The sequence below is a fragment of the Mirounga leonina genome, unplaced genomic scaffold, assembly GCF_011800145.1.
Source record: "Mirounga leonina isolate KUSES-001 unplaced genomic scaffold, KU_Mleo_1.0 Mir_53, whole genome shotgun sequence".
Taxonomy (NCBI): domain Eukaryota; kingdom Metazoa; phylum Chordata; class Mammalia; order Carnivora; family Phocidae; genus Mirounga; species Mirounga leonina.
In genome coordinates this window covers 45,012,162-45,156,340 of record NW_023270807.1, presented here as the reverse complement: position 1 = coordinate 45,156,340, position 144,179 = coordinate 45,012,162, and the positions used below count along the sequence as shown (strand labels likewise).

The 144,179-nt window shown below is 39.5% G+C and overlaps 1 protein-coding gene across 2 annotated transcripts; it reads right to left on the bottom strand.

The window, feature by feature from the left end:
- Nucleotides 1-44,492: 44,492 nt before the first annotated feature.
- Nucleotides 44,493-140,238, bottom strand: HTR1E (5-hydroxytryptamine receptor 1E). 2 transcript variants are annotated; one of them, XM_034991316.1, is made up of 4 exons: nucleotides 140,130-140,238; nucleotides 138,993-139,071; nucleotides 129,634-130,150; nucleotides 44,493-46,941 (listed from the first exon to the last, which is right to left on the bottom strand). In XM_034991316.1, the coding sequence occupies exon 4, from the start codon at nucleotides 46,758-46,760 to the stop codon at nucleotides 45,663-45,665; it is 1,098 nt and encodes a 365-aa protein (XP_034847207.1). In that variant the 5' UTR covers nucleotides 46,761-46,941; nucleotides 129,634-130,150; nucleotides 138,993-139,071; nucleotides 140,130-140,238; the 3' UTR covers nucleotides 44,493-45,662. The 2 variants fall into 2 exon arrangements, 1 of the variants encoding a protein (XP_034847207.1); XR_004676665.1 differs by lacking the exons at nucleotides 44,493-46,941; nucleotides 138,993-139,071; nucleotides 140,130-140,238 and adding an exon at nucleotides 116,936-116,970 and having other exon boundaries at nucleotides 129,634-130,863.
- Between the last annotated feature and the right edge of the window lie 3,941 nt (nucleotides 140,239-144,179).

Here is a 144,179-nt window from a genome sequence, read left to right as displayed (position 1 = left end):
TGCATGCTCTACCGACTGAGCCAGCCAGATACCCCTCCCCAAGTGTTTCTAATGTCCATCATTGATTGAAAAATGCTGTTCCAGATGATTCTAAAAGTCCTATTTGGTGTAAGAATGCAAATAAGAATGTGGACCGGCATAATCTACTTTTGTTTTTGAAATTGCTTTCCTCAAGGACATTTGGTTTTGATTTTGAAGTATCACCTGAAAATCCCTTATTTTGCATTTCTTCTCCCTTAACTCTCTCAAATAAACATCTTGGGCTAAGTTTTAGCAAGAGAAAGCAGCAATGATTATTGCCCTTAATCCCTGTAGTCTGGGTTTTACTCAAATTAGGGGAATTTCCTGGTAGATTCATTTCTCATGTCACTTCACATTTTCATGTGAAGAAAGCTGGTTAGGAGGTTCTTATTAATGTATAATCCTTCCCCTAGGATACAGGCAATAAAAAATCACTGCTACCACAAACCACAACTCCATGAAGTCAGAGCACCAAGGAAAATGGTAAGTCTTTAAACTTGTTGTTGACCAAATAAATTCGAGTGTTTATTGTCTGTCCATTCTCTACTCAGAAGGGAAAGAGAAAAATGTTCCACTTAGTCACATTCTGCGATTGTTCCATTAACCAAAATATCAAAGAAGGTCTAGATGATTATTTTAACTCAAAGAGACAGATATTGGTAGAGTTCAGAAGCAATTTAATTTCCTGATCCAGGAATTAAACATACTGAAGTTATCTGCTTGGACTATCTGTTCTTTCCAATGTGTTCATTTATTTAAGTAACATTATTGAGTTTCCTGTACCTTTTACAGAAACAACAGAAACTGATGTCCATTAGAGGAGAAATGTAGACCAGCGTGTCTTGGATGAATACAGGAATGCTCACCAACTAGAGGTCCGTGTATATTCCCTGCTTACAGGTGGGTAGAGCCACGTGACCACTTCTGACCAATGAGTTATGAGTGAAAGTGACTTTCATGTAAGTTCTCTTTGCCTCCCACGGGACTGTTTCGAGGTGAATTTCCAGATGCCGGAGCCTCCATAAGCCTGGGTCCCTGAGTAACTACTATATGCAGCAGGGCTCCCCAGCTGCCAAGGGCATGTAGCAGGAGTGAAAAGTTAAGCTTAGTTCTACTGAGCCACTGAGAATTGGGATTGGCCACTGTAGAACTACCTAAATTGACCAATGCAAGCATTATGACCTGCCAAAAAATTCCCCAAGACATGGGCCATGTTTTCTTCAGAGTGGCAAGTGTTTGGAACATCAAAATCAAACCTGTGGGGAGTGGTGCATATTAAAGTACTAAAATCTGTAGATAAACAAAACAAAACACATTTTATTTCACAAACTTTGTAGCCAGAAGTGTCTGATACTTAGTTAGGGATAGCTTCAGGAAAAACTAATCTGCCCAGCGCTAGGTGCCAGTGAGGTTGCTCTTCTCTCCCTTTGGCAATTCCAACAATACTTTGTTACCTCAGGAAATGCAGAGAACCAAACACCTCACATCCATCTTCTTAGAAGCTTCCACTTAAGCTTTCAGGCTCTCAGGACTACAAATATTGACTCCTGTTAGTCTGGGGGAGGAATTCTGTCTAGTTTTGTTCTGGTAAATAATTCCTTCAGAGCTTCTCATATACCAGCTCAGGACCTTTTAGGTATAGTAATTAAGTATATACAATTTCAACAGTCTCTGCCCTCATTCTGCTTATAACCTACCTGAGGAAAAAGTCATAGAAGCAAGGGTGGAATAAAACAAGTGAATAACTGCAGATAAATAAATGAGAGGCCAAAAAAGAAAGCTGTGGGAATTCCTACTAGAAAACAGTCATGTCAGGCGGGCGGAAAGTCGAACTTCACGTATGTGTTAGGTGGTAAGTCAACTTTTGACAAACGGAGGTGGTTATACAGGCATGTGGAACATCGTGTACAAAGGCTTGGCATGAGGCATGACCGAAATAAAGCAAGAACTGGGGAGAGAACTTGGAAAGATAGGTTGGAAGCAGATTGTTGAAAGCATTGGATAGTGGAAGAACAGAAAACTTTAGCTTCTAGATCATGGAGAAATATTATTATTATTATTTAATATGGAGAGTGTGAGCAACCTGGTGGCATTTTAGTGACACTAGTGTTGTCAGCCAGCTGCAATTTTGGGACTTGGAGAGGGTGGGACCTGAAGGTGCAGATGCTTCCGTGGCCGCCCAGCAGTCCTGTGTGCAGAGAGGTGACAGGTAGAGAGGCTGTGGTGCGAAAAGGGAGTGCAAACCTAGAGATGTAGGATCAATAATACTGATACTTGTTAGCTTGTATAGTGGGCCAGGCAATGCTGGAAGCATTATACACATTCATTCAGTTCACACAACTCCCTGAGTGGTAGGTATTGTTATTATTTGCGTTTCAAAGATTCAAAAACACAAGTGAGGTTACATCACCTTATGGCTCGTTAGATTTGGGTGATCTGTGACTGCCATGGACGGAAACGGAGGTCAGCAGAATCAAGACTCTGCAGAGCAGAGGGGACGCGGAGCTTCTTTTGGGTGAAATTCCCACTGGAAGGCCGGGTCTCCCTTCACCCTCAGATTGCAGTGTTGCTCTGTGGGACCAAGGAGCTGAAGGGGCGGGGCCAGCAAGGTAGCTCATAACCAGGACACCTTCCCTCAGGCGCAGTGCCTAAGTAGGACACCTGAGATCTCGGTGAAATGCGCTTATGGAAAAGGAAGAGCATGTGTTTTGGTGCAGAGATGCATCTGAGCCAGGTACTGCCATTTCCTAGCTGTGTGTCCTTGCACAAGTTACTTAACCTTGCTGAGGTTTCATTTCTATACTTGCAGTGTAGAGATGATGGTAATTCCTTCCTCATAGGGTTGTTGTATTAAAGGGAATGCGGAAGCAAATTGCTCAGCACCTGGCATGTAATAAAAGCTCATTCAGTGTCAGCTTTTTTTTTTTTTAATTACCCAGCATCACCAGCTATTTTGTTATTACCCAACTATATTTTGTTAAACCGGTATCGGGCAAATCAGTACAATAAAAAGAAACTGAAAATGATAACAAATGTTATTCTAGCTACACAAGAAAATGTGAGAGCCAATCAAGACACATGGATTTCCATCTTCTCTTTGTCAAAGGACTTTTCAGCACATGCCCTATAGGTAACGAAAAGCTCATTATTCTTTTCTTCTCTGGTTTGCAGCCCTTCCTTTCAGGAATCTGATAAAGGAGGAAAGTGCAAGTTGCCTTATCTAAAACAGTGCAATAATTGGTTGTCCAAGCGGCATTTTGTATTTGATGTTCTCAAAGGGATAGATGCTGGAGCCAGACACAGCGTCTGGACCCCAAGGGCATCCCTGGCCTCCTTTGCAGGAATACATCTAACATACATCCATAAGAGAAACGCATGTCCACACAGCGTCCATACGCAAAACAGCTTCAGAAGAGACAAATGCCTCTGTGCGGAAGAAAAAGCTGAATAAAAAAATAAACAAATCTTTGCAGAAGCACCTCAGTTCTGTCATTATTGTAAGCCACCGATCACACCTTCAGGAGACTGCACATAATCCATCTCTGAAAACTGCTTCAGCAACCTCTTTTTTTTTTTTTTTTAAAGATTTTTTTTTTTTTTAATTTGACAGAGAGAGACACAGCGAGAGAGGGAGCACAAGCAGGGGAGTGGGAGAGGGAGAAGCAGGCTTCCCGCTGAGCAGGGAGCCCAATGTGGGGCTCGATCCCAGGACTCTGGGATCATGACCTGAGCGGAAGGCAGACGCTTAACGACTGAGCCACCCAGGTGCCCCAGCAACCTCTTTTCATAGCTTGCTGGTTTTTTTTTTCCTTCAGTGACAAGAGATGCGTTTTTTTCTTTTTAAAGATGGCCACTTCCTTCTACCTCCTTTCTTTCGGTGTTTGTACTCCTTTATGCATCAACACAAGAGAGAAAATATTTTAAATGTTTTGTGTGTGTGTCTGAAAAGCAGTCAGTGGCTGCCGGCATTTCATTTACTTGCTTTCTGCAGCCCCAAGATACTTTTGCGGACTCGGAGCACCACCCAGTGGCAATGTGTGACCAAAAACATAAAAAAAAATTTGGAGATGGAAGCAAGTATTAGAAACGATTGATTAATTGTCTTTGAAATGAACTGAAGAAACTGGTGACTCCAAAACAGGCATATGAAGAGGTCATTGCAATCAACATGACTGTAATTCTTACCTTTTCTTTCTCTTTGCTTTTGTTCCTTTGGTTATTTTATTTATTCTCATTATATTGTTGCTGCCCTGTGTTCAAACCAAACCAAACCAAACCAAACCGAACAAGGACACCCCATGCCCCAACCCGTCGTCCCCAAATACAAACCCAAGTTTTGTGATAGTTTGTAGTATTTATTCCCTGAGGGTGTTATTGAAATAGACCCTTTAGTAGTTGAAACACTGGATCACTATCAACGTAATCCAAGTCTGCGTGTTCCCACCACCACTTTATGAGGGCTTTTGAGGAGGGTAATAGATGGATGAGGAGAGAGATTCCTTCCCTGCCTGCTGCACTGGAGCCCATCACATCATGTGCCTCTGTTTCTTCCTTTGGACACTGCCTGTCTTGTCAAGTACAATAGGCCTCCGTTATTTGCAATTTCAGTAACACGTGATCAGCTGTGGTCCAGAAGTCGATGATCCTCCTTCTGATCTATCATCAAAAGGCCAGTGGTAGCCTGATGCTACATCACTAAGCCTGCATCATTCCCCTCCCTTCATCTCATGATGCAGGCATTTTATTATCTCACATCATCACGTCAAGGGTGAGTATGGTACATTAAGATATTTTGAGGGGGAGAGAGAGAGACCACATTCACATAACTTTTATTACAGTATGCTGTTATAATTGTTCCATTTTATTATTAGTTATTGTTAATATCTTACCAGGCCTAATTTATAAATTGAACTTTATCAGAGGTATGTCAGTATAGGAAAAACATATAATACATATAGGGTCTTCCTGTCTGCGGTTTCAGGCATCCACTTGGGGTCTTGGAATGTACCCTTGTGGATAAGGGGGACTACTGTAGCCTACATTTGTATCTGTGAAAGGACCCCCATGTTTGCTCAGCTCAAGCTCAAAGCCACATGGGTCTTTCAGACATGACTGGGCCCTAGTGTGCCGTGAGGCACTGACGTCAGAAAGAGCAAGCACGGGGCCTTCGTTCCACTCACATCAAATCTTACCTCGTTGGGTTTGGTCCCAGTGCTGTTGGGGTCCACTGAATTGTCTTATCCATCTGGTCGAGTTTTACATCATCTAAAAATGTAATAATCATTCCATCTGTGTCTTATGCTATTGATAAACATGTAGAATAGGAGATAGCCTGCAAGAACAGTGGCAGCATACCAGAATTCTGGCCAGGACTCTTTGGCAGCATTCTGTGGGTTGGTTTCAGGAATTTGGCTGGCTGGTTCTTATGAAATTAAGAAAGTAATCACAACGACACCATTTTATTTATGTATTTTTTATTTTATTTTATTTTTTTAAGGATTTTATTTATTTTTTTGAGAGAGAGAGAGAGCATGAGCATGAGTGGGGGAGTGGCAGAGGGAAAAGCAGACTCCTGGCTGAGCAGGGAGCCAGATGCAGGCTGATCCAGGGGCTCCAGGATGAGGCCCTGAGCTGAAGGCAGACGCTTAACTGACTGAGCCACCCTGGTGCCCCTTTATTTTATTTTTTTAAAGATTTTATTTCTTTAAGTAATCTCTATACCCAAGATGGGGCTCGAACTCACAACCCCGAGATCAAGAGTCACATGTTCCACTGACTGATCCAGTCAGGGACCCCTTAACCACATTGTTTTGAATCATCTTTTATATCTAGGCATGTGTATTGTTACCATGTATAATTTTGAAGGTTGATGACATTTCTGCAAAATAGACCTTGAAGTCCACATAATTAGCCTTTATTTTTAAGATATCAAACCAAAGAATGGAGACATTAAGTGATATGCCCGTGGTTGCACCCAGCTTGGAAGTGATTGAGCTGGATTGGCACATGTACCTGACTGACCTCAAGGTCTACACATTTCTGTTCTACCAAATTGCCTCACGGTTTCGTCTTCTGAAGACATGGATATCTAAAAGTAATCCGTGGCCAAAGGAAGCAGAGAAATAGAATTATAAGCCCACAAAGTTCAGTTCAAAACAATTAGTACTAACAATGAATCATGGAACACTACATCAAAAACTAATGATGTCATGTATGGTGATTAACATAAAATAATAAAATAAAAATAAATAAATAGATATTAAAAAAATAAAACAATTAGTACTGTTGGGACAATTAATTCATTATTAAATGAGTTGGATGCATATTTGTAATTGTTCCTGGGAATATGACAAAGTCACATTGTGATGAGAACGTCAACCTAGCTTTTGTCAATATGATAAATGGAATAAATACCAGCTATTCATTAGTGAATTAAATGTTTTCAAATTCATAAAAAATTATATGCTTCTTATCCAGAATGAAGACTAGCAGTGATAGCGCAGCCTTGCTCCTCTCCTGACCCTATTGAGGATGCCTTTAATTTCCTGCTCTTCCTTGTGATGCTTAAAACAGGTTTCTGTTTGATAGCTTTCATTAGAACGCAGATTTTTTTTTCCTATTTGTAGCTTGCTGGAAATATTTTTAAAAAAGCAAATTTTTTTTATGTCTAATAATATGGTCATATTAAATATTTTCATTGTAAAACATCATGTATAGAAAAAAGTCTATACAATATATTTGCACAGTCCAAAGAACAATATTAAAATTAATACCCTTGCATGAGCCTATTTTTCAGGTAAAGAAATGTCTCTTAGAAGCCCAAGAGGGGCACCTGGGTGGCTCAGTGGGTTAAGCATCTGCCTTCGGCTCAGGTCATGATCCCAGGGTCCTGGAATGGAGCCCCATGTTGTCCGGGCTCCCTGCTCAGCAGGGAGTCTGCTTCTCCCTCTCGCTCTGCCTCTCCTTCCCGCTCGCACATGCACATGTGCACTCTCTCAAATAAATAAATAAAATGTAAAAAAAAAAAAAAAAGGAAACCCACTGAGGTGCGCCTGGGTGGCTCAGTTTGATAAGCATCTGACTTCTGCTCAGGTCATGATCTCAGGAGCTTGGCCCAGGGTAGGGCTATGCACTCAGCAGGAAGTCTGCTTCTCCCTCTGCCTCTGCTCATGCTCTCTCTCGCTCAAATAAATAAATAAATAAATAAATAAATAAATAAATAAATAAAAAATCTTAAAAATAAAAGCCCACTGCGATTCCCATCCTTTCTCCCCAGAGGTAATTATTATCCTAACACTTGTGTTAATGGTTTGCTTTGCTTTATGGTTTCACTATCTATGTACATATCTTAAGAATATATAATTTAATTTTGCCTAGACTTGAATTTGATAAATGGAATTACTGTATCCCATTATTCTTCTGTGACTTCCTTTTTGGGGGTCCAACATTGTTGTGAGATTCATCTGTGTCGTTGCCCAGTAGCTGTAGTCCGTTCATTGCTGAACAGCGTTCCACTGCATGCCTCTGCCTCTGAGTGTTCATTCATCCTCCAGCTCCTGGTCATCTGGGCTGGTTCCAGTTTGGGGCTATTATGCACACTGTGCTACAAATATTTTCGTATACCCCTTAGGACACATTATGCCATTTTTTCCCTGTGGTGGCCATGGAAGTAGTCTTTCCATTGCACAAATCTGTTGGGTTGTTTTTCTCTGATCAGTGACTTTTACTTTTAGGTGAGTTTTTGACAAGACTTCAGTCCTTCCAAAACTCCTCAGTTTTATTTTCTTACTGATACTCAAAGCCACTGTCCTCCCCTTACAACCAGATGGCTGGATGGTCTTCCCTGACTCAAATCTCTCCTTCCTTCCCAACAACCATGGATACAAGACATTGTATGTTCCTCTAATTTGGAACTTTCTATGTCACACAAACTTCTTATGTTGTCACAGCAGGGCTACATAATTTGCATGGCTCAGTACAAACTGAAAATGTGAGGCGAGGCCCTTTCCCCAAAAGCAGGAAAAATATATGGCTTTTCCATTCTTCAACAGTCTCTCTCTCCAGTTGTTATAGTGTTTTTCATTTGCCACTTAATGTCATTGTAAGTAAAGAAAAATTAAAATTTTGAATCCTCATGAGTTTTATCATTCATCTTTATATTGTGTGATGCCCGTTTTAAAAATGTATAAGAGCATTTATCTTGCATCTTAATCACTGAAATTGCACAATTTTTTAAAAAAGATTTTATTTATTTATTTATTTGACAGAGAGAGACACAGCGAGAGATGGAACACAAGCATGGGGAGTGGGAGAGGGAGAAGCAGGCTTCCTGCCAAGCAGGGAGCCCGATGCGGGGCTCGATCCCAGGACCCTGAGACCATGACCTGAGTCCAAGGCAGACGCGTAATGACTGAACCACCCAGGTGCCCCTTTATCTTGCATCTTAATCACTGAAATTGCACAGTTTTTTAAAAAAGATTTTATTTATTTATTTATTTGACAGAGAGAGACACAGCGAGAGAGGGAACACAAGCAGGGGGAGTGGGAGAGGGAGAAGCAGGCTTCCCGCTGAGCAGGGAGCCCGATGCGGGGCTCGATCCCAGGACCCTGGGACCGTGACCTGAGCGGAAGGCAGACGCTTAATGACTGAGTCATCCAGGCGCCCCTGAAATAGCACAAGTTGTATTTTGTAGTTAATACACACATATGTATTTGGTTCTCTTCAGGACAGTGGAAACACTTCACAAAACTAACTCAACTGTTTTTTCCCCCTTTTTGACACCCATACATTTTACCAACACTTCCTGTCTTCATCTACTGATGAGTATGGAAAGACTGAAATTAAAAAGAACGGTGAGTTACTCTTCATAGCCCTTTCTTTTGAAGTCATCATTTTCAGCTTAAGTGGTTCACTAATACAGAGAAGTAACGGTAAGAAGAGCTATCCTAGGTCATTGACGTTTCTTAGAACACTACTGTCTCCTTTCTTTGCTTGAGGCAAGTTCTGGTTGGAACAGAACATGTAGCCTCTGATAGCCCCCACTCACCCAATGAAAGATCAACATGCTTATTTTTTACTTGCTTTGAGTCTGGCTGAACTTCCACATATTGTGGACTTGCCAGAATTCTGTGCTCATCAGTTGAATGCTGTAGGCAAATGGAGCAGCAAGGGATGGTGGATACCCACTGTGTGAGTGTCTCCTCTGCTCAGGCACATGACCCATTATCCATTGGCCTTCACTCATAAAACACAAGTTCAAAGAAAAAATTATTCAGAATTTCAAGACTGTAGGAGCAGGATATTAAACCAAGTGGCAGAGTGTTAGGCTTCTGAGCCTGGGCCCTGAGAACAGGTTGCATGCCTATTAAACTGACCCTGGGCTGCTATTTGCCTCTGGGCTTTTGCACATTTTGTTCTCGCTCCTTGGAATATCTTCTCTCCTGCCTCTGCTTCCCCTGCTAACTCCTATGTATCCCTCAAGCCCTGGTGTACACCCTAATGTCTCTGGAAAACCTTTTCTGAGTTTTCTCGATGAGGTTTGTGCTGGTCTTCTGTATTGTAATAACATCCTTGGCTTTTCTCTATTATTTTATTGTGATCCACTATCAACAGTATTGCATTAAAATGATATGTATCCTCATTTGGGATCAAACCTTCCTTGTGAACAGGAACTTTGTCTCATTTATGGTTGTGCCTCAAACAACTAGCCTACTTCTTGACATATGTTAGGTGCTGAATAAATATTCTTGAATATATCAATGAATGAATAAATTGAGCAATTCTTTCATTATAATTTGTCTTAATTTTTTAAAGATTTTATTTATTTATTTGAGAGAGAGAATGAGAGAGAGAGTGAGAGAGAGAGAGAGCATGAGGGGGGGCGGTCAGAGGAAGAAGTAGACTCCCTGCTGAGCAGGGAGCCCTATGCGGGACTCCATTCCAGGACTCCAGGATCATGACCTGAGCTGAAGGCAGACACCTAACCAACTGAGCCACCCAGATGCCCCTTAATTTGTTCTTTTTTTTTTATTAAAGATTTTATTTATTTATTTGAGACAGAGAATGAGAGAGAGAGAGCACATGAGAGGGGGGAGGGTCGGAGGGAGAAGCAAGCCCCTGCGGGACTTGATCCCGGGACTCCAGGATCATGACCTGAGCCGAAGGCAGTCGCTTAACCAACTGAGCCACCCAGGCGCCCGCCCCTTAATTTGTTCTAATTTAATATCATGGGGCTACTGAGATGTGTAAGGTTTTGTTTTTGTTTTTTGCCTTTAGATGAAATGTCAGACTATTAGGCTTCTGATTTTATCTGTTTCTTCCCACAACATTGAACTCTTGTCTGCTCTTTCTTGTGGAAGTTGGTGTGTTGGCTTTTCTCCTGCTTCTAATGTGTTGAGGGTTTGGAATATAGATGTTACACTTGATAGCGTTTTGCATAAAAGAAGACTAAGTGGATACAGAATAGAGCATGAGTTGCTTCTCTGAGAAAGAGCATGAAGTGTAGTAGACGAACTATACTGGCTGTTCAGTCACATTTCGGCTTGTTTCCCAGTTCTTCCCTACGTTTGGAATATGCGATGTGTTACTGTCCTGTCAATTGTTGTTTTCAGCTCTACTCTCCATCCTTGGCCGCGCCCCACGTGTTGTTGCAGGCTGAGCCTTTCACTCCCTCTGCTGTGTGACAGGAAGGAGGCATCCTGGCATGCCCTGCACATTCTGGTTGGAGCCCTTTTGGGGCCAATCCATGGGAAAGGCAGCCCACTTACCTGTACTTCTCCTGCTCCTGGTTCCATTTCTTCCTCTGTGTCTCAAGCAGCAAAGTGTCTTGTGAATTTTGAAACGAGTTTGAGGCAGCAGAGGCCTCCTGTAGGATCGTGGTGTGATGCAGTCTGGAGCGCCCCTCTTCTCCTGGCCCTGTGCCTCCTGGCAGCCATTCCTGCCTTTCCCCCAGCCGTCCCCTCATTGATCCATCCTGTCCAATAGCCAGCTCTCTGTGCTATGCTCAGGAATGATCAGTCAGCTGAGAAACCATCCTTGTCAGTGAAGATTCGTCAAGTCCTGACCCTGTTTCTCCATTCCACCCTGATTTTTAGAAGAACCCCAAATCCTTTTATTTAAAAATCCCTTCCTGCTCAGTCAGTCAGCAGTAGAAACTTGTAACTGATATCCTAGATCATAGAGAAAGGTCTTCTGGTCCCTCTTTGTCTGCTCTCTTTTCTTTCCTCTCCTTGCTCATAGAGCATCTCATTTTCCTGTGAAACCACAGTCTTCCAGAGAATTTTGAGGTGGGACCTGTTGGCTCTGCTGCGTCTATTTCTGAGTCTACTCATCCTTCTCAGGATCAGCCACCTGTTGCAGACCAAGCTTCCCAGTGTGAGTGAATTCACCTTTAACTCCCCAGTGAATATCGAGGGTATCTCTCACCTCTCCCTTTTATTCCACATACAGAATTCATGCTTGTCATCTGAACTTTTATTTTTTTTTTTTCAGGAGAGTTTTGTTTGTTTTTTTTTTTTGAGAGAGAGAGAGAACATGAGAGCGGAGAGGGTCAGAGGGAGAAGCAGACTCCCTGCTAAGCGCAGAGTCCGATGCGGGACTTGTCCTGGGACTCCAGGATCATGACCTGAACCGAAGGCAGTTGTTTAACCAACTGAGCCACCCAGGCGCTCTCATCTGAACTTTTAGGTCAGAATTCCTGAGCTGTCGTAAACTAATTTAGTTTCTTTAGTGCAATTTCCTGTTCCGTAGAAAATATTTAACATATATCTATTGACACCTGCTATGTATCAAGGACTGTCTAAGGACTGAGATTTCAGCAGAGAGCTAAGCATACAAATTCCCTGCTCTATTGCAGCTTATATCTTGGTAACATGTTTATTAGTTATATATTTAGTTATATGTATATATAATTAACATATGTAACTATGTTTCATAATATATGATTTATTTATTTTATTATTATGTATAATATATAATATGTATACTGTAAACAAATAAGTAAATACATAGTGTGGCAGATGGAGACAGAGCCATGGAGAGAAAATGGGAGAGAGTGAATAAGGATGGCCAAGGGAGGATATGGGAGCAGACTCATTTTATACAGGGACTGGCAATGTACCATTTGAACAGAGACATGAAGGAAGTGATGGTCGATATGGGGAAGAGTATTTCAGGTAGAGGGAACAGCAAGAAGAGAGGCCCAGAGACAGGAGTTGCTTGTTGTGATGATTAAGTTTGACCCATAAATTATTTAAAATATTTCTCGATCTGTAAATTTTTCTAAAACATTTGTCACAGACTTTTTAACCAAAAATATCATCCTCCTTTCACATTCGGCTTATCTAGAGGTACAACTAGTGTGTGCTACTTAGGGTTTTAGAAGGTGTTAGGCTTGGGCTTAGACCTCTTTGTTTTCTATGTCACCCGACATGAGACTTGAGGACACTTTTCTGGGATTCCAACCTTATCAGGTCACTTGGAGGATAGTCTTAACTCGCTCCACCAGGTAGAAGAGGTGCTGGGCATTTATGTACTTCATGAGTCAGATTTGACCCCCCTGGATTATTAGAAGGAGGACAGGGTTAGGATTTGAATATTTATTCCCTTCTACATGGCCTTGAAGACTGAGGAGGGCAATATGGCACTTTGCCAAAAACCAGGTCACTCGATTCAAACTGTCTGGTTCTGCCACCTATAGCCACCTCGTTGTATGTCCGATGCAACACCACAGAGGTTTGGTGAATATGAGCACTCTGGCCTGTAAATCATGTACAAATCACGTTACCCTGAGTAAGCCTAGAAGACATATCTGAAGCAAAGGACACCAGTGGACATGAGGCTGGGGGACATTCAGTCTTTTTAGTCAGCGTTCATATAAATATATTTAGCAATAAAAAATGCACAAGTACCAGCCTCTCAGGGGTACCTTTTAGATGGGCTGTAACAGATGTTAATTCTTCAGTTGTTGGATTTTGAGGAGAGGAGAGGGTGACCAGAGGAAAGAGCTAAGGAAATGGCTATGTAACAAGTTCGTCAGCTCTGCTTTTAATGACTTTAGTGAGACAGCCACCAAATTCACAGTACTGAGGATTGTCCAGAGAATGTACAAGGGGTGGGGAAGAAGGGCAGGGCAACTTGAGGGCCACCCCAGAATTGTGCCTACCGTACTACTAGACTTGTTCTGAGCATTGAATGAGTAATGTATGTCACGTACTTAGCACAGTGCTTGTAGCGGATGTTATCTCCTATTGTTATTTTTATCATTAAGTTATTAATTTCTTTGAGCCTTGATTTTTTTCATCTGTGAAACGGAGATGAAAATAACAGATATTATAAGAATTAAATGCAATAATGTAGGTGAATGCACTTTTAAAAATTGTGAAGAGTTATGCAAATGTTAATCATTTCAATCTTCAGTTAGGGAAGAAGGTGAGTGGAGGGAGAGAAACAAGGTCTTCAAGGACTTCTAAGGGAACTGACATTTCTGGACAACATGAGTTTAGCTTGCACTGAGTGAGCCCAGCGGGGGAAGGGTGGATGGGGGAAAGGTTACCATGTAACTTGGTGTAAATTGAATTATTTATCTTCTACATCTATATCAATGTTCTTTCCATTAGCTTGTGACAAGGAACACATTGTTCTGCTTTACTATATGTTTTTTTCAAATAATATTAAGTCAATTTCAATTTAATAAATAAAAATAAAGTCTTAATTTAAAAAGTCTTTAAACTGCAAAGGAAAAATATTTTTTTATTTACAACTGGTACACAAAAGTAAATGTGGGCCAACTGTCATCACTGTGATGTTAGCATATAAAAACAGAATGGTGGCCACACTTATTGCTCAGCATATACGTAAGATAAATACCATGATTATAGGTGATCTTTGGGCACAAGAGGTTTGTAAATGCAAGCAGAAACACAAGTACTGAATTACATGGCAGTCTGGCTAATAAGGCAGTTAGTTATCATGATGATTCAAAATATGCTTTTTGAAAAAGTTTGTGACTAAAATAAGAACACAACATTAACTTTATAATAGAAAGTTACCCTTGTGTACCCTTGGGAATGTATCTGTGGACTCAAGTTTTGAGAAACACGGATTCAGTCTAACCTATTTGCTGTACTGCTGGGAAAATGTGGGACCAGGAATATTAACCTTGGCTTAGTTTTTTTCTTGATCTAGAGGTTGGTTGGTTTGTTTATAGACACTGGAAACCGGAATACTTCTTCTTTTATTTTAAATGCCTATACTTGATCAAGCAGCATACAGACATCTGCTGATGCAGCCACACTCCCCTATACAGTGGAAACCCTCAGACAACCTCAGTTTTCAGAGCACAGACATGAAGCATGAAGTTTGCTGTGTAGTTAAAAGACGAATTGAGGACACCTGGGTGGCTCAGTTGGTTAAGTGACTGCCTTTAGTTCAGGTCATGATCCTGGAGCCCTGGGATCGAGTCCCGCTCGGTGGGGAGTCTGCTTCTCCCTCCGACTGTACCCCCTCTTGTGCTTTCTCTCTCTCTCAAATGAAAAAAAAAAACAAAAACAAAGACGACTTGAAATCCACATACTAAAGCTTGGAGACTTTCCTCAGGTGAACCACTTAAACAACTTAGATTCTCCTTCAGTACTATTACACAGTCCTCTCTCTCCACTGTGTCCTCTTTTCCCCTCTTCTGGAGCCCAGCTATGATTTACTATGTAGAAATCAGAATTCAAGTTAACTCTTTGGACTTGATTACGTATAAACATCCTATAACACGGTAGTGTACATCTTAAGGGCACATGTTTGGGAGCATGGCTGAGTTCAACTCCAGGCTTGTCCACTTAAATTGCTTAGTCACTGTAGGCAAAGTTACCTAACTTCTCTGAGCTGCAGTGTCCATGTAAGACAGGGATAATGATAGGATTGAGATGATAAACTGAGTAAAATATGCAGAACAGTGCCTGGCATATAGTAAGCATTCAATAAATATTTACTCTTCTTATGCTTTGCAGAATCTGAGATGTGAATTTATCTAAAGGGTGCAAAGAAGAACTCACACCCTTAGCATAAGAGACAGATACATCCTCCTTATTGCCAAGCTCTGTTTCAGAGTGAGCTGGCTCACACATTTAATAGACAAGTGTATGTTTAGGAAACGGAATTTACACAGAGATGCTTGTTAAAGTTTCTGTTGATTTTATTTTTGGTGTAATGATCTCCTGTTCCCATTATTTTTCTTAGATTCTTTGGAGGCAGCATGGAGAACCTTGAACTTCTGGTCTACATAGCTCCAATTACAATCCAATTGGTTTGGGGTAAGCTCTGGTCAGGCATACTTTTATTATCCTTTAAATCAGCCAGAGTTGAGAATCACTTGAGTTACATGATCTATACCTTCAGATCATTATTAGCAAAACTGACATAACCTTCCTCTACCTCAGTCTTTTCATCTGTAACATAGAAACACTGGATGAAATACTCTCCAATTTTTCAGTTCAAGCACCCTAAGCTTGGCTAACAACCATTATTCTTCCATGCATGAACATTTTAACAAACTTAACCCTTAAAAATTATATGAGTAATTCAGCTTCATTGTAGAAAAATTAGAAATAAAGATTAGCAGAATGGGGGAAAAAGCCACTTACTGACATTTTTATAAGTTTTCTATACTTTCAGAGTGGGTATATGTGTGTGTGTTAAACTTAACATTATTATTATTAGTTGTTTGAGAGACATTTTTTTAAAAGATTTATTTTGGGGGGGGAGAGCAGAAAAAGAGGAGAGAAAGAATCTCAAGCAGACTCCTTGCTGAGCACGAAGCCCCATGTGGGGCTCCATCTCACCATCTATGAGATCATGACTGAAATCAGGAGTCGGATGCTTAACTGACTGAGCCACCCACTCACCCCGAGAGACATTTTTAACAATACCTATCTGATATATTAGCTGAAAAACTAACATAGCATAATAAGAAAAAAGAAAAAATATTAGCTGAAAAACTGAGTAGAATAACATATAAATAGTTTACTTTGCACTGTTGGTGGGAATATAAATTGGTGCAGCCACTATGGAAAACAGTATGAAGGGTCTTCAAAAAATTAAAAATATAATTACTATGTCATCCAGCTATTCTAATTCTGGGAATATATCAAAAAGAAACAAAACAGTAATTTGAAAAGATACCCATACTCCCATGTTTATTGCAGTATTATTCACAATAGCTAAGACATGGAAACAACCTACGTGTCCATGGATGAATGAATGGATTAAAAATATGGTATATTCTATATAATCATGTGTAATGTTATTTGGCTATAAAAAAGGATGAAATCCTGCCCTTTGCAACAATAAGGATGTACCTTGAGAGCATTATGGTAAGTGAAATAAATCAGACAAAGATAAATACCATATAATCTCATTTATATGTGGAAGCATAAAAAACCAACCAACCAACCAACCAACCAAAAAAAATAAACTCATAGATACACAGAGAACAGATTGCTAGTTGCCGGAGGCAGTGGGGGTGGGGGTGAGTGGAATGGGTTAAGGTGGTCAAAAGGTACACATTTTCAGTTATAAAATAAATAGGTCCTGGGGATGTAGTGTATAGCATGGTGACTACAGTTAATACTACTGTGTTTATATTTGAAAGTTGCTAAGAGAGTAGATCTTAAAGGTTTTCATCACAAGAAAAAACATTTATATCTATGTGTGGTGGTGGATGTTAACTAGACTTGTTGTGATGATCAATTTTGCAGTGTATACAAATATTGAATCAGTATGTTGTACACCTGAAACTAAGATAATGTTGCATATTAATATAGCCCAATTAACAAAAGTCCCTCTCCCGAATAGTTTATCTTGTTATTTTTAATGTCAATTTTCTTCCAAAGATTCAAGGTCATCCATTGCCTGCATAATAATAACTTGTATTTGTAATTAGTTGGTTTACTGTAAGTCAAAGCAAATGATTCTCAGCTTTATAAATGATATGTATTTTTCATCCTCATTTATCACATGCTTTTGTTTCCTTAAGGATAAAGATACCACTCTGATTGTATTCCTCATCTTACTCATTAGAATTTTCTCTCCTCACACACTACTATGTGAGTTTCTAGCTAATGTACTGCAGGTAAAATTTCATTCTTCTGTGCTTTTTCTAAATGGGAGAGAATGTTTACTCTGAATTTTAGAGGTATTTAAATCTATAATCAAATTGCTGTACATGAGGCAAGATTGGTGAATCTTTGAGAAAACTAATTTAATTCTACTTTATGATAAAGGAGTACTGTATACTTTATAATGGCTTGAGGCCTGAGCTACTTCAAGGGAATTCACAAGTGTTTATTCACAAAACCCACTGGAGTGGAACTGTGAACATTATCTCTTACAATATTTCCTTTTTCTTTTTCCTTCCTGTTTGATCACCATCTAGTATGCAATTCTCACATGAAGACACTTTCTACCCAAGCCTGGCATATTGGATTGCATTGTTTCCTGAGCTATTATTCTTCTTGCTACTGCTCTCCTTTTACATATAGATCAATTTTGAAAACTGACTTTTAAAAGCCAGTTGGCTCTTTGATTAAAATGTCATATAGTAGTGCCATCTGTCATAGATGACATATTTTTTCCCCCTCAGTGCCGACCTAGGGACTTGCAAACATTATTTAAGTTTAATCTAGGGGTCCGGGCTACAATTCATGTTGTTTTACTTCACCATTTAGCACAGTCACCAACTGAGATCTTGTAGGTACCATTGTAAAAGATAATCATTTACTAGTTTAAGGAGACCATGGTTTTCTTGATTCCTGTCATTTGTTAGCATTTGATTTGATGAGGATAGCCCTTGATAGGAAATGTTATAATGTGAAAATCATACCTACTTAGCAAACAAACATCTACAAGAGCCAGCAAGTATTAAATATGAGATGAAGGTGCCTTTTATCTCTTGCCAAATGACAATGAAAAAACTTGATATAAACAAATAAAATTATAGTTAACAATTCAAATATAAATATAACCTGAGTTTTAAGAAATATATCACTTCTTTTCAGATGCTGTTCCACAGTCTGCTATTTATATTTTTAAATCTTTTATGCCATCCATATGACTGCAGCTTCTCTTATTGAGGTTGCCAGTGATGTCCACCTTGTTAAATCCATCGGGAAATTCTAAGTCTTCATCTTGTCTTGTCAGCAGCGTTTGGCAGAGTTGATCATTCCCTCACTCTAGAAATACTTTCTCCATTTGGCTTCCGAGATGCCACATTCTGCTGGCTTTCCTCCTATCTCACTAGCCGCATTTTCTCAGTTTTCTTTTTGCTTCTCCTATCTTACCAAACTTTCAACTTTGGAGTTCCTCATGGTAAAATCCTTGAGCTGCTTCTCTTCATTACCTCCACTCACCTCATTAATTACTTTATCCAGTTACATACTTTCAAATACCAACAACTCCTAAATTTATAACCCTACTCTGGACTTCTCTCCTAAACACCAATCTGGTGTATCCATCTATTATCTCAGCTACTTGGAAGTCTAGTAGACATGTCCAAAATTAAACTCCTGACTTAATACCTCCACTCCCCATCCTACCTGGTTCCTCTCATGGTTTTCTGTCTCAGTGAATAGAATTCCATCTTTCCAGTTGCTCAGTCAAAAATCCTCAGAGTTATCCTTGACCTCTTTCTTTCTCGTGTACTCTATATGTAATCCCTCAGCAAATCTCACTGTTTTATCTTAAAAATATATACTTTTCTGACCACTTGTCACCACTAGTTCCTTGGTTCTAGTCCATAAGACTATTTCTTGCTTAGATTATTGCAGTAGACTCCTAACTCATCTTATTCCCTTAACTCTTAACACAGGAATCATCTTTTTGTTAAAGAATTAAGTCAGATCATGGTGCTTTTGTTTGTTTGTTTGTTTGTTTATTATTTGACAGAGAGAGAGAGAGAAAGTAGGGGCAGGGCAGAGGGAGAGGGAGAGAATCCCAGGCAGACTCCCTGCTGAGTGCAGAGCCTGATGCGGGGCTCATCTCATGACCCTGAGGTCATGACCTGAGCCAAAATCAGGTGTCGGATGCTCAACCGACTAAGCCACCCAGGCACCCCTGATCAAGGTGCTTTTAAAAAGAACGGTCTAATGGCTTTCCCATTATCCTGAGTGAAAGTTATAATAGGCAGCAAGGCCCTATATGACCTGACCCCCGTAATCTCTATGGCCTCATCTCTTACTGTTTTGTTCTCACCTTCCTTGACCCTGCTCTTTACTCCACATCAATCACTCCGGTTTCTTTCTTGTTCCTGAGTAGGTTGGGCATGATCCCTCCTCAGTGTATTCTTTTTTTTTTTTTTTTTAAGATTTATTTATTTATTTGAGAGAGAGCGAGAGCACGAGCAGGAGGGGCAGAGGGAGAGGGAGACAGAATCTCAAGCAGACTCTGCCTGACTTGGGACTATCTCCAGACCCTGAGATCATGACCTGAGCCAAAACCAAGAGTTGGTTGCTTAACCGACTGTGCCACCCAGGGGCCCCTCCTCAGGGCATTCTTACTTCTTGTTCCTCTGCCTGGATTGCTCTTCCTCAGACATCCACATGGCTCTCTTTCTAACATCTTTCAAGTCTTTTCTCCAATGCCACGTTCTTCTTCAGACCTTCCCTGACCACACTATTTAACATTTTAATGCACTCTCTGCTTGTTGCTGTGACATTCCATCCCACTTTCATGTTTTGGTTTTCTCTGTAGTATTTATTACCTTCTAACATAGTTATATTTTATTTATTTGTTTTATTTATTTTTATTTTTATTTTTTTTAAAGATTTTATTTATTTATTTGACAGAGAGAGACACAGCGAGAGAGGGAACACAAGCAGGGGGAGTGGGAGAGGGAGAAGCAGGCCTCCCGCTGAGCGGGGAGCCCGATGTGGGACTTGATCCCAGGACCCTGAGACCATGACCTGAGCCGAAGGCAGATGCTTAACGACTGAGCCACCCAGGCACCCCTAACGTAGTTATATTTTATTCATTTATTCTGTCCAATATCTGTTTCCCCATATGTAAACTGTATGAGAGCAGAGAATTTTTTCCCCTTGACCTATCCTTAGTACCTCAAACCATGCGTAGTAAATGGTAAGTTCCCAATAAATGTTTAGTTGAATACATGAATGAATATGGCAAGGTAAGTGCTAATAATGGTCCAGAAATAAAACTTAATTTTTTAAGAAAAATTCAAGTTTATTTTCCAAGGTGTCATCTAGGATTGAGGATGAAGGGAGAGAGAAAGCAAAAGTATTTCAAAGATCTCATTTTATTGGCAGAGGTCAGGAGTCAGGGACTTAAACAACATTGGAACAAATGGAAATGCATGCCTTTTTACTGGATTGAAAAACACTATCATAAAAGGTCAATGCTCACAAAATCAACAAATGCATTTGATGCAATCCCAAATAGAATGCCAAAGGAATTTGGGAGGGAGGGAGAATTGGAAGATTGAATAAAATGATTTAATTTTTAATGGAAAAATAAATGCTCCAAACCCCAAAAATAAATATATTGGGGGAAAGAAAAGGATAGTAAGGGAGGACTTGCCCTAATAGATATCAAATGCTATTGACCTAGGAATACACAAATAGATTCATGTGACAGAACAGAATCTAAAAATATATCCCATTGTAAGTGAGAATTAATAAATACAAAACTGGTAGATATATCAATTCAGTGAGAAAGAATGAATTATTTAATAAATGGTGCTTGTGTAACTGGCTGTTAATATAAGAAAGTAAATGTGCACTCCCACTTTTATCCCCATTTTTTAAAAAGATTTTATTTATTTATTTGACAGAGAGAGAGAGAAACAGTGAGAGAGGGAGCAAAGCAGGGGGAGTGGGAGAGGGAGAAGCAGGCTTCCCGCTGAGCAGGAGCCCAATGCGGGGCTCGATCCCAGGACCCCGGGATCACCACCTGAGCTGAAGGCAGACGCTTAACGACTGAGCCACCCAGGTGCCCCTTTTATCCCCATTTTAAACCATAAAAAAATTTCCAATGGATTAAAAATTTTATGTAAAAATTTTAATATCGTGGAAGAAAATTTAGGTAACTCTGAAAAATCTAGGTGCTAGAGACTTCTTATCCATGACTGGAAACCTGGAAACTGTTAAATAAAAGATAGAATATCAGATTATATCAATAGGGCAAAAAATACTATAAACTAAGTCAAAATATAAACGAAAGCCTCGGGAAAATATTTATAATACAGACAGCAGACAGAGGGCTAATGTTTATAAAATTCAAAGACCTCTTACAAATTAAAACAAGTTGCCAAAAGACCTCAGTAGAGATAAAATAAAAAAACATGAACAATTCACAGGAGAGAAAATTCAGATGGGTAGCAAGCATATGAAAAGATTCTCACACTCACTAGTGACCCAGCAATGCAAATTAAAGCAACTGCAAAATCATATTTTAGAACTCTCAGACAGATGGAAACGAAAAAGCCATTGCTGGTGAGGATGCAGTGCAAAGGCTTCTCACATTCATGGCAGGAGCAAATGGCATTGTTACAACCTTTTGGTAATATAACATCTAGCAACAGTTTTAAAATTACAAATACATATACACCCTGTCCCAGAAACTTCACTCCAGGAAATGGATACCTTGTAAATAAAATTGCCAATACTTAAAATAGCTGTGCAATCACATATATTTAGCATGGCTTATTAGAGGGGAAAGTCTAGAACCAAAGTGAATGCCATCATGCAACAGCAAGAGTGTGGACTTTTCTGCAGCCACGACCAAGAATGAATTAGATCTACCTATTCCAGTTGATTTGGAGGGATTTTCAGGAGATAACATGAGTGAGAAAAGCAAGTTGCCAAAGAGTGCATAAAATAATCCAGTTTTTAAAGAACAGTCACAAACTCCTGGGTGTGTATATGATTAATGGAGTTCTCACATGCTTATGTAAGAAAGAAGAAAATTATGGTAGATGAGGTTGTTCACGTGGGTTGCCTGAGGCAAAAAAGGGGAGTAGAATAGAGAGGGGGAACTAAACAAAGAAGAAGGCTAACATAAAATAAAAGTATGTTGATATAGTTACATTTGTGGTTGGTGGGTGGCAAGGTCTGTGGCACAAATTTATACTCCTAAATCACGTTTGGCGAAGGCATAGAGAATATCCACCTCTTTATAGGAGCTCTGTTTTACCAACCCGTTTTTCTTCTTTCTTACCTACTCGACTACAGCAAAGCACCTGAATGAACTCTTACATATCATGATCAATAATCACTTACTTGCTCCTGGAAACAACATATTATTTCTTCTCTTTGTTCCTGTGTGCTTTTCCATATGCAATAAACTCAGCTGACATATGGTTCCATTGATTAAGAGTGTTGAAGCTTAGTGACTGAGGGTACATAAGGAAAATATTGCTAAGGGTCAGGCCTAATATACTGCATGGGCTTATTTGTAGTGTAAATCAACTGTTTTTGGTTTGTCTTTATGGACCAAGAACACCAGTTAAATGGGAATTACAGCCATAAAACCAAGGGCCTCCCGGTTTCCTCACTGCTACTTCTTTTGTCAAGGGAAAGGTACTGGTTGAGAATGTAGTTGTTGGCAAAACTCTTCTTTGGCCCAAATCCTGAATTAAATATTTATAAGCTGTATGATCACGGGCAAATTATCTTAACTCCTTAGCCTCAATTTTCTCATTTATCTGCCTGGGTTGTTTGTGAAGATTAAGTGAGATAAGGCATAGAGAGCACATAATGTAATATCAATAGCTATGGAAAGTTTGGAGGAGGTTATACTTGCTGTAATAAATTCACACCCACCCAAAAAAGTTGCTTTTCTGTCAACCTAATTACTGGATTCCGAATAAAGGAGTTATAATTATTCATTACTTGTTAAGTGTCCTGAGGGATTGAGTTCGCCTGTGTGTCATATGAAACCATGGAATTCCCAGGTTCAACAGACCAGGCCTTCTCTTTTTCCTCTAACTCTGAAAGGTGTTCTCTCATGAAAAGGTTCACTGGGTTATTCATTTTTATAATGTAAACTCAAGCCTGTGATCACGTACAACCCAGGTTGCTATCTAAGTGACAGGAAGTTATAGTGTTTTAACAGTAGAAAAGCCAGTGTACAATTTTCAACAACTTCCTCTTGTAAATGTCAGTATCTGTTTCTAATAATCATGAAATTAATCTTAGTCTGTTCCCCCTAGGATATAGTAAGCTATTAAATAATATCTAATCATTTGATGATGGAGAGAGAAATCCATTTTTCACTTTTTTTAAGTCTATGTCCACAGTGACTTTCCCTCATCCAGCACACAAGTAAAATTATCACTGTTTTAACCTAAAGATTTGAGTCTGTTCAACTTGAGAATGTCAACTCTGTTTTTATTCTACCAAGCTTCTAGTTTTCAAAAAAAAAAAAAAAAAAATCCCATATGTAACTGACCTGCCTATCAGATAACCTGCATTGTAAAGGGAGTGTTTTTTGCTTGAGTTCATTTTGGCATGACATGAGCAGAATTTCTGACCCTGGTGGAATACATTCTTCAGAGAAGGAGACATGTAGTATCTCAATCAAAATTCCACTAAGCATGTTAAAGTACCCCCATATGCAACAAGAATAAAGATGGCAGAAAAGAAAACTTGAGAAGTAATAATACCGTCTGAAGACTTAACTCTGCAAACGTTACAAGGATCCTCCCTGGTATATTTGTTTGTGATGAGTCTCCACTTAAGTTGTCAGTTTTTGCCTCCTTGTTGGCTGATGAGAAAAATAATTCAGAATAACTTTTGTCCTGGAGAAATTAATGGGAAAACCTATCCAATGTCCTAAAGTTAAGCAAGAATAGTTATCAAGTATACAAAATTTTTAAATACCATATTATGTGATAGGAATCAGAAAAAAATAGATGCCATATCTGTAATTGTAATAGCATGAAAACAGAATGACTTTTATCAGTGACAAATGAATGGTTTATTCTGGATGCGCTACAACTTAGTTTTATCTTTCACCCTTGGTTCAATTTTGAAATCTCTAACCAGTACAAAAACTACAGGTATTTGAGGCTTTGATCCATGATTAACCCAAATAAGTGTCCAGTTTCTGTTCAGTTGGATTAAAATTGGAATGCTTTTTTTGGTGGCTATAGGATGCCATATGCCACCTGCTTTCTGTATTGAAAAAAGACAAAGAAAAACTCTTGTTTTTGCTTGAAAGCTTTCATTGTTTCACTAGGCTTCAAATAATTTCCAAGAAAAAGATGCTGGCCTTTGGTGTATTTCAGCCATTTGGAATACACTGCAGAGAAAGGACAGCCGAAAAATGAATCAAACCCAGCTGGTGAAAACTATTACACTCCCACACTCCCCTTTATGAGACAATCTCTCAAATCTCTGAGTTGGTGTCCGGACTGCAATCCCATAATCCCACTGTGTAGGAAAAATACAAGATCTTGCAATGACCAGTTTAAACAAGGGATCATAGGAGTTGAAGTCAAAGCTGAGGGGAATGGTAGACTTTTATTTGAAATCCATGGTGTGTCAGTTAGCTTTTACTGAATAACAAACAACCTCAAAACTTAGTGGTCTAAAACAAGAGCCATTTATTCAGCTCACACTCCTTTGCATCGGCAGTTTGGGAGGTGCTGGGAGATTTTTCTGGTTTGGGCTGGCTCTCGTTTACCTGCAGTCAGCTGTCGGTCAGCTCTGCTACTGGGGTGGGGTAGCCATAGGCTTGGGTGGTGGGGATCCCTGGACTACATGCCTTTCATCATCCAGTAGGCTTGTTTGGGCTTTTTCAGATGATGGTGGTGGTGATGGCAAGAGGGGCAGCCTCTGTACGCAGTGCTTTTCTTTTTTTCTTTCTTTCTTTCTTTTTAAAGATTTTATTTATTTGACAGCGAGAGAGACAGCGAGAGAGGGAACACAAGCAGCGGGAGTGGGAGCGGGAGAAGCAGGCTTCCCGCGGAGCAGGGAGCCCGATGCGGGGCTCGATCCCAGGACCCTGGGATCATGACCTGAGCCGAAGGCAGACGCTTAACAACTGAGCCACCCAGGCGCCCCCGCAGTGCTTTTCAAGCCTTTGCTTGTATCATGTTTGCTAACACCTCATTGGTCAAAAAATTGGGAGGTGCTGGGAGATTTTTCTGGTTTGGGCTGGCTCTCGTTTACCTGCAGTCAGCTCTCGTTTCACAGAGCTGAAAGAGGAAATTTTTCATCACTGCCTCATGTTAAGATGAGGCCAGAATGTGGCCCCTGTAGCTCTTTTTTTTTTTTTAAAGATTTTATTTATTTATTTGAGAGAGAGAGAGAATGAGAGAGAGAACATGAGAGGGGGGAGGGTCAGAGGGAGAAGCAGACTCCCCGCTCAGCAGGGAGCCCGATGTGGGACTCGATCCCGGGACTCCAGGATCATGACCTGAGCCGAAGGCAGTCGCTTAACCAACTGAGCCACCCAGGCACCCGATTTTTTTTGGAAAGAAGTAGAAGTTGCTCTTAGGTGATGAATTCATCTGAAAAAAAAAAAAAATGCAATCACCCGCCCCATCCTACCCCAGTCTTTGCTTTAGTATTTCAGAAAATTCAAGAGGTTTGCATTTATTTGGTCTTAAGAAAAGAAGTTAATTTTGTTCTTATCATCTAAATAGTTTGCACCAATACATGTAAGCTAAAGTTAAATTGTTTTCCCACTTAGTATTTCAAGTATGGAACTTTCCTTTCTATATTAAAACTTCCTTAGGTAACATTCCTTGACTACTGCTCAGCGATTCTTTCCACCTCTTTTAAAACAGTTTGTCAATTTTCAGAGCTTTTTTATGTTTCTTTCTTGATATCACAGACTTTTTGCTCCAGAATTGGTTTGAGGTGTCAAGCATGAATAAAATGCCAGATGCAGCAGAGCCTCAGTAATTAACATTGCTTGGGGAGATTGGTTTGAAGTAGTGAGAGGTTTGAACTCAAGCTACTTTGAAGAGAAAAATATTTACTGCATTGTGTTTCCCTTTGGATGTTTAGAAAACATTAAAAGTCAATAGTACCTGACTTGAAAGAATTCACAATTATTTTGAGACCTGTAGAGGAAAAATAACTAGCAAGAAAAGCTGTATGACATAGCCAGAGGGAGTGGAATGGATCTGGAAGTTCTGTATAAATTAAATGACTAGGAAAAGAAGTCTTTCTTGAAGGAGGCAGGACTCGAGGTAGAACGTAAAGGAAGTGGGGATTCTCAACAATGAAAGTAACGAAGGAATTGAGACCCTAGATCATAGCTGCTAGAGTCGTGAGCATGGAAAGCATCTCAAATTTCTAGATTCTGCTTAGAATCCACTCCAAATTGTGAGTTCCTGAGGCACCAAAGACAGAAGGGGCAAGCCAGGAATCAAACTGCAGGGGTGCCCAGGGGCCAAAAGCAGAGTGGTCTGATGGTAGTCAGGGATCATACTAGGGAGTAAAGGGAGCCAGGGGTGAGTACATAAATAGCGCTGGATTTAGGAGGGCCTTGACTATCCAAGTGAGAATCTTGGGTATGATTTATGAATACATTAGGAACTCAGAAATTCTTGAAAAGAAATATTTTTGAAGATTAGAGCAGTGAACATATAGTTACTTGACTGAAGATGAGTAGGGAGCACTGAAGGAAGAGCCGGCCAACCTGTTTTTACGGCAAGAAAAGCGTAAGTAGAAACCTGCTCATTACTTAAGTACCAATGGCAGTTGTTGAAATTTATTCTCTCTTGGTTCCTCAATTCTTCTGCAATCTTGTTAACTCTTGCAATTGCCTCGGTAATTACTTTTGCCTCTATGGTACAAGTGGAAGCTTCAGATTCTCCACTTTGAACGGCACCATTTCAATTTAGTGGTGTCTGAATCAATAAAGCGTTACTTATGTTGAATAGTTAATCTTAGAATTCTGACAAGCTAGAGAACAGGATTACCTATTACACTTCCATTTCCACATTAACCATCCTGATTTCTGCTCTTATGGTCAAAAAGGTAGTATTGTGGACTGAATTGTGTCATCATTCCCCGGCCCCACGTTCATATACCATGGAAGGCTTAACCCACAGTGTGACTGTTTTGGAGACAAGGCCTATGAGAGGGTAGTTAAGGTTAAATAAGGTCATAAGGGTGGGGCCCTAATCCAACAGAATGGATGCTTTTATAAAAGAAAAAGGCACCTGAGAGCTCTCACCTGGGGAGCACAGAGGAAAGGTCATTGAGGACACAGTGAAAAGGTGGCCATTCACAAGCCGGGAGAGAGACCTCACCAGAAACTGAATTTCCTACACCTTGATCTTGGACTTCCAGCCTCCAGAATGTGAGAAAATCAATTTCTGTTGTTTATGCCACCCAGTCTGTGGTACTTTGTTATGGCAGCCCTAGAAAACTAACTCAGAATGAACGACATGAGGGCCTGGGGGCTGCAGCTTATGGCTGCTTAGCCTGCCTGTCGTCCATTCCAGGCACGGGGAGTATCTAGGCTTGCAGGTTTCTATTAGAATTACCCTAGAGAATGTGAGGCCCCAGATCCTGACTTTGTCATCATCATGTACCTACAGCTCTCAAGTGTCAGGGGATCATATTTTGACAACACCTTGGCAAGCTCTATTGTAAATTTTGGTCATGGGTGAGAAATTCATGAGAAAACTTCTCTGAGGAAATCCATACTTTTATGTGGATGAGAGTAGTTATGCTTCTTAAACCAAAGTATTGATTTGCAGTCTCTAATTGAAGTTGGTGAATGATTGATCTCTTGACTATAGCAGGGACTGACACATCAGTTTGCTTAGCAAGTAGATTGTTATCTGGTTGACTGGCATTATTTGATATTATGCCAACAAGCTCTTTCTCTTTTTTTAAAATTTTTTGTTGTTATATTAATCACCATACATTACATCATTAGTTTTTGATGTAGTGTTCCATGATTCATTGTTTGTGCGTAACACCCAGTGCTCCACGCAGAACATGCCCTCTTTAATACCCGTCACCAGGCTAACCCATCCCCCCACCCCCTCCCCTCTAGAACCCTCAGTTTCTCAGAGTCCACCGTCTCTCATGGTTCGTCTCCCCCTCCAATTTCCCCCCCTTCATTCTTCCCTTCCTGCTATCTTCTTCTTCTTCTTTTTTTTTTCTCAACATATATTGCATTATTTGTTTCAGAGGTACAGATCTGTGATTCAACAGTCTTGCACAATTCACAGCGCTCACTATAACAAGCTCTTTCTCTTGAACAAACCTGTTGCAATTCATATTTGTATAATAGTTGGTTTCCAGGCAGAATCAGTATGGTTTTGAAAGGTGATTCTCACCTGTGTTTTCTAGATCTCTGTCAGGTTTTCCATTTCCTTAAAAATCAATTTGTGTGATTCTAAGGTTAAACGTGGTCTGCCAGAAACTATTTTTGTGCCAGAGGATGCATAATAATAATATTGCTTCCTTCCCTCGCTCCCTCCCTCCCTTCAAAACTGCTACTTGTTTTTAATCTCTTTGCCATAAAACAAAATTAATTCAAGTGCAACCTATTAAGATGTCTTGTTTTCAGGTTTTATAAAATTTTTATTTTAGTAGGATAGTTACTGTAGTTTCAAATCGGTTCTGCTCATTTGGAATCTCAACAATTTGGCCTGGCCTGGTATGATTGTAATCTAGAACTGGTGGTCTCTGTGGCTCGTGCCCAAATGCTAGCTCTTTCTCTTGTGGAGCTTTTCATTGGTTTTTCAGACATCCCTCCCCCTCCCTGGCCAAGAGCCTTCAACATTTCCCTGAAGTTGGTTTTATGTTCCCTGGCTAACGCCTTAGCCAGTGTCTGTGCCATGCAGTGTCTTTCTGGGTGGCTCAGCTCACCTCTCTAGCAGTCCTCTGAGGCTGCGTCCCTCACAGGTCACTCAAGCCTGACTCTCTTCTGCTTGGCCCACTCTGAGTGCAAGTGCTGCGTTTTCTCTTTGCCCCTCCAGTCAAAAGTCTCTCCAGCCAGCCTCTCGCCTTAAGCTTCTCTAGATAATACCAGGCCCCAGAATGTTCACTCTCCAAGTGCAGAGGACACAGGTTAAATTCTGTCCCATGGATACCTAGGTCTGATGCTCAGCAATGTTCTCCTGGAGCTCCCTTCTTCATTGTCCATCCTTCATTTTCCCAACAAACACCTGTGTTCTCTCTGAGCAGTTTCTGAAAGGCCTATCCTTATGCCAGTGGCACGGGGTGGCAGTCCTCTAGTGGGGTTGGGTGGAAATGCATAACACTCAGAGTTCTGTTCAAGGATTCACCAACAACCTTAAATCACTTATCGGCTTGCTTTCCTGTATCCTGGAGATTGGTGATATGCTAAGGATTATAGTTTTCTTTTTGGGGAGATGCTTCTTAGCCAGTCCTGTATGGGTATTTGGCACATCTCTTTAGAATGTAGGGATACATGACACCTATTAGTTTCAGCTGAGATGTGGAAATGTCCTGTTTAACATCCTATTTTAAGAAGAATGATTGGAATTGAGAAGGGGAGGAAAATGTTATAGGATTAGTCAAAATGAAATCTGAATGTAAGTCATCAACAACTTATAATCAAATTAGAATAGTGTAACAGAAAAGTATGTTTTAGAATTGTGAGCGTCGCAGTGCATGTTACTGGGTATAGTTAAAGATAAATCGTAAGTATACCATGTGCTACCTTAGGCACCTTTTTTATTATGAGAGCTCTTTATGGGGCACACACATGAAGTGCCGAACTACAGGGAACATATTAGAGAGTACAACTTAGCAGAGCATTCACATTAGTAGTGCAGCATTTGATTCTTGGGTTTAAATGTCACATCTAAGAATAGTGTGATTGTAAATTGGGTTTATAATTAAATATATGCAAATGAATGATGAAATGCACCCAAATGTTGTAAACAGCTGGGAAAATTTGATAGAACAGTGGCAGGTATTCTTTTGATTCTTTTAAAATAAATTTTTAGATGTACAGGTCTGTGATTCTTGGTGATTAACATAACAATAAAAAATAATGAAAAAATAAATTTTTATTTTAGAACAGTTTCAGATTTACAAAAGAGTTGCAAAGATAACACAGATCGTTCCTGTGTACTCAGGACTGAGTACATTTTATATTCGAATGATACATTTGTCACAATTAATGTATGTATAAGGTATATAATTTTTACATATATTATTATTAACTAAGGTCAATGCTTTATTCATATTTTGGTGGGTTTTAACCCAATTTTTTTTTTCTGTCCCCAGATCCTGTCCAGATACCACATTACCTTTAGTCATCATGTCTCCTTTGGCTCCTCTGCTGTGACAGGTTTCTCAGAATTTCTTTGTTTTTGATGACCTTGACAGGTTTGAGGATTATTGCTCAGATGTTTGGTAGAACGTTACTCAATTCGGATTTCTCCCAGTTAGACAGGGCATATGGATTTTGGGGAGGCTGACCACGGAAGTAAAGTGCCATTCTCATCACATCATATTGAGGGCGCATGACTTATCACTGTTAACATTAGCCTTGATCATCTGGCTGAAGTAGTATTTGTCAGGCACAGTTACTTTTTGTTCCCCTTTCTGTACTGTCCTCTTTGGGAGGGGGTCACTATGCATGGTCTACACTTAAGTGATGGGGAGTTATGCTCTATCTCCTTCAGGGGACACTATCCATAGAGATGATTTCGAATCCTATATGGTAGTTTTCCTATTCTCTCTCATTTTAAATTTAGTCAGTAATTTATTTATATCATTATGGACTTGTGGATATTTATTTTATACTTTGGGCTAGATTCCAATGCTACATTATTTACTTTGTTCCTAAAACTGTTCCAGCTTTGGCAATTGGGAACTCTGTCAGTGGACTATGGTGTCTCTTTGATACGGCCCTATCATCGTGTTTTTTGAGGACACCCTTGCTTTCTGGAACTACAAGATGCTTTAAATTCATCTTGTATATTTCCTGTCCCAGCCCTAGAATCAGCCATTTTTCTAAGAAGCCCCAGTTCCTTTAATTGGAGAATGATCTCGAAAACCAAGGCCTGGGCACTGAATGTGCTCATTGTTCCTGGGGGGCTAGTTGTATTTTTAAACTTTGGAATTTCCGTGGTATCAGGAAAGAAGTAAACAGTTGTGATGGTTGTACACATGATCTGTGTGGATCATAGATCAATGAAGAAATTTCCAGCAACCTTGGTACCTGGAGCACAAAATCTTAGAGAGTTTTTAGATTAAAAGTTGAAGATCTTCCGGGCAATTAGGATTGACTTTCTGGGCTGGGGGGTGAAGACTTTTGTTTTGAGAAGGAGGAAATGTTCCAAATTTCAGGACATGAATTTCCTGAGATTGAGAAGGCAGAGATATACCCATTTCCATGGGTACTGGAGTCCTGCGTCCTACTTGTATATAGACCTCGAGAGGTGGCAGAACCTTATATGGTGCCTGTGTGGGTACCCGACTATGTGTGGGGGACTTGGGTGCCTCAGAAGTCCCCACAGCAGAGCTGGCACCAGGAAAACATAGTGACAGTGGGACAAGACATCTTCAGTGGTCTGTATCATCTGGGAAAGGAGAATGGCCTGAGAATAGGGGCTTTCTCTCATGTCTTCCTGGAGTTCACAAGCCCTGAGTTCACTTACGCTTCTCTGTGTGTTTATTCCAAACAGCAATATTTATTTCTTTTTAAAAAGTACAAACCAGCCAGCCTAAACTCTAGGAAGAGTGTCTATATATTTCTGTTTCAGTTCCACTAGTTTCCTGTTTTCTATGTGCCTTTTTTTGGGGAAACATATCTAACAAACATTGAAACCACAGATAAATGTGATTGCTAGAATGTTCCCATGTTAAGCCAACTGGGACAAGGTCAGGAGGTTGGAGGTAACAAAAGAAATTAAAATCAAGTGGAGACTGGTTACTATTGCTGCATAAGAAATTACCCCAAACATACTGGCAATAAAAAGCATTTTATTTGCTTACAATTTGGGGGCAAATACTTTAAGAAGGGCTTGGGGAGGCAGTTTTTGCTTGGAGTGTCTCACACATTTGCTTTCAGGTGTCAGCTAGGACTGCAGTCATTGAAGACTCAAGTCGACTGGACACATAATGGCTCACTCTCCTGGCGGCTGATGCTAGCTGTCAGCAGGGAGCCCATCGAGAGCTGTCAGCTGGAGCACTGGTGCCTGAGCTCCCCAGCATGGTGATCTCAGAGTCAGTAGATTTCTTACATGTGGCGGCTAGCTTCACCAGAGTGAGCATCCCAGAAGGACCAGGTAGAGAATTGATGGTCTTTTCTGACTTAGCTGAGGAAGTCAGAGTACAGTTTATTCCTACTCTGTTGATCTAGGCAGTCACAAACACATCTAGATTTAAAGAGAGAGGACATATACCCCACCTTGAGGGGGGGTAGTATCATATAATCTGGGGAATAGGTTTTAAAATTGCCATAAGCAGTAAGTGTTTCCAACTTTAAATATATTTCTTACCCTAGTCTATGTGTGTCTATCTACTGTTTGAATTTTGATTTTGAATGTCATAGAACAATTTTCACTTGTCTCATATCTTTGAAGCATAGGTTCAGGGGCGAGTCATAAGAGCGACAAGGCAGTGGATGGCTTGGCAGGTGTAACTCAGGGGGTGTGCACAAGGCATGGCGGTGCATGAGGCCTGGTGAAGAGCACAGGTTTTGGTGAGCCCCAGCTCTGCCACTTGCTGGCTATGTGGCAATGAACAAGTGACTTAATGTCTAGAAGTTGACATTTTTCTTATCTGTAAAATGAGGATAATTATAGTCTTCATTCATTAATTTATTCAGGCAATTATTGAGCATCTATTTTGCACCAAATTTACAGCATTGTAGTGAGAATTATTCATGAGAAGCACTTGTAACAGTGCCTGGAACATGGCTACAACTCAATAAATGTTTTAATTATTATTATTATTATAGGTAGTAGTAATATTTTGGCAACATGATGTAGACGAGGAGGTAGATGAACCTATGATTCGGACTGACACCCACCCAGTAGGCCAGAGGAACCAGCATTATGGTCAACATGAACTGTGGAGATGTTCCTAAGGTTGATAAAATTCTGTTTCAGGGAAGGATAAGGCTAGTCTTAAGGTGATCTGGGTGTTTAGTGCATTCATTCATATTTTTCTATTGCTTGCACTTCTAAACATGGCATCTCTCAACATTTGATAATTTAAATTTTTTTAAAGACTTATTTATTTATTTGAGAGAGAGAGAGCGAGCCAGGGGGTGGGGAGGCAGAGGAGAGGGAGAGAGAGAATCTCAAGCAGACTTCTTGCTGAGCACGGAGCCTGATGTGGGGCTCGATCTCACCACCTGAGCTGAACCCAAGAGCTGGCTGCTCAACCGACTGAGCCACCTAAGCATCCTGATAATTTAATTTTAACAATTCTGTTTTTCTGTGTCAATTTCAGTAATATATTGTTCAACAGACCATCCTTATAGAATCTGGTGCAGGAAAATGTAAATTAAGAACAAAATTCACAGCCTACTTATATTACTTTGTAGAGCAAAATTAGGTATAACTAGTTGATGTCATAATTTCTTAGCATTCCAAATGTTGACTCCAGTGATGGTTTGTTTTTGGTTTATTTCATTCCCTAAATGTTTCTGATACATTCTTATATTCTGTATATTCCTTTATTTACTTATTTTTATTCCCAAAGTCAAACTTCCTAGTGTTTAGGCATATTATAAAATAGATTAGTAGGCTAGGCAGAAATAATTCACCTTGCACATTGGATGAAAACATTACGGCCAGTAGAGGGCATCAAGGAATTGTCCCAAGTACAGGTTTTGATAAGACAAAAATATTGGTGTTTTAATTGCAGAACATTAACAGCCAAAGCTTCTATACAAAAATGACCCCATGATGTAAATATGTTCAAAGCGTCATGGTTACATTACTGGTGATAATTTGGGTCTCGGTCACTATAGGCATGCCTTAGTTATACATTTTGAAGTAAAAGTAGCTCTTACTCATGTCAAAATGGGAACTGTTGAATTTGATATTCTTAGGAAAAATATAAAAGGTTAAATTTCAAAATAAATAGTGTAATTTCTAGCTTTCAAAATAGGTATATACAGCCCCTTAGTGTCTTCATTTCCTCATCTTTTAAATGTGGGAGATTGAGGAAGTACTCTCCGAGGTCTTTTCTAGTTCTATCATAATGTGACGGAGAGTCTTCATTCATCTTCTGGGAGCCCCAGCTCGAAAGGGAGAATTCAGATGCATCCTTATCTCTCAGCCACTGGAGGGCTCCCGACATCAGATCAGAACTTGGATTAAAAGTACTATGTGGTTTGTGGACCTTATGGGTCTGATTTCTTAGCGTTCTTATCAAACTAGAGCCCCTCATTGCATTGTTAGGCAGTTTTAGAGATTTTCTGATTTCGTTTCCCATCCTGTTCAATCTCTTTCTCTCTTCTTCTCCTTCCTTCCCTTCTCTCTCCCTCTTTCCTCTCTCTCTGGTTTTGTGGCTCACCAAGCACCTTTTTGAGTATTAGGACATTTAATTTTCAGCACAAGCAGGTAGAGGGGCAGACGGAGAGGGAGAAGCAGACTCCCCGCTGAGCAGGGAGCCTGACTCCGGGCTGGATCCCGGGACTCCGGATCATGACCTGAGCCGAAGGCAGATGCTTAACGACTGAGCCACCCAGGCACCCCTTACCCCCACTTTTATAGATGAAGAAACTGAGGCTCTGCAAGGTTAGACAACTTCCTGATGTCACTCATTAATTTTGGGATGGAAATTTAAGTCCAGGCTTTCTTGCCCCATGTTCAATATTCTTTTGAGTCTACCAGAATAAGTCCACACTTTATTCCAAATATGTTGTTTTCTAGAAGTAACTTACTACAGTACAATTACTCATGAATATATTTTCAAGAACCCTAAGATTTTAGAGGTGGAAGGAATTAGCTGTTCTAATTCCTCATTAGCAAAAATGCTGATGTCTCTGCGCATATCCTTCATTTCATCTTGTCTCTTGTGTTGGTGTCATTAGCTCAGGCTCCTCCGCATAGCAGAGAATATGGCCACTGGGTTCCTATTTTTGTAATTCTCAGGAACCGAAAAAAACTCCTAAGAAAGGACTTTGGCCTCCTGGAGCCACATGAAATCCAAACTCCTGAAGGAACTGTTTCCAGAGGAACAGAGGTAAAATGGTTTTGGAGCAGGGGCTGTTGGCCCAGGGTGGGTGCCTCAGGGACGATCTGTGGGCGGCTCCTTTATTGGAGGCGAGCCGATAAATGCAACCGAGAGCAAGTGTAGGCAAGGCCTGGAGAATCTAATGATGTTAAGGATTGATCTTCAGAAGTATCCTATAAGACATATTTTGGTTATCAATATAACAAAAGCCAAGGAGAACTATGCAAAACTATGATTCCTGGCTTTTCTTGACAGGCATGATGTACCTCCTACCTGGGGCTCATCCCCTGCACTGAGGCATTTACCAGGACACACAGGGTTCAGAAGAACAGCTTTCTGAAAGGTAACAAGCTCACTGAATATGGTCTCATAGAGCTCTGGAAGCCAGGCATGCCATTTTTTAGGATGCTGACTTAGGTAGACATTTAAATATCTTCTGTTAATGATACAGGTATAAATTTTGGAACTTAAAGACACATTTTAGATGTTATACCATATTAAAATGCAAAGTAAAGAGCATTTCCTTAGGGAAGAATCTTTCATTGATGTCTCCAGATTTCCTGCTTTATGTTTCTGTGTCTTGTTGTTGCATTTGTTAGGATTCTGGGTTTGCAGTATCCAATATTGTCAGATGTGAAGCAGCCTAACTAAATAAACAGGAGCAACTTCCTTCCTTTTTCCATTTCCTTTCCATTTCTCTTGGCCTACTTATTTATTTATTTATTTATTTATTTATTTAAATATTTATTTATTTATTTGAGAGAGAGAGTGCGAGCAGGGAGAGGGGCATAGGGAGAGGGAGAGAATCCCAGGTAGACTCCCTGATGAGTGTGGAGCTGGATGTGGGGCTCCATCCCACAACCGTGAGATCATGACCTGAGCCAAAATCAAGAGTCCAACACCAAACTGACTGAGCCTTGTAATATAAGGATTAGTTGAGGAGATGTGAGCCTATGGGATAAAGTGCTTTTATTTATAGGATGGTCAATAGAAGCATAAAAGCGCATAGAAAATTATTTAAAAAGTACTCTCATAACTTAATTTGGGGCCAGGTGTTAAATACGAATTCCTCTACATTGTGCTGTGGTCAAAAAAATGACAGCCTGAGAGATGAGGTAAGTGCTCTGTCCTGGCTCTTGTCCTCTATATTTTCATAGCTCAACTTCTACATTTCTGCTTGAGGTCTCAAGTATGGGTACTCTCATCCCCATTATCTTCTGTCCCAACTTGCTCAAAGATCAACTCAGATTTTGTCTTTCAATCCCATCAGAATTCTGCAGATCTACATGTATTGTGCTTGTTATTTCTTTTTCTGTTCTTAATTGCCATTGCTCAAATTATGAAATGTGGGACATGCAAGAGGTTTCATTCTCCTTCCAGTTTCTCTTCAAATGGCTTTGGATGAAGATGCCCTAGACCATGTTACATGATTCTATGCCATGCAGGGTTTGGTCCTTAGACCAGCAACATCAGCATCACTTGGGAAATTGTTAGAAATGCACAATATCGGGTCTTACTTCAGACCTTCCATATTGGAAGTTGGAGAAATATTGCTCTTCACTGTACTTTAACCCACTGTATTGAAAATGCTATTCAAATTAACTCTTCCATTAGACTAAATTTTCATTTAGGGAAAGAATCTGTATTATTTAGTTCACCATTGAATATCTAGGACCTAGCATAATTCCTGGCAGATAGTAGGTGCTCAGTAAATGTTTGTTAAATGATAAATGAATTGAATATCTGCTTGAGGAAGGGTTGTTTGCTTGACTGAGTTGTTAAGTAACCAGTGTGTTTAGAAGGACTCAGTGAAAGAGTAGTGCTAACAGTGGAGACAAATGAGGTATGTAATTAATCTATTGCAATTTCCTAGAGAAGATTTTCTGCCCAGTTTACTATGATTAAGCAAGGGTAGACAATCTCCAACATGGGAAAAGGATTGGTCTGTTTGGCAAAGAAGGTGACTCTTGTTCTATTCTACTATATCCCCAAATTGTGGGATTTATGATCTGCTGCTGAAATTACTATACATTCTCTTTGGCAGTCTGAAACTTTGCTCTCTTTCAGTTTAAGAAGGTCATCTTCTAGATAAGTCTATTGATTTGTCTGTCCTCTAATTTTATCTCTGAAATTTCTTTACCATCTCCCCCCACCTCTCCTTCTGCTCACTTTCCTTCTCTTTAGTACAGACTCTACCTTTTTTGCACCCTGGTTTATTCCATCACCTGTCAATCTGGTCTTCATTCTTTCATCCTCTTTCATTCAAGGATACTTTCAAAACTTCAGGTCTGATCATGTTCTCTTTTGGTTAGAAACCTCAGGCAAGGTAAGATCTAATATCCTTAGTGAGGCATTTGTGGTCCTTCATGGACATGCCTGGACCACAAGCCTCCTTTCCTGCCTTTCTCCTTCCTACCCCATACACTGGTTACTGCAGGCCACTTCTCATTCCCTGAACACCATTTGAATCTCCATGTCTCCATGCTTTTATTCATGCTGTTTATTGGTTATGAATTGTCAGCCTACTTAATTCTTATATCATGTTCCAGCTCAATTTTTTAGTGAAGGCTCCTCTCCTTCTCACACAGAACTGATGATTTCTTCTTCTATGTGCACATTGTATATATCTCTACAACTCAATGTTTCATACTCTATGGTTTACTTGGCTTTCTCTTCCAATAGACCATGTTTTTCTTAAGGGCTGGGGCTGTATCTTATTCACAAGACAGTATGTTGCAAAGCCTGACACATAGATGTTTATATATGTGTGTTGAATGAACTTTATCTCCAATTATTTAGTAGACTAAATTTCACACACACACACACACACACACCCTTGCTGGATTTTCTTCTGGTTATTTTTATTAAGAAGGGGCTCATATCACTGGAAATATGCTCATTTGCTGGAGTATATTCAGATCTACAACATTTTATAAGATTCAGAGAGGTGATTCTATCCCCTAGGGTGCTTGTGACTGAGCTAAGCCTGGCTGAGTACATAGTGGTCATTAATGTCATGACTCTGCTCCCCTGTAGAGAGGCCAATGACAGGCTGCCCCAAGATGGACCACATTGGCATATTGGTTTTAAATAAAAGTTACTTAAGAGTCAGCCTGAGTAAGAAGGACACTTAGGCCCTTCTCTGTCCCCCTGAAAGCAGGAATTAAATCTCCCATGTGAAAGGTAGAGAAAGGAGTCTCTGGAATATTCTCACAGCTAAACCTCAAGGACCTGGAGCAGAGTTTGGGAACTGGAAGTTTGTCTGGGATTGTAAGTGGCAACTCTAAAGCACAGGCAACACTGTTAGTTTCTCAGCAGCAGGAATTAATTTAGCTTCATTCTTGTGCTTTGCCATGGATGCCAGTTGGCTGCTTTTTTTGCTTTGGCCTCACTTTGCTTATCTTTCTAGTTCTGCTTCCACTGACAACAGTATGACTCTGTATTTTTTGTTCAACTCCTTGAGTGGTAAGAATGTCATTATTGGGGTGCCTGGGTGGCTCAAGAATTATCCCTTGATGTACCAACTGTTTGATACCATGCAAACTGGAAACACATGCCCTTAAGACCTTATTTCTTGTACCCATGTTGTTTATACACTTTCTCTGAAGAAACATCTGTTCTCCTCCATTCTTCAGAGTTTTTGATATCACCCTCTTTTTTCCTAAGATTCAGATGTGCAAAATGCTCTCCTCTGTCTTCTTTCTCTCCCCCCCCCCTTAAGCAAAGGCAATGTTTATAACTCCCTCTGAAATGCTGTTTTATCAAAATAGAAAATAAATATAATCAGCTTTCTACAAATCTGCTCTTAAGATTTGGGTCTTGTAGTTGTTTTCCACCCGAATTATCTGCTCTCTTCCTCCCCTCCCTCTTTTCTTTCCTTACAGAGATCCCAGTGCCTAGTACAATGCCAAACTCATGGCAGGTGCTCACTTGGTGTTTGTGGACCTCAAACCACCACCAACATTATCTCCCCAACTTTGCTCTTTTTGAATTGCTGTGTTCTTGCTTTCTTCTCATTGCTCTTATACCACTTTTTCTTTTTCAATGAAAAACTTTTATAATCTAATCAAACTCATAGCAGATGGTTAATGTTTTTTTTTATTGCCTAAAACTCTGTTGATTTTATCGCCAAACTCCTCCTGTTGCTGTTTCTTTTGTATCATCATTGTCCTGATGCCCCCTTTCCTTAAAAAAAAATTAAATATTTGACAACTCCATATGAAGACGTTCCCTTCTTAACCATAACATAGTTCTGCTTTTAAATTTCTTGAGGTCTATAATCAATGTGTTCATTTCAATTAAATTCAACAGACATGCAAGTTATATAAATTGAACTCCACCATGCACCACCTTCTGTGTTAGGTGCTAGGAGCTTCCAGGGAGCTGACAGATTACTTTTCTGAAACAATTCTCTTCTCCTAGTGACTGTCTTCTATTCTGAAGGAAATAATTTCAAACCATTTTCGTGGCAAGGCTGAAACCTGCTGTGTATTCTCCAAGGTGGGGTTTATGGAGAGAGAGGAGGGCCCTGGGATAATTTAAGGGTCCCAGGAACATCCAATGTCATCCTTCCTTCCATTGGAAATATCTTCTCCTTCTAGTGACAGGTGCCTGAGATTCTCTTTCAGTTCTAACTCTGAAGTGACTTAGGTGAGACTATGTTTAGCCTCTGAAAACCTTTCCATCAAATAAGGATCTGAGTCAATCCTCTGAAGCATCAATACCTCCTCCTTGCTAATAGACATTGTATTGTGTCGTTTTTCTCAATGATCTCTGCCACTGTCATGGGAGACTCTCTAACCAATGTGCTGTCTATATTTATTGGCCTGACCCTCATTTTGATATTGGACAGATTCAAATTGGCCTTGAACCTCTGCAACCCTCTATGGCTTGCAATAAAAGTTCATAGCAGCACTTTTGCAATGCTTAGTTTTCTAAATTCTCAAATAATCCTTAGCCAACACCTGAATTAACATTAGGCTTCTGAGCATCCCATGTCGATGCTGGTACTCCTGAGTTTCTTAGCAGGTAGTGATATTGGTATTTTGGGTGTGGCAATTCTTTTTTGAGTGGGACTGTTTTTCTTTTCTTTTCTTTTTTTTTTTTTTCAAAAGCAGGATTTAGCCTCTGTGCCTCGTACTACAAAATACCATTAGTGTTCTCTATTGCAATAACTAGACATGCCCATACACACTCCCAAACACCTTTTAGAACTGTGTGGTGCTCAGACAGTTTCCCATCTCATTAATCACTTTTCCTTGTTTCCTGCTGATTATAGTCAATAATTTAGGCACGCTGCTTTTTCACGTGTTGCATATGGTTGTCCTTGAAAACCGAGCAAGATTTGATCCCATTCTTACATGCGATGCTTGTTTTCTCAGCACTTTTAATTTAAAAAATTGCCTTTGCTTGTTTTTCCTTTGTAGTCATATGCTCCTTTTCACTAATTTTTCTGATGCTCTTACAGCATTTGCAAACACTGTACATATGGAGTTAGAAGTTGTGGTGTATCGAAGACCTTAAAAACCAAGCAAACACAGCAAACACACAGTAGACAGACCAGCATGATACTGGATGTCTTGTGCTGGTAGCCAGAACAGTTGCTGAACCTCACTCTGGAACTTCCCTGATACATATGTATCAGAGTTTGCAAACTGAAATTCATATGTATAGGCAGCTATACAGTTATCCAAAGCAGATAGTGGTAGCAATGCACATAGGGGTTCTTATTGCTACCAGTTATAACCAAACACCTACGGGGTCTCCAAGGGAGTGACTTATATCCAAGAATTCTTTTTACCAGGTACACAAATCAGGAAGTCCTAATTTATTAGTTAATGAGGGTGTTTGAAATGTCACCCCTGGGGTTTACTTTTAATCCTCCAATGTTTACACTAGAAAAACTAACCATATTGGAAGGAACCATTACTCAAGTTTTAATTGAAAGCAGCAATGGCGGTCAATACCAGCTAGCACTGCTGGTTAAATGAGTAAACCAAACAACAGATTTTTTTTTTCCCAATGGGTTTGATTTATATTAGGAAATAGATGTAGATTCTTCTTTGCTAAGGGCAAAGATAGGTGTGAGAGAGTTGCATTTAATTAGGACTTATCTAGTAAATTGTAAATGCGTTAGTAAAAATGAGTAAGTGAAAATTACTTATGCATCTGTTTTTTGTTTTTTATTTAATTAGACCCTTAACATTTTAAAATGCTTAAAATTGCCAAGAATTTTCAATGATGACATGTGGAAGATGATGGGAAAGCAAGTGAGTTGCTCATATAATTTCTAGATATTAGAGATATAATCATGATAAATACTGGATTTTCAGCGTACGCACAATCTCAGTCTAGTCACCCATATTTTAAACCTCAACACCCTCATACATAGGTCACCAGGAACTGGGTAGCAAATTGACTTGCCTGAGATATAGGAGCTGTACATACAGAAACCAATATCCCTTTGAGGTGGACTGTTCATTGTTCCCTTGTATTCATTCTCTCTTTCTTCCTTTTATTATAATGTCCTCAATTTTAGCAAGGCATGTGGCTGCCCAGCTAGAGATTTACTCTCTTATTCTCTTTTACAATTTGATGTGGCCATGTGACCAATTATTGCCAATGGAGTACAAGCAGAAGTTATGTGATCCACATAACTTCCTTAAAAGGAAACCACTCTCTACTTCTCTCTCTTACTTCCTATGGACTGGAATGTGGATGTAATGGTTAGTCAGCTTTGGCCATGCAGATGAGAACAAGCCCTGAGAGGAAGGAAGAACCATCTTGTCCTGGATAATGTTGTGGAGCAGAGTCTCCTACTCACTCTGGGCTGCCCTCCTACCTCTTTACTGTCATGTGAGGGAGAAAGAAACTATCTTGTTCGAACTACTATATTTGGAGGACCCCTTCTTTGAGAGCAGCTTAGCCTGAATCCTACTGAATAAAGTATATTAATTTATATTCAGCAGGCAATCCTTTTTTTTTTTTCTTCCATGTGGAAGCTCTTTATTTTAAGCAGTTTTTGGAACAAGATTGGGAAGTAGTAACGTAAGTTTTGGGGAGAAAGAAAGTCAGTATTTCACCATGGTATTTTAGAAGTTTGGTTTTCTCACAGGGAGGAGATGGCACATTGACTTTTTCTCTTCCAGGGACATAATTCCATTCACATTAACAGACATTTATTGAGTGCCTACTTTATGTAAAATATGGTAGGAGTCCCTAGGGATACAGAGATGAAACAGACATGGTTCCTGCCCTCAAGGAGCTCACAATCTTTTAGGGCAGACAGCAGAAATACACAAACAGATGCATTATAAGATAGGGTGCATATAATAATAGTGATAGAAATGAGGTTCTATGGGAGCCTAGAGCTGGGAGAGAGGACTTTCACAGTGATAGAGAAGGAAGAAGGCTCTCGGAAAGACTTTACAGAAGAGATTGCATTTGTGCTGCAAGATTGCATGAAGAATTGGTAGAAGAAGAATGGAAAACCATGGAGTCAGTGGAATCTGAAGCAGTGGGATCAACTGTTAGGGGAGCTCAGAAAACCCAGAAAATATCCAGACTTTCTGGAGTATGAGGTGGGTGAGAAGAAGTGGTGAGACACAACTCTGGAAAGGTAGTTTAAAGTCATGTAGTGAAGGAGCCTTGAATATTATACTAAGGAATCTTAATTTATTTTAAACTGATGGGGAAATAGTAGAGGATTATGAGTATTATAATTAAAAAACAGTGGTATGCTTGAGGATAGTGATTCTCAAACCAGAATCTCCTAGAGGGCTTATTAAAATAGAGGTTTTACTCTCTGAATTTGTGATTCAGTACGTCTTCAGTGGGGGTCTAGACATTGCATTTTCCACAACTTCTCAGATGATGCTAATGCTGCTGGTCCAGAGCTGCCACTCTGAAAACCACTGTTCTAGAAGATATATCTAATAGATGTGCAGTTATGTGGGGGCAGAGTTGCAGGTGAAGGACTCCAGAGGTAAGTGGATCAGATGAGAAGATTTGGAATAAGTGAGGGGACCAGCTTATTGGAGAAGAAAGGGGCATATTCAAATATTTCTGTAGAGGTAAATGGATAAGACTTTAAGACTATCTGAATGTGAGAGATAAGCCATGAGAGGATCACATTTATCTAATAGGAATGATAAAAAGCATGGTAATCCTGTTATCTGAGACTGGGAAGGAGGAGAAGGTTTGAGTGTGGAAAAATGATCATGAGTTCAGTTTGGAAAAGCTGTGTTTGAGGAACCAACAGGCTATTCATAGGGAGATGTTCACTGGATATAATTCATGGGTCTGGAGTTTGAGAAAGACAGAGATCAGAACTAAAGACACAAATTGAAAAGCCACAGGCATGTGATGGGGTGGGATGGAGTATGGAGATACAGGAGGTAAGAGCCGAGGACAATGCCTCAGGAGGAAGAAAAGGAGACAAAGAATGAGGAGGTGATTGGAGAACCAGGGGAGTAATGTATTTTGGAAGTCACAGGCTTAAACAAGAAAGGGACGCTTAGCTATTCTACCTGATGAGAGATTGGGAAGTAGATAAGGACAGAGGGAAGGCCATTAAATTTGCCTACTGGCAAGTCACCAAAGACTTTGGGAGATCTGCTTCAGGAGAGCTAGGAGGGGTACACTCAGATGGCACAGGATAAGAAAGTCAGTGGAAGGTGAGAGGTGAGCAGAATGAAGGATTGATGAGTGGAGAAACTCAGGTGGGAGAGCCAGGAGAGAGATGAAGCAGGCTCTTGAGTGGGAAGTAGGGCCAGAGGAAATGTACACCAGTGTCCGAGAGACTTGAGCAAACTCATAGGTGAGATTAAAGAATAGTGGGGAGAGGAAGGGGGTGGGAGAAAGGGAGGGGAGAAGGGAGGAGAAGAGAGGGGGTGGAGACAGGAGGGGGGGAGTGGAGGAGAGGAGTCAGGGGTAAGGAGAAACGTGCAAGATCACAGAAGAGATTAGAGGGCGTAGATTTAAGGCTAAAACATGGAGGAGAGGGAGCAAATTCATGTCTTCTCAGTGAATAAAGAAGAGAAATGACCTGGGGAGAGTGAAGAGATGGGGAGAAGCTGTGGATGAGACGAGGAGAAAAGGTGTAAAATAGTCACTGACTCAAGAGCGTACATGAATTTACAAACTTTCATTCCCTTCTGTCATCACTTTTTTTTTTTTTTTAAGATTTTATTTATTTATTTGTCAGAGAGAGAGAGCATGCACAAGCAGGGGGAGCGGCAGGCTGGGGGAGAAGCAGGGTCCCCACCAAGCAAGGAGCCCGATGTGGGACTCGATCCCAGGACCCTGGGATCATGACCTGAGCCGAAGGCAGACGCTTAACCAACTGAGCCACCCAGGCGTCCCTGTCATCACTCTTGACTTAGTGGTAAGCTCCTCCATGTGACTAGAGCAGTCACCCCAGGTCAGGTGAGGTGCTGTCGCCTCAGGTCAGGTCCCATCTGCAGCCTCCTGGCCCCAAGATGCAGTCTGGCATGGAAGCCACTGAGATCCCAGGGGACACAATTTCATACTCATTTCCTCGATGGGTGACCTTTGCGGTAAACATAAATTTTCGACTTTTAATGGTTTTGCCAAGTGCACAACTGGTAACTTAATAAGTAACATTCTCCAACAAAGTTCTTCAGATAATATATTCCTTCATTTGATCACTCTACCCTGTTAAGCTGCTTGTACTCCCACCTGAATCCTTCTAAGTGAGGGAGTGTGTGCAAGGCTCAGTGGGACACTTCTCAGAATGGCAAGACATCCAATGTGCCTGTCAGGTAATACAACACGTGGACCAAAGGAGATTTAGATTATCTTGAATTTGTTTATGTTTCATATTCATAGTCAAAGACCTACGAAAGTGCCGGAGTATTCATTCCAGGTTCTTTTTAGAGAATGAGGAAGCATATTTAATCATGAACTATAATAGCTGTACTATTTGTGCCTAAAGGGAGTGGCCTATGTAGTCACAGTAAATGATTTTAGCTCAGGTCTGCAAGCAGATGACAGTATACCACTTTTTTTTTTTTATTAATGCTTTATGTAGTCATGCAATTCCCACTAAAATTTGCACGCATATGGAGCCATGATCTCAGATTTAATGCCACAAGAGGGCAAGTTATCAGGTATTTGATTTATAAGTAATAAGAACTTCTGCAAGTGAAGATTTATTTTGGCATTCTTTAATTGCAGGATTAACTGAATGGCTAAAAAAAGTAGTTACTATTTCACCTTATTATTACGTCTATGAAATTTCTGTCTTTGTCGGATGTTTATTTGAAATCATGTACCACAAATAAAACCAGAGGTAGAAAACGGCACACTAGAAAACAAACCTCAAACAAAACGGAACAAGTGAACAAACAAAAAGACCACACTACCTTACAAACTTTTCTGAACCAACTATGTTCAAGAATTAATAAGTTGAACCCCTTTCCTCTGTCCACTCACAAGGCTGGTAAAAACAATGCCTTTTGGCTTTTTGCAATCTAAGTATGTTCTCGGCACTTAATTAGCTTTTTAAAAGCCAGCTTAAAGTCTTCATTAAAACTTGTGTAGAGCAGAGGGTTGATCAGAGAATTAACATAACCAAGCCACGTCAAAAAATCAGCCACTTCAGAGGACACCGCATAGATGCTCAGACCAACAATCAACTCTTTGATGAAAAATGGCAGCCACGACAAAATGAATGCCCCCAAAATCAGTCCTAGGATGCGTGCTGCCTTACGTTCCCTGGTACTAGAGATTTGCTGACGTTCTCCTGGGTGATCTAGATCATTATAGAAGGAAGGGATCCTGATAGAGGAGTGGATCTTTTCAAACTCTGTGGTAGGGTCTGAGGTGGAGAAATCAGACACACAGAAAGTTTGTGTAAGTTTACAACTCGCAAAAGAATTTTGGCTATCCGTGCTTCTGTTGCTCAAGTGCCGGCTAGATCCTCTTTTCTGATAAAGACTCTTGGCTGCATGGTAAATCCGGTAATACAGAATAAGTATCAAAGTCAAGGGGATATAAAATGCCCCAAGTGTGGAGTAAATGGTGTAGATGACATGGTCATGCTGGATAGTGCACTGACTAGGAGGTGGGCTGAGTTGGCGGTGGCTCCTCCAGAACAGAGGGGGCATGGAGATGAAGATGGAGATGGTCCAGACGGTGAGGATCATCAGCCCAGCCCTCTTGGCGGTCCTCTTCCTGGCATATTCAATAGCATTGGTGATGGCCCAGTACCTGTCTAGGGCAATCACACAGAGATGGAGGATGGAGCAGGTGCAGCAGGTCATGTCCACACTCAGCCACACCTCGCAGATAAAGTACCCTAGTTTCCAGCTGTCCATGACAATATACATGATGCTCAGTGGCATGACGAGCACTGCCACCAGGAGATCTGTCACAGCCAGGGAACAGATCAGGTAGTTGGCAGGCTGGTGGAGCTTCTTGGTGGTACAGATAGCCATGATCACGGCCAAGTTCAGCAACATGGTCAGGGTGGTGATGATCACCAGAGTCATGGAAATGAGCATCTTCTCAGTGATGGTCTTGGGTCTTGCAGCCACACTGGCTTCTGTGGTACAGTTAGTGATATTCATGTCTTCCCTGTTTCAATCTACACTGTGGAAAAGCTGCTGGTTATTTTCCCTCAGCAGGAAATTACTTAGACTTCAATGCCTCTCATTTATAAGAAGACTATAGTTTCTTCAGCTATGTAGTTTCTTATGTTCCATTTTGTATGGGTAAAAGGAAGCACCACAGCTTTTCTTCTGAGGGTTCCTGGAAGATAGGATGCTACTGGTTAATGAATGAAAAGTCATATTTTTCCCCCTAGAAAATGTTACCGTATTTCAGCACTCAGAAATTCTTTGCACATTTTCGATATAATTTTCTTTTTTATCTCTGGGTACAACGTTCACTTTTACATGATTCTTCAAAAGATACTTTTTAAAAATTGATGTATAGTTGACACACAATGTTACATTAATTTCAGGTATACAGCATAGTGACTCACAAATCCTTATGCTGTGCTAACTACAAGTGTAGCTACCAAAATTTTTTTAAAAAGTTAAGCTCCCCAACTCTTTCTCATGAAAACATTACCAACTTTAAAGTCTATCTTGCCACCTGAATTACTTTCTTATTTATATTTATTAATATATATACATTTATACATAAATTATTCTTTATTTTGAAACATATATTCACCTTGTATCATACTTTAGAAATTCTGGGACATTAAAGAAAAATATTATATTGTTTATAATAAGCAGACTTCAAAGCAGTTTTAAAGTTTCATAGCAAATGCTCAACTCCAAAGATATTTTAGTGTCACAATGAAATTGTATGATTTTTGTCTAATTATTTCTGACATTTTACATATCCCACTGTGCATTTCTTTGGAGAAAAGAGAGGAAAAAAAGCATATAACATTACTTTGATGTTTATGGTGAATTGTTCTCAGAGTAATACAGTAAACTGACTGTGAAGCAGCATCATAACCAAGCTCAAAGAACTCCACATTAAAAAAAAAATGTGTTTAGTTTTTGTTAACATTTGTATTCTTTCAATTTCTATCTATCTTTATCATCTATCATCTATCTATCTATCATCTATCTATCTATCTATCTATCTATCTATCTATCATCTATCTATCTATCTATCATCTATCATCTATCTTTCTATCTACCTACCTACCTACCATCTATGATCTGTCTGTCTTCTGGATAGCTGTGATTAAACTGGGCAATCAGTGAGATAGTGACATTTATTGAATGCATAGTTGTAAGGAATTAAAAAAAAAGATACGACAGTCCCCCTTATCTGTAGTGTCATTTTCCACACTTTCAGTTACCATGGTCTGCAAGCCGATGATCCTCTTTCTGACGAATCTGCAGAAGGTCAATAGTAGCCTAACACTAGTCACAAAACCTGCATCATTCACCTCACTTCTTTTTTTTTTCTTTTTTGTCTTTTTTAAAGTAGGCTCCATACCCAGTGTGGAGTCCATTGTGGAGCCCAACGTGGGACTGGAACTCACAGATCAAGACCTGAGCTGAGATCAAGAGTCAGATGCTTAGCCAGCTGAGCTACCTAGGCACCCGAGAAGAATAGTTCTAAATAAAAAAGCTTTTCCACTCTGATTGGAAGATTGAGAATATAGAGAGTAGCATGGATAAGAGACAGAAAACTTTAGAAATTTTAGTTTGATAATAGGGGAAATTAGGAAATGTTATTTTAAAAACATGAAGTAAAAAAAATCAAATAATTCAGCTTCATCAAGCTTTTAAAAGCTGCTCTATTTCTGAGCTCTGATACATCCTAATTCTCATTTCTCTGGTGACACCATTTTCTTCCTTATTTTGTCCCTATTTATTTTTCACCCCCCTCCCCCCAGCTAACTATATATTTCTGGAGGATGGGATGCATGTCTGATTCATCTTTTTAACTGCCTCCAGTTAAATTAGCAAAAGCATTACTGGTTGGGGCTACATTGTCAGCTCTTTAATGTGTCTTCCTGGTTTATTTTGTACCCAAGCCTTTCAGAATAGGAGTTAAGTTTTGTATCCCTGTGTTGTCAGTCACTCCAAATTCCTGCACACATCCAGCTTGCCACCTTTGATCTTTTTTCACTTAAAAATATATCTTGAAGTGTGTTTTGTAACACCATGTGGATCATAATCTTTTGAATAGCTGGGTGAGATGACCTGGGGAGCAATTATAGATTGAACAAGTCTGAGAACTGGCTCCTGGAGGTCTTCACTAATCAAAGATCAGGAAGAAAAGGAGGAACCAGCAAGGCAGAGAAAAACAGCTATTCAGGTGGAGGAGAATGATGAGAGAGAATTCCATCCCAAGACCAGGTGAAGAAGTGTATGAAGTAAGAGTGATCAGCTGTTTAAGTGCTGCTGACAGGCAGTGGGCTATGAGGACTTGACTATTGGGCTGAGTAATGTGGAAGACACCAATGACCTTCACAAGATCCGTTTGGTGCCAGGTGGAGATCGAAGGCTGAATGTGGTGGTTTTAAGAAAGAATGAGAAGAAAGGAAATAGAGGCACTGAATAAGAACAAGTATTTCAAGAGTTTTGGTGAAAAGGGGAGCAGAGAAATAAGGTAGCTGTGGAGGGAGATGTGGGATCAAGGTTGTTTTCTTTTTAGGATGAGAGATTGTCTTTTTAAACTGGACTATTTGCAGTTTTCTTCACTGCTACACTCTGTATCCTTTATATTGGCACCCCGAGCATTTCTGGAGTGAATGAAATGTAAAAGAGGAAGCAGGAAAGCCATAATGGAAGAGGCTGGGAGTCCGTGGGGCCAGGGGGCACCAGGGAAGTAGAATTCTTTGAGCAATTTAAAGGATTACACTGGGGACTGTGAAGGGGACAAAGATGCAGCCATACTCAGGAAATGATCCACCTCCAATTGTCTTGGGTTCCTTTATCTTCTTAAGAAAATAACGCATGGTTTTATAATCACTACCAACTCCTTAGGAGGTAGTATGATTTCTAATTAGAACAGTGCTGGTTAAGTAGCACCTGAAAATTTAAGTCTCTTTAGCCTTTTGCATAGTACGGGAGGAAGAACTACAATACTTAACTCAAAATACGCTTTGCAGAACCAGTCCAAACACCAATATCAATATACCAAATGTTCATTAGTCCATCGGAATGGAAAATTAACTGCAATAATCAAAGCCTAAAAATGGACATATCCTATCAGGAGTTAATGCAGGCACCTCTTCGGGGGTTTGTAACTTTTAGTTTCTGCTCTGATTATGACATGGAAAATACCAGTGCAGTCCAAAGCCATATTTAAATGATTTTTCATTGAAATCACAAATTGGAGAGAATCACTATAAACCAAATGGGTCAATGCATGCTGCTCTCATTTACTGAGATGCTTCAGAGCCTCGGATTTATACTAACCCAGTGACAGAACACCAGGGACAAGAGGTCATGAGCACACTCATTTTTAATTTCACCATCTTATCTAGTCTTTTATTGGTTTTCAATAACTATTGATAATTTGTCATAAATATCCTTTCATCTCTTCTTTGATCATTTTCATTTTGCCCAAATTTCTTCAAATAATTTAAAAAATCTTTAATATAGGATCTAAGAAATAAAACAAAAACACAGTCATAAATCTCACAAATATAGAGAACTGGTGGTTGTCAGAGGGAAGAGTGGGAGGATGGATGAAATAGGTGAAGGGGATTAAGAGGTACAAACTTCTAGTAATAATATAAATAAGTCATGGGGATATGAAGTGTAGCTGGGAAGATAGTCAATAATACTGTAATAACTATGTACGGTGATATATGGGAACTAGACCTACTGTGGTAATCACTTCTTAATGCATATAAATGTGGAATCACTATGTTGTGTATCTGAAACCAATATAATACTGAATGTCAACTATACTTCAGTAAAAAAAGAAAGAGGGGGAGGAGCAAGATGGCGGAGGAGTAGGAGACCTAAATTTCGTCTGGTCCCAGGAATTCAGCTGGATAGGGATCAAACCATTCTGAACACCTACGAACTCAACAGGAGATTGAAGAAAAGAATAGCAACAACTCTCTCATCAGAAAAGCGACCACTTTCTGGAAGGTAGGACGTGCGGAGAAGTGAATCCGAGGTGATATTCGGGAGGATAGACGGGGGGGAGGGGCCTCCGTCGGCCGCTTCTGGCAAGTGATAGAACCACGGAGCACAAAATTGGAACTTTCAGAAGTTGGCTCCGCTGAGGGACGTCGCTCCGGTGGCTAAGCAGGGGGTGGAACCCTCGCGGGCCAGTGTGGTCCTAGGACCCTCCGGGTCACAGAAAGACCGGGGTGCCTGAGTGCGGCAGAGCTCCCAGGTAACGGAGCGGGGAAGCCGGCTGCAGAGGCGGAGCCCAGGCGCGGGCTCTCAGCCCGGGGTTGCCATAAACCGTGATCCGCGGCACAGTCGGGCCCCTGCTCCTCCAGCAGGGACCCAACAAGCGGCAGATCCAGGGAGACTCCCCTTCCTCCCCCGGGAGGAGCCGCGCGGGAGTGCACCGCAGGGATCTGCTGGGTTTGGAGACTCCACCCGGGGTCGGGTGCCAGAGATAGAAACGCGCAGTCACAGGCCGGGCGAGCACGGAGTGCGGCCAGAGACTGGGGAGACGGGAGTGACTGACGGCTTTTCCCAGGGGGCACACTGAGGAGCAGGGCCCCGAGTTCTTGGCTCCTCCGGGGCAGAGATAGGGAGGCTGCCATTTTCACTTTCGGCCTCCAAAGCTGTACGGAAAGCTTGCAGGGAACAAAAGCTCCCGAGAGCAAACCCGAGCGGATTACTTAGCCCGACCCAGCAAGCCAGGGCAAATCCGCCTCCGGCAAAGACATTTGGAAACCACGGCAACAGGCCCCTCCCCAGAAGATCAGCGAGAACAGCCAGCCAAGACCAAGTTTACTCATCAATGAGAACGGCAGAACTCCAGCGCTAGGGGAATACTGCACACAGAATCAATGGCTTTTTCCCCATGATTCTTTAGTCTTTCAAAGTTAATTTTTTATTTTATTTTTTTTTAAAGATTTTATTTATTTATTTGACAGAGAGAGACAGCGCGCGAGAGAACACAAGCAGGGGGAGTGGGAGAGGGAGAAGCAGGCTTCCTACAGAGCAGGGAGCCTGATGCAGGGCTCGATCCCAGGACCCTGGGATCATGACCTGAGCCAAACACAGACACTTAACGACTGAGCCACCCAGGCACCCTCAAAGTTAATTTTTAAAATTTTCTTTATTTTTTAATTTTTCTACCTTTTTTAGTTGAATTTTTCTTCTTCCCTTTTTCAACCAACGTCTTATCAATTACTTTTTAAAAATCCTTTTTAATTTTAATTTTTACAGTCATATTTTATCCCTTCATTGCATTTAACCTTGTTTTTTGTATATATATGTTTTTCTTTCTTTAAAATTTTGGGATACAGTTTCTTCTAACAGACCAAAATATACCCTAAATCTAGTATATGACGTTGTCCTAGTCTCCTGCCTGATCACATTCTCTCTTTTTAAAAAATTTTTTTTCATTCTTTTTTCAACCAACTTCTTATCCTATTAATTCTTTTTTAAAAATCTTTTTTAATTTTCATCTTTACAGTCATATTCCATCCCTTCATTGTATTTACCATTATTTTTGTGTATATATATATATGTATATATATATATATAAATTTTTCATTCTTTAAAATTTTGAGAGGCAATTTCTTATATCAGACCAAAATACACCCAAAATCTAGTGTGTGGCTCTGTTCTATTCACCAGCCTGATCATATTCTTTTTTTTTTTTCCCATTCTTTTCCCCCTGGTTTCAGGTCTCTTCTGATTTGTTTAGTGTATATTTTTCTGGGGTCATTGTTACCCTGTTAGCATTTTGTTCTCTCACTCATCTATTCTCCTCTGGACAAAATGACAAGATGGAAAAACTAAAAAAAAAAAAAAAAGAACAAGAGGCAGTACTGACTGCCAGGGACTTAATCAATACAGACATTAGTAAGATGTTGCCATTTTCAGAATGTTCAGTATGATGATTATAAAGATACTAGCTGGGCTTGAAAAATGCATAGAAGATACTAGAGAATCCCTTTCTGGAGAAATAAAAGAACTAAAATCTAACCAAGTTGAAATCAAAAAGGCTATTAATGAGGTGCAATAAAAAATGGAGGCTCTAACTGCTAGGATAAATGAGACAGAAGAGAGAATTAGTAATATAGAGGACCAAATGATGGAGAATAAAGAAGCTGAAAAAAAGAGAGCTAAACAACTACTGGATCATGAGGGGAGAATTCGAGAGATAAATGATATCATAAAGTGAAACAACATTAGAATAATTGGGATCCCAGAAGCAGAAGAAAGAAAGAGAGGGGCAGAAGGTATATTGGAGCAAATTATAGCAGAGAACTTCCCTAATTTGGGGAAGGAAACAGGCATCAAAATCCAGGAGGCACAGAGAACCCCCCTCAAAATCAATAAAAATAGGTCAACACCCCAACATCTAATAGTAAAACTCACAAGTCTCAGAGACAAAGAGAAAATCCTGAAAGTAGCTCAGGACAAGAGGTGTAACCTACAATAGTAGAAACATTAGATTGGCAACAGACCTCTCCACAGAGACCTGGCAGGCCAGAAAGGACTGGCATGATATATTCAGAGCACAGAATGAGAAAAATATGCAGCCAAGAATACTATATCCAACTAGCTGTCATTGAAAATTGAAGGAGAGATAAAAATCTTCCAGGACAAATGAAAAGTAAAAGAATTTGCGAACATGAAACCAGCCCTACAAGAAATATTGAAAGGGGTCCTCTAAGCAAAGAAAGAGCCTAAAAGTAATATAGACCAGAAAGGAACAGAGACAATATACAGTAACAGTCACCTTACAGGCAATACAATGGCACTAAATTCATATCTTTCAATAGTTACCCGGAATGTAAATGGGTTCAGTGCCCCAATCAAAAGAGACGGTATCAGATTGGATAAAAAAAACAAGACCCATTGATATGCTATCTGCAAGACACTCATTTTAGACACAAAGACACCTACAGATTGAAAGTGAGGGGGTGGAAAACCATTTACCATGCTAATGGACATCAAAAGAAAGCTGGGGTGGCAATCCTTATATCAGACAAACTAGATTTTAAACCAAAGACTATAATAAGAGATGAGGAAGGACACTATATCCTACTTAAAGGGTCTATCCAACAAGAAGATCTAACAATTGTAAATATCTATGCCCCTAACATGGGAGCAGCCAATTATATAAGCCAACTAATAACAAAATCAAAGAAACACATTGACAATAATACAATAATAGTAGGGGACTTTAACACCGCCCTCACTGAAATGGACAGATCATCTAAGCAAAAGATCAACAAGGAAATAAAGGCTTTAAATGACACACTGGACCAAATGGACTTCACAGATCTATTCAGAACATTCCATCCCAAAGCAACAGAATACACATTCTTCTCTAGTGCCCATGGAACATTCTCCAGAATAGATCACATCCTGGGTCACAAATCAGGTCTCAACTGGTACCAAAAGATTGGGATCAACTCATACAGGAATTCAGTAAAGTGGCAGGATATAAAATCAATGCACAGAAATCAGTTGCATTTCTATACACCAACAACAAGACAGAAGAAAGAGAAATTAAGGAGTCGATCCCATTTAAAATTGCACCCAAAACCATAAGATACCTAGGAATAAATCTAACCAAAGAGGCAAAAGATCTGTACTCAGAAAACTATAGAATACTCATGAAAGAAATTGAGGAAGACACAGGAAATGGAAAAATGTTCCATGCTTATGGATTGGAAGAACAAATATTGTGAAAATTTGCTACCTAGCGCAATCTACACATTTAAAGCAATCCCTATCAAAATACTATCAACTTTTTTCAAAGAAATGGAACAAATAATCCTAAAATTTGTGTGGAACCAGAAAAGACCCCAGGTAGCCAGAGGAATGTTGAAAAAGAAAAGCAAAGCTTGTGGCATCACAATTCCGGACTTCAATTTCTACAAAAACCTGCTGGAATTTTAGTTGGCTGTACTCATCAAGACAGTATGGTACTGGCACAAAAACAGACACATAGATCAATGGAACAGAATAAAGAGTCCAGAAATGGACCCTCAGCTCTATGGTCAACTAATCTTCAACAAAGCAGGAAAGAATGTCCAATGGAAAACAGACAGTCTCTTCAACAAATGGTGTTGGGAAAATTGGACAGTCACATACAGAAGAATGAAACTGGACCATTACCTTACAACACACACATAAAATAGACTCAAAATGGATGAAAGACCTCAACTTGAGATAGGAATCTATCAAAATCCTTGAGGAGAACACAGGCAGCAACCTCTTTGACCTCAGCCACAGCAACTTCTTCCCAGAAACATCGCCAAAGCAAGGGCAAAAATGAACTATTGGGACTTCATCAAGATAAAAAGTTTTTGCACAGCAAAGGAAACAGTCAACAAAACCAAAAGGCAACCGACAGAATGGGAGAAGATATTTGCAAATGACATATCAGATAAAGGGTTAGTATCCAAAATCTCTAAAAATTTATCAAACTCAACACCCGAAGAACAAATAATCCAATCAAGAAATGGGCAGAAGACACAAACAGACATTTCTGCAAAGAAGATATACAATGGCCAACAGACACATGAAAAAATGCTTGGTTTCAGGGAAATACAAATCAACACCTCAATGAAATACCACCTCACAGCAGTCAGAATGGCTAAAATTAACAAGTCAGGAAATGACAGCTATTGGTGAGGATGCGGAGAAAGGGGAGCCCTCCTACACTGTTGGTGGGAATGCAAGGTGGTGCAGCCACTCTGGAAAACAGTATTGAGGTTCCTCAGAAAGTTGAAAATAGAGCTACCCTATGACCCAGCAATTGCACTACTGGGTATTTACCCCAAAGATACAAATGTAGTGATCTGTAGGGGCACCTACATCCCAATGTTTATAGAAGCAATGTCTACAATAGCCAAACTATGGAAAGAGCCTAGATGTCTATCAACAGATGAATGGATAAAGATGTGGTATATATATATATGATGGAATATTATGCAGCCATCAAAAAAACCCAACAACAACAAAGAAATCTTGCTATTTGCAATGACATGGATGGAACTAGAGGGTATTATGCTAAGTGAAATAAGTCAATCAGAGAAAGATAAGTATCATATGATCTCACTGAAATGAGGATTTTGAGAAACAAGACAGAGGATCATAGGGGAAGGGAGGGAAAAATGAAACAAGATGAAACCAGAGAGGGAGACAAACCATAAGAGACTCTTAATCTCAGGAAACAAACTGAGGGTTGCTGGAGTGGAGGAGGGTGGGAGGGATGGGGTGCCTGGGTGATGGCCACTGGGGAGGGTATGTATTATGGTGAGTGCTGTTAATTGTGTAAGACTAATGAATCACAGACCTGTACCCCTGAAACAAATAATACCTTATATGTTATAAAAAAATTTAAAAAATTAAAAAAAGAAAAAAAGAAAGAAAAAAATCTTCAATATGTGTCTGTTTCCCCCTTTTTTTTAAATTTCAGGAGCAGTTGCTTGCCCTCATATTACTAATTTTACCTCTCCAATTGTTCATTAAATTCACTTTCTCAGCCTTCTTAAAGAATTTTCTTGGCCTGTCTACAGGAAAGAAAGGGTAGATAGTTTGTTTCTCATTTGGTCTTCACTGGGAGCAAAGGAGTAGAGGAGATACTGGAGTGTGGGGTTCTTTATTCTCTTCTTCTCGCTTATTTAATTTGTGCTTGGGACATGACATGTGGGTATTATGAGGTTATTATATTCATAATAACAGGAAAACATTATTGTAAAAATCAAAACAGAGTACATAGGGTTTTAGGAAATGTTTTTATATTCTGGACGCATGTCTTTTGTCAGAACAATGTTTTGTGAACATTTTCTTCTACTCTATACTTTGCCTTTGTATTTTTTAATGATGTCTTTTTATAAGCAGAAGATTTTAATTTGATGAAGTCTAAGTTACCTATTTTTCTTTATGATTAGAGCTTCCTGTGTCCCAGGAAATGACTTCAAGATCACAAAGATATTTTTCTATATTTTCTTCTAGAGGCTTAATACCTTTAGTTTTCATATTGGAAGAGGTTGTCAGGGGGACATGACCACTTGGTGACCTGTGAGCTGGACCCAGACAATCAGAGACATCTCACCACCTACAGTCCCCCATCCTTGGAATGTGTGCCTGGCCTATAATTCCTACCGTGGGAGCCATTTTCAAGGATGCAGCCTTGAGAGAGCAATGTGTTGGTTAGACTATCTGGATGGTATACATTACTGAATGCAGGTAAGTCTTCTATATAAACTTTAAAGATTCTGGAGGGTGGGTGTGGAGATCTACTCATCTCACGGCCACCCAAGACAAGCCTCCTGTGTAATTTCCCTTTGTTATTAAACCTACCACTCACCAGTCTGGAGCAGTCTGTCTCTTAGACTCTTCTTGCCCTCCATGTTCAGGGGCCAATTTCAGATTTTACCTGAGAAGTTCCCAAATTAGGAAACCAACAGTTAATGATCCATCCTGAATAAATATTTGCATTTGGATATGAGGTAGGTGTTGAGGTTTATCTTTTCCCCCCATGTGGATGTCTAGTTATTTCAGCAAATTTTGTAGGAAAGACTTTATTTCCCCATTGAAATGCTTTGGTGTCTTTGTCAAAAATCAATCAATTGTATATGTCAGTTGATTTCTATGCCCTCTCTTCTGTTCCTTGATCCGCCTTTGTGTCAGTATAACGTTGTCTTGATTGCTGTAGCTTTTAAGGTAAGTCTTGAGATCAGGTGGTGTGAGGCCAACTTTGTTCTGTTTTTTCAACTTGTTTTGGCTATTCCAGGTTCTGTGAATTTCCAAATAAATTTTGGAATCAAATTGTCAATTTCTACAAAAACCTGCTGGAATTTTAGTTGGCATTGTGTAAAAACTATAGACTAAGGAGAATTAAAATTTATTAATATTCTGTGTTCTCCAAGAAAAAAGAAGCAGTCTCCACTTATTTTGTTATTTCTTAGTTTCTCTCAGTAATATTTATAATTTTCAGTGTAGAGGTTTTGCATGTATTTCTTTAAATTTATCCCCATGTATCTTTTAATTTAAGTTTTAAATTTGAATAGAGTTGACATGCAATGTTACATTAGTTTCAGGTATACAGTGTAGTGATTTGACAAGCTTATATATTATGCTATGCTCACCACAAGTGTAGCTACCATCTGTCACCATAAAATGCTATTACAATACCATTGACTATATTCCTTATACTGTCCCTTTCATTCCCATGACTTATTCATTTCATAACTGGAAGCTTGTATCTCTCACTCATTCACCCATTTTGTCCATCCCACGTACCCACTTTCCCTCTGGAAACCATCAGTTTGTTATCTGTATTTATAGGTCTGATTCTGCTTTTTGTTTGTTCATTTGTTTTGTTTTTTAGATTCCACATATGAGTGAAATCATATGGTATTTGTCTTTCTCAGTCTGACTTACTTATTTAACCTAGGTCCATCCATGTTGTCACAAATGGCAAAAATGGCAAAACAAACCCTCAAACTTTTTTATGGCTGTGTAATATTCCATTGTGTGTGTGTATCTATATCTACATACCACATATTTTTTATCTATTCATATGTCAATGGACACTTGGGCTGCCTCTAGATCTTAGCTATTGTAAATAATGCTGCAATAAACATAAGGGTGCATAAATAGGTAGTGTTTCTATAAACTAATAATGCAGTAGCAGAAAGAGGAATATCCCTATGTATTTTAATATTTTTGATGTTTTTGTAAACGGTACTTGTATTTCAATTTCCATATTTACTGCTTGTATAGAGAAATACAATGTATTTCTGGATATTGATTTTGAATCTGTGATCTCTTTTATTGATCCTAGTAGATATTTTATAGATTCTTAAGATTTTTCTATAAAAACAATAATTTCATTTGCAAACAGAGACAGTTTTATTTCTTTTACAATTTTATTGCTTTTACTTCTTTGTCTTGCCATGTCATACTGCCTAGAACTATAGAAAAATGCTAAATAGAAGTGGTGAGGGCACACATTCTTATCTTCTTCCCAATCAGATGGGGGAAATGTTCTTCAGTCACCATTAATATATTAGCTATAAGTTTTTCTTGGATCCTGTTTATTAGTTTGAGGAAATTTTTTTCTATTCCTAAATCTGATAGTTTTTATAATAAGTAGGCATTTTATCAAATGTATCTTTTTCAACTACCGAGATAGTTTTATGATATCTTGTGGTGAATCATAGTAACTGATTTTTGGATGTTAAGCCAGTCTTGCAGTCTTGGAAAAACTTCAGTTAGTTTTGATGTATTTTTTAAAAATATATATTGCTGAGTTTGATTTGCTAATATTTTGTTAAGGAGTTTTGCATTATGCCCAGGAGAGATATTTTATGAAAAAGTCTTTTCTCGAATTGATTTGTGAGTTTTGGTGTCAAGGCTATGCTGACTTTAAAAAATGAGTTTAAAAATTTTCTGAAGGAGTTTGAGAAATATCAGTGTCATTTATTTTGTGAATACTTGATGGAATATACCTGCGGATTCCTTTGGATTTTGAGTTTTCCTTGTGGGGAGGTTTTTTTCTTTTTAAAGATTTATTTATTGGAAAGGCAGGGGAGGCAGGGTGGGGGTGAGGCAGAGGGAGAGGGAGAGAGAGTCTTAAGCAGACTGTGCTGAGTGTAGAACCTGATGTGGCTTGATCTCATGACCTTGAGATCACAACCTGAGTTGAAATCAAGAGTCAGACGCTTAACTAACTGTGCTACGCAGGCGCCCCTTGTGGGGGGATTTTTAACTGTAAATTCAGTTTCTTTACTATACTTAAAAAAACCCATCAACAACAACACCAACATCAAAATACCATATATTTGGCTTTTTAGAATTTCTCTTTTTTCTTATATCACTTTTGGTAATTTATGTCCTTTAAGGAATTTGTTCATTTAATCTAAGTTGTCAAATTCATAGTCATAAAGTTAGTCATAATATTCCTTTCATATCCTTTTAATGCCTGTAATATCTATGTGGTATTGTCTCTTTCATTCTTGATATTGGTAATTTTATTTTTTCCTCTTGATCAGTTTAGGTAAGGATTTTTCAATTTTATTAATCTTTTTTTTTTTTTTTAAGATTTTTATTTATTTATTTGACAGAGAGAGATAGTGAGAGCAGGAACACAAGCAGGGGGAGTGGGAGAGGGAGAAGCAGGCTTCCTGCCGAGCAGGGAGCCCGATGTGGGACTCGATCCCAGGACCCTGGGATCATGACCTGAGCCAAAGGCAGACGCTTAACGACTGAGCCACCCAGGCGCCCAATTTTATTAATCTTTACAAAGAATCAGCTTCTGAATGACTTGATTTCCTCTATTATCTATTCTTTATTTAATTACTTTCAGCTTTTATATTTATTATTTCCTTCATTTACTTTGGCTTAACTCACTCTTCTTTTTCTAGTCTCTTAATGTAGAAGCTAAGATAGTTTAAAACTTTTTTTTCATCAACAACATAAGCATTTAGAATTATAAATTTTGCTCTAAGCACTATTTTAGCTGCATCCTGCAAATTTTAGTATTTGTATTTTCATTATCATTCAGTCAGAAATATTTTCTAATTCCTTCATATTTGACTTATGTAACATTTAGGAGTCCATTTCTTAACTTCAAAAATATTTAAGGATTTCATGTATTCTTTTAAAACTGACTTTTAATGTCATATTACCCAGGCTCACCAAACATAGTCTGTATGACTTCAATCATTTGAAATTTTTTAGGACTTATTTTATGGCTCAGTTTGTAGTCTATCTTGGTGATGTTATATGTATGTTTAAAGTGAATGTGTTTTCTGTGATTGTTCCATGTAACTTGCTTGACAGTATTGTTCAAATTTTCTGTACCTTTACCAATGTTTTGTCAACTTGTTCTATCAATTGTTGAGAGAAGGGTGTTAAAATCTCTAACTATAACTTTAGATATGCCAATCTTCCCCCTTGATCAGATCAATTTTTGAGTATTGTATTTTGAAACTCAGTTATTAGATGTATACTCATTTAGAATTGCTATGTCTTCTTGATGAATTGACTGTTATATCATTATGTAATATCTCTGTGTCCCTGATGTTCTATGTTCTGATGTTTACTTTGTATGATATTAATATAGCCACTCCAGCTTTCTTTTAACTAATGTTTATGTGGTATATCTTTTTCTATCCTTTTACTTTTAACCTGTCTATGTTTTTATATTAAATGGGTTTCTTATGGACAGCCTCTAGTTGGGTCTTGCACTTTTGTCCAGTCTGACTTTCTCTGCTTTTAATTAGAATGTTTAGATTATTTACACATAATGTAATTATTGATGTGCTTGCTTTTAATTCTACCATCTTTGTATTTACTTTGTATTTATTCAAGTCTCCTTTTGTTTATTTCTTTAGCATTTTGTGATTTTCAGCATACAAGTCCTGCGCCTGTGATAGTAGATTTATTCCTAAGCATCTTATTTGTTTGTTTGTTTTTTGGAGTGATTGTAAATGGCATTGTGTCTTTAACTTCAGTTTTGGCATGTTTATTTTTAGGATACAGAAATGTGGTTGATTTTGTGTTTTGACCCTGTTTAACTCACCTATTAGTTATAGGACTTTTTTTGGTAGACTCCAGAGTTTTCTACAGAGATGATCACGTCATTTGCAAGTAGGAACACTTTCCTTTCTTCTTTCTTATCTGTATGTCTTTTCTTGCCTTATTGAAGTAGCTAGACCTCCCAGTACTATGCTGATTATCAGTAGTGAGGGCATACTTCTTTAGCTTGTTCCCTATCTTAGGGAGAAAGCATTCATTCTTTCCCTATTAACAGAAGAGGGATCATTTTTGGGGAATGAATGTGAGCATATAGTGGTATGTGCCACTTTTAGGCCTGGTCTACAAAAACTTTTCATGTACTATCCTTGCTCTTAATTTCCATCCACCAGTGGACAGATGGAAATGTCCTGGGGGGCTCCAAATGATCAGGTGGGGCAGAATACAACCTCTTCCCCATCTGATTTGCATTAGATGGTGATATGAATGAGAAATAGCATTTAATTGTGTTAAACCACTGATATTTTAGGGTTTATCAGTTAAAGGAACTAATTATTTATTGTAAGTAACATATCCTTGGGTGACTTAATCTTTGGATGCTTGGTTTTACAATTTGAAAAGTGAGGATAATTATATCGACCTTACATATTTATAGAAAAAATGAAATGAGACAGCATTTGCCAAAGTGTTGGCACATTTCCTGACACCTCAGAGGTACTCAATAAACATTTGTTCAGTCTGTTTTTTGCTGAGCATGCTCATATGTAGATATACTAATGGATTTGTTATCTTCATATTGAACTAAGAGGTATTTCCTTGTGTTTGTATCCTTGAATATTTAATCCATCCCTTTAAAATGTATTCATCAGCTGGGGTGCCTGGGTGGCTCAGTCAGTTGAGCATCCAACTCTTGATTTTGGCTCCAGTCATGATCTCAGGGTCCTGGGATGGAGCCCCTGCACCAGGCTCCCTGCTCAGTGGGGGAGTCTGCTTGTTTCCCTCTCCCTCTGTCCCTCCCACCAGCTTGCTCATGCTCTCTCTCTCTCTAAAATAAATAAATATTAAAAAATATATTCTTCAGCAATAAAAGTGATGAAACAAAATGTAAGCCTCATATATATTGATAAAAATATTATGCATTTGTCAGTCTCCATAACATAGTTTCTTTGTAAACAGTCATAGTTGAATTTGACTTTAAGGGCTGTTTTTCAAGAAAATTCATACCACATGTATTATAAGTTATGCCCATGCCTTTCTGGCTTCTTTTGGAAACACAATTCTATGTTTCTATGCAAAGATGAAGAGAAAAAGAGCAAGGTAGTTTTCCTCATCTACATAAAGTTTATGTGGAAAGCTAACATATGCCTTTTTTAACCCATTAAGTCACTTCCATTAATTCACAGTCATTTTTTAAAATTTAAAATCAATCCATTAACATATAGTGTAGTATTAGTTTCAGAGGTAGAGTTTAGTGATTCATCAGTTCATATAACATCCAGTGCTCATTACATCAAGCGCCCTCCTTAATGCCCATTACCCAGTTACCCCATCCCTTCACCCACCTCCCCTCCAGGAACCCTCAGTTTGTTTCCTATAGCTAAGAGTCTCTTATGGTTTATCTCCCTGTTTTTGTCTTATTTTATTTTCCCCTCCATTTCTCTATGTTCATCTGTTTTGTTTCTTAAATTCCACATAGAGTGAAATATATGGTAATTGTCTTTCTCTGATTCAATTATTTTGCTCAGCATAACACCCTATAGGTCTATCCACATCGTTGCAAATGGTAAAAGTTCATTTTTTTTGGTGGTCGAGTAATGTTCCATTGTGTGTTTATATCTATATCTATATCACATCTTTTTATCCTTTCATCTGTTGATTAACCCCATTGTTTATAGCAACAATGTCCACAATAGCCAAAATATGGAAAGAGCCCAGATGTCCATCCATCCATTCACAGTCATTTTGAAGGGATTATGATTTAGAAGATGAATCCAAAAAGGTGTCAAAAGCAAGAGATGGGATTTAGTTGGGACTTGGGAGTGGGGGCACAGGTGGGGAGTTTGGGTTGGGGCTGAAAGCAGAGGATAGCCTGAGTGGGAAAAGGAAGTAATTTAGAGAACTGGGTGGCAAGAAAGAGATACAATTTATTGGCAAAATGGTTTTACTACTTTGGAAATGATAATATAAATGTCAGATATTATTATAATATCCCAGATAACTTATCAAGAGAATTTAGAGAAATTTCTCAAATTTGAAGGGTTTGTCTAAAACTTATGTTTTTAATTTGAATCTTTTATACTATTAAGCATAGACATTATTAGATGCCAGCACACTTTTGTTTTCAAAGAATCTGGTTAGTTTATTGGTTTGGGCTTTTACCTTATTACTTTCCTGACCTATAAAGGAGAGCCTCAATTTTTGTTATGTTCAGAATATATTCTGCTTCTCAGATTACTACACAAATAATACTCAGGTTATTCAGTGAAGAACAAACATCGCTTTTCCTTTTATTGTGAAGTGCGCTGTTGTTAGTCCTCACCTGTCTTTTGAACTCATTTAGCTTCCCCAAGCCTTCTTTAACTGTGCTTCTTGGATTGGGCAATGCATTAGATACAGAATTCTGCCATGCTCCAGGCAGGATCACACATATATTTGTATCATCTATTTTTTTTATTTTTTTAAGATTTTATTTATTTATTTGACAGAGAGAGAGAGAGAGAGAGAGAGCTCAAGCAGAGGGAATGGCAGGGGGAGAGAGAAGTAGGCTCTCTGCTGAGCAGGGAGCCCGATGTGGGGCTCGACCCCAGGATCTGGGATCATGACCTGAGCCGAAGGCGGATGCTTAACCAACTGAGCTACCCAGGTGCCCCTCTATTTTTTTTAAATAAACTTTTTGTTTTGGTATAATTTTAAATTTATAGAGAAGTTATGAAGATAGTACAGAGAGTATATCCACCACCCAGTTTTACCCATTGTTAACATCTTACATTACAGAGTACATTTATCAAAACTAAGAAAGCAACATTATTCATCACTATTTACTAAACTCCAGAACTTATTTGGATTTAACCAGCTTTTCCATTAATGCCTTCTTTCTGTTTCATTGCAGGATGCCACATTGTAGTTAGTTGTCATATTTTCTCAGTCTCCTCTGGTCTGTGACAATTTCTCACTCTGCTTGTTTTTCATGACCTAGGTCTTGGGGAGTACTGGCTAAATATTTTGTAGAATGTCTTCTGATCTTGGTTTGTCTGATGTTTTTCTCATGATTAGACTGGGGTTATGGGATTTGGAAAGAATACAATGGAAGTGCCCTTCTCATTCCCTCACATCAGCATACATCATATCCATGCGACATCAATGGCAATGTTAACCTTCATCACTTGGTTAAGGTAGCTCTTGCCAGGACTCTCCACTGCAAAGGGACTATTTTTCCCTTTCCGTGCTCTATTTTTTAGAAGTGGGTCCCTTTGTCTAGCCCACCTTCAAGGGGAGGCAATTAAGTTCCACCTCCTGGAGGCGGGAATATGTATATATGTTATTTGGAATTCTTCTGTAAGGAAGATTTGTCTGTCCTCTACCACTTACTTACTTATTCAGTAATTTATATTTATATACATCTATACATTTATGATTCAGTCCTAAGGAAACAGTAGACTCTACTTTTGGGAAAATTATCTTTATAAAAGTGCTGTTGATGCTTATTTACATTATTTGTTTATAAATATGGACTCATGAATATTTATTTTATTCTTTGGCTTATAACTGAATATTGCATTATTTGATTTTGCTCAAATTGTTCCAGGTTTGGCCATTGAGAGCTCTATCAGTTGGCTGTTGTTGCATCATCTCTTTTATCACACTGTTTTCCTTTGTCCAGAATGGACTGGCTATACCTCTTTGAAAGGTGTTGGGGAAAAACAATCTGCTCTGTAAAGTATAGATAAGGTTTTAGTCAATAGAGAGTCTCTATTGCCAGCAAATAAAGCCTTTTAATATGAAGGACACCTGCAGAAGTGTTATTTACTTTTCAGCTGAGGATAATAAAAATGAACTTTATGAAGTGCCTGTCATTGAAGTGAGCTGGTGCTCGAGGTTCTATTACCATATTTTTTAAAAAATGAAATGACTTTTTTTTAAACCCAGCTTTAATGATACCCCTGAAGTACTCAACTCCTCAGAGGAGATCTGGGCTCCTTCCTGTGCATTTTTCTTTTAACTCTTCTGCAATGCAATGTGCCTTTGTGGTAGACCTAAGGGAACGAGCATTTAAGCTATGTGCAGGGCTAAGGTTTCCTACTGGGCTTCCACCTGGGGAAGCATTGCTAGCTCAGACCACTTGGCTCTGCTCCAACTAGTTCCAAGGGCATATTCTACAAGAGGGAGGTTTGCAGGTATCTATTTTTTTGGGGCTCAATCCACTTCAAGGTGAGAAATAAGAGATAGGGTGTTGTAATGAAATGGAGGGGTCAAGAGCAGAGACATCTGTGAATGCATCTCAGATCTATAGATGGTTGTGTGGCCCTGAAAAAGACACTCTGTGCCTGTGGGTCTCAATTTCCCTGTCCATATAATTAGGACTTCATTATTTCTGAGCATCTTTCAGGTCTAACATCCTATGATTTTTATGCTACAATTTTATGGTGACTGGAAGAGAGGTATGTGCATATATTTACAATTTAGTTCCGAGAGTGAAGTAACCTCTAGTTTTGGGGAAATTATATTTATAAATGTACTATAGATGCCCAATAAAAATGCTAATGTTTCCTGACACTTATATATCACTATTATTTTTCAAATTTACTTTCACCTTAATTTTCTTGTTTCAACATTTATTTTCTGTTTATAACTTTGGACACATAATCTTTCTATCAAACATACACATTTATCTGTACACTTTGACTCTCATGTTGTTGGTATTTAGACATCTTTCTCTTTTCTTTGCTGGTTTTCTCTCAGTTTGTCACTTTCATGGGTGGTGTGTGGTCTCTCACATTTATGCAAGTCTTGGGATTGCCTTTGTTCCAGACTATCTATTTCAAGGATATTTGTATAGAGAATAGTCTTGAAAGGCGGAGATTGGGAAAGGCAGGCATGCTTATTGTCTAGTATGATAAAGGTAATGCCTCTTTTTGGGGTAATGGGCAGGATGCTTACTGCCCATTATAAAATATTTGGGTTCCCTAAGCTCTGTATGGAAACCATAATGCACTCACTGCATGTGCAAGAGTCATCTGACCCTTTTTGCATCACTGTGTGGGTTTGGGTTTGGAAATTGGCACAAGAAAATGCTAATACTCTGGCTACTGCTATTGCTATAATAAAATTCTTACTCTCTGACTCAGGAATCTCCTGTCTTCTGATGGATTTCACGAAACTGTGGCATGCTTATTTGTTAGCTTACAAGTAGGATAAGGTTTCAGATTTTTGACAGTTAGTTCTTTGTAGTGTACTTCCTACTGTGAACTTTTAGTGGGTTGTGTACAATCATGAGTTTTGGGGGGTTGTCCTCTCTTGATTCATACTTACCTTGAGCTTGATATGATACCATAGAAAGAGTTGAGAACTTGGGATTCCCAGAGCTGAGAACTTGGAATCCAGTTGAGAACTGGATTCAAGTATACATTTGGTCACCTTCCAGTTTTGTAATTTTGGCAAGTCACTTAATATGTCTGTACTTCCTTCTCTTTTTAGTGGAGATGACCTGCTTTACCAGGTTATTATGAAGGTAAAACAAGATTCAATATACCTGTGCTATCCAATATGGCAGCCATTGATGACTAAGTTAAAAATAAATTAAAAGTCAGTTCCTTGATTATACCAGCGCCATTTTTCAAATGCTCAATAGGGGACTTTGTTATGTTTCTTTTTACCTTGATGAACCCTCTTAGTTGCTAAGCTATTATCAGCTACAGTCCTTCCAGAATATAGTTAATTAGATTTCACCATTTTCCTGCAAAGTGTTGAAAGAGTCTATAGGGATTAGTAGCACTAATCAGAATTTGAAAGAGCACTGATATTCTGTAAATATTATAGGATTATATTTATTTTTTTCTTTTAAAACTGCTACAGGTGAGGTACTTCAAATGTAATAGGAAAGGCAAATAGTTTCACCTAATACAAACTCTAACTCATGGGTCCTGACTAATTGAGTGCTGGGCTGAGGTTTCAGAGGTGGTGCCTGGACTCAGCAGAAGAGAATTATGACTGATTAGTGATCAATCACTAGCAACTAGCCTAGATTGGTATCTGAAAAACTAAGATTTTTTATTTTCCCAGAAATAAAAAAAAGTCATTATCCTTCTAAATGGCAGCAAAGGTGCTGAGGACCATTGTCTTGATTCAATCTAATTTCAATTCAGGTTCTGCTTAGAGAAAAACCAATTCTTCCAGCCACCATGCTTATGAATTGAAGCTCTCTCTTATCGGAAAACTGATAGAATTGTAGCCCTTCATGCTACTTTTTTATTGTTTATAAGAATCACAGCTAGGAAGTGATATCACTTTCTTCCCTTCTCCACAACATCACAAATAGTAAATAACAGCAGTAGTAGTTACAAAATACAAGCATGTAAAATATAAAATTGTCTTCCAGCCTGGAAGGTGATATAATCCTACTCTCACTAGGAAGTTCAAGACTCTCAGTTGTTTTTCACAGAATGCAGTCAAATGTATTCATGTTCTGCAATTTGAGCTTGTTAATAAACAGTAAGTAAACACTTTATGGCCCAGCACATATTAATTATGTGTCTATATTTAGTGGAAAGTAAACTAACAAGCAGCTCCATATTGGGATACCTGTTGAATGAAGATTGATGAAAAAAGAGAATAATATAACCTCTCTTCCTGAGTCTGATATTCAGAAAAGCAAAATATCAGTGCTTTTGGCACAACTGTTAACTCTATGAAGAGAAGATGTCTTACCCTGTTACACAGTATAATGAGTACTTATTGACTAATAGAAATACATCAAAGTCAGACTGAGTCAAATTTTAAATATGCTGTTGTGAGATGAAGTATAATTACAATTTTTTCCTTTCCTTTTTGTTGTTTACTCCATCGTTAACTTGGCTCAGAAAGAAATGGTTTGAATGATATGTTTTCAGCACATTTGACAAGAAATTATGGGAAAAAGAGAATCTGGTTAGGGCATGAAAGCATTTCCAGAAGAGCATTCAAGGGTTTTGACTTCTAGAATGTTTGCCTTTCAGCGTTCATCAAACTTGTTGGAGTGCAAGGTTTCCAGTGTAGTGTAGAGTGAAAATGATGTGCACTCTGTGGTCAGAATGCTAGGGCTCAAGATTTGTCTTTGCTACTTGCCAGTTCCTTGCCTTTGAGGAAGAAACTAAGCCTACATGGTCTTCATGAGTTTCCCTCATTTGGATGTTGGAGGTGCTGGGGGTAGGATGGACTGGAACACTCATTTTCTTCCCTTCAGTTTCCCATGGAGGCATGGGGCATATCTGCTTTACTTCCCAGGAGAGAGCAGCATCATTTTCAGTAAAAATTTTCCACCTACTGAAAAAACTTGAGAGAGAGTGTGAGATTGGAGAAAGCCTGGCATTTGTGTCCACCCCTCCCTCAGCTCACAGACCTGCCTGGGTGCAGGGAAGGCTGGAGCTCACATGCTCAGGCTGTCAGTAAACGAACCATCAGACCACATGAGCCTGTTCCAGCTACACTCCAGTTCTCTCTGTTCCAGCTTTATAGCATGACACTGGGTGGAAAAGTCAGCGTGGTCATTCCCTAGTTATCTTCAATGCAGGAGAGAGGGACCAAAAAATGTATTTTTTTTTCTTTTTTTACCAGGTGGGAAGTGAATTTGCCAACCATCTTGAATAAAGCAGATGCCTCGATTCCCATTTGGAGACTTGTGATGGTTGGAGAAGTAACTGAGCTAACATGTAAAGGCATGTAGGTCACACTTGGCACATAAATAAGTCCTATTTAGGTACTAGCTATGATTAGTATGATCATGATTATCATTATTACTTTCAGCTGGTTAGGTTGCAAAAGATTGGCATTAATACTTCCAAACTTCCAACATGATTCAGTACTGCTACCTGACTCACAAGGTTGTCATGCTCATCAATTTAGATAATATGTACCAATTTGCTTTATAAAGCATAAAGCATATTATATAATAGTGATGATAATGGAATATTTAGGGTTTTTATGTGACTCCATGGGGTCATATATCTTGCCAAGTTCTCACTTCTCTCCTGGCTTTTCCAGGACCATTTCAATCTCTTGGTCAAATAACACAGTTAAGCATTACAGCTGAATTAGTAAGTATTTTTGTTGATTTCCCAGCATGAATAATTCATGGTAAAGATATTTCATAAACAGGCCATCTCTTAACTGTGTTGGAACAAAGCTGTCATGGTTCTGGGCTTATGCCCGTTGTGCTATTTTAAAAGAATTCAGAACATTTATGTAAGAACCCAAGATTGTGAATAGAATTTGGACAGATGTCAATAGTGTTTTAGTCTTAACCTAAACCTGGAGTTCTCCTTCTGCTTTAAATATCTGCTAGTTTTCTTTCTAAGGCAAAGTATATTCATTGAATGGCCAGGACCATTTCTTGTTCTTCGTATTGCCTTATAGTCCTCACTGAACTTGTCCTAATTTATTAATTCAGCAGTTATGAGCACCTACTTTGTGCAGTTACTGTTTCACCTGTTGGGGATATGGTGTAAATAAAACAAATAAAAAACTACACTTTCCACAAGTTTGTATCCTATTCCTAGCATAATTTATCAAAAATGAAATATTAATTGTGTCTCCTTTAGAGACAGTCTTTTTTTATTTTTATTTTTTAAAGATTTTATTTATTTATTTGATAGAGAGAGACAGCGAGAGAGGGAACACAAGCAGGGGGAGGGGAGAGGGAGAAGCAGGCTTCCCACTGAGCAGGGAGCCCGATGTGGGGCTCCATCCCAGGACCCTGAGATCATGACCTGAGCCAAAGGCAGTCGCTTAACGACTGAGCCACCCAGGCACCCCTAGAGACAGTCTTAAAAGTACATTTTGTATAATTTCCACGACACTGGAACTTATGGGAAATGTTTTAAATACATACATACAGGGAAACCTTAAGTGTTTATTGAGTTATTAATTTATTTCATCAGATTAACCTATCAGCATTATTTGCATATTTATTATATAATCTTTAGAGTGTTTATTATGTTATTAATTTATTTCATCAGATTCACCTATCAGCATTATTTGCATACTTACTATATAATCTCCCATTAGGAGAAAGGTAAATAATTGTTTTCAGCATAGATTATACTACTGATAGTATAGTCAAATATCATACATTTGACTTGACAAATACTCATATTTGACTTTATTTATTTATTTGTTTATTTATTTATTTATTTAAAAGACTTTATTTACTTATTTGTCAGAGAGATTGAGAGAGCACAGGCAGGGGGAGTGGCAGGCAGAGAGAGAAGCAGGCTCCCCACTGAGCAAGGAGCCTGATGCAGGGCTCAGTCCCAGGACCCTGGGATCATGACCTGAGCCAAAGGCAGATGCTTAACCAACTGAGCCATCCAGGCATCCCTTGCCTTGATACTTTTAAATAAGAGCTTTATATTTTCCTCAACATCTTTCAGTCACTAAAGCCTCCTTATTTTAGAACTTGAGATATATACATATTTTGGAAGAATATCTTTAAAGCCTGACTGGAAAAACCTAGCAATAGGGATATGTATGTGCTGAAATTAGCAGCTCTTAAATCAACATGTTGTAGAAATTAATTCTGTTTTAGGAAGGAATTTTCTTTCTGGGTTTTGCTAAATTCAATTGAAACAACAAAGAGTTACATGTTAAATTAGATCTGAAAAATGGTTCCCTGTGTTACAAATTGTAAATGGCTCAAGTCCAGGAAAGATGAAAGGGAAAAATATTCTTACCAATAGTTTAAGGTAATCAAACCTGGCTTATTTATAGAAAACAAAAGATTAATTTGCATCATTTCTTTTACATATTAAAGATGTTTCTGAATTTGCAATGCAGTCTGCCATCCTTAACTAAGCTTCTCTTTTGCATGGCCTCTTTCTTCCTCTTTCTGCTTTCTCTAATCAGATAACATAGACTTCACACTGAGAGGTTTAGGGTGTGAAAACTGCATGGTAAGTAGAATATAATTAAATTATGTGATGTGATAATGAATCAGTAATATGCTATATTCCATACAGATTTGACTAGCTTTCATTCAAATTACCCAGTTTCAGGCTATTATTTTTAGAACTTTCATATTTCATAATCTTTCTTTATTCCATTTATTTTCCCAGGAAAGAAATCTCAGGATCTTTTAAATTCTGCATAGTCAGATTTCAGACTGGCCTTTAGAACCTTAAAAACCCTTTGTCTGGAAGAGAAACAGGTAATTAAACTGAACACACAAGTTAGGTCCACCAGTCTGACAGGGTGTAGAGCATTCCATGCTTCTCCATCCCAGACCCCTTTCCAGATCTGACCCATCCCTGGGTCCTCCTTCCCTCAGTTCTTTCCTCACTTCTTTGCAGGTGTATCTCCTGAGAGCACTCTCCAACCAACATTATGCACACAATTTTTCATCTCAGAATGTTTTCAGGAGATCCAGTCTAAGACAGAAGTGGAGTGGTCTAGGGCAGTGCCTCTAATCTTTCTTTATTTCTCAAAGACCAGTAAAGGTCAGAAATTTTCTACAGTACATTTAGAAGGTAGATGTCTTCTAGAGAGAATTGGATACAGGACAATTGGACACTTACAGCAGAAGGAGAGAGGAGGTAGATACTTATGAAAAAATGTGGTCTATAATTAAGAAGAGAGAAAAGAGATAGGGCTTTTCATGCCTAAAGACATGCTACATTGATGTGTCAATTGTCCCTGTTACAGGGAACACTGATATTTGAGGCCAAGCCTATTTCATTCTCATTCCTGAGGGATTGGTGGATGTTGCTGGAGGGACATGTGGAGGGGCTCAGTGTGCAGAGGCATCACTCAAGGGAGAAAGCAAAGTTAAGTGAACAGTTTCATTATCTATGAAAAACAATGAAGTATTTGAAATGTGGGGGATGTGTCTGGCCAGTGTTGCCAGAGACAACGGAGTAACAAGAATGAAGGTCTTGGCTTTAGAATCATAGGTTCAAATGCTGGCTCTGTCCCCTACTAGCTGCTGTCTATGGTTAAGGTACTTGACTTTTCTGAGACCAGAAAATTGGAGATAATGTCAAAGGACGGTTGTGAGAATTAAACAATACACATAATGCACTTAATACAGTGTATAGTAGGTATTAAATACATAGGAATTTATACAATGCAGTAATGTTTTTTGAATACCCATCTGACAGCTTGCATGGAATACTTCAGCCTTCGCAGTGGACAAATAGCTCTTTCCTTTGTTCTGGGACATTGAAGAAGATATTAAGGATATTAAGGAGAGTTTCTTCAGTGGAGCTGAATTACAAAGTACATGTCTACTCTAGAGCATAAATTTTCCTCTTCATTTCCCATAGCTTTGTGGAATCATTACTTAGGCATGTAAATATTTACCTGTGAAATGGTAAACATAATTTTTGCAATTCAGGGAAATGTTAAGGTTCATGGGAAGCTGTAATTGTTAGACTCAAAAAGTCACTGAGGATTTTCTGTGTTTTAATGTCATCTGCTAGTTTCTTTATCCAAATTTTAATTTAAAATAGCGTATTTAGCATTCTCTATGTCAGTTTGAAAAAGGCCCTTTCAAATTAAAGCAATCAAGAAGCAGCAAAACTGATGGTTCCTATTAGGCATGGTAATTAGGGACATGCATGAGAACCACAGAATTTTAAAGCTGGAAGTGACATCAGAGACTCTGTGCCTCAACCCCTTTTATGGAAATAAAAGAAGCTGGTGAAGGGACTTGCCAGAGTCCTACAGCTTGTTAATGAAAAGACTGATCATAGCCAGTGCCTCCAGACCTAAAGTCCAGAACACTTTCCATTTGCACCACACAACCTATTTAATCAGTTCCTGAAAAGACAGACATGATGAGCTGGTGGTGGCATTTGAGATCATCTGTGTACATGGACTTTCCAGTGGTCAACTCCATAAACTATACCTACACACTTACCCACACTCCACACACAATTTATGTTCATACAATTCAAAAGAGAAATATGAATCCAGTGTGAAAGAGTATAGTTTGGAGATGGAGTCAACACAAACTGTCTTAAGTTTACATAAACACTTCCCTCTTTGACCATGATAACGTCGAGCCAGGTTTATGGAACTAGAAGGGTATTTTTGCCTGAGGGAAAAAGGATTGTCTTTACTGTTACAACGTTAATGATTATGAAATATGTATTTGTTTATATTCAAAAGTTGTCAACATAAAGTATAATGATTAAAAACTAACATTAACAAAAGGGAAAGGATTCTAAAATATACACCTTAGCCCAAAATGTGTACCAAAGCTGTTGCAGAACCAAATGTCTCCATCTTTTAGTTGCCCCCATGTGTTGTTATTTGGGCAGTGTCTGTGTTGGGGGGTATCTGTTTGCTCTGTCAGATTCCTTTTCCACCCTTGACCCTATTTGGGGCCTCAGGGTCTGGCCTCTTCAGACTGGATAGTCTAGCTCCTCTTTGCTCAGTTTTTGTGTGGATTTAGTCAACGAAAGGCTTTGGCAAGGAAGTCAGAGGATGGGGAGAGAATGAGGATGGTGTGTTTATTTTCCTGGGCTCTTTCCCGTGGGGCTGCTGTTTGGGAGTTTCTGCATCCCTCACCTAAGGTCATAGCTCCTGTCAGGTGCGCTTGTCTCACTAGTTTAGCTTCTGAGAAAACGTCCTCCTTTGCCTCTTCTCGTTTAGGAGTGCAGATAGCTTTTCCTGCTGTCAGTCCTAGGCTCCTTCATCAGCCCTCCAGCTTCCCTGTCTGCTTTTTTGTAAATATAGGTGGTCCCCGATTTATGATGGTCGGACTTACGATTCTTCAATTTAACGATGGCACAAAAGCGATACTCATTCACTAGAAACTGTTCTCCACTTTTTGAATTTTGATCTTTTCCGGGTCAGTGGCCTGTGGTACGGAGCTCTCTCCTGACCCTGGGCAGCAACGGTGGTAGCCACAGCTCCCAGCCAGCCAGGCGAGCATGAGGAGAAACAACGGGCACACTTACAACCATTCTGTTCACTTCCAGTACAGCATTTAGCGTTGGTGGTATAGTGGTGAGCATAGCTGCCTTCCAGTACAGCATTCCTCCATCACACGTGAGTCAACACTGTATTATAAAACAGGCTTTGTGTTAGACGATCTTGCCCACCTGTAGGCTAACCTAAGTGTTCTGAGCCTGTTTAAGGGAGGCTAAGCTAGGCTCTGACGTTGGGTAGGCTAGGTATATGAAGCGCATTTTTCACTTAGGATAGTTTCGGTTTATCTGGACGTAACCCCATTGTAAGTCGAGGAGGGGTCTGCATTCCTTTTGTTTAAATTTCTTCATACCCTTTTTGATTGTGTATGGGTTTCCTGCCAGGACTCGGACTGACAGATACACATCGTATTTGTGCATGCACCACAACAGACTGTCATGAAATATCTTAAAGGCTCTAGTGGCTTCCTATGTGTTTGTTGTGTTTCCCACAACGAACTGTAACAGATTCAAATATATATACAACCACTTGTCATAGCCAGCAGGCACTTTCCTTGTCTCTGTCCTTCCTTAGATTTACCATGACTAAACTTTAAAAATACGCCTTATTTTATTCCTTTTATCTCCTTTCCCTTTTTCATGATAAATTCTCTGACCACCTACGGTAATTATTCAGTCTCCGGCAATAATTTTAACTTTTTGAGTTATGACTCCTTTGTGAATTAGATGAAAATAGAATTTTTCTCCTCAGAACAGTATATAAAACATATATGTAACAAATTTGCATATGATTTATTTTACTAAACTGGAAATTGATTTTTCTTAAATATTTATTTATTTGAGAGAGAGAGAAAGAGAGAGAGAGAACATGGTGGGTGGGGGAGGCAGAAGGAGAAGCTAAGTAGGGAGCCCGACAGGGGGCTCAATCCCGGGACCAATGAGATCATGACCAGAGCCAAAGGCAGACGCTTAACTTTACCAACTGAGCCACCCAGGTGCCCTAAACTGGAAATTGATTTTCATCACATTTTGATCACAGGATATTTTATTTATGGAAAAGATTGCATAAAATCTAACAGTGATTTTTCTGGAAATAATTTAAATAAATCTAATTTGTACAACTCCCCCCTCCCCCACAACTCCCAAAGTAAATATTAACTCTGCCCAAATTAAGGTTAAACTTGATGTTTAACTTAATGTTAAACTGGAAAAAGAGGTTGTCATAGCAACATGAAAGTTATCTTGGGCCCTAAGTTGACTTTGAAATTTTGATTTTAACGGCAGCCAGTGCTTAAAAACTGTAACTCAAAGGTAGGTTGTTATAAAAAAATATCAGAATTTTCCAGGACTCTTTTGGGTTGAATTTATATAGCATCATTTCCTTTGTCCTCAAATCAATAAGTTTACCTTTGCAAAGCTGGCATTATTGATTTCCTCTATGCCAGAAAAGAAAGGACTATGAGTCCATATTTAAGTTTTAAAGTTGTTTAAATAGAAGGAATCTGTGAGAGAAATCTCCAGTACTGCCAATTATTTTCGGATTTCTTTCTGTAGGGAAACTGAGAAGGCCTTGTAACTCTTGACTGTCACCTATAAAAGCACTTTTCCCAGCACTGCAAGTTTGGCATCGATGTCTCCCTGCAATTCTGGCTTTCATACTGGAGCTGAGACATGGTTTCATCAACTAGGATGCTTTTGGCTGCAAATACAAAATCCCAATTCAAGAAAAAATCATATAGTAAAAAAGTTTATTATCTTACATAACCAGAAAGTGCAGAAGTAGAATTAGTTCTGGTCAGGTTGGTGACTTAGTAAGTCAATGATGGTCATCAAGAATCCATATTCTTCCTATATTTCTGCTCTGTAATCCTCAGTGTGACAGTGTTGAATTTAGACTTGCTTCTCTTAAGGTTATAAAATAGTTACCAGCACTATCTGATGCAACATACATACTTATTCATATCCTAAATGAGAGAAAACCCTTTCCCCCAACTATAATTGGACCAAGTGACTTCTCTACTTACAACAGGGACCAGAGCAATGCCATGTGCTGAGTGCTTTCAATGAAGCAGGAACAACTTGACAGTGAGGTCTGTTCTTCCTCAGTCACTGGGTTGGGGTGGAGTGGGGGAGGGCAACACTATCCAAAGAAAATCAGGATTCTATTGGGAAGGAAGAAAGAGAAATGGGTGTTGGGAAGGTAACTAATGTTCTCTATTGATCTTTTCAATAGTATCTATAATAGCACCTGTAGGAAGTATATAAAAATTGACCTCAGCTAAAAATATCTGCCAATTAACCTAAACCACGAATTAACTCTCTATTGAGTTACTCTGAGAATGGGAATTCCTTTTCTCTAAAAGTTTTGCCTTAAGTTTTATTGTGTTTCAAGAACACTTTTTAGAAAACCAGCAACCATATGTGTAATAGAGAAAAAGTTTATATTCTGTTACACTTTTTAAAAAGGGAATGGTTTAATACCCTGGTTTTGACAAGAACCATAACACTAGACAAGACTAGATAACACTTTCTGATGGCTGGTAGGGGATTGAATCTGAAACATTGACATCATAATTTACAGGATATGTAGTTTCTTTATCAAAGCAGCAAAATCAGGTGAGATGTTAAACATTGCAAGTGTTCCGCTTATACATATATTATCCATATTTTGCCTCACTGAAGTTTTGACCGAGAACCTTCTCACCATTTGCAGACGTTGATACTTGTGTAGTTTCCAGTGACTCTCAAAATAAGAATCATTTAAAGGTGTCATTAAGCAAATATATAGATAAAAATCCAGAAGTTGGCTGTACCAAACTTCTAGATGTCAGTTTCATTCAGTTGTGTATTAGCGAAGTGTACGAAGTAACTGTTTCTTCATTACTTGTCAGCAATCTTGGAGTAGAGGATATGTTTTCATTCTGACAGGGACACTGCTTTGGGGCTGATTACAGGGTTAGAGCCCTTTGCCATGGGATTTGGTGGCCAAGTCAGACTCTCCTGAATGGCATCCTGCCACTGTCTTTTCACGTGTCTCCCAGCTAGCCTCCCTCTTCTGCCTTTTCTCTCTTAGGTCTCCTCTTTCTTTCTTCCCTGTTCCTACCTTTTCACTTTCTTATTTTCTCATCTCTCTCCTTCCTTCTGTCTTCCCTAATAACTTCCTTGTATGCCCTTGGTTGTTGCCATTATTCCTGTTACATCAGAAGAATCTTTCTAGCAACAGAATGTGATAGTCAGTGCTTTTCATTAAAAATACTAATAATTTTATTCTCTTTTGACGATTTTTGATCTTCAGAGGAAAATGAGTAATGTGAAAGAGTATGAGTGTGTTGTACATGTGTGTGATATTTAATAATGAAAAACTGATACACTTTCTCTTTTAAACAATGATTACATTGATGACCGGCCTTGCGGGTAGAAAAGGAGGAATCCCTATTCCTTGAGTATGTTTCACATATTCTAATAAAGTTAGGGTTTGGCTAAGGACTTCAAGGTATTAGAATGTCCTTAGACTAAAAGTTCTACCAGTGTCTCCTTTAACTTAAAAATTTCATTATTTATAAACAGAGTGAAGAGGATGCCCATGTATGGGGCAGCCTGGCAGAGTGAAAGGGTACACATGTAGGATGGCCTGGGGTGGGTATTGGAGCCCAAGCAGGGTAAAGTTGGCATTCACATGGGGGCCAGTGGCCTGGCATGGGGGTGTTAGAGATAGAACAGGTTGAAGAAGGTATACAGGGAAGGGGGTATGTAGAGTAACTTGGCACGAGGTTTTGTGCCTGAACAGGGTGGGGAGAACATCCATGTGCTTTCATGGCCTGAGTGGAGTAAGGAGGACATCTACGTGAGGGAGGTGGTTGTTTCAAAGGTGAGAGACTGGTTACATATAAGGGAAGTGTTTAAATAAGTAATTATATTAAAGTTCAGGGGAGCCAGGTTTCTCACCTTTGGAAAAAGGAATTGCAAATATGGAAAGGGAGAAGCTGGAATAAAAGTGGAGTTAGAAGACTTAATTGTGAAAACTCAAGGTTTTCAGAATATATAGAACGATGTCTTTTTTTTTTTTTTAAAGATTTTATTTATTTATTTGACAGAGAGAGAGACAGCGAGAGCAGGAACACAAGCACAGGGAGTGGGAGAGGGAGAAGCAGGCTTCCCGCCGAGCAGGGAGCCCGGTGTGGGACTCGATCCCAGGACCCTGGGATCATGACCTGAGCTGAAGGCAGACGCTTAACGACTGAGCCACCCAGGCGCCCTTAGACTGATGTCTTAATAACTATAGATGTAAATGTGTGTAGATTTGTATGTATGTGCACATACACATATTCCAAGATTCCTAATCTCTGTCCACTTTGTGGTCCTGGGAGCACTGATACTGCAAAAGCAGTAAGAACTCCTAGGGCTGAGAACTTGGCTTCTAAATACCATTCTTACAGGAGCCAGAAGTCCTTGTAGAAATGGATGATTCCAGGTCTGGGACAAAGAAAGTACAAATGAGCTTGAAACATCTTATACCACAAAACAAGGAAATGCTCAAAGAATGATGAGATGAGTCAAAGGACACAAGAACCATTTTGAACAGTCTCCCACTGGCCCAATCTGTGTCAGTTTGAACTTCAAATAAATAATTATAGTATTGGATTATAACTTATCAAATAAAATGAACAGTGAGTTCATACTGATAAAAATACATGAATGAATAAAAGTCTCAAAGTACATCACCATGGAATATTATTAATTACATAGGGAAAAGAGTAACTTCAGAGTTGAGAAGACTGGCAGAAATCATCTCAATCAAGTGATCAGTGTAAACATAAGCAGTAAGAGAACAAATTGCATTCATGTACCATTTAATAGGAAAATAACATAACTTCTGTGATATTTTTACTAAAGATGCATAACCTAGATGAGTCATGAGGAAACACCAGACAAACCCAAAATGGTGCATGTTCTACTGGACCATAGTTTTCTAGTATCAAGATCATGAGAGTTAAGACTGAGACACTGTTCCAGAGTGAATGAGATTAAAGAGACATGGTAATTAAGTACACTTGACTCCAAATAGGATCTATTTACTGTAAAGAACATTACTGGAGTAAGGATTATAGTATTAATGTTTCAGTACTAATTTTCTGATTTTGATGGTTGTACTGCAGTTATGTAGAGAATGCCTTTTTTTGGGGTAGAAATACATACTAAAGTATTCAGGGGTGGTGGGGCATTATTAACTTGGTAACTTACTCTCAAATGGTTTAAGAAAAAAGTTCTTTGTACTATAACTGCGTTTTTTTTCCCCCTGTACGTTAGATTGTTTCAAAATGAAAAGTATATGTATATACAAAAGAGGTAAAAAATGAAAATAAAAGGAGATGAAAAGATTTTCAGTTATGGGCACAAGGAGGATTTTATGGAGAAGGAGGCATTTGAATGGAAACTTGAAGGATCGGAGGATCTGGTTGAGCAAATCCTTCTAGGCAGAGGATGCATGTGGGCTGTGTGGGCTAATTGAATCTCCTGCTCAGCCACACACACACACACACACACACACACACACACACAGCCACTGCCTTGGTTTAGATTTATCATTTCTCGCCCAGACTATTGCAGCAGTCCCCTAACAGATCTTCCTGCCTCCAGACAAGGAGCCTAGAGCCTACCGTGAGTTTTAAGCCAAGGATTTATGATGAGAAGGTGTATGGTAGCATGGGAGGGACTTGAGAAAGAAGGAGAATATTTTTTCTCCAGGAAAGTAAACCCTTCTACTGAACACCAAGGAAGTATCCAACCTTGCTAGAGAATTTCTACATCATAGAGCAAGCTGTGAAGTGCAGCAATGATAACGAACTGGCTAATGAGAAACAGCAGCTGTAAACAAGCTTTAGCCTTCTTACAGCCTCTTTTTAGAAAGCATTTTCTAACGAGGGCTGTTTACCTAATCTACCTGCTCTGGGAACCAGCATCTAGCTATTGAAATAAAAGCTATATGTAGGCATTACAGAAATTTGTGATGGTAAAAATAGAAAATGAGAAGTAAAAATTATCCATCATCCCACAACTCTAATAATCACTGGCAAATTTTCTTCTTCTTTAAAAAAGATTTAATTAATGTTAACTAACTAATTAATTAATTTAGAGAGAGTGTGAACAGGCGGAGAGGCAGAAGGAGAAAGAGAACCTCAAGCAGATCCCACACCAAGCATGGAGCCTGACGTGGGGCTTGATCCTATGACCCTGAGGTTATGACCTGAGCTGAAATCAAGAGTCAGACACTTAAAGTGACTGAGCCACCCAGGCCCCCTCACTGGCAAATTTTCTTCCATATTCCCCCACCCAGCTCCTGCCCCACTCCTCACACACTCAGAGATAAATGGGATAATTCTCTGCCTCTGTGTGTGTGTGTATGTGTGTGTGTATTTAATTTTACCTAATAATTATATTGTAGTCATCTTGCCCAGCCATGAAGTGATCTTTGAAAACATGATTTCTGAAATTATAGATATGCTATTATTGCTAGAAATTTAGATTTTTCCTCTATAATAAATAGTGCTGCAATGACATCTTTTTTTGTGTCATTTTCCTAAGATAACTCCTCAAAGTGTAATTGAGTCAAATGCTAAATATTTCAGGGATTTTCATACAAATGGGAAAACTGCCCTCCAAAAATAATATATCAATGTACACAACCACCAACTATAATAAGGGGTACCCAATTCTTTGTAAAAGTGTTTTGCTTTATCTAGTTTCGGTAAATTATTTTTCTCAGAATGCATATAGTATTCATATATTCTACCTGGCCTTTAAACCCTGCATAGCTAAAAACATGAAGAGTGGAAAAATGCATAAAGAATTTTTTTAATACATTTCACTAACAGAATTTAAACAACATTAACTTGTGACTAGAATGAATAATGCCTTAGCCATCACTTGAGCTATTTTAAGAAGATGGTAATGGAAACATGAAATTATTCAAGTGGTATAAAATTTTACAGTTAATGAAAGTCCTATCAACTAAAGTAGGTAAGATTTTTAAAAAGTATTGCAAAGTAAAAAATTAAAATGCTACATTAAAAATCATAATGATGCAGTAGAACAAAAAATTTCTTATACTCAGATGACACTCACCCCTCTCTGCTTTGAGGATTATATGAAGTAAAATTTTAAAACATTTTTTAAATGGCTTCTGTTCCTGTCCAACACAATGATTATCGTTTTTCTCACCCAGGTAACATATGCTTGGACAATCCAAACATATGCTTGGACAATCCAAACTCATTTGACTGTAGGCCAAATGCAATTAGGAAGGAAAATCTACTATTGAACTCATCATAGAACAAGGTCCCCAAACACATATAACTGACTTTTGATTATCCACTACTTTGCATTCTCTCATCAGCAGAGACAATTGGAAGCTGAATAAAAACAATTTTATTTGCAGAACTCAGAGTAATCTCTTATAGCCATGATGTCTTTCTTTCAGAGTTTAGAGAGTTCTATGTGATTTTTATAATCTGTAAGGATTCTGAAGAGCATTGAGCCTATACGAGGAAAAGGGTGAAATAATCAGTTCTAAGAATAAGTATTTGATATATGTAGTTATTATTATCACAGTAGGTGTATGTTCCCATAAACCTTTATTTAGAAAATCAGGCAGGGGGCCAGGTTGGCTCATGGACTATAATTTGCCGAACACTGCTCTTGAGGAGACTCAGATGAGCTGGCTGCCCACGGAGACTCTGGCCCAGTCTGCTCCTCTGTGAGATGGAAACCACCCTAGGGCCTGGTGCTGTGCTGACGGCTGTCCATGTGGGCCCAGTGGAAAGCTGTATTTGGGAGTTTCTGACCAAGTCGTGGGTGCAGAAGCCGGAATGTGAGGGCTGTGCTCGAATAGGTTGAGCCTTTCTCATAAGAAGCACCAACTGTGAGCAGAGCATCACATAGACAGTAGTCGAATCACTATGTGTACCTGAAACTAATGTAACATTGTGTGTCTACTATACTCAAACAAACAAACAAACAGACAAAAAGACCAGTTGCTAATTACAGATCAGGCCTAAATTTCCCTCCTTCCCCCTCCTTTACACACACACACACACACACACGCACACACGCACACACACGGAGAGAAATTTAGTTACCAGGACAAAGAGTTACGAAAGTTGGGGAGTGAAGGAAAATGTCCACAACAGAGGAGAAAGCGTTAAGAAACTAGACTGCTAGACTCTAAAGTACAGAATCCTGCAGAGACACGTAAGAGGAATGTTCGACTCAGTCTTGGCCACGTTAGAAGAAGACCTGGGGAAAGAATGTGTCGGCTGAAACCTGAAAGAAAAGTTAAGGGGAACATGCCCTGGGCTAGACGGGCAGGCAGAAGCCAGATGAGACAGGTATGAGAGTTCACATTGTGCAGTCTGGACTTTATCATGAGGGCAACTGGAATAGGTCTCCTAGTACCCTCTGTATCATTTAAGCATTTGTTTTGGAATATTCTCTACTTTTTCTCCTCATATTTTTATCTTAACTTTTCTTTGTTCCTATTTGCTTTTTTTTTTTTTTTTTAGACATTCATTCATTTATTTATTTGGCAGAGAGAGCACATGTGCCCACAGGCACCAGAAGAAGGGAGGGGCAGAGAGAGAAAGGGAGGGGCAGAAAGGGGGAGGAAGAGGGAAAGAATCCTGAGCCTCCATGCTTGGCTCGATCTCACCACCAGAGATCATGAGCTGAGATCATGACCTGAGCTGAAACCAAGAGTCAGACACTCAACCAACTGAGCCACCCAGGGCCCCCCCATCTGCTACCTTAATTCCCAGCTAGGCGTTCTGCCTGTTTCCTGCGTATTACTTGCCCCACACATCAACTTGGATTCAGTAGGTCATATTTAGCACCAACTGTGGTGAATTGACCTAGAGGACTTTCTAGATCCCTCAACTGAATAATAGTCTTAACATAGCACTATTCTCTATAGAAGAATTTAATATATGATGGAAGTGACATTTCAAATTGGTGGGGAAAGGTGAATTATTCATTAATGCAGTTTGGACCATTTAGTAGCCACCAAGGGAAAAAAAAAAGTTAGATCCCTATCTCACATCAAAAAAGTGGCAAATGGATTAGTAATTTACCTTCCGAGACCAGACGTGATGCACTGCCATCAGGCTGCTAGGGCCATAGGCAGATTAGTAATTTACCTATAAAATCATAGTACTGGATGAAAATGAGGGAGCTTCTTTTTAAAATAATCTTGTATTAATAAATACTTTTATAAATATGAAGTAAACCAAAATTGATTAATTCATTAATTTACAAAATTAGACAATTCTGTAAGGCAAAAAATGTCATTAAAAAAGTCAAAAGACAAATGACATACTAGGAAAAATACATGCAATTAAGATTATGTACTAAGGACCGATTTCATTATTATGAGAAGAATTCCCAAAAAGCAATCAGTAAAAGAACAACTACTCCCCAAAAAACAGAAACAAAACAAAACAAAAAAACACCAAAAAACCTGAGAGGATATAAACAGAGTGCACAGAAAATGAAATAATGATGTTTTTTGAACCTTGAGAAAATGTTCAAATAGCCTCATAATTAGAAGGAAGACAAATGAAACTACCGTGAGATCTTATTTTTCACTTATCAGGTTATCAAAGATGACAAATTTTGATAACATTGTGTTAGTGATAGTGGGGAAATAGACACTCCTCTACATTGCTGCTGGGAATTTTAATCAACGTAGATTTTTCAGAGGAGAATTTGGCAGCAGGTATCAAAATTACTAATTCACATACATTTTGGCCTGGCAATTCCTTTATAGGAAATTATCATATATATAAATATATACTTATCATATGTAATTATCATTATATAGATATACATATACATATATATACTTGCAGAGTTGTTTCTACAAGGCTATTTATTGAATCCTTATAACAGCAGCAGTTTGCAGAAACAAACAAAACAAAACGAAAACCCCTAAACATCCTTTGAGAGTAGGTTAGTTAAATAAATTGTGGTACATTTATACCTAATGTATGATGCAACCATTAAACATGATAATGCAGCATGAAATAATCTCCAAAATATATCATAAGAGAAAGAAGTAGGGTGCAGAACAGTGCATATAGTATGAAGCCACAAGAAATTGATTATGGGGACTGCCTCCAGGGGGGAAAGCTGGTGGCTACAAGACAGAGGAGAGCGAGGCATTTGGGGCATATACTGCCTATCTGAAAATCTCTCTCCTTCTGCAAAGCACAACTGTCCTTTGATGCTCTGACAGGACAGTTGACCCCTCCAAGCTTTTGGTCTTCTCTTGAAATGACTACTTCTGTTTCGTGCTCACACCTTCCAGAGGCCATCTGCCACCTAATCTAATGAGAAATGCATTTAGAACCCTTTGTAAAACATGGGCGCCTGGGTGGCTCAGTTGATTAAGCGACTGCCTTCGGCTCAGGTTATGATCCTGGAGTCCCTGGATCGAGTCCCGCATCGGGCTCCCTGCTCGGCAGGGAGCCTGCTTCTGCCTCTGACCCTCCCCCCTCTCATGTGCTCTCTCTCTCTCAAATAAATAAATAAAATCTTTAAAAAAAAAAAAGAACCCTTTGTAAAACATAAAACACTGAACACAAGTAAGGAGTAACTATCATTAGTCCTCATCTAATATTAAGTTATGTTAATTTGACAGGTGAAGCAAGGAAAAGTTGGAGTAGAAAAATGCATTTCTCAGATCCTAAGTAGATTTAAGTTCTCCTATCTCCTGTGTATTTAATCTTTCCCTGTCAGAGAAAGAACCGTATCTTTCTGAAGTTTAGTATGGTGCTTAGCTCACTGTGGGTGTTTTAACGAATGTTAAATAATAATAATAGTTATTTATGGATCATTGCACCACTTCATAATACTTTCCCTTCATTGAGTCACACCTTTTAGCAAGCCATTTTTAAAATGTATTCCTAACTAAATTAAGGTGCAATAACTCACAGTGAAAATTGATATTTATATAAAAAAGAGAACTGGCACAAAACCAATGATTTAAACTGCAACTTTCCAATTCTTTCTTGGTGGCATTAATAACAGTGCCCTTTTGAAATGTCTTTTCTTTTTCAAATACCATATTATAACTGTGATAGGCTGGCTAGAGGGTATAGTCTTCCCATTTGCTGTTTTTTCCCCTTCCCTTTGCTTTCACATTTTGTGATATGCCATGGGGGAAGAGCCTCGAAGGGAATAATAACCTAATTTTAACCTGTAATTGCTCTTGCTCTTTAACTATGTCTGTTTTCACAGTCTTCCTGCTCATTATGCTATATCACTTCTCAGCTTTGGCACATGTGTACGTGGGGGCTGAGATAATGATCTCTGAGAGCCCCTCCAGTTCAGACGCCACACATTTCTTTAGAGAGGATGTACATTTTATGTGTCTTGTATTGTTTTTGGTTATGAAGAAGTATGTCTGTTTAATAAGCCTGAATAAAATATTAACCCTTTAAAAGGATAAAAATTCTCTAAGTCCTCTAAGAATATGTCCATGGAGTGGAGTTTCAGAAACTTTGGGGTGATGAAAATGTATATTCATATCTTTGAAGCTTCACAAAAATTGGTTATTCTTACGTGGAATGCCTTTTCTCTGCCTGGCAAACTCCTACTGAGCATTTAAAACTCAGCCTAAACATCATCTCCTTTCTGAACCTTTCCCCAACAGAGAAGAGCCAGCTCTGCTCCCTTGTGATCTTACAATGCTGCAACACTCTTGAGCTCTATACTTATCTGCTTTGGTGACAGCATCTTCCATCAGACTGTGAGCTCCTTGTTGGCAAGAGTGTTTCTTATCCATCTTTGTTTGAATCCCCAGTGACTGGAATATGGGAAGTGCTCAACAAATGTTTCCTTGAAGGAATGAATAAATCTAAAGTATTGGAAGTAAGGAGTCCTGGGTTCTAGTCCCAGCTCTGCTGCTAATAATGTGTAACTGAGCAACTTGATTAACTTTTCCAGTTTTCAGTTTCCTCAAATATAAAATGAAGGGATAATTTAGAAACTCTCTCAGGCCTGTTTGATGATTTTGTCTTCTTAATTAAGATTACTAACTCCTTCTGGCAGGGATTCTATCTTCTGTGTCATTGTGCATAGCACACTGTTTAATAAATATTTATTACATCACTCAGAAAAATGTATATCAAAAAAGTAACCTATGATTGAGTTGTTGGGCAAATGACTGGTATCACCTCAAACCAAAGGGCTGGCCTTTATGCACGGCTAGGTTTAAAAGAGCATCTCTAATACAGAAGTATTTGTTCATGTTCTTATGCATCTTCAAGTTTGAAGGGCCACTATAAAGTGGTGGCAGAGGGCAGGTCTCAAAGAGAAAATGGTTAATGGAAATGAACAATAATCCTTATTATGAATTGATATTTTATTGAGCACTTACTTCATGCCAAGTAAATTACACGTTATTTCTAATTTTCAACACAACCTTCCAAAACCTTAGAAAACCATTGAACCAAACCTTAGAAAAGTTACATAACTTGCTGTTCCAATTATCTATTGCTAGGTAACACCTCCCCCTTCATAAGGGCATAAAACGGTGACTATTTTGTTAAGACTCCTGGATTCTGTGGGTATACTTTGTTTCTACTCCTCTATGTCTAAGGCCTCAGCTAGGAAGACTTGAAGCTAGGAATGCCTGGAAGGCTGGCGGCCAGAATCACTTAAGGGTTTATCCTGGAAGTTGATGCTGGTAGTTAGCTGACGTCTCAACTGGAGCTTGGAGCCAGAATGCCTGCATTTGACCTCTGCATGTGGTCTTTCACTTCTTCACATCAGAGTGACTGGGATCCAGTAGGAGTGTTTCAAGAGGACTGAGGAAAGCTGTATTGCTTTTCATGACATAGTTTCAGAAGTCATGCAGTGCCACATCCACTGTAATCATAGGCCTACCCAGATTCAAGGGATGGAGAATATAGTCCCTGCCTCTCCTTAGATTTAACATCTCATAAAAAGAGCATGTGTGATGAGAAATCTTGTGAGCATCGTAGAAAATCTGCCACAATAGCCCAAGGCTTCAGAGCTACAAAGAGGTAGAGATGAGATTCAATCTGTCCATTTTAGTTTGAGACTTACACACTTTTCATTACACCATAGGATCTCAGGCATTTGATGATGCTAATACTTAGAAGGAGATTTCCCTTATTTGTAAGTCTGTTAATTTAAGTAAGGTTACCTTTCCTTAAAATCTCAATTATTCCCTCCTTACTTTTCTCTATTCCCCTGTATCTCTTTTTTTCGTTGGACCCCATTACTTCACCTGACTTCTGTTTTTTCTCTTTTTTCTTGGTATATCATTTTCTCTCTTAAATTCCACATGGCCATGGTATTTCCTTTATTCATTTTTTTTCAGAGTCTGGAAAATTATGAAACCACCCCACTGTTTCATCCCTTACTGTCTTCTGAGAAAGACTATCAGTTAGAACTACTTAGTTTAGAGAAAGACCACCTATTTGTAGTATTGAGTATTGTAGTATTGAGTTATTTACATATAGCTAGTGGGGTGTGTGTGTTTGTGTGTGTGTGTGTGTATGTGTGTGTTGGGAACACCTGGATGGCCTGGCCTGGCTGTTGGGATTACTTAAGAAGATGAGACGGGGATTATGTGTGAAGCTTACTAGGGCAGTGGTTCTCCACCCTGGCTGCATGTAAATTAGAACTACTTGGGGAATGTCTGCAAAATGCTGATGACTGTAACCCACCCCAGAACCATTAAATCAGAATCTATGGGAGCAGGGCCAGACACTGACATTAAAAAACAAAACAAAACTGAAACTTTGCAGGTGAATAAAACACAAGAACATGTTTCAGAAACACTGCGCTTAGGAATTCTGATGTTTTCGGTTGAGAATCATTGAGAATCTCTGAACTGGGACTCATAGGAGGTGGAGGGAGTGGTATACATTCCATGCCAGGGAGAGGAGCCTCATTATTGGGTAGGGAGCACTTCTGGAGAGGGTGGTGAACTGCCTAGAGGCAGTGAGTAGCCCTGGTCACACTTTGGGTCAGAGCACAGTGAGCACTCCAGGACTGATGGAGACCCTCCACCTCAGCTCCCCTAAAAGGGTAGGAAGCCCAAGATGTTGAGACCCTCAAATCAGGACTAGTCTGGAAGGCTGCTAGTGGGGCATGGAGTGGGCGCAGTGATGGAGTACTTGGCCTGTAGAGGCAACGGAAACAAGGCAGAAGGTAATTTTAATTGAACAGATTTGGTTCTGAACCAAGAGCCTGAACAACACAATCCGGGAGCAGACGAAGCACAGGAAATTTGGAGACTATGTTTCCAATGATGTTCCTTCTCATTTCTCTTAATGGTACCATATTGTTTCATTTACTAATTTTAAATTATCAATTGTAGTTTTATGTGAAAGTTATCACTCCTACATATGAAGTAACTCTTCATAATTTCAGGAATAAATGTTACTTAACACTGAACTTCTAGGGAACTAAGGTGGGACATCTGTCAACATCAGTGAAAATTCAATAGCATTGAATTACTGTGCGTCAGTGATCATCATACTATTTTGCTTGCAAACGCCTAAGAGAATTTTGAAAAATTGTATCCCTTGCCCTTCTTAACTTGGCCATCTAAAAACTTGTAAATTTGGGGGCGCCTGGGTGGTTCAGTTGTTAACCGTCTGCCTTTGGCTCAGTTCACGATCCCAGGGTCCTGGGATCGAGCCCCGCATTGGGCTCCCTGCTCCGCAGGAGGCCAGCTTCTCCCACTCCCACTCCCCCTGCTTGTGTTCCCTCTCTCGCTGTGTCTCTCTCTGTCAAATAAATAAAATCTTTAAAAAAAAAAATAAAAAAATAAAAACTTGTAAGTTTGAATAGTTGCAAGGAATGTAGCTTCCAGCATATTTAAATTATTGACATATCAAAATAAAACTGTTATTTTTCATTTAAATGTATCCAAAGGAATACAGTCTTATATATTCCATTATCTATTTAAAATATATAAAAACAAATGCTTTTTTTTTTTTAAACAGAGCATTAGGACTATATAAGGATACTAAAATTAACAAACATTTGCTATTTGCAAAGGTTTATTTTATTCCTTTTTCATTTAGTTCTTTGATACTTTGAATCACTTTTAAGAGAATTTAAGATACTGTGAAGAGATACTCTAGTTTCTCTTCAGATCATATAAATCTTTAGCCTAAGATACTTCAAAGGCTTTTATTACTGTTGCTAAGAAAAGTCCACGTAATACAGTATAACCACACTATGTGCTCATTTAACTTAGGCAAATCTAACTACTCATGCTTGAAAAAATATATACAGAGGCAGGAAGAAATCATTTAAATACTGTGAACGACTCTGCTATATCACAGAGTGTATGACCCTTCATCACATTTTCCTTGGTTCTCTCACATTGAGAGCATCATGCTATGCTGAATGATTCTTATATCTACTGCTTAGACCACATATTTATACATATTTATTACTGAATATAATTATAACATAAAACTGCATATGTTCACGTAATAATACTTTATGGAGAACATGCAAGAATTTTATAAATAATTGTAAATATATTTGATTTTTGTCTTGTGTGCTAATAGTGCAACCTTCCCCACACCCCAAGATATGATTCCAATGCATACTATTTTATTCCTACAGATGACTATATGAGCTTTATTCAAAATCAATGATGATTTAGATCAAAGTCATAGATGATTTTTTAGAACTGGAAGGCTGCATAATGTTAGGAAGCCTTCTCTAGCATGATTTGCCTCAGCTAAGATGCCCCTCCTCTGTATTCCATAGTACCCTGTGCACACTTTCCTTCTACGGTTTTCTAGAATTATGTCTTGAATTGTATAGTAATTTTGGCTGCCTTATTGTCCTACCCCTAAGATTATGAGGGCCTTGAAAAGATTGTTCCCTGTGTTTCCAGTGCTAGACATAGTGTTTGGCATATAGAAGATGCTTGGCAAGTTAGATGCTTGGCAGGATAAATGATTATATTAATTTCTTTATATCGATGTCTGGCCAGTTTCACAAGGAGTTAAGATGATTTGCATTCAATCCTTATTTCTGACCCAAACAACTTCAGGCAAATGTTCTTTTTAAATTTTTTTCTTTATGTGTTGCCTCTCCAAGGGTTGGGGATCACACAACCACATTTTAAATTTTTTTAATTTTTATTTTTTATTATTATTTCTTTATTTTGAAGATTTTATTTATTTGAGAGCGAGAGAGAGAGAAACAGCATGAGAGGGGAGAGGGTCATAGGGAGAAGCAGGCTCCCCGCTGAGCTGGGAGCCCGACGTGGGATTCGATCCCAGGACTCCGGGATCATGACCTGAGCTGAAGGCAGTCGCTTAACCAACTGAGCCACCCAGGTGCCCCACAACCACATTTTAAAGAGTTCCATTGTTCATCACTAAGAAATTCTCCTTAATGTGCAAATAAAAATCTCACCTGCTTTATGTTCCTTTCTTCTTTGCCCATTTTCTGTAAATAAGAAAGATACATGGAAAAAATGCTCACAGGTAGGTAGTTCTTACTTAGAAGATTAGTCTTGGGAACTAAAGGCAAAACGGAAGCACAGGCATGGGTTGCTGATTTGTTCTTTCTGCATGTTTGAGATTAGCCTCAAAAAATTAGAGTTTTTGGTGGTGATAGTATCCTTCTACATGGATGTATTCATGTTCATGCATCTGTTTTCCCACACATTTTTCAGTATTGGCAGACATTCAGTGTCTGAGGCTGAGCCATGTGCCCAGCATGCACTTTAGGGAAGGAGTAAATAAACCCACTGGGGGCTGCAGTGGACCAGGGACATTTTTACACCTTCCATGGACAGGTGTCATACACCATTTCAGATTTAATATGTCTCCATTCTTAATTCCAGGCACTCACATCATAGTCTTCATTTTTTAAGCAGGTCTGACATTTCCCTTAATGCTAATCATGAGCATGTATACCTGGATCTTGTGCCACAAGTTCATGCATTTGTTACTTATCTACCCTGCTGTGGATGTCAGCCTGTGACTTTGCTTTGACAGCACAGGCATAAGAGTAGCCAAGTGTTAAATGAATCTGGAGTAATTAGAGGGCTCATATTTAAAAGGGATTACTCAGATGAAGCTCTGCAAAGGAGCTGAATTTAGTCTAGGTTAAAAAAGTGGAATATCCCTTCATCTTCACTTGCCATCCATTTCTAACATAAAGATCCCTACAAGGAGGCATATATTTGTGTGTGCACGTGTTCCATTACAAAACCCAAGGGCAAAATGAAGGTGACAGTCACTGCTCAGTGGCATGACCTCATCCCTCTTCTCCTGCTCAGCACACTCCTTCAGTTTCTTCATCCAGAGTCAGAGCTTCTTAGCCATGGAGACACCTCTGGCTAACAATACCGCTCTGATGCACTTGGCAAAAGAAGGGCATGGAAGTGAATCATTAAATCCCCTGATAAGGAAGAGAAAATTAATTAGAATAACCAGATGCTCAGGAAAAGAGTAATAAAATTTTACCCTGAGCTTGGGCAAATTAAACTCATATAATTGATTTTAGACACACTTCAGTCTCATTCAAGTAGCATGTGAAAGAATGGGAAAGAGTTAAAGTCTGGTAGAATAATAAACTGAATCAGAAAAAGCATTTTTTATTTCATACAAGATCTCACACTCAGATGCTTAGCATTATAATTAGGTCTGACTTCTAATTGTAAAGGCACGAAGAGAGGATTTTAAAACAGATGAAAAGCCCATTTGACTTCCATAGCAACAGGAGATTTTCTGAATCAAGTGAGTGGCAGGAATATTGAAAAAGAAAAATCAACTCCCCAACTATTAGAAGCTTATTTGAAGCCAAAATATTAAAGAATATAATGGTATTTGGAAGTATGACCAGATTCTCTTGATAGTCCCTAACTTCATTTTTCTCACTGGCACAGTATTATTTCCATTTGTAATGAGACAAACATACAGTGTACATGTAAAGCAATTCAGAACCCGTTTTCTGACTCACCCTTGTGGAAAAAATTAACTGTTTTTTAATATGGGTTTTTCAGGACTCAAGTAGTAGAAATAAAATCAACAGCAGCAGTATTGTATTTGAAGACACATAGGGGTAACGTTAGGCATCAGGAGAGGGGCCTGAGGCCCTTACGGCCAGCAGAGCATCTGAGATTAGAAATCCTATGAAATTGTAAGGCTGGGAGAGAATCGGAGCCTTGAAGATTAAGTGACTTGTCCCAAATTACCTAGAGAGGTGTTAAAACCTACTGGAATTCTGTTCCTCTGACACTGGTCTGGCCTTTCATTAACTCCCACTTCCCTGAAGTGGTTGTACCTAATCGCTTCCTCTCCTCACTTTCGCCTCATAGAGCTTGACAAAACACCTGTGATAACTGAACATGGGCCTCGGTTGAGTCATAAAGGGAATCTAACTGGTGAAGGCCACCAGGTCGGATAACATAAACCCAAAATACAAGCTTTTCAAACTTATCTGCCAAATCTCTTCCTGATTTATCTGGGCAGCTTTTTCAGTGTGCCACTTAAGGTTGCTTATTTAGATAGCCTCTCTTTCAATGTTCTTGTCTGTAAATTGGGTAGAATGGCTTGGCTTCCTTCCTAGTGCTCAAGGATGTAGTGACACTAGGGAGGAGTGTTACTACAGACGAAGCTGGGGATTCAGGGCCACCTAGCCTCCACCAACAGCTTAATCTTGGCTCTTGGCTGAGATGGGATTGGAAAGCTAGGGCTCCCATTGCCGAACTTGGCTCCATTTCCTTTCTCTCTTTCTCTCTCTCTCTCTCTCTCTCTCTCTATATATATATATATATTAGTTGACACACAATGTTACATTAGTTCCATGTGTACAACATAGTGATTCAATGAACTTGGCTCCATCTTCTGATTCTCTTCCCAAAAGTTGTCTAAAAAATGGTTAAGAGAGGTTCAAAATCTGTCAGGAAGTTACATAAAACTTGCCCCTTCTTCACACATGCCCTTGTTTCTTTTTTCTTTTTTTTTTAAATATTTTCTTTTATTTTTTTTTAAGATTTTATTTATTTATTTGACAGAGAAAGACACAGCGAGAGAGGGAACACAAATGGGGAGTGGGAGAGGGAGAAGCAGACTCCCTGCTGAGCAGGGAGCCCGATGCGGGACTCGATCCTGGGACTCCAGGATCATGACCCGAGCCGAAGGCAGTCGCTTAACCAACTGAGCCACCCAGGCGCCCCATGCCCTTGTTTCTAATCTTTCACCGCAGGACCCTCTATGTCACCTGTGTCCACTGAAGCTCTGTCATCCTGCCTGTGAGGGTTAATTCTGTGTCGACTCGGCTAGGCCATGGCACCCTGATGTTTGGTCCAATGCTAGTCTAAATGTTTCTGTGAAGTTATTTTTTTAAAGATGTGATTAACATTTAAATCAGTAGACTTTGAGTCAAGCAGACCCTCTATAATGAGGGTGGGCCTCATCCAGGCAGTCAAAGAACTTAAAAGAAAAAAAGACATGTTCCCCAAGGAAGAGGGAATTCTGCCAGCAGACTGCTTTAGAGTTTAAGCTGGAACATTAATTCTTCCCTGGGTCTCCAGTCTGCTGGCCTACTGTGTAAATTTTGGGCATATCAGCTCCCTTGAGTTTGTGAGCTAATTACTTAACATAAATCTCTCTCTCTGTCTCTGTCTCTCTGTCTCTCTGTCGGTAGTAGTTGGAGTGATGCTTATGAAGCCAGTGGAGCTGTTGAATAGGACAAGAGAGAGGATGAATCTCCAATTCAAAATGTGCCCAAAGGACAAAGTACTATCTTACATGTCACTCTGACAATTCTGGAAGCTCAAGTTATCCTCTCCCAGTAGTAAGGCCTGCTTGTCACATCCTGCTGTTCTTTCCTCACACCTAAGTTCCAGAAGAATGATACAAGCTTAAATTCATGCTCCTTTTTTTTTTTTTTTTTACCATTACTACTGAGAAGTAATTACTTAATTTTGTTTCCTTTGCTTTTTACTATATCTAACACTTTCTATTCTTCTTCTAAAATAATTCATTTCTTTATTATTTCCTGCAAGTAGACCTGCTGGGGTCGAAGAGATACTTTGAGACCAATTTTGGATGCTTTTGAACAGTATCATTGCCTCACTAAAAGTCTGTGATGGAAGTCACAATCTGATATGTGACCATGGCTCTGTACGTAAGATGGTGGCTGTAGTTATTCCTTTGTGTTCTCCCCTGTTGGAAAAAAATTCATGTTTTGCATTTTTATAAAATAAACAGAGCTATAATGTATGGAGAGAGAGAGAGAGAGATTCTGGAGATTCTGTTTTTCTGGAGAACCCTAACACGCTGCCTCATACTGTTTGGGAGCCAGACCAACATCTGGTAGATGGACATTTCCCTTTCAAGTCTCTGACTGCTAGGATCCTCTGCTGGGCAAATATTCTCTGAGGCTCTTGAAACAAGTGTCTCTAACAAAGAAGGGAGAGGTCCTTCAGAAGCAGATGTCAAACTTGAAAAAAACTGCTACTTTTCCTTGTAGCTCCTGCCACTTTGGGATTGTGCGGCTGAGAAGAATGGTACAAGGGCAAATGGGCATCTGTCTCATTCATCCAAATATTTATTCAAGTATTTATTGACCACCTACTCTTTGTCAGTTCTCTTCTAAACATTGGAGAATCAAAATTGAACAAGACTGATGAAACTTATGCTATCACAAAACCTGAATTCTAGTTGGGGAAGAAGCCAGCAAACATCTATACAGGTTAATTTTGGGTTGTGGCAAGGGTTTTGAGGGAAAAAAGGATAGCAGAGACAGAGTGAAGGAAGAGAAGTTACTTTATTTTTATTTTATTTTTTTTGTGGACAGCATATAGTTGCATCATTTTTTCCCTGTATCTGATAATCATTATTTAAACAAATTTAATTCCAGTATTAACATAGTGTTAAATTAGTTTCAGGTGTACAATATAGTGATTTGATAATTTCATACAACACCTGGTGCTCATCACAAGTGCACTCCTTAATCCCCATCACCTATTTCACCCATACCCCCACCCCTACTTCCCCTCTGGTAACCATCAGTTTGTTCTCTAGTCTGCTCTTGGTTTGTCTCTCTTTCTCTTCTTTCCCTTTTGATTGTTTGCTTTGTTTCTTAAATTCCACACATGATTTCACTCATATGGTATTTGTCTTTCTCTGACGGACTTATTTCACTTATCATTATACTCTCTAGATCCCTTTCCATGGCAAGATTTTTTTTTGTTATGTCTGAGTAATATTCTACGAGATATCAATCACCTCTTCTTTATCTATTCAGCAGTCTGTGGATGCTTGGGCTGCTTCCATAATTCAGCTATTGTAAATCATGCTGCTATAAATATAGGGATGCATATATCCTTTTGAATTAGTGTTTTCATATTATTTGGGTAAATACCCAGTAGTGGAATTACTGGATCATATGATAATTCTATTTTTAACTTTTTGAGGAACCTCCATACTGTTTTCCAGAGTGGGTGCACCCCCACCAACAGTGCAAGAGTTCCTTTTTCTCCACATCTAGCCAACACTTGTTTCTTGTGTTTCTGGTTTAGCCATTCTGACAGGTGTGAGGTGATGTCTCATTGTAGTTTTGATTTGCATTTCTCTGATGATGAGTGATGTTGAGCATCTTTCCATGTGTCTGTTGGCCATCTGGATGTCTTCTTTGGAGAAATGTCTAATCATGTCTTCTGCCCATTTCTTAATTGGGTTGTTTTTTTGGTTTTGATTTATATAAGTCCTTTGTGTATTTTGAAGACTAACTCTATCAGATGTGTTATTTGCAAATATCTTGTCCCATTTAGTAGACTGCCTTCTAGTTTTGTTGATTGTTTCCTTTGCTGGGCAGAAGCTTTTATTTTGATGTGGTCCCAATAGTTTATTTTTCCTTTTGTTTCCCTTGCCTAAGGGGACCTCTCTAGAAAAAAGCTGCTATGGCCAGTATCAGAGAAGGTACTGTCTGTGCTGTCTTCTAGGATTTTTATGGTTTCAGGTCTCACATTTAGGTATTTAATTTATTTTGAATTTATTTTGGGGCATGGTGTAAGAAATGGTCCAGTTTCATTCTTTCACATGTAGCTGTCCAGTTTTCTTCACATCATATTTTGAAGAGATTGTCTTTTCCCCATTGCGTATTCTTGCCTTCTTGTCAAAGATTAATTGACTATATAATCATGGGTTTATTTCTGGGGTCTCTATTCCTTTTTTTTAAAAGACTTATTTATTTATTTGAGAGAGAGAGAAAGGGAGAGACTGAGCATGGGGTGGGGGGTAGAGGCAGAGGGAGAGCCAGTCTTAAGCAGACTGTGCTGAGTGCAAAGCCTGATGTGGCACTCAATCTTGTGGGGCTTGAACTCATGACCCTGAGCCAAAACCAAGAGTTGGGCCCTTAACCCACTGCGCCACCCAGATGCCCCTCTGGGGTCTTTATTCTGTTCAATTGATGTACATGTCTGTTTTTGTGCCAGTACCACAGTGTTTTGATTACTACAGCTTTGTATTGTATCTTAAAATCTGGGATTGTGATACCTCCAGTTTTATCCTTTTTCAAGATTGCTTTGGCAATTTGGAGTGTTTTATGGTTCCATATAAATTTTAGGATTATTTGTTTTAGTTCTGTGAAAAATGCTATTGATATTTTGACAGGGATTGCATTAAATCTGTGGATTTCTTTGGGTAGTATTGACATTTTAACAATATTTGTTCTTCCAATCCATTAGCATGGAATATTGTTTGATTTTTTGTGTTGTCTTCAATTTCTTTCATCAAAGTTTTATAGTTTTCAGAGTACAGGTCTTTCACCTCTTTTGTTAGGTTAATTCCTAGGTATTTTAATTGGTTTTGGTCTGATTGTAAATGGGATTTATTCCTTAATTTCTCTTTCTGCTGCTTCATTATTGGTGTATCAAAATGCAATGGATTTCTACACATTAATTTTGTATCCTATTACTTTACTGAATTCATTTGTCAGTTCTAGTAGTTTTTCAGTGGAGTCTTTAGGGTTTTCTATATAGGATATCATGTCTTCTGCAAATAGTGAAAGTTTTACTTCTTCCTTTCTAATCTGGATGCCTTTTATTCCTTTTTCATGTCTGATTGCTGTGGCTAGGACTTCCAGTACTAAGTTGAATAAAACTAGTGAGAGTGGATATCCTTGTTTTGTTTCTGACCTTAAGGGGAAAGCTCTCAGTTTCTCCCCACTGAGTATGATGTTTGCTCTGGGGTTTTTATATATGGTCTTTATTATGTTGAGGTATGTTCCCTTTAAACCTACTTTGTTGAGGGCTTTTTCATGAATTGAAGTTGTACTTTGTCAAATGCTTTTTCTGCATCTATTGTCTATTGAAATGATCATATGGTTTTTCCTTTCTCTTGTTGGTGTGGTGTATCATGTTGATTGATTTGCAATTACTAAACCACCCTTGCATACTGGCAATAAATCCCACTTGATTGTGCTGAGTGATCTTTTTAATGTACTGTTAGATTCTGTCTGCTGGTATTTTGCTGAGGATTTTTGCATGTATGTTCATCAAAGATTTGGCCTTTAGTTGTCTTTTTTTCTGATGTCTTTATCTGGTATTGGTATCAGGGTAATACTGGCCTCATAGAAGGAATTTAGAAGCTTTCTTTCCTCTTCTATTTTTTGGAATAGTTTGAGAAGAATAGTTATTAACTCATTACTCTTCTTTAAATATTTGGTAGAATTCACCTGTGAAGCCATCTGGTCTTGGACTTTTGTTTGTTGGGAGTTTTTTGATTACTGATTCAATTTCATTGCTGGTAATTGGTCTGTTCAAATTTTCTATTTCTTTCTGATTCAGTTTTGGGAGGTTATACATTTCTAGGAATTTTTCCATTTCTTCTAGGTTGTCCAATTTGTTGGCATATTACTTTTCATAATATTATCTTATAATTGTTTGTATTTCTGTGGTATTGGTTATTATTTCTCCCCTTTATTTCTGATTTTGTTTGAGTCCCCTTCTCTCTTTTCTTCTTTTTTCTTTTGATGAGTCTGGCTTAAGGTTTATTGACTTTGTTGATCTTTTCAAAGAACCAGCTCCTGGTTTCATTGATGAGTTTTATTGTTTTTTTAGTTTCTTTTTTTATTTCTGCTCTGATCTTTATTATTTTCTTCCTTCTACTATTTTAGATTTTGTTTGTTCTTCTTTTCCTAGCTCCCTTAGGTGTAGGATTAGGTTATATATTTGAGATTTTTCTTGCTTTTTGAGGTAGGCCTGTGTTGCTATAAACTCTCTTAGAATCACTTTTGCTGTACCCCAAAGATTTTGGACCACTGTATTTTCATTTTCAGTTGTCTCCATGTATTTTTTGATTTCCTCTTTGATTTCTTGGTCGACCCATTCATTGTTTAGTAGCATGTTATTTAACCTCCATGCATATGTGTTTTTTCCAGATTTTTTTCTTGTGGTTGATTTCTGGTTTCATAGCGTTGTGGTCAGAAAAGATGCATGGTCTGACTTCCATCTTTTTGAATTTGTTGAGACTTGTTTTGTGGCCTAATATGTGATCTATTCTGGAGAATGCTTCGTGTGTACTAGAAAAGAGTTTGTATTCTGATGTTTTAGAATGGAATGTTCTGAATGTATCTTTTAGAACCATCTGATCCAATGTGTCACTCAAAACCACTGTTCCCTTACTGATTTTCTTTCCCCTCCCTTTTTTTATTATGTTATATTAGTCACCATACAATACATCATTAGTTTTTGATGTAGCAATCCATGATTCATTGTTTTTGTCTAACACCCAGTGCTCCATGCAGTACGTGCCCTCCTTAATGCCCATCACCAGGCTAACCCATCCCCCCACCCCCTCCCCTCTAAAACCCTCAGTTTGTTTCTCAGAGTCCATAGTCTCTCATGGTTCGTCTCCCCCTCCGATTTCCCCTCCTTCATTTTTCCCTTCCTTCTCCTAATGTCCTCCATGCTATTCCTTATGTTCCACAAGTGAAACCATATGATAATTGACTTTCTCTGACTTATTTCACTTAGCATAATCTCCTCCCCTCCCATCCACGTTCATGTAAAAGTTGGGTATTCATCCTTTCTGATGGCTGAGTGATATCCCATTGTATATATGGACCACATCTTCTTTATCCATTTGTCTGTTGAAGGGCATCTCGGCTCTTTCCACAGTTTGGCTATTGTGGACATTGCTGCTATGAACATTGGGGTGCATATGGCCCTTCTTATCACTACATCTGTGTCTTTGGGGTGAATACACAGTAGTGCAATTGCTGGATCATAGGGTAGCTCTATTTTTACATTTTTGAGGAACCTCCACACTGTTCTCCAAAGTGGCTGTACCAACTTGCATTCCCACCAACGGTGCACGAGGGTTCCCCTTTCTCCACATCCTCACCAACACTTATTGTTTCCTGTCCTGTTAATTTTTGCCATTCTAACTGGTGTAAGGTAGTATCTCAATGTGGTTTTGATTTGAATTTCCCTGATGGCTAATGATGATGAACATTTTTTCATGTGTCTGTTAGCCATTTGTATGTCTTCTTGGAGAAGTGTCTGTTCATGTCATCTGCCCATTTTTTTGACTTGATTATTTGTTTTTTGAGTGTTGAGTTTGAGAAGTTCTTTATAGATCTTGGGTATCAGTCCTTTATCTGTAGTGTCATTTGCAAATATCTTCTCCCATTCCGTGGGTTGCCTCTTTGTTTTGTTGATTGTTTCCGTGGCTGCACAGAAGATTTTCATCTTGATAAAGTCCCAAAAGTTCATTTTCGTTTTTGTTTCCCTTGTCTTTGGAGACATGTCTTGAAAAAAGTTGCTGTGGCTGATGTCGGAGAGGTTACTGCCTATGTTCTTCTCTAGGATTTTGATGGATTCCTGTCTCACATTGAGGTCTTTCATCCATTTTGAGTTTATCTTTGTGTATGGTGTAAGAGAATGGTCAAGTTTCATTCTTCTGTATACAGCTGTCCAATTTTCCCAGCACCATTTATCGAAGAGACTGTCTTTTTTCCATTGCATAGTTTCTCTTGCTTTGTCAAAGATTATTTGACCATAGAGTTGAGGGTCCATATCTGGGTTCTCTATTCTGTTCCATTGGTCTATGTGTCTGTTTCTGTGCCAGTACCATGCTGTCTTCGTGATCACAGCTTTGTAATAGAGCTTGAAATCAGGCAACATCATGCCCCCAGCTTTGTTTTCCTTTTTCAAGATGTCCTTGATCATTCGGGGTCTTTTCTGATTCCATACAAATTTTAGGATTGTTTGTTCCAGCACTTTGAAAAATGCCGTTGGTATTTTGATTGGGATGGCATTGAAAGTATAGATCGCTCTGGGCAGCATAGACATTTTAACAACATTTATTCTTCCCATCCATGAGCATGGAATGTTTTTCCATCTTTTTGTGTCTTCTTCAATTTCCTTCATGAGTATTCTGTAGTCCCTAGAGTATAGATTCTTTACCTCTTTGGTTGGGTTTATTCCAAGATATCTTATGGTTTTTGATGCTATTGTAAATGGAATCAATTCTCTATTTTCTCTTTCTACAGTTACATTGCTAGTGTATAAGAAAGCAACTGATTTCTGTGCATTGATTTTGTATCCTGCCACATTATAGAATTGCTGTATGAGTTCTAATAATTTGGGGGTGGAGTCTTTTGGGTTTTCCACATGAAGTATCATGTCATCTGCAAAGAGAGAGAGTTTGACTTCTTCTCTGCCAATTTGAATACCTTTTATTTCTTTTTGTTGTCTGATTGCTGTTGCTAGGACTTCCAGTACTATGTTGAACAGTAGTGGTGAGAGTGGGCATCCTTGTTGTGTTCCTGATCCTAAGGGAAAGGCTCTCAGCTTTTTCCCATTGAGAATGATATTGGCTGTGGGTTTTTCATAGATGGATTTTATGAAATTGAGGAATTTTCCCTCTATCCCTATACTCTGGAGTTTTAATCAGGAAAGGATGCTGTATTTTGTCAAATGCTTTTTCTGCATCAATTGAGAGGACCGTATGGTTCTTCTCTCTCCTCTTATTAATGTGTTCTATCACACTGATTGATTTGCAAATGTTGAACCACCCTTGCATCCCGGGGATAAATCCCACTTGGTCATGATGGATGATCCTTTTAATGTATTGTTGGATCCTATTAGGTAGGATTTTGTTGAGAATTTTGGCATCCATATTCATCAGGGATATTGGTCTGAAATTCTCCTTTTTGTTGGGGTCTTTGCCTGGTTTGGGGATCAAGGTCCTCATAGAATGAATCTGGAAGCATTCCTTCTGTTTCTATTTTTTGAAACAGCTTCAGGAGAATAGGTATTATTTCTTTTTTTTTTTTAAGATTTTATTTATTTATTTGACACAGAGAGAGTGAGAGGGGACACAAGCAGGGGGAGGGGAGAGGGAGAAGCAGGCTTCCCGCTGAGCAGGGAGCCTGATGCGGGGCTCGATTCCAGGACCCTGGGATCATGACCTGAGCCAAAGGTAGACGCTTAATGACTGAGCCACCCAGGTGCCCCGAATAGGTATTATTTCTTCTTTGAATGTTTGGTAGAATTCCCCAGGGAATCCACTAGGCCCTGGACTCTTGTTTTTTGGGAGGTTTTTGACCACTGCTTCAATCTTGTTACTGGTTATTGGTCTATTTAGGTTGTTAGTTTCTTCCTGTTTCAGTCTTGGTAGTTTACAGGTTTCCATGAAGGCATCCATTTCTTCCAGGTTGCTTAATTTATTGGAATATAGTTGTTGATAATAATTTCTAATAATTGTTTCTATTTCCTTGGTGTTAGTCATGATCTCTCCCCTTTCATTCATAATTTTATTAATTTGGGTCCTTTCTCTTTTCTTCTGGGTAAGTCTGGCCAGTGGTTTATTGATCTTATTAATTCTTTCAAAGAACCAGGTTCTAGTTTCGTTGATCTGCTCTACTGTATTTCTGTTCTAATTCATTGATCTCTGCTCTAATCTTAATTATTTCTCTTCTAATGCATGGCTTAGACATCATTTGTTGTTTTTTCTCAAGTTCTTTAAGGTGTAAAGTTAGTTGGTGAATTCAGGACTTTTCTATTTTTTTTGAGTGAGGCTTGGATGGCTAGGTATTTCCCCCTTAGGATCACCTTTGCAGTATCCCATAGGTTTTGGACCGATGTGTTTTTGTTCTCATTGATTTCCATGAATTGTTTAAGTTCTTCTTTGATTTCTTGGTTGACCCAAACATTCTTGAACGGAGTGGTCTTTAGCTTCCAAGTGTTTGAATTTCTTCCAAATTTTTTCTTGTGATTGAGTTCCAGTTTTAAAGAAGCATTATGGTCTGAGAATATGCAGGGAATGATCTCAATCTTTTGGTATTGTTTGAGACCTGATTTGTGACCCAGTATGTGGTCTATTCTGGAGAAAGTTCCATGTGCGCTCGAAAAGAATGAGTACTCTGTTGTTTTAGGGTGGAATGTTCTGTATATATCTATGAGATCCATCTAGTCCAGTGTGTCATTCAAAGCTCTTGTTTCTTGGTTGATTTTCTGCTTAGATGATCTGTCTATTGCTGAGAGTGGAGTATTGAGGTCTCCTACAGTTAACGTATTATTATCAATATGCCTCTTTATTTTGGTTAACAGTTGGTTTATGTAGTTGACTGCTCCCATGTTGGGGGTGTAGATATTTACAATTGTTAGATCTTCTTGTTGGATAGACCCTTTAAGAATGATATAGTGTCCTTCTGTGTCTCTACCTACAGTCTTTAGCTTAAAAATCTAATCTGTCTGATATAAGAATTGCTACCCCAGCTTCCTTTTGAGGTCTGTTAGCATGGAAGATGGATCTCCATCCCTTCACTTTCAGTCTGGACATATCTTTAGGTTCAAAATGAGTCTCTTGTAGGCAGCATATGGATGGATCCTGTCTTTTTATCTAATCTGCAACCCTGTGCCTTTTTAAGGGAGCATTTAGGCCTTTCATGTTGAGAGTAATTATTGAAAGATATGAATTTATTGTCATCATGTTGCCTGTTAAGTCCTTATTTCTATAGATTATCTCTGTAAATTTCTGTTCTATATCACTCTTGGGGTCTTTCTCCTTTTATAGAACCCTCCTTAATATATTTTTTTAAAGATTTTATTTATTTATTTGAGAGAGAGAGAATGAGAGAGAACACATGAGAGGGGATAGGGTCAGAGGGCAAAGCAGACTCCCTGCCGAGCAGGGAGCCCGATGCGGGACTCGATCCAGGGACTCCAGGATCATGACCTGAGCTGAAGGCAGTCGCTTAACCAACTGAGCCACCCAGGCGCCCCCTCCTTAATATTTCTTGCAGGGCCAGCTTAGTGGTCACATATTCTTTCAGTTTCAGCCAGTCCTGGAAGCTCTGCATCTCTCCATCCATTCTAAATGACAGCCTTGCCGGATAAAGTATTCTTGGCTGCATGTTCTTCTCATTTAGTACCCTGAATATGTCTTGCCAGGCCTTTCTGACTTGCCAGGTCTCTGTGGATGGGTCTGACGTTATTCTGATGTTCCTCCCTCTGTACGTAAGGAATCTCTTACTACTAACTGCCCTTAAGATGGTTTCTTTGGTTCTAAGATTTGCGAGTTTTACTATTACATGCCGGGGTGTTGGCCTGTTTTCCTTGATCTTGGGAGGGGTCCTCTCTGCCTCTAGGACTTGAATGCTTGTTTCATTCCCCAGATTAGGAAAGTTCTCAGCTATGATTTCCTCAAATATATCTTCTATTCCTCTCTCTCTCTCCACCCCCTCAGGGATCCCAATAATTCTGGCATTGGAATGTTTCATGTCATCGCTTATTTCTCAAATTCTGTTTTCATGGATTTTAAGCTATTTGTTCCAGGCCTCCTCCTGTTCCTTCTTTTCTATCAGTTTGTCTTCTAGATCACTAATTCATTTTTCTGCCTCATTTACCGTAGCTATTAGAGTATCTAGATTAGATTGGATCTCACTGATAGCATTTTTAAGTTCTATCAGATCAGCTCTCATTTCTGCCCTTAGATAATCTATGTTGCCATTAATCGTTTTGTCCATCCTAGCTATTGTCTTCATAACTGTTACCCTGAAGTCTATTTCCAACATCTTGCTTATATCCATATCCATTTGTTCTGTGGCAGAAGTCATAGTCTCTGAGTGTTTCCTATTTTGGGGGTTCCTCCTCTTAGTCATTCTGTTGAAGGGTGTTTGAGGGAATGTACAGAGTCCAAATTATTGACCACAACCCAAGCAAGATGGAGTTGTTTTATAGGGACCTTAGGGTTGTTGTCCTCTTGTTCTCCCAGCCTGTCTTCTGGGGGAGGGGCCTGATGTGCTGTTACTCAGGCAGCCCTGTTTGGGCAGAATTGCCCTGCCCCCTGATGGGGGGGAAGGGCTCAGTGAAAACTGGTTTTTTGGGGCTTTTGTTCTCTGGTGGCTTTCCGCATCTCTTCTGAGAGTCAGAGCAGAAGTGACCATTTCCAAACCTCTGTCTCAGGACAGAGAGATGGCAGGCTGTTCTTCAGTGAGCTCTCCAGGCCACACTAACTCCGTTTCTGTCTGTGCTGCTAAAACCACAGCGTCCTGGGTTGTGTGCCCCACAGCAGCACTCCCAGCCCTTGTTCCAGGTCCAGGCATGTCTCTGCCCTTTGTGCTTCTAAAACCTCCAGCTGCCCCCAGTTCACATGCATGCCCCCACAGCTCCAGGTTTCAGTCTAGGGGGCTGCCCTAAAGTCCTTTCCCCACCGCTACTGGTCTGTGAGTCTGTGCCCAGTCCCCAGCATGGGAGGCTTTCACGCCGGAGGCTCCCAACCCCTTCCATTTATCTGCGCATGGAATCATGGCTTCCTGCTTCATACCTTGAAACCAACCACCAGGGATATTTTGTTTGTAGAGATCCAGATATATCTTCTTACATCTCAGGCTGATTTCATGGGTGTTCAGAGTAGTCTGGTAGATATCCAGCTCAATTCAGGGGACTGGTTGAAATAGGGTCCCCCTGGGGTGCCTGGGTGGCTCAGTTGGTTAAGCGACTCCCTTCGGCTCAGGTCATGATCCTGGAGTCCTGGGATTGAGTCCCACATCGGGCTCCCTGCTCGGTGGGGAGTCTGCTTCTCCCTCTGAACCTATCCCCTCTCATGCTCTCTCTATCTCATTGTCTCTCTCAAATAAATAAATAAAATCTTAAAAAAAAAAAAAAGAAATAGGGTCCCCTACTCCTTTGCCATCTTTGCCCAACTCTCTCCCTTATTGATTTTCTATTTGCATGATCTATCCATTGATGTAAGTGGGATGTTAAAGTCCCCTTCTTTTATTGTATTATTATCAATTATTTCCTTTGTGTTTGTTTTTAGCTGCTTTATGTATTTTGGTGCTCCCATGTTGGGTGCATAAATATTTATAATTGCTATATCTTCTTGTTGGATTGTTTTCTTTATGATTATGTAGTTTCCTTCTTTGTCTCTTATTATAGTCCTCGCTTTAAAGTTGATTTTGTCTGATATACGTATTGCTCCCCTGGCTTTCTTTTCACTTTTATTTGCATGATAAATGCTTTTCCATCTTCACTTTCAAATGGATGTGTCTTTAGGTCTGAAATGAGTCTCTTGTAGACAGCATATAGATGGGTCTTGCTTTTTTATCCATTGTGTCACCCTATGTCTTTTGATTGCAGTGTTTGGTCCATTTACATTCAAAGTAATTATTGATAGGTATGTACTTATTGTCATTTTGTTACTGTTTTATGGTTGTCTTTGTAGTTCTCTGTTCCTTTCTTCTCTTGCTCTTTTCTCTCATGATTTGCTGACTTTCTTTTGTGATATGCTTGGATTCCTTTCTCTTTATTTTTTGCATGTCTATTACTGGTTTTTTACCTGAAATTGCCATTAGGTTTGTATATGCCCTCTTCTGCATATAGCAATCTATATTAAGTTGATGGTCGCTTAAATGTGAAACCATTCCTTACTTCTCCCCCCCATGTTTTAGGTATATGGTGTCATACTTTACCTCCTTTTATTTTGTGAATCCCTTGACTGATTTTTATATATATTTATTTTTTCTGCTTTTGTTTTTCTTACTTTTCTTACTCTTCCTTATGGTCTTTCCTCTCCACCCAAAGAGTCCTTTCAAACATTTCTTGTGGAGCTGGTTTAGTAGTCATGAACTCCTTTAACTTTTATTTGTCTGGGAAACTATCTCTCCTTCTATTCTGAATGATAGCCTTGCTGGATAGAGTATTGTGGCAGCAAGTTTTTTGTTTTTGTTTTTGCTTTTTTTCTTTCATCACTTTGAATATATCATGCCACTCCCTTCTGCCCTGCAAAGTTTCTGCTGAAAAATTAACTGATAGCCTTATGGAGTTACCCTTGTATGTACTTATTGTCTTTTCTCTTGCTTATTTTAACACTCTCTCTTCATTGCTACCTTTTGCCATTTTAATTACTATGTGTCTTGGTGTGGACCTTCTAGAGGCTGCCAACAGTTCTGTGCCATCTGGCTTACTCCATAGTTCACAGCATAGTTGCTTCTTCAAGGCCAGCAGGAGAGTGAGATATGTCAGCTAGCAAGACTCAGTCTTATGTAACGTAAGGAGTGACATCCCATCAACTTTGCTGTATTTTATTGGTTAGAAGAAGATAACAGGTCCCACTCACATTCAAGGGGAGGAGAATACACAAAAACATGAATACCAGAAGGCAGAATCATTGGGAATCACCTAGGGTCTGTCAACCACAAACAGTTTTCTGAGTTTTAAAATTTGAGTTACTGGGCCTGATGGGACCCCCTCACTTTAGTCCCCAGTTACAGAGGAATCAATTACAGAAGGAGTGGCTGTTGTGTGAAACCCAGGTGATAAGTGCATGAATAGACAGATAGACAAGTGAAACAGAATAGAAACCCCCAAATAGACTCAGGTACAAATGGAAATTTTGATAATGATCAAAGTGGCATCTACAATCACTGAGAAAATGATGGACATGTAAATAAGTGATGTTGGGATAACTGGATAGCAATTTGAAAAAAGATAAAATTAGATCTGTGTCAGAATTCCAAGTTAATCAGTTTTAAATATAAAAATATAACTGTCTAAGAACAGAAGAAAATATAGGTGAGTTCCTTTATAATCAGGGAAAGCCTTGAGAATGTGGATTCAAAATCCAGATGCAATGAAAGAAAATATTAATAAATTTGACTACATTAAGGAAAGTCACATTGCAAAACACAGATGTACACAAACACACAGGGAGAATATTTTTGTAGCACATATTGAAGGTAAAGGTCTAATCTCCCAATACAAAAAGAACTCCTAAATTGAGTGAAAAAGAACCAAACCCAATATAAAAAATGAGTGAAAGATATGAATTGACAGTTCATAGAAAAAATATGTAGATGACCTTTAAACATATGAAAACATGTTCAAATTCACTCACAATAAGAGAAATGAAAAAAGTTATACTGAAATATCATTTCTCACCTAGCAGATTGGCAAAAATTTAAAAATTTGGCAATATACTTTATCAGGCAAGGTTGAGAGAAAACATCACTCTCCCACACTGCTGATATATAACATTTCTAGGGATGTTTAACCATTGTCTTAGTAATTTTAATTCTATGAATTTACCTCTAAAAGTTTAAAAGAGCACAACATTAATCATTACAACATTATTTTAAAAGTAAAATATTAGAAACAACTTTAAATCTATTGCATATGTTACAGGCTGAATAACCTATGTTTCATCCACAAAATGACCATGTAGTCATGAAAAAAGAATCAAGAGGAAGATCTCTATAAACTGATATGGAACTCTTTCCAAGATTTATTGATAAGCCAAAAAAAAAAAAAGATAAGGTATAAAAGAGCATATCTTATATGCTACTTTTGTGTAAGACAAAATGTAAATGTATATCTGTAGTTTGTGAAAACACACACACAAAAAAGATAAACCAGAACAAATATAAATTGTTACCTATGGGGAGTGAGTGAAGATGAAGTATAGGCATGCTTACTTTTCTGAGTATACTTTGTGAAAATATGTTTTGACTTTTGAACTAAGTAAATATTTTGTGTTCAAAAATAATTAATTGAAAAATAATGGGAAAAAAGCAAATTATAAAATTCAGTGTAAGAAGTCCTAGCCTCAGCAATCAGACAACAAAAAGAAATAGGCATCCAAATCAGCAAAGAAGAAGTCAAATTCTCACTTTTTGCAGGTGATCTGATACTTTATGTAGAAAACCCAAAAGACTTCACCCCAAAACTGCTAGAACTCATACAGGAATTCAGTAAAGTGGCAGGATATAAAATCAATGCCCAGAAATCAGTTGCGATTCTATACACCAACAACAAGACAGAAGAAAGAGAAAGTAAGGAGTTGATCCCATTTACAACTGCACCCCAAACTGTAAGATACCTAGGAATAAATCTAACCAAATAAGCAAAGGATCTGTACTCAGAAAACTATAGGATACTCATGAAAGAAATTGAGGAAGACACACAAAAAATGGAAAAACATTCTATGCTCATGGATTGGAAGAACAAACTGAAAATGTCTATGCTACCTAGAGCAATCTACACATTTAAAGCAATCCCTATAAAAATACCATCAACTTTTTTCAAAGAAATGGAACAAATAATCCTAAAATTTGTATGGAACCAGAAAAGACCCTGAGTAGCCAGAGGAATGTTGAAAAAGAAAAGCAAAGCTGGTGGCATCACAATTCCAGACTTCAAGCCCTATTACAAAGCTGTAATCATCAAGACAGTATGGTATTGGCACATCAAGACAGTATGGTAGGGACACATAGATTAATGGAACAGAATAGAGAGCCCAGAAATGGACCCTCAGCTCTATGGTCAACTAATCCTTGATAAAGCAGGAAAGAATGTCCAATGGAAAAAAGACAGTCTCTTCAACAAATGGTGTTGGGAAAATTGGACAGCCACATGCAGAAGAATGAAACTGGACCATTTCCTCACAACACACACAAAAAATAGACTCAAAATGGATGGAAGACCTCAATGTGAGACAGGAATCCATCAAAGTTCTTGAGGAGAACACAGGCAACAACCTCTTCGACCTCAGCCACAGCAACTTCTTCCCAGAAACAGCGCCAAAGGCAAGGGAAGCAAGAGCAAAAATGAACTATTGGGACTTCATCAAGATAAAAACTTTTGCACAGCAAAGGAAACAGTCAACAAAACCAAACGACAACCGACAGAATGGGAGAAGATATTTGCAAATGACATATCAGATAAAGGGCTAGTATCCAAAATCTATAAAGAACTTATCAAGCTCAACATCCAAAGAACAAATGATCCAAACAAGAAACGGGCAGAAGACATGAACAGACATTTTTCCAAAGAAGACATCCAAATGTCCAACAGACACATGAAAAAGTGCTCAACATTGCTTGGCATCAGGGAAATCCAAATCAAAACCTCATTGAGATACCACCTCACACCAGTCAGAATGGCTAAAATTAACAAGTCAGGAAATGACAGATGTTGGCGGGGATGTGGAGAAAGGGGAACCCTCCTACACTGTTGGTAGGAATGCAAGCTGGTGCAGCCACTCTGGAAAACAGTATGGAGGTTCCTCAAAAAGTTGAAAATAGAGCTGCCCTATGACCCAGCAATTGCACTACTGGGTGTTTACCCCAAAGATACAAATGTAGTGATCCGAAGGGGCCCCTACACGCCAATGTTTATAGAAGCAATGTCCACAATAGCCAAACTATGGAAAGAGCCTAGATGTCCATCAACAGATGAATGGATAAAGAAGAGGTGGTATATATATACAATGGAATATTATGCAGCCATCAAAAGGAATGAGATCTTGCCATTTGCAACGACGTGGACAGAACTATAGGGTATTATGCTAAGCGAAATAAGTCAATTAGAGAAAAACAAGTATCACATGATCTCACTGATATGAGGAATTTGAGAACCAAGACATAGAGGAAGGGAGGGAAAAGTGAAACAAGATGAAATCAGAGAGGGAGACAAACCGTAAGAGACTCTTAGTCTCAGGAAACAAACTGAGGATTGCTGGAGTGGAGGAGGGTGGGAGGGATGGGGTGGCTGGGTGTTGGACATTGGGGAGGGGAAGTACTATGGTGAGCACTGTGAACTGTGTAAGACTGATGAATCACAGACCTGTACCCCTGAAACAAATAATACATTATATGTTAATGAAAAAAGTAAAAAAAATAAAATTCAGTGTAAATAGAAATGAATGTACATAATCAAATTGATAATATAGTGACACATGTTCTATAATACAAAATAATATATATTCTAATGGAAGAAAAGGAACTGCAAAGAAATCTTGACCTTTGAAGTTTTATTGTTAGCAGTATTGGTTGAGTAATTCTGAAACTGTTTTGTGTGTACTGTAGGACAGAACACATGAATAAATACCTGTATGTAGTGGGAAACTACAGAAGAGTTCTCACTGTGAAAGAAGGGAGATACATACAAATATGAAACAGGGGATGGTGAGAAAGACCTTTAGGGTGCTTGATTTGAATTGGAAACATTGATATAAATTTAACATTGTTCTCCTGGTTCTCCAATTATTAACATTTTCCCACATTTATTTGCCTTCTGACTCCCTCTCAGAGAGAGAGAGACACACACACACACACAAATTAAACATAAACACATTATGCATACCCTCGTTCTGTTCACTAAAAGACCTAGAAATGGGGTGCCTGTGTGGCTCACATCAGTGTCTGCCTTTGGCTCAGGTCATGATCTCAGGGTTGTGGGACTGAGCCCCATGTAGGGAGTCTGCTTCTCCCTCTCACCTCTGTGCTCTCTCTCTCAAATAAATAAGTAAAATCTAATAAATAAACAAATGAATAAATAAATAAAAAGGCCTAGAAGTAATGACACCATAGCAATAAGTATACCTAAAGCTCAGATTGTGGTTTCTAAATAATATTCTCCAGTAAAAGAAATCTGTACTCCTTGGAGAAATGGATGATTCCAAATTGGTGTAGAGAAAGTGCAAGATGAGCCCAGAACACCTTGTCACTTACAATAGTTCAACCTATACATATGTGTGTATATAAACACATATAGATATGTATCAATATGCATAATGTATTTATGTTTAATTTGTGTATCTATCTATACCTATCCATCAATCTATCTATCATCTATATATATAGAGAGAGAAAGAAAGTCAGAAGACAAATAAATGTGGGAAAATGTTAATAATTAGAGAATCTAGAAGGATATATTCATGTTCATTGTACTAGTCTTCCAGCTTTTCTGTAGATTTGACATTTATTAAAATAAAATATTGGGGTAGGGGAAAAATTTCAAATGTAAGAATGAAAAATAATGGGAAAAGTTACTACATCCAGAACATAATTTGAAGGTTGGCTGTTTTAGCATTTTATGAGTCCTCTTGACACTTTGGGAGTAACTTCAAGGATGGGAAAGCATGATCTGTTAAAGAAAAATTCAAAGGAAATCACAGAAGACAAAAAAGATAAATTTAGGAGAAAACTATGAAAGGATATCAGAAGATGGGTGGCCCAAAGGGCTTCTAAACTAGACCAGTGTGACAGACCATCTTTGAACCCACTGGCAAGCTTTCTGGAGGCCTTTTCCAGGAGAACCAAACTTTGTTAAATTCGCACACCTTCAACCTTATTCTGATGGACTTACTTAAGTGTTTCTACTTAAAGAGGAAGGCTAAGAGGGAAAGCCTCAAAAACTTTGCAAGAGGCAGCAGCCTGCTGGGGTGGAAGAGCAAGAATTCTACATGTGGTCACCTACATTTCCAGGGTGGGATTTTAACTTCTGTGTGATGACACTAGGCATAAAATGACTTGTGACAATTGATCTTACTACCAAGTATCTGTGAAAGAAGTTCCATTTCTCCTCAAATGTAGATCATTCTACTGTTTTCAAGGTACAAATATAGACATGATCTCATTTGATCTTGATAACCAACATATGAAGTACCAGCAAGAACAGATAAATTTTGCATGTGACAAGTTGACAGAGAGGAGGCTCTGTTTGAGGTCCCATGATTGGTAAGTGCAGATGGGTAGATAACCTGCATGGAACCCATGTTCCCTCTCAATCATTCTGTAGAAAATAAGCAGTAGTGCCAGCAAGAGAGAGTTTGCCCCAAAAAGACTGCTAGGGAAGTTGATTCTTTTTTGGACCTCTAGAAATTATAGGTAAGTGTGATGACATCATAAGACATGGCTCAGGGAAGCTCCTGAAAATCAAGCTTGCTATCAGGAAGCAGATAGTCTATTTGATCTGGTTTATGCTGTGCTCATTTCTCAGACACATCCTGTGATGGTGCTCTGGAATACGTCTTTCAATAGGGAATGTTCCCAAGATAAGATAAAGGAGAAAAGTAAATAAAAAAAAACATGCTGCAGACCAAATTTAACTCCCATTAAATATTGTTTATCAACCTTTTAAAAGAACAGAGAGTATTTACAGGAACTTCAGATTCAGAAGGTATAAAAGAAAAAGACAAGCTTGTTTTCAATTGTTGTTGCACATGTTTGCTACTGACTCAGTATTAGAGTACTTATATCATTTGAACAGTTGTCCTTTTCATGACACACAGGCTTTGTCATTACACACTGTGATAGAATGTGCCTCCTGGGTCTCATCCTCTGAGAAGGATCCCACACCTCCTTCCCCAGGGTGGGCTCCCCGCAACCTTGTGTCTCTTCTGTGGCTCTTCACCCAGACATAGTGGGGTGAACTGGGTGAATATGTGCCCAATGGTACCAAAAGACACTATTTTGTTGTCTGTGTAGGTCACTTGACTTGAAGGCATGCACACTGGTGAATTGTGGGGCCATCCTCTCTGGTCTTGTATACATACAACAAAGAGAAGAAAGTCACAGAATAAGGTTAGTTGTCTCATTGATAGAAGCAGAGCAAGAGACTGTATGATAAGAGGCAGACAGATAGCCTGGAGAAAAACTGAAATCTCCTAGGCTCTGTGATGTTTACAGTTCCCAGTTCCAGTGGTGTCTGGCTATACATATTATCTCTGACTTCCTTGAAATATCACTCACTGGAGATTGCAAAAATGTCCATAATATTTTGCAGCTCCCATCAAGTGGTAGATCTGTTACCCCATTCCTTGAATCTAGGCTGACCTAATGAATTATTTTGACCAACAGAACATGGCAGAAATGGAATTGTGTGAATTTTCCGTCTGGTCTCAAGAGCTTTGCAGTTTCCTCCATTGATCTTTTAGGAACCCCGTGCCCACCATGTGAAGACACCTCATCTAGTTTCCTGGCTATTGAGAACTACATGACCCACCTGCTTCCTTTGCACTGGCTGATAGCCTGCCAACCCCCAGAAATGTGAGAACAGACTAGATAGACTTGTAACTGACCTGCCAGTTGTATGCCATTGCATGAGTAATCTCAGCAGAAACCAGCTGAGGCCACAAAAACTACTCAGCCAATTTTCAAAGTCAAGCTAAATAAAGGGTGTTGTTTTATGTCATTAAGTTTTGGGGTCATTTGTTATTCAGTAAAAGCTAACTGATACATCTCTGTATGCTTCCAATAAACTTCTAACTTAAATTTTCCCCAAGCTAACTTGAAGTATGTGGCTTTGTATCAGTGTATATTTGTGCTTGCAATCAAAAGAATCTTCACTAAAAAAGAAACTGTTATCAATAGAGAAGGCTATAATTAACAGAGCTATAGAAAGTATGTGAAACTGATTGGCTGAGTCACTCAGGGTGGCATACCCAGAGAATTCCTTCATTTGCATTATGAGGTAGTAAAGCAGTTGATTAAGCAAAGAACCTACCCCAACACTAATGGATGCCCATAAAATGTGTTTATCCTACCCTTCACCTTGTAATTCTTGTCCTGTGGGATGCAATATATTCTGTGGTCTGAAAACCAATATGTGGTGTTGCAGTGAATATTTTTGCTTCTTGCATCTTTTCTATGTGGGAGCATTTGTGGTTCTGATAGCTTTCTAATTTTACCATTTAAGCATTGCATGGCAGAATGGGAAAGAGCATTGTCTAAACAAAATTGAGTCTGACCTAGAAGGAAAATGGACAAATCTGGAGCTCATTCACTATGAAGAGAGGGGCCTATTGATGACATTTTTGGTTTCAGTTGTTGGATATGACTGATTGGATTAACTCCCTATAGGAAGAAGGTGGATAAGAGCATAGTTCAATGTAAGATAGTTAAATCATGTGTGGCAGGGAGACTTCTTAATAAAGAGGAATAAAGGTAGGGGTGTGTGTGTGTGTGTGTGTGTGTGTGTGTGTATGTATGTATGTGTCAGCCAAAGGAAAAACAGACAGATGACTTTTGGGGGTGTATATCTATAACCCATATCCTCATTTTTTCTGCATACTGTTCCCCTCCTGCTAGGACTAGATTCTCAGCAACCATGTTTGCATTCCATAACCTTACCCTCTGGCTATCGTTTGATTGGGCCAGGGGTAGACACCTAATTATGGCTGGGCCAATCAGTCTCTTTTCTAAAAATTTGGACCTTCAAGTGAGAGACACTTATTGGTTTTCTCTCTGGATTATTTCAACTTGGACATCTAAACTAAGTTGCTGTGGAACACCTTCATTTGGCTACATGCATGCAGATGTACTAAAAGACAAATCCAGCTTAGGGGAGGGAGAAAGGGAAGCGGGCTGGAGAAAGACATATACATACTGAGTCCCAGGTTCCTGATAACTTCCTAGCAGCTAGTTCTGGCTCTTGGGTTCCCACCAAATATCCTCTTATCTTCTAATAAATTCCCACCATGATTAAGCTAATTTGAAGTGGGAATCTGTTACTTGTAATCAAGAGAGCCTCGACTAAGGAAAATTCACACCAATAAAGGGTCAGTTATTCTGAGTTTCTTAAAAATTGTATGAAAGATATTTGCCAATACCTGGCTGTATCTAGTTTCTATTTTGTTTTCTGTTACTTATGACAGTAATAAATCTGGGAGCCAAAAATATTGTGTGCCACTTAAAACTCAGGTGACATTATTTGCATTATCCCATTTATATTATTATTAGAAAAACATTTTTCAGTTTTGAAGGGTATATTTAAATAGACATATCTATTGTTTTTTTCTTTTAGTGAATTGAGTTTTGAATATATTCTTCATCAATCTGCAATTTACTTTTGGAAAATGAGTAGAAATATCAGTTAGCACAAAGACATGTAAAAGGAGCATTACTATCCGTTTAAAATGTTTTATCTGCTTAACAGTCAGTGTTCCTCTAGTCTGTCTTTTTCTCTAGTGGTAATTCTTCCTGGAGTTCATAAATCAATATAGTTATATTCACATAGGAAATGGCACTGGTTTTAAAAGTTGCATCTTCTAAGGAAAAAAAAAAATTAGATTTAATGATGATGTATGGAGGTTTTCAGAAGTCTAGTTTGAAAGTAATGCTATTTAAATTAATTTCCTACTTTGGAGTCTAAGCAAAAAAACTTTAAGAGCTCTTCATGAAAAGAAAAACACAAGGGTCTCCTGGGTGGCTCAGATGGTTGAGCGTCTGCCTTTGGCTCAGGTCATGATCCCGGGGTCCTGGGATCAAGTCCCACATCGGGCTTCCTGCTGGGTGGGGAGCCTGCTCCTCCCTCTGCCTCTGCCCCCCCCCCCCTCGGACTCTCATGAATAAATAAATAAAACATTAAAAAAAAAGAAAAACACAAATACTTCAAAAGCTCTGTTGGTGAAGTACAAAGTTAAGGACTGAGAAGCGATTTTCAGGTTAACTTGATCAATGTGGACAACTAAATAGGGCACCCAACACCCACTCAAGTGGGGGGAGGAGCAGAGGGGGAGGGACAGGGACAGGGAGAGAATCTCAAGCAGATTCCGCACTGAGTGTAGAACCCTGAGATCATGACCTGAGCCAAAACCCAGAGTCAGATGCTTAACCAACTGAGCCACTCAGGCGCCCCTGAACATAATATTCTTATTTAGAAAATGTTTTATTCACTCTGCATTTAAGTATTAGACCAATTCTTGGTGGAAAAATTCACCAGGCAGCTGTGTATTCATTTGCCATATGCCACGTTCTCTCCAAGCCAGACAGGATGAAATCTGATTTACATTTAGGAGACCAGCTGCCTCCCCCAGCAAACACGTGCACCCAGCACTCAGAAGGTAATGGGAACCTACTAAATGAGAGCCAAATGATTCAAGCATTTTACAAGAGCAATTGGTTTAGTGGTAAGTTATATTTTATTTAAAAAATTTTTAAAAAACCTGCAAAAGGTGCCAACTATTTCTTTTTCAGTCACTTGTTAAATAGAAATTACAATAAAACGTATTTTAACTTTAAAATTAAATCAATAGGGGCGCCTGGGTGGCTCGGTCGTTGAGCGTCTGCCTTCAGCTCAGGTCATGATCCCGGGGTCCTGGGATCGAGCCCCGCATCAGGCTCCCTGCTCGGCGGGAGGCCTTCTCCCTCTCTCACTCCCCCTGCTTGTGTTCCCTCTCTTGCTGTGTCTCTCTCTCTGTCAAATAAATGGATAAAATCTAAAAAAAAAAATAAAATTAAATTAAATCAATAAATTTAACAATAAATTCAATTAAATTTATTTTAATAAAAGCTATTCAGTTACAAGTTATAATAACCTACAGTCCTAACAATAGGGTCTGGTCACTGCTGTAACATATACCTATTTTGTGGCCTTCAGACCTCTCTCAAATGCTTCTCACAGAAATATTCAAATATGTGGACAGAAACCCTCTCAAAACTTAATGCTTAAATCTCTGTCATAAAGATGATGATGTTAACCACATCATCTTTTAAGAAGGCACACCAAACAGAGGAGAGAAGAGAGAAGAGAGAAGATCTGAGTTTGAATACTAGCTTGGCAGATAAATCTCTGCATAAGTGAAATTTATTCTTCTGTGTTTCACTTTCCACCTTCTAAAAAACAACAGTAGCAGGAGGGTCCCAGCAGCCTGCCACTCTGCCTACTTGTGCTCTCTCTCTATCTCTCTGTCAAATAAATAAATAAAATCTTAAAAAAAAATACTTTCAGATGTAATTAAATATTCTTTAAAAACATCACTTCTAGTAAGTATATAACATTCTACTGTACAGAAATACTGTAGATTTTTCCAATCATTACTACTGGACTTTTGGGTTATCATTAGGGTTTTTTAACACTATAAATCGTAGTGTAAAAAAAAGTTTTTACATGAATCTTTGTTCTTTATGATTCTGGTTATTTTGGTAAAAGTTCTATAGTAAAAGAGTCCTTGAAGTCATTAGGAGGAAATAAGGCTTGGTAATTTAAGTGTGAATAGGATTTATATACACCCCATGGCCTTTTTTTACCCCTCCCTGCCCACTCCCCTTTGGTAGAAATTTATAGGCTTTATTTCTGGAAATGGCCAAAGCAACAGTCTAAGTGGGGTAGCCATCTGTCATATTTTTGCCCACCCAGCATCCATCCCCCTCCTCTGGTAATAGTGGACTGATTTTCCTTGAGGAACCACATCTCTTCATTCTCAATTCATATGGTTTAGATCAAATTGAATGTACACTTTGCTCCAAAAGTTACATGTGACCTAGACCAATCACAATATCTTGTTCTCCAGGCCACTGTGACTAGTTCAGGGATGGCCCATGATCCAGAACAGGCCAATCAGAGTCAGTGAAACTCAGTTTGGAGGTTCACAGGTGCCATCAAGGCATTCTGTCTGTACTGGCTTTGGAAATTTGAGGATCTATGCCTGGAACTGCTGGGATCCTCCTTACATGGAGGAAAGAAGAAATGGAATGAGATTCTTGGTTTCTACTGTTTGAATTTCTGTATTCACCTGTGCCTGATTTCCTGTGGACACTGAGGTTTTATGAGCAAATACCTCCAAAATACCTCCTGGTATTTCCTGCCCTTGTGTAACTCCTTGCCCTTGAGTATAGGTTGGCACTAGTGACTTGCCTCTAATGAATGAAATATAGCAGAAGTGATGGGATGTCACTTCTGAGATTGTTATAAAAAGGCTGTGCCTTCCATTTTGGAATCTCTTGCTCTGAGCCCTTGCTCTGGGGAAAGCAAGCTGCAACATCTGCAACATGTGGGAGAAGCAAGCTCTGTTGATAATCGCCCTGTAGAGAGGTCCATGTGGCAATGAACTGAAGTCTCCAGGTGACAGCCAGCTAGGATCTGAGGCTTGTCAATAACTACACGAGTGAGTTTGGAAGCATATCTTCCCCCAGTTGAGTCTTGAGATGTTTGCACTCCTGTTTGACACTTTGATTGCAGCTTTGTGAGAAACCTGAGCCAGTGCACCTGGCTAAGCCATGCCTGGATTCCCAATCCACATAAACTGTGAGAAAATAAGTCTGTTGTTTTCAGCCATTAGGTTTTGGGGTAATTTATGCAGCAACAGATAACTAATACATATTTTAAATTCTCAAAATAGCCCTATGATGTAGTAGTGTTATGCCAGCCATGTCTAACAAATGAGGAAATTAAGGTTTAGAGAGGTGAAGTAATTTTCCCAAAGCAAGTAGTTAGCAAATGGCAGAGCTCCTGGCTCATTGGACATCAGAGCTTGAGCCCTGTGCTGAACTGCCTCCTAGGAGTAAGACAAGATGCAGTTTGACTTAACACAGCGATGATGTAAAGAATGAATTCCAATAGCACACTTGATTTGAGAAACTTCCCTAAAAGGAGGCTAGGGGGGCAGGGCAGCCATTATTGTCTTATTCTAGTGATGACAAACCGTACAGCTCACACAGCCAGGAAGCTGGGGTGTTCACCCAGGCCTCTGAGTCTAAGTCTCTGCTCCATGCCTTTTCACCCTTAGATTCATACTCATTTTAATTAAACAGACAAGCCATATGCTGCATATACCACATATTTTAATATTACAACAGTAATGTGTAGCAGTCATAATAACAATATTTTAGAACCATCAATTATTAATTAAATGCACACCAATGTTATATATGCCTATGAAAGAGGCGCTTAGTACACTCAAGGCAATGTGAGAGATTATCCAAAAGTCAGTGGGACCTGGCTGGCCACCTTTTTGGTATGAAGGCATAAATTGCCATGGATGTGCTGGAGAAAATTGCTCCATCTGCTTCACAGGAGCATCGCTTCTGCTACCAAGCTGAAAAACTAATCAAGTCTTGTAAGAGTTGAGACTTTTGTTTCCACTAAAGTCATTTTTCATCCCTTGTAAGGTGCTCCATTTATATGTAAGTGACCAAACCCTAGGGTGAGTACATTTTGGTCTTCCAATGCCTTGGGCATAAATTAAGGCCTCAGATGGCCTTAGAAACAGGCTTTATCATGTCACAGAAAGGGTCAGGGGATTACATTGCTTTACTAGTTTAGAATCTTTGAAATAAAATATGCTAAAAAATATGCTAGCCAATACGAGTGTATCTTGTAAATTTATTTGCAAAATTGCTAATTACTAATTAAATATATTTAATACTTGATTTTTAAAAAGCATCTGTGTAAGGAACTGAATTAGGTTCAGAGGGACAGAATGATCAAATGAAAATATAATGAAAAAGGAAACCCTTCTTCTTTCCCTGAATGTTTACTTAAATTGTGCTGGACAATATGGCAGGAGAGATTCATGGATTACTAAATGCCGAATTCTCATGCAGGTGACAAAGATTTCCTTGAGTAGGACAGAGTTCAACATTAAAATTTGTACTATGTAATAAAGTTTTAAGATGTAAACTACCTAAATAAGTACACTATTCTTGTTCACTTACAGTAATACAGGCGAGAGTTAGTTACAACACCCCATTGTGTTGTCAGAAATCATGGAGAGATAAATATTACAGAATTCATAGGGATGAGTTTTGGAATGTGGAGTCCTTTCCTGCAGGGTCCTCTTTCTCCATCTTCTTCAGATGAGGTGGGCTTTCAATTCTTATTCTTCTTGGACTCTGACAGAATCTTTTTACATTTCTTAGGCCTGTTTTCTCCCCAGTGATTTGCAAGCTTAGTACAAAACCCTACAATTATATTGTTGCTAGTCAGGCAACCTATTGGCTTTTGTGTATTTTATAGCCAGACATCTTATTGAATTTCCACACACTTTTTAATGGCATTTTCATTTATTCACTTGTGTTTTCCTGGTTGATATCATCTGTAAGTAATAATATAGCTACTGCATGACCAGTATTTATAAATTTATATCACTTCTTCTCTTTTCTTTTCCTTCTTTCTATTGCATTGATGGTGCTATTAGCAGGCATCCTTGTCTTATCTGTATAGTATTTTACCAATATGCATGATGTTGGCTATTGTTTGAGAAAGATGTTCTTAATGTAAAAAACTGTTCCTTTCTACTTCTAGTTAACTAAGAAATTTATTTCTATTCCTAGATTACTAGTTTACCAGTTCTTAAAAAATTGTGACTATATATTGAATTTTGTAAACTTTGGTACTCTTTGAGATGGTCATTGTCTCATCAATGTGATATTCTTGCTCATATTTTTATTTATTTTTTTTTAAAGATTTTATTTATTTATTTATTTGAGACAGAGAGAATGAGAGACAGAGAGCATGAGAGGGAGGAGGGTCAGAGGGAGAAGCAGACTCCCTGCCGAGCAGGGAGCCCGATGCAGGACTCGATCCAGGGACTCCAGGATCATGACCTGAGCCGAAGGCAGTCGCTTAACCAACTGAGCCACCCAGGCGCCCCTCTTGCTCATATTTTTAAAGGCAGTTTGCCTTCCCCATAAAGAGGGCTCTGGTAATAAAATACTTGCAACATGACAGCTACATGCTTTCTTGCTTAAAGATTACTTGTCTCTAATCAGGTCTGTAGTTCTTTCAGAGTAAGTTCCTTTACATGTTTTTCTGTTTCTTTGGCTGTAACAAAAACATTTAGTTTTGTGTGTCCTGCTGACTCCCATAGATCTCCTGTTACCCAAGGTGTGGTCTGCAGACAAGCAGCATCACCATCCCCTGGGATTTTGTGAGAAATTTAAATTCTTGGCCTCACCCCACACTGCTATTTATTAGTAGCTTTGTAGGTGGGGACCACAAACATGGGGTTTAACATGCTTTCCAGGTGATTCTTCTGCACACTAAGATTTGAGAGGCACCCCTACAGACAGTGCAGAAATCATGAGTTTCTAGATGCCGAGCAATTGCAAAGGGAACTCCAGAGTCATATGCTGGGATCAGTCTCTTGTCCTGCATGTATAAAGAAGGGATTTGTGAGTGGATTTAGGGTGTGGAGTTTCAGTGGTTGGGGAAAGTAGCAGACAAAGGCATTCTCTGGGGCTTGAGGATATATCTGATCTGAGGCAGTATTTAGTAATTAAAAGAGAAAAAATTCTTGCCAACAGGGTTCAGGGCAGTGGAACTTGGCCTGGACCCATCTCTCTTTATTTTTTCCAAGGCCAGGACCACATTCTTTACCTCAATTTGGGTCAGGATTATTTGTACAACACCCCGCACAGGAATAATAATGATAATTGTAGCAATACCTATCATTTCTTCATGGCCTATGTTGTACTACTTTCCTTTACTCCTCACAATAGGTCTCTAAGGCAGGAATTGTCATTCACATTGTAGAGATGGGACAGTTGAGGCACCGAGTAGTCAAAGAAGTTACTTTAGGTGATAAGGACAAAGTGAGGGAGAGCATCAGATTGCAATCAACAGAAGCAAACTAGAGAATTAGAGTAGGAACTCCTACAGAATATCAATACAACAAAGGCCAAAAAAACTAGTGATATTTTCTTAAAAGGTTATGTTTCTTTTATAATGATGCTCTTGCAGATACAAAAACTATTTCTGAAAGGGGACCAAACTGTGGGAGAGAAAACAAAGTGGCACCCAGGACTGGAGCTGGGATGGATGCAGAAAACAGTGTAATATTGCCCCTTGTGGGCCATAGCAATTTTGTGGAGTGGCTCTTGGTAGCAGTGCACTAAATACAATTGTGGTAAACTGGGAGCAGCAGCCCCAGCACTGAAGGCAAAGATGGACTGAATTATTAGGTCAGAAGTAGCATCTCCAGCTCAGGAACTCCTGTGTCTGATGTGAGAGCAGGGGTTTCCCCAGTAGAATCTGCTCTTAGAGGTTCTTTAAGCTGCCAAGTTTCAGCCAGCCTCTTGTCAAAAGTGTACAGCGTACAATCCCTTTGTGGGGTACTACGTTCCTTAATTGAACAGGCAGAGATATTAAGGAGAGGTTTCTCATGGGCAGTTTTTCTGTTATGTTTCAGCTGTCATGCAGGTCCAATCATAAAAGGAGCAGTTATGGCAAAGGCAAAGTCTGTTTCAAGCGTTAAACACACACACACACACACACACAGACCCTTTATGATTATTTAAGAAGCTCCTTCCGAAGAGAGTTGGCAGGATACCCTCTCTACCTTCTCGTGAGAAATTCTGCATCAAGGGACCTCATATGCTTATGGGAATTCTTGCCTTCCATCCACTTGCTGGTTCAAGTGATAGATTTACTTGCTGAAATGGGAGGGAGGAGAGATTAAAGGTGACTTGGCAAATTATTTACAATGGTTTGTAAACTCTGCAGTGGCTTAGAAACCTGGATATGTGAAATAAGTAAATGCAAATCTCAAAGCCAAAAGGAACCTGGAAAGTCTAATGAAATAAGTACATGCAGATCTCAGGGGGGCACCTGGAAGGTTATCTAGTTTAATCCCCTGTAGTTGAAGTCTGAATAAAAAAATGTCCTGAGGGGCGCCTGGGTGGCTCAGTTGTTAAGCGTCTGCCTTCGGCTCAGGTCATGATCCCGGGGTCCTGGGATGGAGTCCCGCATCGGGCTCCCTGCGCAGCGGGAAGCCTGCTTCTCCCTCTCCCCCTGCTTAGTGTTCCCTCTCTGGCTGTGTCTACTCTGTCAAATAAGTAAATAAAATATTTAAAAAAACACAAAACAAAACACACACACCCGGGTCGCCTGGGTGGCTCAGTCGTTAAGCGTCTGCCTTTGGCTCAGGTCGTGATCCCGGGGTCCTGGGATCGAGCCCCACATCGGGCTCCCTGCTCTGCGGGAAGCCTGCTTCTCCCTCTCCCACTCCCCCTGCTTGTGTTCCTGCTCTCGCTATGTCTCTCTCTGTCAAAAAAATAAATAAAATCTTACCAAAAAATGTCCTGAGATTGACACAGAGACATACTGCCCCGATCCCTTTCAAAAGACAGAGCTTGGAGCCAGCTGCTGAGATTGGGTCAGGACAGCCTCCAGCTGTCAGCCCCTTCAGGGATGTCCTTGGCTGTGGAGAGCTGTCTCTCCTAACATGGTGCTCTTTTTGGGGCAGCTCACACTCAGCACCTGATTCAGGAAGGGGCTGGAAAGTCTGACCCTTTTCGCCTAGCTTGGGACAACTTTGATGGATCATTTTTGCTCAGACTCCCCATGTGGTTGGCTGAGGCTGTGGTTGGGTCTACTCAACCAACAAGCAGCTCAGTTTCTCCCTCAGTCCAATCCTGTTTCCTTCTCTTCCTTCAGTGTGGTTCCCAAGGGCATTCCCTAATCAACATCATGCACAATAAACCTCATCTTAGACTATGTTTCTCTTAGAGCATGGAGAACCCAACCTGTGACATGTCCCCAAGCATGCTGTACTTCCCAGTGTTGCAGAGTGCACACCTCACAGACAGTCTGTGTTTCAGATAGTGTTAGATAGCTCTTCTATCAGGTGCTGGAATCTGCTTCTCTGCACATTTTGTTAACTAGATCTGTCCTCTCGAACCAACCAGAACGAGACTAGGCTGTCTACATTCTATTTCACTTATTTCCATTCTCTTGCCCTGACTTCTGTACTCTAAAAGGTAAGACAAAGTTTTAGCTGATTCATTATCATCTCCTTCTTTTTTGGTAATTGTGAAACAAAATTGAAGGGAAAAGCAAATGATTCATAGGTCAACAGTTCAGGAAATGTGACGTAGTTCATGTTTCTTTTTAAGCAACTAACCATTACAATTTGGGGTGTGAGGGGTGCTTTTGCAGGAGGAAAGGGCATGGTGGGAGCCAGGGGAGAAACAAAGTGCTTCTTTCAAACACAGATTTGTTTCTATTTAATATCCACACGTTATCATTTCCTTTTTCCACTGTAGCTTTAACTCATCATGTTCTTGTTTTGCTCTCTCCGTGTCTACTGCTACAGCCTTGGCTTGGGCTGTCACAATAACTGCCTCCTCCACACTTACTCTCTTCCACTCCATAGTGCAGTGAGTGAGGTCTCGATAACACCAAACTAATTATTTTGGTCAACAGTTTAAAATACCACAATAAAGCATTATCATAGCAAAAAACTGGCAACAACCCAAATGCCCATCCACGGGAGAATGGATCATTAACTGGTGGCATATTCCTACAACACAGTGCTGTATAACAACAGCAATGAGTGAACAGAGTACTAGCATAACCATCCACATGAATGAATCTCATGAATATAACACTGAAGCAGATCATAAAAGATATCATTCTACACAATTTATACAGCTATAAACTCAAGATAATCTGTGATTTTGGAATGCAGGTCGGTACATTTAGGGAGGGTGAAGTCATGACTGGGTGGGGACACGAAGGAAACTTGGGTGGTGGCGATGTTCCATTTCTTATCGTGGTGGTGGTTAGTGACATGGGTATGTTCACTTTGAGAAAAGTTGCTGAGCTTAACAATTATGATTTGTATGCCTCCCTGTATGAACATTATTCTTAATCAATACATTTGAAAATCATGTAATAATTCCTTTACCTAAAACGTAAAGTCCAAATTCATAGGATCCCCTCAATGACCAGCACACTTCTCAAACCTTCTCTCTAGGTATTCTCTTCGTGTATGTTCACTTCACTCAATCTGAATTTTTTGTCTCTCCCTGAAAGAGACAGCAGGGCATGGTTTCATGAATGAAAGTGGGGTGATAATTGTGGGGCTGATAACACTTACCCTACAGTGCTTTTGTGAGGATTAAATATAAGAATGTACGTGCAGTTCTTGGCACAGTTCCTGAAGCATAGCAGACACTCAGTTCCTTCCTCCTTTTCCCCTCCCACCAGTGCAAATGAATAGACCTATGATAACTCTGGACATTATTAGGGTATTGTAGCTGAAGTCACTTTTTGAGTGGTATTGCCCATAAATCTCATTATCCATTTGGTGGAGTTTATCCCCCAAAGACAGTGACTTGTCTTCAATTCCCAAGAATACAAATCTTGACACAAATGCGACTTTCTTGGGCAAGCTGTCCCAACAAAACTCATACTTTAATGTTTGAGTCAGAACGTTCCCAAATCCCTTGGAAATATCACCACATACCCATTATCTGATAAAGGGATAAAGAACAGCTGCAGCTAAGGAAAGACATTTCATGAGGTCTGGTTTTACTTTATTTGGTCACTGTAGGTAGATGGGGTCATTAGAAGAATCTGAGAGTTTTAGAACTGCAAGCTGCTGCTTCTATTGGTTGCTGTTTTTCAAAATATTATCTTCTTGCTATAAAAATGCTTTCCTTCTCATGCCAGATTTCATAAAGACCTTCCATCTGGCCTGTCTAGTCTTAAGACTAGAATCTTGAGATGCTCATTCCTCTTACAACTTGCAGTTTAAAATGATCCAGATGTAGAAGAATTAGGTTTTACAGCTTTTTCTAAAGGATTTTGTCTTCCTAATCCTACAACTACATGTATTGAGAACTGACCAACAGGAGACAGCTCTAACAACGAACCTATTACAAGTTTTCTGCTGGCTATGTTATTTTTCATTTGGCATGCTTTAGGAGAATAAAACCATGAAATAAAAGCATTGAAATCTATTAGAATAAGGACCATAGAGAATCAGGTAATCCATAGTGAATCAGGTAATCCATAGTGGGCAAGACAAAAAGGAGAGAGAGAGAGAGAGAGAACACTAAGAATGAAAAACAAGACTAGAATCAAACTGTATTAGAAATAGAATCCTCATGGATTTTACCAGTTTGTTGTGATCTAGGAGTATGCCAAATTGACTTTATAAATTCTGATCCTTATAAATTCTGATCTTCTAAATTCTAAATTCTTTATAAATTCTGGTCCTTAATTTCTTAATCCACAAAATGTGGCGAGGGATACTAAATTATGAAAAGTAGATGGGATACTGATGAAAGCCCTTTCATTCCCAGGAAGATAGACTTTGGTAAATTCACTCACCTGGGCCCCAAGCTGTAGGGGCCACACAACGACTCAGGGAGGAGGAAACAAGGGAGTAGTTAGCCACTCCAAAGAGCTGCTGCTCCATTTCCCCCTTTCTCTCCCCTGTTCACCCATCTGCTCCCCTTTTCTCCTTCCTTGTCCACCCATCTGCTCCCTCCTTGCTCATAAAGCATATTTATCTTCAGTGTTTTCCTGAAGTTAATGTTCATATAATTTCATATGTAGAAAAATGTGGGAGGTGGAGAAAAAAGGAGTGTACAGCAGGAGATACCCTGAGATGGCCCTGACAGCATATGGTATGAACGACAAACTGCCATTCGGTTGAAATTCATCCCTTGAGCACCTTCGAGCTTATTTTCTCATGTAAATAAGCCTACAGAAATGGAGGAAAGGCCTCCCCCTATTAAAATGTTAGCTTTCGATCTTTTACTTTTAAAGGGTAGCACAGAAATAAAATTCTAAGGACCACAGACACATGAAAAAAAAAAAGGCATGTGCATAAAGGCAAGGCTTGGGGAATCAGATGTTTGAGCAATGAGAAGATAACCCAATGGTCAGGGCCTAAGGTTTTCTGTAAAGGGATATATTTTTGATTTGAAGCCTTGGAATCTTGGTGGTGGTGGTGGTGGTGGTGTAATATGTTGATAGAAAGGAGCTTCAGCCGGTTGGGGCAAGGTGCTGCTGGTGATAATCTCACTTTGCTCTCCAATAATAATTTCATCAAACAGCAGGAAATAGGAACATTGCTGTGTCACCTGAACTAGCAGTGTGTCCTAGATTTTGTTTCTTCCTAAATACTCTCTCTGAGAAATCCTGACTTGGTTATTTACCTCAAAAGAAAAGAAATTTATTTACATAATTGATGCTGACCAGGCATCTGTAAGAAGAAATGGGGAGCAAATGTTTTAATAGGTACCAAAATGGCTAATGAATGTGACATCAGGGTGAGTATCAAGGGAGGTTGTGATTTATGCGTCAACATGTGCCCAAGGGAATGGTGTGTCCTGGAGGATACCCAGAAACACCTGGCCTAGGAATATGCCCCAAAGTCAAGTCACCATGGGCAGAAGAGAAAATGAAAACTTGAGTTTACTGTTGGTGATGTTGATTCCTGTGGAATTTTTAAATTTGCCAGGTGGTAGATATAAATGGCCAATTTGAATACTTTTTAATATAAAAATAATCTGTGAAGTCTTCATCCCTGGAAATCCTTTTGAAAGGAACAATTACCACCTAAAGGAATATTTAAGCATGCATTTACCAAGACCCTGAGAACCAGAGTTTTGGCTACATTATTTATCGAGCTCCTTTCCGGCTCTGTCATTACAAGTCTCAATTTATACAGAGATCTGTAGCTGTCCCTGGGTTTCAAAAGCCCATATGAGGTGATGATGACATAATAGTTAAGTTTTATCAACAATGATGAGTCAGGATTTGAATGAGTTTCTCTGTATAGCTCTCTAGTGATAAAATATCTGGGCAGAAGTATTTCTCCCACCTCTAGGCAGCAAAATGGTTCATTGTGGAGGTGCTATGCAATTTCAGAAATAAGCAACACACTTTGCTTTAAACATGGTGCAGAAATTGAACTGAGTCCCACTCGGGAGGCTTGCTTCATTTTCACAGTTCTATGGTCTAGGGGCTAAAGTTCTGAAGGGAGGAGAAAGGCAGGCAGGCATATTTTCTGCACTTGTTTAGTGGGCCTCAAAAGCCTCTGCTCATTTATTTGTTGAAGACAGGGTCATCTCATTTAACTCAGCAGGAGTACATGTGCACCAGCTAGTGCAGAAAGGCTGGCTCATAATTTTCTGTGTTTCAAATATATATTTCAAAGGTATTTCCAATATACTCCCCATGGAAGAGGATGCACAGGCAACCAGACCCAGGCCCCTGCTTCCTGCTCCATAAATGGTTAAGTCAGGGAAGCCTCAGATTCACAGGTCCATCCTGGGTGTTTAAGGTCAGGCACATTATGTCCAAATGTGTAACCAGAGAAAAATGTGACCCGGAGTAATGTCGAGTTCAGAAAAGGAGCAGAAGCTGTTGGAGCAAGGGGTAAAAGAAGAATGGTGGGAGAACCCCACTTTTGGGAAAAACACCCCTCCCCCAACTTATTTGACCATCTGTTACCCTCCTGGACTCAGAGATATTCGATGCAGGAGGCAGGGAAGGACAGTGAGGAAGGTTAGGAAGAAGCATCCGGGGAGGCTGACACCCTCTGTCTCATCCTTCTAACTCAAGGACAAGCAGGGTTGAGTTGAATCCAAAATGGGACACAGCCCCCCAAAATAAAAAATACAAAAGTATGTATATTTTAACTATGCAAAACGATGTATCATCCTGTGATAGCAGCAGGAACCCCTTCCATTTAGCCTGGATGCCCTTTCATCTTCATTATGCAGGGAGCCAGTCTCTCACCTTGCAGTATTGGGTGGAAATAGCTAAAGACTAAACTTCCTGTCTCAACTCTCACTTTCAAGGTTTATTTTGTAATTTAAGGAAATGAGGCAACCCCATCACCTGCCCACCTGGGGATTTTCTTTATCGGGACTAAGCACATCATTATTTTCTGAGGGCTGGAGCAACCGCACCGTCCTTTCTAATCAAAGGTTTTTCAATCAGCGTTGCTTTGAAATCACCTCGTCCCCCAGCGGTCCTCGCCGCACACCCTTCTCCGCGTGATTTCCACTCAAGTTTTTTCCTCCTAGCACCCCTCCCACATTCATGTCATCTTTAAGCCGCCTCAAATCCTTTTGCAAGGAAGCAGGATAAAATTCTTAAACCACAGTTATACACAATGTCGACACTCAGCTTCACACATCTGAGGGTGGTCTGACCGAGAAATGCGTTCCTTACTAGGAGGTCCACGGGGAGGCACAGTGCCCAGGCGACCCCCGGAGTCTCCCTCCCCGTGCCCCAACCCCCACCGCCTTCGCGCCCCAGAGGGGGCAAAAGTCCCTACACCAGTGCTTGAGCCCCTGGCCCGAGGAGGGGGTGAGCAGGGAAGCCGAGGTCGTCCCCGGCAGCGGGCGCCCCTCACCTTGTGGGCGGTGCGTGCAGCCGCGTCGCACTGGGTGACCTGGGGCGTCCCGCTGGCTCCCGAAGTCTCACTCCGAACACGCTCGGTTCTCTCCTGAGCTCTGTCAAAGCACAGCTTGTTTCCACATCGGGCTCTAGGGCACGCTGGGCTCGGGGCGCTGGCCCCTCGGGCGTCCTTTGCCCGCGCCCGGGCCCCCAGGCTGCGGCGAGAAGGAGCCGGGAGCGCGGCGCGCTGAGCAGCCCCGTGGCGCGGCGGGCGGCAGGCGAGGCGCTTTGCGAAGTCTGGGCGCCCCGACTGGAAGAGGAGGCGAGAGCGAGAGGGGGGAGGAGGCGGAGCAGGAGCGGGAGCAGGAACAAGAACAGGAGCAGGGGCCAGTCTACTAAATCACCCGGCAGGTTGCAGACGCCCAGGACACCAATGAACGGCGAAGGGGGTGGGACCCGGGTGCAATGCGGGCGGTGGCCGTGGAGGAGAACTTGGGGGTCGGAGCTCCGAGGTGCTTCAGGTCTTGCTTAGGCTGTAAAAGAAAAATTCTGGGGCTGGTGGCGCCCTCAGGGCTCCCAGTTGCAAACACTAGAGGGCAGCGCTGTCCATGCTATAAGCCTGGCTTACGGATTTGGTGGTGTGGACAAGCGTCCCACATCCAGAGCCCTTTGTTGGGGGCTGCCCAGGAGGAGAAGGGTCCAGGTGGTGCAAGGAAGGGCAAATCCCATACTTTTTCTGTGGCCAGCCTTGGTTGGGGAGAGAGGGAATACAGTCGTTGACTCCTCCAGGCAAACCCTATGGAAGTGAATTACTCATCTTTCCTTGAGGGGAAAATTACAGTCAGCATCCACAGGGTGCTTTAAGGAGAGGGATGGGAAGAAGAGGATGAGGAAGAAGTAGAGGAACATTGGGGTGGGGAAAAGTGGAAGGGGGCAGAGAGGTAGGGAAAGCAGAGGTTAAAAGGGGAAGGGGAAATGTTGGAGGTGATATTTCAGGTTGGCAAGGTCTCTTGTGCTCTTCCCAGTGTTCCAGAGGTATCCACCTGCTTCAAGGCCAGAGGAGTAAACTTGGGAGGGACTTTATAGAATCCTGGCACTGTTGAAGGAAGCTTCCTGAGGGCTGGTTGGTTACTTCCCAGAGGGAACTTGGGTGGCTCTGAAACCTTGGAGCTTCATATAGATTGATTACCTGATATTTTGGGAGGAAAAAAAAAATCAGATTATTTGAACTACAACCCTGGCAGATGGGAGAGGAGAGATGGGGAGTTATAAAATAGAATAGCAAATCTTATGCAGACTATATGATCTGTAGACAGCCTGATACAAGTTGAAAGGACTTGGGAACCTCTGTAGACAACCCATATATTTCCCCAAAATGCCTGCCTCACACTTGCCTTTCTAGTGTGTGGTTTTATGGCTGAATTGAGAAGGCTTTATTTGATTTGATTTAATTTTTTGGTAGCTTGGCTTCTCTAAAACAAATGAAATCCTTCTTCAATTCAGAAAGCAAGCATGCATGCCCTTTTTCCTGCCTTCTGAAGTGCTTTTCAGGATCAGCAGTGGCTGGGTGGTGGTGTGAAGGGGAATTTCACTGAAAAGAGAAAGGAAGGTTGGTAAACTCTAGTCATGAATTGTGATTTGCTTCTGTTAATCCTAAGAGAAAAATCCTTTAGTACACTAAAGCCAAACAGGAGGATGGGATGGAAGGATATTTTCCTACCAAAGAAAGATAGTACTTCCAAGACATCGGTTTGAAATGTGTTTGATGTTAGAGCTGTTATGTAAAAACATACAGAACAAGAACCTTTCCTCATTTTAGAAAAGAACCTCATAGGATTAAATTTTTTTTTAGATACCCCAGGAGTAAATGAGGATAGGGTTCTGTTCTGGCAACTCTGGAATCCTTCCAACAGATGAATAAAATTTGAGTTCATTTTTGTCTTTTTTTTTTTAATTTTTTTAAAGAATTAGCTTACTAATTCTTTGATTATTACAGTGTTAGCAACTATGGAAACATACATTATACATTTGGAAACTCTCCTGAACATACCTCAGCATACCTTGGCTTTAGAGGTAGATTTTAGCTTCATGAGATTCATGGTTATTCTCAAGCTATTAATTAATTTCTAGGATGTACTTTATCAGTTTTAATGAAATACAACATCTGCTTAATAGCAGCTGATAATTCAATTTGTGGCTTGCCCATTTGATTTTCCATGGGGCTCTATGAGTACTTTAAGATGGTAGGTATATGTAAATTATGTGCTGATTTCATAATGGAGAATTCCTTGTCATGTAACAAAAAATATCTATAAAGATATTGAATGGAGCCTTGGGTACATGGCGTAACAAATTTATCAACTGTGGTGAGAATTCAAAAGTCGTTATGAAGGAATGAACTGATCAAATTCATTCACTCATTCAAAAATGCTGGTAAACACCTGCCCTTTACCAGGCATGAGCCAGCTTCTAGGAATACAATAAAGAAGACACAGTTTCTTCTTTGATGCACTATAGAATATAGAGGGAAGACCGATTCACAAACTAACAAAGCCAATCCTAAATAACAGTTGGGAGAAGGGGGAAGTACAATGTTCTGTGGAAGCACAAAGGAGGGCACTCTGATCCAGCCTTGAGGATCAGGGAAAACCAGCTGGAGGTACGGGTGGTGGTTGTGTGTGTAAAGGAGAAGGGGTGGTTGGTAGTGGTGGGGAGTGGGAAAAATGATGAACAGTAGCTTGTGTCCATCCCCCAAACACATCCTAGTCCTATTTGTTAGCTTTCTGCTAGGATGCTGGAAACTTACTTAAATATATGAAGAAGCAAGCATACACATGCTGCATTTTCCTCATATGAATTAGACTAGAATATTCTTCAGGTAGGGACTATGTATGACTTTTTCATGTCACCATTATAGAGAAAAGTCAAGACTAATAGACATTTGCCTGGAGTTTCCTACCTCCACTGTGGAAGTGGAAATAAAATGGAAAAGGAAGGAGTTATGGTGGGGAGGAGCTCATGCTTACTGAGTTTACACTGTCCTAGGTTCTCTCCATATGGTATCCCACCAAACAATCCCAACAACCCTATGATATACTTATCTCTTTTACTGTTGCCTTTTTTTTTTTTTTGAGAGAGAGTGAGAGAGTGTGTGTGGGTGGGGGTGTGAGGGAGGGCAGAGGGAGAGAGAGAGAATCTTAAGCAGATGCTGGATTTCATCTCACAACCCTGAGATCATGACCTGCTGAAATCAAGAGTCAGATGTTTAACCAACTAAGCCACCCAGGTGACCCTTTACTGTTGCTTTGGAAGAATGAACTTCAAATTGCATTCTGTGTTCATGGTGTGATAAAGGCGAGAGGGAAAGGATGAAATGTCTGTAGGTAGCTTTTTGCACTAATCAGTGGTCAGTAAGTTATGCTATGGGATCAAAGCATAAACCCCAAAGATATATATCTTTGGTATATATCTTGCCTACGGTAAATATTAGCTGTGAATTGGCTATAGGTCCACTCCATGGGTTCATTAGGGGACCTAGGTTGATGGGGTTAGACCAGTTTTTTTTTTTTTTTTTAAGATTTTATTTATTTGACAGAGACACAGTGAGAGAGAGGGAACACAAGCAAGGGGAGTGGGAGAGGGAGAAGCAGGCTTCCCGTGGAGCAGAGAGCCCGATGCGGGGCTCGATCCCAGGACTCTGGGATCATGACCTGAGCCGAAGGCAGACGCTTAACAACTGAGCCACCCAGGCGCCCCGGGGTTAGACCAGTTTTTAGAGGGAAGAGTAATAGTATAATATCACAATGGCTCCGGGCGCCTGGGTGGCTCAGTTGGTTAAGCGACTGCCTTCGGCTCAGGTCATGATCCTGGAGTCCCGGGATCGAGTCCCACATCAGGCTCCCTGCTCAGCAGGGAGTCTGCTTCTCCCTCTGACCCTCCTCCCTCTTATGCTCTCTGTCTCTCATTGTCTCTCTCACAAATAAATAAAGTCTTAAAAAAAAATTAAAAATAAATCACAATGGCTCCTAAAGCTTTTACTCAATTATAGGATAAATCACTTCTATTCATATTCCATTTGCTAAAGTAAGTCATATGGCTGAGTATGCTTCCTCCAAGGAGAGATTCCAGGAGGGGCTCTGTAGAGATGGGCCTGGTAGTGACAAAATATGGCAAACAAATTATCAATTGACAAGTCTCCAGCGATGCTTTTGAATGAAGGCATTTTGTCTTTAAAATATTTATTTGTCATTATTAAACTATGGAAAGAGCCCAAGTGTCCATTGACTGATAAATGGATAAAGAAGATGTGAGATGTATATATAATTGAATATTACTCAGCCATAAAAAAGAATGAAATCTTGCCATTTGCAACTATGTGGTTGGAGCTAGAGAGTATTATGCTAAATGAAATAAGTCAGAGAAAGACAAATACCATATGATTTCACACATATGTGAAATTTAAGAAACAAAACAGATGAACATATAGGAAGGGGGAAAAAAAGAAAAAAGAGAGGGAAACAAACCGTGAGAGACCCTTAAAGACAGAGAACAGACTGAGGGTAGATGGAAGGAGGTGAGTGGGGGATGGGGTAGTTGGGTGATGGGTATTAAGGAGGGCACTTGTGGGGCGCCTGGGTGGCTCAGTCAGTTAAGCGTCTGCCTTCAGCTCAGATCATGATTCCAGGGTCCTAGGATCAAGCCCCACGTCAGGCTCCCTGCTCAGCAGTGAGTCTGCTCTGGCTCTCCCTCTGCCCTTCCCCTTGCTCGTGCTCTCTCTCTCTCCCTCAAATAAATAGAATCTTCAAAAGAAAACTATAAAAAAAAAAAAAAAGGAGGGCGCTTGTTAGGATGAGCACTGGGTGTCGTATGTAAGTGATCAATCACTGAATTCTACTCCTGAAACTAGTATTGCACTGTACGTTAACTAACTGGAATTTAAATAAAAATTTGAAAAGAAAAAAATCATTGATTCTATTGGCTGATGGTGTTCACCAACCTCAGGATATAAGGAACAAAATAATGAATCTAGGCTGACTAACTTAATTGATGATGATATGTCATCAGGATCCAAACTTTACAGGCATAGTTGTCCGTGCACTAAGAAAAAGCTTTATTCTCTGGGCATCCACTGGCTATTTCTGAGCATCCACTGGCTATTTCTCCGTGCCTTATTTCCATAAGGAAATGAGTAAGGCAGAGTAGGTAGATTAGGAGAACCCTATCATGGAACTAAACCTCAGGCTCTGGTAGTATTGGCAGTGGCTCATGATCAACATACTTCTTTACTGAAAGTGATCATGAGAAGCAGCTCACTCAGTGAAGAGTAGAAAGAGTTAACACATTTTCAATAAATATTTCTTAAACACCCCCAGCCAGGACATTTGAAAGACATACATCTGGTTCCTCCCTCAAGAAACTCCAAAGTCAAGGTAGGGGAAGGCACTTACATGAATTACTACATGAAAGAGCTGAAGAAGCAGAGAAGCCTCTGTGAAGGAATTGGGGCTAAGCTGAATTTGGAAAGACATGCAGGGTATGACTAGGCTCTCTCTGTGTATGGCTAATCTTTCTGTCTCAGTGCCTGTCTTCTTGCCCTCAGGGAAAAGGAGGAACTCAGGGGTAAATACTTTGCCTAAGAATATAGATGTAGCTGAGTTGAGATTTAGACTCAGGACTGGCTCTAAAGATCTTGCAGTGTGTTCCAGGGACGTGCTGGTGGAGTGCTGAGGAAAAGGAGAGATTATGGGCCTTGCTTGTGGGACTCAGTTGGCTGTAGGACTCAGACTCACCAAAGCAGGGGATTTCTGTGGCAGAATACGGCAGTGCGGATGTGTGTGTATGGGGCGTGTTGGGTGGACCGATCACAGAGTGCCTTAAGATATGTTTATTATTATTTATTATTATTAGTCATATTACTTTGCATAGAGATTTACGACTCTCAAAACACTCTCACTGTCTCTGCAAAACCCAACAATTCCACATCATTTTTAACAAAGAAACAGGGTTTACAATATAACATATTAGGTGATGATAATACCTTAACTTTATATATATTTATTGACTTATTTGTAAAGCTTTATTGAGGTATAACTTACATAACCTAACATTTGCCCATCGTGAGTATACAATTCATGGGTTTGTTAAATGTGCAGAGTTGTGCAGCCATCATCAGTCCAGCAGGAGAACATCTCCATTACCCTAAAAATTTCCCTCATGCCTGTTTACAGTCAATGTCCCTGCTCCCACTGCCTGTCCTAGGCAGCCACTGATCTGCTTTCTGTCTTTATAAATTTGCATATCAGTGCATATAAATATGCAATATTATGCGTCTGGCTTCTTTTACTTAGCACAATGTCTTTGGGTTCATCTGTATGTAGCAAGTACCAGTAGTTCCTTCTTTCCAATTACTGAATTGTTTTGCATTATATGGATATGTAATACTTTTTTCCCTAGTCTTGTCACCAGGGGCTGAACATTTGTATAATTCCCTAACTTTAAATAGCACTTTTACATTTACAAATCACTTCAGCATATATTATCTTAATTGACCCTCACGAATCAGGGGAGAAGTCAAAGCAGGTTGCTGTTCTTACTTTATCATGACAATAAGGATGGTAATAATAGCTGACATTTATGGAGTTCTTCCTATGTGCAGTGCTGCTCTAAACATATTATGTGTATTAACTCATTTAATCTTTGCAACAACATTTGCGGAGAGGGCTATTATTATCCTCATCTTTTAGATTGGTAGATTGGTTCAAAGAAGTTAGGCAACATTCCCAAATCTTTGTAGCCAGAGAATGGCAACACTGAGGTTTAAAACCTGGCTGGCACCAGGAGTGAGGCCTAGAGAAGTCAGCAGATAAATTATTTAAGGCCATCGTCAATACATGGAGGTGTACTTTCAATGTAGATATATTCAATATAAAATTGTTTATCAGATCCCCAAGAATTTTAGAGAAATCTGACACCTTAGACATTAATATATAGTATACTTTTTTTTTTTTTTTTTTGGTACAGATAAGGATATAAGCTGTGAAAAGAAAGATAGGTATGGCCTTTTCCAAAGTCACACGTCTGGTCAGAGGCAGGGTCTGCATTAGATCCCAGGTCTCCTGACTTCAAAGTTGGTACTTTCGTCATTAGCATCCTCCTTAAAGATTGATACAAAGCCTGGTGTGCTGGGAGACAGAAAAAGAGTGAGTTGTATTGAATATACTGAAACTGAAAGAAAGAGCATCATGGAGACACAATTGCTTTTCTTTGAATCTGCGGTGCAAAGAGTGCATGTCTGGGAGCCCCAAACCTACTTTAGTTCCAGCAAATTCTTGAATACACAGGTAACTGGGTCAACATGGGAATTCCATGTGTCTATACAGAGAGAATTAGCCACAATCCTTTCAGAAAGTGTTGGTATTAAAAAATGTTTTTATTTTTTTTAAAGATTTTATTTATTTGAGAGAGAGAGAGCATAAGTGGGGGCAGAGGCAGAGGGAGTGGGAGAGGGAGAAGCAGACTTCCTGCTGAGCAGGGAGCCCGATGCCAGGCTTGATCCCAGGACCCCGAGATCATGACCTGAGCCAAAGGCAGACACTTAAGCAACCGAGCCACCCAGGCACCCCTAAAAAAGGTTTTAAATTAAAGTTAATTACATAAGGCTCTGGAAATTATTATTAACAAATACTTTCCAAAGCAAGTCCTTGGAAGGAAAGTAGATTGAGTTTCTCACAAGAGTCTCTCTTAAAATTTCAGCCCTAGGAACTTCAGACATCATAATGGCAGCACCAATGGTGAAATATTCTGATATTTTACCTTTCCCTCAGTGGATTTCCAACTCCTTCCTTTCTTCTTACATTTTGAGTAAGGGTCCCTAATGTTATAGCTTAAATGGTCCTCCATGTGGGAGGTGGTTCAAGCCTTCTTCTCACCGCTGTCTTGTTCTCCACGGCCATGCTGCACGGTGAAGGAAAGACTGTGCCTCCCCCAGCACTGTTGGGGAGCTGTTGGGCAGTATGGGATGCAGAGCTGACTCCCTCCAGGCACTGGATTCTCTTTTCATCATAGCTTCAGCAGACTCGGCTTTACATCCTAGGCTCTAGAGGTACAATGTCGAGGCTTGGTTTTCACCACCCCATATTCTTTTCTTACCCAAACAGGCCTATTCAGAGATTTGAGTTATTCACATTTTTTCCTATTATCCCTACAGGTGAAGATCTATAGCATTTCATGGAGGAGGCAGGATTTAGGATGGTCTGGAAGGAATGATGAGTACGACTGGACAAATTTTGGGAAAGTCCTATTCTGAGTAGAGGGGCAATTTATGCTAGCTAATGTGTGAAATTCATTTGAATCATAAGATAAAGTGTTCAGCGCATAAAATAGTTCAGTGTGACTGACCTTGGGGTGTGTGTTTAGGGGTCAGGGCTGGGGTAATGTTTTGGAAATTATCCTTGAAAGGAAGAGGAACCCTGCCAGTCACCATAAGGAGTATGAAGGATCTTAATCTGGATTGGATCACAGCAGGTCAAGACAGCAAGCAAGGAAAACCAGAGCTATTGCAATAATTATGTGTGAAGTTATATGAAGCAGAAATAAGACAGAGGTTATGGATACTATAGAAATAGGGAAGTATTTGAGACAGACCTAAAAAGGCAAAATCAACAGGATTTGGTGATGAACTAGAGAGGAGGGGCAGGAGGGAAAAGGAATGTTGGAATTTCACTTGTTTCTAGGCTGGGAGATCAAAAAATGCAAAAATAAAAAGAAAGTAAATAGAAGAACCCAGAAGGCCATTTTGAATACAAGTGTCTAGAGGTCTGTGACAGACCTCTTGAACAGACAGAGCCAATTCAGCGGCTTCCTCAGGTTTGTGTTCTGCTTTTGTGCAGACCGTCTAATTGTTGGACCAGAGAGTGGCAGGTTCTTGTTCTTTATCAGAAAAGTTCTACACACTGATTTCAATCAACACTCTGATTAATTGAAAGTCATTTTACTGGTAAGAAAAAGGTGGGTGAAGGATAGGTAGGTTTGAGGAGAGGAGAAGAAAACATGAGAGAAGGGGATTTCACTTATTAACTCTATTCTTTCTGATGTGTTTCCCTGGCACAGCGGTTTCTAAACCTGGAGACGCATCACAATCATCTGGCGAATGTAAAAATTAGAGCACCAAAACCCAGACCCTGCTCTAGACCTACCGAATTAAAATCCCTGAGGCTGTGGCCCCCAGTGGCCCTGGAAACTGTGTTTTTCAGAGACTTCCCCAAATGATTCCTCAATGTGTTAAAAAGAAAACGAAAGGACTCATATACAATGTATTTTCGACATAGTAGTTTTGTCTTAGAATAGGTTTTCTCTAACTGTTCAGATTATACAGACCTTCTTTTACCCTGCCAGATGTTTAATTGTTGTTTTCGTCTGCTCAGGCTGCCATAACAAAATAACACAGACTGGGTGGCTGGAAAAAAAAAAAAGAAATGTATTTTCTCATGGTTCTGGAGACCGTAGAGTCCAAGATCAAGGTTCTAGCAGACTTCAGTTTCTGGTAACATTTTCTTTTTGGCTTGCAGATGGTTGTGTTTCTCTGCCCTCACATGGCGGCAAGAGAGAAAGAGACAGAGAGACAGAGATGGTTGGGGGGAGGGAGGGAGAGAGGGAGAGAGGCAGAGAGAAACATATCTTTTATAATGACACTAGTCCTGTGGGATCAAGTTTGCACCCTTATGATTTCATTGAACCTTAATTACCTCCTTAAAGGCCCTATCTCCAATACAGTCACATGAGTGGTTAAGGTTTCAACGTATGAATTTTAGGCGGACACAGTTCAGTCCATAGCAGTGGTCTACAAAGCCAATTTCACCATCTCAAATGAGATTTGCAACAACAATAAGACATACATACATGCGGAGTGTCATTCTAGCTTCTCTTCATTACAGTTATTAACACTCTACCTACTTTCTCACCACTGTTTTAAAATTTTACAAAGCAGAAATTTAAAAAAATCTGTGAAATCAAGAAACAAAATTCTTTATAAAGCATCAAAGTGATGCATCCTGTTGTTTGGTAGGACATATCAGAGTAATCTTAGCAGTCTGGGATAGTAGGGTTAGTCCAACTCTTGATTCTTGGATCACTTGCACAGAATTATAGACTTTAATAATTTGTTTAAGGATTAAAATAATCATTTTGTATTTCAGGTAAAAATAGTTTTGTTAGCATATAATAATAACCATAATATCCATGTAGCAGGGTTATGGTGGAACCAAGATCCAAATCCAAGTTTTCTGAGACAAATTTTGTGTTTTTTTCCAACCCAGCTTGACTTCTTATTTCCTGCCATTGTTCTAATACAGTATTGTTCTACTAATTTCCTGGAATGTCGGAACAAAGTACCACAAGCTAGCTGGCTTCGAACAACAGAAATGTATTCTCTCACAGTTCTTGGGTGTGGAAGTTCAAAGTCAAGGTTTGGGCAGGGTGATGCTCCCTTTGAGATTCTGGTAGACCCTTCCTTACCTCTCCCGGCTTCTGGTGGTGGCCAGCAGTCCTGGGTGTTCCTTGGCTTCCAGCTCTATCAGTGCAGTCTCTGTCTCCTTTGTCACGTGGTGTTCTCGCTGTGTCTCTGTCCTTATGTGGCATTTTCCTCTTCCTACAAGGAAACCGGTCATATTGGATTAGGGCCCACTCTAATGACCTCATCTGAACTGAATTACATCTGCAAAGATCCTATTTCTGAACAAGATCACATTCACAGGCACAAGGAGTTGGGACTTCAACATATCTTTCTGGGGACATGATTCAACTCATAATATCTGGTAATCCAGCAAGAGCTCCTGGATTTCTGTACCAGACAATCACCTTTGTCTCCACATTAATACAGTATGCTATCTCACTGAGGAGACTGTTCTATAATTTAGACAACATTATTAATTTAAACAATTCTTTAAACTAAAAAGAAAATGTCTAGTTAATTTATACTTGATTGCTATGCATTCCTTTTAGGAGTAGAAAGTATTATTTTATGGAGGAAAAAAAAGATAATCAGAATGCTTAAGTGCCTGAATTCAGAAGGGTTTTTATGTATCTACAGGAACACAAACTCTGGAGTTTGTGGAGTTAAAATTTTTTTCCTCAGTATAACCATGGGCATTGATCTTGATGGTACCACTGATAGTAGATTTCTTCCTTATTTTTTTTCTTCTTCCTTATTTTTTAAGCTTTTATCAAGTCTCTGCAGTGCACCAGGATTTCAACAGAACAAATAAGATGCTGTCTACCTTCAAATGACACTCACCCTTGCTTTCCCTCCAGAGGGAAAGCACCAACAAAAACTATCTTTGTCCTTGGCAAGACATAATTTAAAAGATATACTGTACCAAATAGGAGAGTGGTAAAAAGATCAACAGAGAGACAGAGAGAGAGAAAGAAAAACTCTAACAAATAGTAATATTCCTCTTGCATTCATGTTAGGATAATTTATTCTGTTGTTTAGAGAGACATTGATAGTATATTTTTTGTTTCAAGGTTTTTAATACTCTTTTTACCTCTGAATCCATTTTTGCTTTCTAATACCTTTTTGTAAATTTATTTTATTTTTTATTTTTTTTAAGATTTTATTTATTTATTTGAGAGAGACAGAGAAAAAAACGAGCAGGGGGCGGGGCAGAGGGAGAGAGAGAGAGCGAGAAGCAGACTCCCTGCTGAGCAGGGAGCCTGATTCAGTGCTTAATCCCACGACCCTGGGATCATAACCTGAGCTGAAAGCAGATGCTTAACCAACTGAGCCACCCAGATGCCCCTAATTTATTTTTTAAAAGATTTTATTTATTTATGTATTTGAGAGAGAGTGAGTGAGAGAGTGCAAGTAGGGAGAGTGGCAGAGGAGAGGCAGAAGCAGGCTCCTGCTCAGCAGGAAGCCTAATGCCAACCAGGCTCAATCCCAGGACCCTGGGATCACGACCTGAACTGAAGGCAGATGCTTAACTGACTGAGCATCCAGGGGCCCCTCTAATACTTTTTTTTCTTTCTTTTTTTTTTTTTTTAAAGTGGCCCCTCTAATATCTTTTTTCTTTTTTTTTTTCCTAAGATTTTATTTATTTATTTGACAGAGAGAGAGCACAAGCAGGGGGAACAGCAGAGGGGGAGGGAGAAGCAGACTCCCTGCTGAGCAGGGAGCCCGATGCGGGGCTTGATCCCAGGACCCTGGGATCATGACCTGAGCCGAAGGCAGATGCTTAACGACTGAGCCACCCAGGTGCCAACCCCCCCAATACTTTTTTAAAGCCAGACCTCATGTTCTTTCTCTGAGACCCAGCTTCATGACCTGGCAGATCAAATTTACAATCTGGAGCTGACAGTTCAGAGGCCGAGATGACTGCACAGGTGTGGGTACAATGGCTGTTCTTTAAGTCCCCTAAGATTACACCATGTCTCAGGATCAGATTTTCTAAAGTTCAGAAAAATCATAGTGCACTGTCAGAGTGAGGTTGCACAATCTCTTGGATGTAAATGAGATCAAAAGACAATGTTTTGTATCCTATTTTGATTAAGCTTATAGAGAGAACTATACAAATCTATGCAAAAAATTCAAGATTGCTTAGTAAGCTTAGGAGAGTTTCTGTCTTTGTGTTTGGCTGGGCATTGCCAACACGTTCATAAATAGTCACATAGTGGTGTATTTGAACAGATTTTAATATGGACGGTGGATAAGTCACAAATCTGACTTTTGGTGCTCCTAGATGCATTCCAATGCTGACCCACTATCAAGTAATGATGGAGAGAAAAAAGGCAAGATTTAAGAAGGTCTCAGTTGGCAAGAATATTACATCATATGCTACCTAAGTCTTCACATTGGGTAGTCTGATTTTGTAGAGATTCAAGTGGAAGAGTTTTTTGAAACAAGCAGAGCCCATCTCATTTTCACCCTGCCATCGCTGCCTGTGCTTGTGAACATGAGAAGAGCTTGCTGGCTGAACCACCAATCGACTCTGTTTTGCTTATTAACTGTCCTCAGTTGAACTTGTGCACGTAGCTGACTCCAGGATTTAGCTTTGGGCACTGCTCTATAAACTGTATGAAAACAGTATTTGCAAACAGCATTCACTGTTTTCTAGGAATCCTTGTCACCTACAGGACAAAGTCCAAACATCTTAGCTTTGCCTTCAAGGCCCTGTCCAAATACATCTCTTCGCCTGTGCCCACAGCCAAACCAGTTCATTGCTGTTTGGACAGGCCCAAGCCTTCTCTCCACCAGCCCTTTGTGCATGCTGTTTATTATGCTTGAAATAAGTAACAGGTGATTTAAGTTCTTTCCATTCTTCAAGTTGTACCTCCTTCGTAAAGTCTGTAAGAGATATTCCTTCGATTTAGCCTTATGATGATCTCACCTAGGGGATTTATTTGAAAAAAGGCAAAGCAGACTTTAATGAAGGGAAGGGAAAAATACAGATGTTTTTCCTTCCCCTGAAAAGAGTCAGAGACTAGCATTCAAGTCTTTTGGCTCAAAAGGAATCAGGAATTATGAGATAACATCGTATTGGTCAGCAGGACGCAGGTGGAAGAATGTTCTGATTTAGTGAACCTGTTGTTAGTGCAACCAATAGTAGCTACACCTCCTGACCTCCTCCTTGTCTTAGGAGGAAGAAAGCCAATAACAGATTTCCTCCTATGCAGCATATCTGATATAACTGCTTTAAGGTAAACAGTTGAGCATTAGTAGCAGCTGGTTTTCCTCTGGAAGATCGAAGTCAAGGAGACAGGGACGGTTTTCATGGTCATAGTCCAGGGCTGCAGCAGTGGCCTTATATCTATTCCAAAAAGGATGGTATTACTCTAGCTCTCCTGTAGATACATAATTCTAAAGCCTGAAGACTTTCACCTTTTACCTTTGGCCAACACTCTCAACTTCAAGGCTGGATTTGAAATAATGGCTCTAGTAGGAACCTGCATCCTCAATCTTGTCATTGCCAACAGATACACCTTCCATCTTAAACCCTGTTAAGGCTGCAGTTTTATGAACACCTCTTTTTTTTTTTTTAAAGATTTTATTTATTTATTTGACAGAGAGAGACACAGTGAGAGAGGGAACACAAGCAGGGGGAGTGGGTAAGGGAGAAGCAGGCTTCCCGCGGAGCAGGGAGCCCGATGCGGGGCTCGATCCCAGGACCCTGGGATCATGACCTGAGCCGAAGGCAGACACTTAATGACTGAGCCACCCAGGCACCCCTTATGAACACCTCTTAATACTGCTCTAGTTGAGAGTACAGAAGCAATGGTTGCTTCTATAGCTTGGAGGCTTCAAACTGTGGGTCTCTCATTCAACTTAGATTACAGACTTCAGACAGAGAACACCTCCCTTCCTAAAGCAGTGTTTCCTTTAATCTCAGTTTATAGGCTTGGTAGCTCTGATCTGAGTTTGTGTCTCCCTTGTAGACTTTACTAAAAGTGACAAATAAGAGCCCACACATGGATCGCTATGAATATTCCAACTATTTCCCTTGACACTGGAGTCTCTATCAGAACATGAACATACTTCCAAAGTACAGAGGCAAGCATTTGACTAAGTAT

Excerpts from the sequence above, each read along its gene's own strand:
- HTR1E (XM_034991316.1), bottom strand. The coding sequence starts at position 46,760 with ATGAATATCACTAACTGTACCACAGAAGCCAGTGTGGCTGCAAGACCC.